Source organism: Saccoglossus kowalevskii, chromosome 20, assembly GCF_978046115.1.
Source record: "Saccoglossus kowalevskii chromosome 20, keSacKowa6.1, whole genome shotgun sequence".
Taxonomy (NCBI): Eukaryota; Metazoa; Hemichordata; class Enteropneusta; family Harrimaniidae; genus Saccoglossus; species Saccoglossus kowalevskii.
The window spans coordinates 16,089,189-16,201,946 of record NC_140660.1 but is presented as its reverse complement, the minus strand read 5'-3'; the positions used below and the strand labels follow the sequence as shown (position 1 = coordinate 16,201,946).

General features: G+C 34.0%; 3 protein-coding genes and 1 long non-coding RNA gene across 4 annotated transcripts in view; all 4 read left to right on the top strand.

Moving 5' to 3' along the window:
- The first annotated feature begins 11,133 nt into the window (after positions 1–11,133).
- Positions 11,134–41,429, top strand: LOC146730059 (uncharacterized). The gene is made up of 6 exons (XM_085494499.1): positions 11,134–11,227; positions 16,457–16,549; positions 21,308–21,406; positions 38,402–38,500; positions 40,196–40,318; positions 41,397–41,429. Exons 1-5 carry the CDS (start codon positions 11,216–11,218, stop codon positions 40,274–40,276), a joined length of 384 nt encoding a protein of 127 aa, XP_085350625.1. The 5' UTR covers positions 11,134–11,215; the 3' UTR covers positions 40,277–40,318; positions 41,397–41,429.
- Positions 41,430–59,154: 17,725 nt separating this feature from the next.
- On the top strand, positions 59,155–90,654 carry LOC146730057 (death-associated protein kinase 1-like). Its single transcript, XM_085494405.1, has 10 exons — positions 59,155–59,271; positions 59,972–60,070; positions 81,574–81,708; positions 82,074–82,181; positions 82,317–82,433; positions 82,919–83,179; positions 86,536–86,647; positions 86,775–86,938; positions 87,592–87,780; positions 88,123–90,654. The coding sequence occupies exons 1-10, from the start codon at positions 59,155–59,157 to the stop codon at positions 89,383–89,385; spliced, it is 2,565 nt and encodes an 854-aa protein (XP_085350531.1). The 3' UTR covers positions 89,386–90,654.
- LOC146730058 (uncharacterized) lies at positions 60,318–63,056 on the top strand. The gene is made up of 4 exons (XM_085494685.1): positions 60,318–60,351; positions 60,833–61,010; positions 61,691–61,938; positions 62,945–63,056. The coding sequence occupies exons 1-3, from the start codon at positions 60,318–60,320 to the stop codon at positions 61,803–61,805; spliced, it is 327 nt and encodes a 108-aa protein (XP_085350811.1). The 3' UTR covers positions 61,806–61,938; positions 62,945–63,056.
- A 20,971-nt stretch (positions 90,655–111,625) lies between the features above and the next one.
- Positions 111,626–112,758, top strand: part of LOC146730056 (uncharacterized) — a 10,151-nt gene continuing 9,018 nt past the window's right edge. The window contains exon 1 of the long non-coding RNA XR_014927827.1: positions 111,626–111,865. This is a non-coding gene — a long non-coding RNA (uncharacterized LOC146730056). The remainder of the gene's footprint in view (positions 111,866–112,758) is intronic.

Sequence of the window (112,758 nt, the reverse complement as noted above, 5' to 3'; positions counted from 1 at the left end):
CTCAAATACAATAAAAGCTCTGTATTCACTATTTTTCACACATTCCTATCAAATTATTTTAAATTGGTCATTTATGAGACATTGTTCATATCACACAAGAGTGATATGTTTTGATGACTTTTATATTACTTCACACTTGAGTGTCAGGTAGTGGGTTAAATATTAATACCGTACTCGACCGCGTTAGCGCCCAGGGGCCTCAACTCAGAAAATCACAATTTTTTAGGGTTGGGCGCTTACCCGAGCACCCCCCTCGAAAAAGAGTGCAAACGAAAAAATCAAGTAACAGATTACGTCTTTGAGGGAAATCAAATTACGAAATTAGTTGAGTCGTCATTGATTTTCACAATGAAGAAACAGAAATGATCACAAAAAATGTGCGCATTTTATTACAATATTAATTATGTACCACCAGAATTTACGAAATTAAAAACATTTGAGCCAAATGAGTCGAAGTCAAAATTGTCATATTATCTCCACTGACGAAGGTATTGGATCGTACGCAAACTTTCATCACAAATCACTTTCCGCCATGATGCATTTGCAGATTTCACCTGCAGTGGCGTCCTTTGACCTAATGGGTCAAGTTGATTATTAACCAATCACAATGCTGTGTTGTACTGACGCAATTCTTCGGAAATTCCCGAAGACTTTCCGGTAACGCAATGCGGAAGTGAATTATCGATGTCAAGTACGATCTGTTGGAATTGATTTCAGCAAATAAACGACATGGTTTTTCCAAAAACCTAGTAACTAGCCATTTTTGAGAGGTAAACTGAATACGGCATGAAATATTTACCGCATTTTACTTGTATTAACAGGTCATTGTCGAAGCGTAGTTTACGCACGGTTACCGTGTTCTACGCATTCACAACATGTTCAGAACGATCGATATCCATGCTATATCAAATAAAAACGATTACCAAGATTCGTTACGCAAGACCAAGTTTTAAATAAGTTGCATTTTGAAGGGGTGGGCGTTTTGCCGAATGTGCCCCGAATATAAAAATTGCGCAAAAGTGAGGGGTGGGCGCTTGCCCGGGCATGGGCGCTAACGAGGTCGAGTACGGTAGTTCAGACCTTTACCCTGGGTGGTAGGCAGTGGGAAGTCTCAGCCAAAAGTTAATGAAGCTAATGCAAGTTTTGGTCATTGCCACACAAAGGTTTTATATCAAGTATCAATATATATTTAGATCTAATAACAAATTTAATTTTGACTTGTACATTTCCATGTGTGTCTTGGGCATATGTTGCTTTATTTTCAAACTATTTACCATAAAAGGCTAGTTCTACTTTATATATGATACTGTACTGTATTTGGTGCATACGTGACATGATGACCACTGCCCTTTAAATTAAATAGACACACATGTAATCTATCGCAGATCTTGATAACAAACAAAATAATTAAAAAAAGAAAATGGAAACATTTATGAGGATAATTTTGTGAAAGGTTCAAATACTGTGGAATACTTTATTTTCGCTGGAATTAATTTTCGCTGAAAAGACTTTTTGAGCGTTTTGTATGGAATTTATTTTCACTGATTTTTGATGAGTTTAATGTGAAATATAGGAAAAAAAGTATATTCGCTGAATTTTATTTTCACGGACATCCGTTCAGCGAAAATAGCGAAAATAAATTCCAAGCGAAAATAAAGTATTCTGCAGTAGTTAATGAAAATTACACCTCATAATGGTGTCAATACAGAATTGATGTCTTGAATTGTGTACATTCAGAATTGTATTGATACCATGTTTTGCATCTGAGCAAGTGCAATGCATTGTGGGAGAGAAAATCAATTTAGCATCTGAGCATGTGCAATGCATTATGGGAGAGAAAATCAATTTAGCATCTGAGCATGTTTACTGAGCATGTGCAATGCATTATGAGAGAGAAAATCAAGTTTAGCATCTGAGCATGTTTACCGAGTACATGTATGTGCAATGCATTATGGGAGAGAAAAATCACGTTTAGCATCTGGGCAAGTTTACTGAGCATGTGTAATGCATTATGGGAGAGAAAATCAATTTAACATCGTAGCATGTTTACTGAGCGTATGCAATGCATTATGGGAGAAAAAATCAGTTTCTCATCGCAGCATATTTACTGAGCATGTGCAATGCATTATGGGAGAGAAAAATCACGTTTAGCATCTTAGCATGTTTACTGAGCATGTGCAATGCATTATGGGAGAGAAAATCAATTTAGCATCTGAGCATGTTTACTGAGTATGTGCAATGCATTATGGGTGAGAAAATCAATTTAGCATCTGAGCATGTGCAATGCATTATGGGAGAGAAAATCAATTTAGCATCTGAGCATGTTTACTGAGTATGTGCAATGCATTATGGGAGAGAAAATCAATTTAGCATCGCAGCATATTTACTGAGCATGTGCAATGCATTATGGGAGAAAAAATCAATTTACCATCTTAGCATGTTTACCGAGTATGTGCAATGCATTATGGGAGAGAAAATCAATTTAGCATCTGAGCATGTGCAATGCATTATGGGACAGAAAATTAATTTAGCATCTGAGCATCTTTACTGAGTATGTGCAATGCATTATGGGAGAGAAAATTAATTTAGCATCTGAGTATGTGCAATGCATTATGGGAGAGAAAAATCAAGTTTAGCATCTTAGCATGTTTACTGAGTATGTGCAATGCATTATGGGAGAGAAACTCAGTTAATCATCGCAGCATATTTACTGAGCATGTGCAATGCATTATGGGAGAGAAAATAAATTTAGCATTGCAGCATATTTAGTGTACATATGCAATGCATTATGGGAAAGAAATCAATTTAGCATCATAGCATATTTACTGAACATGTGCAATGCATTATGGGAGAGAAAATCAATTTATCATCGTAGCATGTTTACTGAGCATGTGCAATGCATTATGGGAGAAGAAAATCAATTTAGCATTTTAGCACGTTTACTGAGCATGCGCAATGCATTATGGGAGAGAAAATCAGTTTACCATCTTAGCATGTTTTCTGATCATGTGCAATGCATTATGGGAGAAAAAATCAGTTTAGTATTTTAGCATGTTCACTGAGCATATGCAATGCGTTATGGGAGAGAAATTTAGTTTGTCCTCTTAGCATGTTTACTGAGCATGTGCAATGCATTATGGGAGAGAAAATCAGTTTATCATCGGAGTGTATTTACTGAACATGTGCAATGCATTATGGGAAAGGGGGAATTCTGATTGAAGTAACCAAGGTTGTGCCTCAGAGTTCATGATTATGCTGTGATGTTTAAAACCATCATCTCAATTTTGATTTAATTTCTGAGATAATCTTTTATTTTTATTTCTAATTAACTGAGGATTGAAAATGTGTGTATTTTGACACAAGTCACATACCAATGATCACAACAGCAGCATGGTTGAATACCCGTACACCACAATACAGTCAGCTGACAATGTTACAGTGATCATAGCCTAAAGGTATACATCAATGAAAAATCACTGACTTTAGTTTACATTATTGATTTATTAATTTCATCATATTTTGAAAACTCGCAGTCTCACAGACTGATTGGCTGGCAATACACAGCATAGATACAAAATTATGTTAATTACCAGCACAGAATATGGGCTGGTACATCCCACCACTGCCAAGTTTTTCCAGTCTGCGTCCAAGTATACAGAAATAACAAGTATTATTGAGGACAGTATACCAGTAAAGCCAACAAAAATTTGGGACACAGACTGGAAATCAAGTTTATGCATTCCCTAATTATGTATATCCAAGGTTAAAAACAAAGTGAAGATACAACATCAAGCAATCTCAGTGTTTAGTAATCCAACATGTAAACAGATCACACACTGTAGTATGTTTATTCTCATACAACATGCATGTACCTATCTCTATCACTGTCTATTTAACTGTTTTAGGAGAACAAAATCAAGCTACAAAAGGTAAAAGGAAACCTGACCCTATCAATGTTTTGACCTTTGACCTCAGTCAACAAAAGTGACTGGTTGGTGAATAGATCTAAGTCTCAAGAATGTTTGTCAATTCAGCAACAATAATAAGAATTTTAGTTATACATCGGTAACTTTAAAAAAAAAAGAAATCTACCTGTGAAGCTTGACAATCTAACAATTACAAACATTTATACAACTTTATCAAAATAATTCTAGCTTTTACAGTAATTTTCAGTAAGCCAAATAAAATGAATTGGATATTTAATAGGTTTAAATTTTACTGGTTTTTGAAGAAACACATTTTGTCATTAACTTACTGTAAAATATTTTATTTTTTTCTCTGAATTTAATTTCACTATTTTCGCTGAAGGGGTGAGTAAAAAAATAAAAAAAATTAAGTAAAAAAAATGTTCATGTAAATTGATTTATTAAAAAACTGATGTTCAGATTCTTTACATAAATACTGCAATTTAGGCAATTGGGAAAAGTGAAAGGCCTTAATTTAAATCCAAAATAGACGTCAAAAACTTTTGAACACAAAATTCACGAGCCAATCAGTGATGATCTTTTTTTGGGTCAACAGAGTGATCAAAAATAACTCTTCAAACATGATTTTTCTTAGTCTTTGGAGGTGTTTCTTGTTTTTCACTTTTTTCCTTTGACTATTTTGTCAACATTCGTGACATAATGCAGTTACTATTTCATGTATTACAGATAATTTATTTTATGGACGTTAGATTGACAGAAAAATGCATGGCTAAATCTGATAATACAGGCTGAATAACAAACTGTGAAATATGTAATCTGTTACCAAAAATGTATCTAGAATCATCAGTAATAAATAACTGTATAGCTGCCTATAGTGGAAATATCCTATAGCATCAATCTGATTAAAATCTGATGTAGTGTACGGGCTTTAATTATTTTGGCTATAAACTTATTTTAATTTTATTTTTTATTACTTTTGTTATTAATGCCCTTTTATTTTATTTTATAATTTTACTTTGATTTTGATTTTGTAATTTTTTTTAATTCCGCCCTACCTACATCTGACCCGATGCCTATGTAACGAGATTTCAACGAGACCCACTATCGACGATTTTAGTCAACGAATCACAGACCTCCTTCTATAGCGCACATGATGACGTCACCGGGCGGAGTCGGGTGGCAAACACACTCAAATAAAATGGCGGATTATACCGACGTTAGCGACTGAGAATAAGACGGCTTTTCGGTAAGTTTATGATTGTCAAGTGCAAGGAAAGTCATTTTTATGTTAATATTGTGGCTCGAATGGTTTGATTTTAGATCGTTATTTTGCATAGTTATTCTGGGAGTGACGATTTTGTTTCCACCGTTTCGACCGAACACCAAGTGTCTTTTTCCAGTCGCCTGCCCTGGAGACGGGTGATGTTTTGTTGACGATCGGGCCAACATCATCTACGGTATTGAAGCCATAGCTGTAAATATTCATCAAATTGTATCAACATTTTGTACATTATACAATAACTCTTTATTAAAGTAATTGAGCTGATTTGGACTGGAATAAAATATTTTTTATTGGAACACATCGCAATTGATCAGGAAATATTTTTTTGCTCCAATTTTCTGCGTCGATGCCATGGGCCGGTGACCGTTATACAATTTAAAATCAGTTTGCATTGTTTACTATAGCTGTTTACAGTGTTCTAATCATTACGATTTACTTATTTTTTTGCTTCCATTCTAGATAATTATGCTCAGTGATGTAAAATTGAGGCGATGACTGAATGAACGAACCTTGGCTGGCGAAGATGTATCTGGAAGTGTACACATTTGTCGGAAGTGAAAAAAATATTCAATGTAATGACAAAAATTGTAAAATGCTGTGGAATTTCTTTTGCAAATAAAAATATATTAGCAATTTTCTATTAATGGTTTATTCAAGTGGGCAAAATATACAGAAAGATTGCTCGTAGAGTATCGCTACACTGAAAAGTAAGCAACCGACAGCCTGTATAAAAGGGGGGCTGTGATTGGCTGTTACTTACGCGAGATTTGAACGGGACTTACATAGGCGTCGGATCAGATGTAGGTAGGGCGGAATTAAAAAAAAAATCACAAAATCAAAATCAAAGTAAAATAATAAAATAAAAGGTTTATTAATAACAAAAGTAATAAAAAATAAAATTAAAATAAGTTTATAGCCAAAATAATTAAAGCCCGTACACTACATCAGATTTTAATCAGATTGCTATAGCATATGCCCACTATAGGAAATTTGTCACACAAGTCTTACTCAAATAAGCCATGGAGATTTGTTCTCATGGTAACCAAAAATATGTTAACATGCTTGACAGCATAACAGTATCAAATGTATAAAGGCTCAACAATTATTGAATGTATTATTCCACATCCAAAAACATAGTCCACAATATATACCAAGAAGCTGAGATAGAAATCTGACAGTACTAATTTATAACAAATAAAATATTATGTACATTTCAGATACAAAATAGAATGAACAAATACATACAGTCAAACCAGTGACCACCCAATTCACACCTCAATTTTAATGATAATTTCATAGTTTTTTTTCTTCAAAACAACAGATATGAACTATATATATATAATTGTAACCTACAATATTAACTTATATATTTTTGGAAATATGCATTGGCATTTTATTTAACTAATGTGTACAGTAAATCTTATTAATTTAAAAAATGTGTACATTATGCTAATTAGTATGCAAATTAACATGGAAATTAGCCACAATCCTGAGACAATTTTCTGGGGAGAACACTGGAAAGGTGCTCAAGTCGGGTTATTTTTTTAAGAATCAATAACTCATACATTTGACATAATTTATTGAAGAAGTTAAAAAACTGTTTTTTAAACAGAATGTAAATTATTATTTTTGTTCCTAATAAATGTGAATATGTAAAATATATTGCTGAAAAGGTGGTCACATAGACATGTCTTTGTTATACACATGTTGTTCATAAGATATACCATGGGACTGTGTTAAAGTAGTCAATATACTATAGGCAGTTGGTTTTTATATAGAGATGGTAACTAACACAGGTTTGACTGTAACATTGCACTGTGCAGGCCAAGAACAGAGTCAAACCAAACCGTGTGACTAAACAAATAAAAATATTTTTCTCCATTCTTATTTAATTAATTTATAAATTATTTATACATCATCATATTTCTGGAATGTTATATATTTTTAATCTAATCGGAGCAGAGATGGGAATTTGTTACTAGTCCAAATATGCAAAAATACAAATGTATTGTAGTATAAGGTCGTAACAAAATTAGAAAGAAAGGAGCACATAGGTTATGTTAGCTACAAATACTATCATACCCCCCCCCCCTCTCAAGATGAATCCATGATGTAATAATTGCCCACCTCCAGATTAAGTTTTGTTGTTGTTTTTTTTTGCTTATATTTATTTTGGATATGTGTTGTTTCACTCGTATGTGAATCAATAAACATGACACTAAACAGAACAAGTTGGTGTTTATACAGATCAATACAGACAGTCAGCTAAGCCCTAGTGAAACTTTGTGCCACGGTCCAATACACTTGTACAGAGACCGGTGTACAACGATCAACAAGCTGATTGGATTGAGAAGCCGTGATTTAGAAATGACCTACAAACAGTTTAGGAGTTGCCGACTCAAACAATGTATCGATAGAATACCTTTAATGAACGAGTATCGACAGCGATGCCTCACCAGACAGACTGCACAGGAGACGAAGTAGCTACACTATCGATTCACCGTGATCGACCCACTGCCCGATCCGAACTACAACAAAAACCAGACATCACCGGGTTATTTCGTTGAGGTCAACAGCACGAATGCAACCACATATTTACGCAATTCTGCTACTCTTTGAAAACTATACATGTTATCCACCGTGACGTCACACAATATGAAACCAAATTTATGAGTAAACTGCTATAATTGAAGACTACTCACCAACAGAAAGTTAAGTCCATCTGTCTCACTTTTAACATGGCCGACCCTTGGGTGACCCTCAATGATGTCATGATTTCCTTTCTTAGAACGGCGTGAGAGGGCGTACTACAGAATTGTAGAGCAAGTCACAGTGAGACTTGGCCAATGACGGCCACGCGAATTCATTATAATGTTTTCTAGAATCTATTTCTATAGATTTTGGTTTTAGGCGTAATTTAAATTTGACGAATCGGCAGTATGTAATCACAATTTAGATTTTAGCGATAATTCTCGAAGTTATACCTGTAGTGCCGAATTTTGAAATGAACATTTTTGGACGTTTTATTTGTTTATAAATCAGTAAAACCAATTATACCAAGAGCCAAGGGCTGTAACCTGTGTGTCACTGACGTGAAAACATCGCTCTATTTTATAAATAAGTAACATAAAACATAAGGTTAACTAAAATAAATTTAATGTTTCTGATAATCCACTTAATTGCATAAAAGTTATCTATCTTCAAAACAAACTTTTACGTGAAATATATAGTCGTTAAACCATATTTACATTCTAGCAATAAGATTACAGCTCAGATGCGGAAAGAAAAATACCTATCCATTATTTTCTTGCAGCGGCAACTGCTTGTTAAAAATATATACCTATTTTGTGTCTGGCGCGAACTACTCATGCCTCACCCCCCCCCCCCTCCTCCCAAAAATAATGACCAGAATTGTATTAGCTAGGCCTAATGCATATGCTCCGCTTTCATTCTCATCGAAAGATTAAGCTAATTGATTAGTTATTTACTTTGTTTTTTTATGAAAACGGTTTCAGGGAAACACCGGGTTACTAGTATATTGCTGCAGGTTTCAAGTGCCCGTGATATAAGTTGTTCGGATTACGTCAGTAAGTTACAGCCTCGCTCAAAATTTATTTTATTAGACTAAGTTCAATTTAAGTAAACACATGAATTGCTGGCTAAATTGTTGCCGGATGCATGAAGGATGGGATGATACCTCGGCTGCCTCTGTATGTTTTATCCGCTTCGCTACCAAGCGAAGGCAGCGGTATAAATACTTGCCTTCAGTATTTTACTGAGACATGAAGTGTGGAGAGTTTTCTTCCATTGTCTGTTTATTGTACAGATGCAATCGCGCGTTATAGAACTTTTAGCTCTTAGAGCCTCGTTCCACCACACTGAAACAATGCTAATCTTGATACGTAATAGATAATGAACGAGTTTGGTGAGTTATGCGTCATAAAACGAGAGGGTTAATAAAATAGAAATACAACGGGAAAATAAACATAGAGGCGAAGCCGAAACAATGCTAATCTTGATACGTAATAGATAATGAACGAGTTTGGTGATTTATGCGTCATAAGACGAGAGGGCGAATAAAACAGAAATACAGCGGGAAAAATAAACATAGAGGCGGAGCCGAAACAATGCTAATCGGACATTGTTGCACGCTTAGTAACATGTACTAGTATTTGACAAGTTGAGTTCGGGTGAGTTTTTACGGTATGACTTCACTTGGAATGAGCTCAGATTAATTTAGTAGTCAGAGGTATGAGAAAAAAAGCGACATTTGAGTAGCACAATTCAAACACTTTTATGAGTATAAACTATAGAAGTATAACACGGATTTACCACAAAGCAAGAGTGAAAGTAAAACATAAAAAAACAGAAATATAAATATAAAATAGAATAACAGAAAATATGAGCCATAAATCAAAGTTAGTTCAATATTGAATATTAAAAGCTCTAGTCTCAGAAAATAATACAGTAATTATTTCACGATTAGTCTGCAGGACTTTTATGACAATAATAATAATTTGGAATTAAATTATTACTTATATTTTTAGCTTTCAATTTTCATTGCATGTTTACTTTACAACAATCATTACCACGACGTCACATTACCATCGTTTTATAATATTACACACTTTTCGAGACGCCATTGGCGCTATCTAAATATCATCTAGAGCTAGATCAAACAGCAAAACGTGGGCGGGGTCTTGTTAAAAATATGCGTGATAGCAATCAGTGTTGTACCAATTCGCGGCTTGGTAGTACATGTACTAGAAATAATTTCATTTAATGCATAAAAGAGATTATAACACCACAGTTTAAATGCGCCCATTGTCTTGGATAGATTAATTTCCTCAACATAAGAATTTGTTTCTAAATAACGCCGTAGTTTATAATTTAGATCGTGTAAATAGCTTGCTAAATAGCGGCAATTGCACCCGAAAAATAATAATTTCAAAGTAACAAGACATCGTTTCTCAATAGCTCTGTAGTTTATAATTTAGATCGTGTAAATAGCTAGCTAAATAGCGGCAATTGCGTCCGAAAAATAATACCTTAAAACCCATAAGACTTCGTCTCTGAATTGTGTCTTACGGCAAACACTCTATTCTGACTGTTCTATGCACACCGAAACGCTGGCCTCTGAGGAAAGAAGTTGGAGACATCCAATCATAATTGAATTGCAGAATAAAGTGTTGATAATTATACCGGCATTTTAATTGCCGTAATATGTCATTTTGATTGGGAGTGTTTTTAATTATGTGAGCCATTGAAAGACGACATACCACCGTTTTTTCGAGTTTAGAAGTTAGGTTTCAAACGACACTAACTTTGAACACACATAAGGGGTAATGCCTGTCGTCAATTACTATTTTGTGCCACAGACATAGAGCGTAATGAAGAACACTGCCACCCTTGTTGTTTGCGTTCAACGGAGATGCATGAGAAAATTAATTTATCAGAATTACAACGCAAAAAAAAAGGTTTTACGCAATCTCCCAAGCATATACTTTCGATGATCTAACCGCAAGGAACTCTGGGAAGGAGAATGGGTTTTTCCATCTGAAGCGACTCGACTGTGAACCCGGAAGTTTTGTGTATCTTTAAAACGTAAATCGGGCGTACGGCACTAATAGGCGTGTATATTTCTTTGAAATTACGAATTTAAATATATCAACACTGTCGCTAATACTAAAATACTCAAATAAACCTGGCAATGCCGAAAGACAGGCGCGAATGTGTGCCGAATGAGGTCAACTCGTATAAAACCGTTGGTCGTTGTGGGCGTACAATTCAAACCCTCGGCGTTGTTGCCATGCAGGACATGCAATCATACACTCACCCCTTGCAGAGTCTTCGTGACCTAGGGAGCCACAGAGAGCCACAAGAGTGGGACTTTCCCAAGTGAATACCTAGCTTAGTGATAAAAGACCCATAGTCAATCATACTGTTGTACTTTCTTGCTTAGTTTCATCTAAAGTTATTCACGCAGATTTACTTAGCTAACACCGTCATGAGTTACAAGGTAAGTGTACAATTATCTACATATATGTTTTTGTTAGTTAGGTAATACACATACTTCAAGATAACAAACTATTCCTGTGTTATGACATTTACCACTGAGGTCACCTGACGCCAGTGACGGTGTGACCAAATTAACAACAGCAACTTTTTACACAGATTTGTACACCATATTTTAATTGAATGCGATAACCATGACATCATTCCGTATTGTAACAATACACAATATGTTACTAGGATCATCTCAGGACATGTTTAATACATGATTTAGAAGTCATAGACTTTAAGGAGGTTTTTCCCCGACACCACTTTCCCGGAAGTAAAAGATACGGCGTTTCGCTCACGCGCATACCGTTTTGAAGAGTAACGTAAACTTACACGCGTGATATTGTGCGTGCAGGTGTACTAATCGACGTGACAAAAATAATATTCCCTTTTTATGGAATATCAGCAGACTGACATGTTTTTTTATTTGTCTTATTCTTGCACACCAGTCTCATGACTTCCGGCTATCGCTGATTGGCTGCTCGCACATTTGATCACTTGGCCGGTGTATAGTGGCCTACTCATGAACGCAAATATCCAGAATTCATTCTTTTTCCAATAAATTGTATTTCCAGGTATTATAAGGATATTGACTTAAAAAAAGTTGGGGTCGATCACCAACTTAGTTTTCGTGAAAATGATAGTTGTATTTTTGTGGATAGTAGCCATTTTGACAGCATTGTGACACTTTTACCATATCTAGAGGCATGTATTTAAGCATTTTGTTTAAAGACGATATAAACGAAAATGTGCATTATCCTTTCCACACACAACTATCATGTAGAGGAACCCTTGCATACATGCTATGCAAATTTGTCCACCTTTCTGGAATGCAAGTGTGAGCTACCTGCCAAGTACTAATATGTGACGAAATCAGCCCAGCCAAAAAAATCACAAATGAGTTAAAAGCTGTTACTGGCAAAAGGTTACCACAAATTTGAGATCAAATTTTCTGGTAATGAAAAAAAATATCAAAAAGCAGATAGTAGAATGAGATTTGTCTGAGGTTTAAATTTTACTCTAACATTTGTAGGAGGGGAATTTTTAAGGGTATCAAGACCAGACAATGATGGATAACTGGAAAAACAAAGCCTGTGTATTGGCATTGCCATGTCTTATGAACCAAACACTTGAACCAATTCTAATCAGGCAATGTCAGATATTAAAAAAGTAGACCATATTAATTATAACATTATGGTATGTTTCATTTTGTATTTGTATGGCTCAATCTGGAAATAGAAAAAAAAAAGAATTGTCAACTGGGAATTATACATAGAGGTCATGAATGTTCAATTTTATCATGACAAACCAAGACTCTATATAGCCTGGTTAACTTTACAGTTTTTATGAGTTTTATGAGGTAGACACATAACAAACTTAAAACAAAAGAAACCATTCAAGTATATATATATTATACATATTTTTTTTATATATGTATGTATATACTGTATCTATAAAACTATTCATTTCAGACTTATTTGTTGAACTGTTAAACGTCCACAGCAACATTTCTAATATACCCGCAGGGCTCGAAATTAGCAGTAGCCCCGCGTCCACAGACTACCAGTTTCTTTCTTGGGGCTACCACTTTTTGAATTCTGAATCTGACAACAGATTCTATGATGTCATACTTTACCCATAATCCTTTGCTTGAGAATCAAGATGGCTGACTACATAATACTGATATGAATTTGAATGTCTAGAGAATGAAAAGTGATATAAAAAAACTGTAAATTGCATTTTCCTACATTTGTGGAGCTTTTTCTTCCGGGATCATTATGTTGTTTGGATTGATGTTTCCTTTAAATGTCCAATTACGCCAAAATATTTAATAAAAAAATGCGATTTCTTTTATTTTAAAAAACGAACTGCCGTTTAACGGCCAAGGGCGAATTTACGGCAGAATACGGTACATTGTATAGACAGGATTACGTTACCGTAGTTTTAGTTCTGAGTGTGTGAAAAATGACTGACCTCAATTAAGCGCCATTTGCAACAAAGTTGCCAAAATGTGACCTCAAATTAGCTCCAGACAGAAATGAAAATGTATCAAAGTGGCGCCTATATGAGGTACAGGTATTATATGGACAATTTATTTTTTATGGCAATTTAAATTTTAATTAATTAAGTTTTAATTTAATTTAAGTCAGCCTGCCCGAGAAATTACGCTGAAATAAAATTTTCTTTTTATTTCATTTTCGGCTCCTGTTCATTCGGCGGGTTCACGAAACAAGATATAATAAAAGTCTGGCCTAACATTAAAACTTTAAACTTGGAATTTACAGTATTTCACAATGCACAATGAGTGAAAGCAGTGAAACTATAAAACATGAACTCTTTATTTCAGTTAGGTTCTCCTGTCTATAGGAAATTAGTACCGATACATTAAAATATATGAAATATTATCAACCTGTCAAAAAGATGTACTGAACATGACATTTGTTTATAGAAAAAATATTCTTTTTTATTTTTACGGCATAAATACTGCTTTAAAAAAGTGATTGATCTTGGGCTACCAGATTTAAAAAGTGGTAGTCCAGATGGACTACCAAAAAAAAGTTAATTTCGAGCCCAGACCCGGTATATGCTATTCGCAGTTCAAAAAGACCGACCAACAACAATTTGGAGGTAATTAGCATAACAAATTTTCAAAGTATTACACTTATTGTAAAATATTTCTGCTGAAAGGATAATTCAGTGAAAACAAATCCAGTGAATATTCTTTCATTTTGCACTCATCGAAAATCAGTAAAAATACACTACATACAAAACACCCAAAAAGCTAAAGTGAAGTGTTTTTAATACAGTAGTGTTGATGTGATGTTCCAGTGTTTTCATTGATTCTTTGCTGTCAAAATTAATTTTAAAATGTTTTTAAAATATGCTTGATTTGCATAAAAAAAGTGCAGCACCATCCAATAATTGACTAACCTTATTAACTAGCAAGGTGTGTTTTATGGCTGTCAGACGTGGAAAAACGCATTCAAGCCAGAAATATTATTCATATTCCACAGAAAATTAGACAAATGGAGATTGTAGAACATTTGAGTGAAATCAGTGTTTAATGTTTCTTTTCCATCTAGTTACAATGTACCTATCACAACGAAGTCCTGATAAAATTGTTTTTATTTTTATTTCAAAAGAAGTCAGACAATAATAGTTTGGTTATTATTAACAATTCATTTTTTTTGTAATAAATTATAGAAATTCACTAATTTAAATATAGTGTAATAGTATAGTTTTAAATGAAACCCGGCCTTTTTTGGGTTGCTTTTCGATTTTTTTAATAGATTGTAAAAACATTGCTCATTGCTATACACGGTTGTAGGTGAAATAAAATTGAGGCCACAAACCAGATTTGTGATAAACGTGACATTACAGTACACGGATTACAAAGTTTTATGATAAAAAAAATGATATCTGCTACAAATTGTCCACTGTAACACTACCACTGATTAATCTCTACTTGCGCTTTCAGTCACTTGGCCAATGTATATAGTGGTTAATTTATTAATACTGCACGACGAAAGCATATATAAAATAAAATAATAAAAATATAAATAAAATAATATAATAAAAACTACAATTTTATTTTATACATGTATCACAGATTTAATAATCTGGAATACTGAAGTCAAATAACTTGAATTGAATGGTTGTTGTATTTAATACATTCTCCCCAAGCCGTGTAAAACATTTAAATAAATAAAAAAAAAAATTACCAAAGTGGAAATAATACCTCTAAGGTTCTTTAAAACTTAATGTTAACTGACAATAAGGGCACTAATTTTTTTTATTACACTCTATGCCCAATATCATCAATCTGATTGGTCAAAATGCGGTCAAATGGGAGTCATTAAAACTGAATGTTGTCTGACAATAAGGGCACTAAATATTTTCATTACACTTTATGCCCAATATCATCAATCTGATTGGTCAAAATGCGGTCACATGGGAGTTTTTAAAACTGAATGTTGACTGACAATAAGGGCACTAAATATTTTTATCACACCTTATGCCCAATATCATCAACCTGATTGGTCAAAATGCAGTCATATGTGAGTCATTAAAACTGAATGTTGACTGACAATAAGGGCACTAAATATTTTTATCACACCTTATGCCCATTATCATCAATCTGATTGGTCAAAATGCGGTCACATGGGAGTCATTAAAACTGAATGTTGACTGACAATAAGGGCGCTAAATGTTTTTATTACACTTTGTGCCCAATATCATCAATCTGATTAGTCAAAATGCGGTCACATGGGAGTTTTCAAAACTGAATGTTGACTGACAATAAGGGCACTAAATGTTTTTATTACACCTTATGCCCAATATCATCAATCTGATTGGTCAAAATGCAGTCACATGGGAGTCATTAAAATTGATCACAGCTAAGATAATACAGAATTAAGGACTTGTGCAGTTCAAGTGTATTGGTGTGTTTAAATAATTGCTAAAAAGTGTAAAATAAATAAAATATTTATTTCTGGTCAAAAACAAGTTCCAGTCTAATTATACATTTACTAGCATTGACATATCAATATTTTGATATTAAATAAAACAAGTGCTATGTTGTCATCATTGAATAGTGTGGATGTAATTTTATTTGGTATAATAAAACAAATTAGTGACCTCAGTGTTTGGTCAATATTCAGTTCAGATGACCCACAGATGAAATTATTGACCTTTGCTTTGCTATGGTAAATAATTTCATCTTTCTATTGACCTCTACTTCAATAATTATACCCAATACAATAACACAACGTAAATCAAACATTGCATTTTTGTAACAGTGAATTTGCGCATGAAATAGTAATATAGGTCACTGGTTTCTCATTGTTTGTGAATTAGTTTTATTCACCACCACATTCAGAGTTCTGACCAATCAAAGTGATGATATTAAACATATGAGGTATTATAAAATATGTGATTCCAGGGATGCTATAAAGTAATGCCTAAGTATGTAAAGCAGATTATTGTTGATGTGAACTACAAAGTTTTTAGGACATTGACATTTGAACTCAAGTCTTTGAAAACGGTAAATAATAATATATACAGTACAATGTATGTCACAATTTAAACCCAGCATTCTCTCTACATTTTCCTACCATGTGATACTTGTATTACCGGTATGTTCAAATCCTTGATATCTGAATCTATGTTTATTTATCATTATAAGTAGACGGTGTATCAAGCTGCTGAGAAGAATGATATTGATGGTGTGAGACGTTTACTGGCAGCAGGACAACCGGTAGATGAACCAGATCCAAATTGGGTATGTCATTGTTTTGTTCAACTTTTATTTTAAAAATAAAATAAAATACAGTCAAACTAGTTTCCAATATGTGATTTTTGTATTTAAGTTTGACCACTTTTTCATAAGCAATATTTAAAATTTGATCCATTATTGCACCTGAACTGATTTAATGATTCTAAGCGTATTTTAAACCATATATTTCCCATCTACCGGTAATAACCTCAATTATAGTGTTTAATTTCATTTTGCATAATCAATAGCAGATACAAATTTGTCTTTACTGGTGTACTTACATCATGACAATAAATGATGGCCAAACATGTTTTGAATGGTTTACTTGAGATTTCATTTGTTACGAGATTTGTTTGTTTTGCATTAAATGGCGCCCACAGCGTTTCTAGAAAGATGACGTACATGTGTGAACCCTGCTTGTTTACTCTGAAAATCTTTAGCTAAAAGCTCACTTCACATCATGGTGTCTGTGTACATGCAAACTGCTCAGCATCTCTTCCTTTCTTCATTAAAATCAAAATGCTCATTTGTATACATGTACACATGGATTTACTACTACCAGTACTGTATGTGCTTATTCTAGGGGGGGTATTCTAAGAAAAGCTCAACCAAATAATATCCACATTGCTGATTTATGGACACTTTGAATATGTTGAGATTACACATTTAAAATAAATATTTCTAGAATATGCACCATTTATGACCATAAACTTATGAAAGCTGCCATTTTGTTTATCAGTGACATCACACTCATCTGATTATTTAAACTATGGTAAATCTAGATAGTATAGAAGTCGGCCATTCTTTAAAATGTTGGTTTCACTGAATGAATGCGAGAAAGCAAGTGATCAGTGACCTATACGTGCAGAGGTCAATTATAGAATGGAATATGCTAATTTACATTCATTATCAAATTACAAGTAACCTGGTCTGTGTAGTAGCTGTATCTTTATTGACTTGTATTTAGTGATTCAGTACAATGTATTTTTATTTACTTTGTTTACACAGCTTTTGTCTTCTGACTTCTGAACTTCTGAAAAGTCAACTCTACTAATGAATGTAAAAACTTTTCCAATCATAAAAATGGTTTAAACTATTGGGTGTGATTGAAGTTCCTTACATTTGCCCATTTTTGGATAAGTGAATGAGATACATGTTGGTCCTTTGTATAATATATTAGACTAGATGTCGTCTACGATCATGAGACTTTGCAAAATCTGTGAATATAGACTAGTGAATCGGTATGAAGTTTAGTGCCTGGTAGGTGGGGGGGGGGGGCTACCTTTCAGGTCAGTCTGTGCATGCATATTATCACAAAATTATGAAGACTGCCAATTCTGTATCGACTATAGAGTTACATTCGCAGTGATTCACCAGGCCATTATTGAGTGTACTAATAATGTATACTGAAATACAGTGTGAAACAATTGATTAAAAAAAATACAAAAATGGTGCATCATTGTATGACAAACAACTTGGCCATGCAACATTTACTGCAGTTTACTGGTAGTAGAAAAATAAAAAATGCCTACAAAATGGAGAATTTATCTTCCATTGAATATGAATTTGACTAAATTTTTCTTGCACTATTTGAAATTTGATGCATTATTATTGCATTTCAAATAAGTGATGCAAAATGCCAACAATTATTTAATTCAGATTTACCACCCTGAACTGACTTTAATATGACATCAAAGTATATTTTAAATCATATACGTCCCATTTAATAACCTGAATTATAGTGTTTAGTTCCTTTTTTGAATAGTCAATAGCAAATAAAAACTTGTCATTTTTATTAATAGTGTACATGTATATATTTATCATACTTCATTAAAAATAAATGACAGCCAAACATGTTCAGAATGGCATATATTGGTTACTTGATTTTGAGATATTTGATTGTGAGTCTGACCTTCCTTCTTATATGAGTTTATTAAATGGCACCCATCACAAATCTTTCTAAACAAAAACTTTTCTTTTCCTTTCCTTTCTGTTAAAATCAGAATGCTCATTATTAATGTTGTTAATATACACCAGATCTCATGTTCAGCTGTTAACTTACCAGCAATTTCTGAAGAGTTACTTGTACTTTTTATAACTCATCGTTTCAAACATTTGCAGCTTAGCAAGTCTAAAATTAGACTTTATCTCACTTAAATTCGCTTTAGGTACATTGAAATGGGACTGTCACATCCTCGGCAATGCAGCAAAAAACTGTTATGGTAAATCTATTGCTTAGGGCCAATTAACATATACAAGGACAGCATCAGAGAATCGTCTTTCCCTTACAGCTGATCTTATTTTCCTCATGTATTCTACTCAGAGTGTTTAATCTTTTTAATGATGTCCTCATGCAGTCTTGTAATTTTGCTTGCTTTCTTTGGCTTCCTCCGTTGGGGGGAGTTCACCAATGATTCCAATTATTTTGTCAGGTCTGCTCATTTATGCATGGAGGATATCAGTTTTGAGAGAGACACTCAGGCTTTTCTGAGACTCAAATCATCCAAGACTGATTCTTTTCGTAAAGGGGTTTTAATAAAATATTTCCAAAACCAAAGTACGTGCTCTGTGGCAACCATCCTTCAGTTCTTGTCCTTAAGGCAGGTGATAGTGCCAAAACCCTCTGATCATTACTAAAGATAATCACCCACTGACTCGATCAATTTTCTTAACTTTAATATCTGCATTGAATTTTGAGTGTTTTAGGGATTGATTCAAGCAGGTACTCTGGTCACTCTTTCTGCATTGGGACCGCTACCTCAGCGGCTACAGCCAGTATTTCTGATCACATGATCAAAACACTTGGCCGCTGGAATTCAGATAGCTATTACAGGTATATACATACCTCTGAGGTTACCTTGAGTTCTGCACATTCCTCTTTAATTCAGAGTTTTTAATTTAATATATATTTGCTAATCGTCCAGTTCTGTATGATTTGGGAGATGGGTGTCAGCTTTTCTTAAATTTGTCTTATATTTATCTTGGGGTCATTGCTGCAATGTATATTTCATTGCATTGCAGCATTTGGGGGTTCGTTTCACATTCATTTACTCAATTCCCCAAGATTGGGAGATGTTATTTTACTGGGTATTATTTACAGTTATAACCTGCATTAATCTACCATGCTCGTACATGTAGTTACCGCTCCGGCTGTCCCTACCATTACCGCTGCCTCCATCACTAACTTGTCACGTAGTCTCTACATTAACAACTCCTACCTTCATTTCATCCACTAATGACTTATACCAGTACATTTTATCAACCAATTGACACTTTGCAGTTTTTATGCTTTGTATTTTCTTAGGTCATTTATTTTAGTGCAATTTTTGTTTGCTTTAGGTACATGTAGCTAGTAATCTTTTACTATGATTCTGATTTAGGGGCCTGATGTGAGACTAAGTTCTGGCTTTTCGCTTGTGCAGGCTGAGTACAGAGGTGTAACACAGTGCCCCTCTTTTTGCCAAAATAAATTATGTTTTATCATTTACATTGTTGTGTGGTGTCATAAATGTATGTAAATATGAAATAGTGTGTGAAAAAATTGATATTTACAAAGTATGAAAATGGCACATCATAGTATGGCAAACAACTTGGCCAACATTTACAACAGTTTAGTAGCAAAAGTATACAACTACAAAATGGAGAAATTTACTTTTCATTGAATAATCTAAGTATTTACAAAATACCATATCATATTATATAATAATTTGTGAAAAAAACACAGCTTGGCCAAGCACTAGCTTTGATGAAAAAGGCAATCTGATTGGCTGTTGATAATCTGTGAGGGCACTGTCACATACATATAATCCTAATGAAATACTTCAAGGTGATAGTGGAGTGCTTTGCTGAAAAATTCACCTTGACAATTCAAGATGCATGTTGTGTTCATGTATAGACTTTATTTTATACAATGACCTCACATGATTTAATGCACCATTGTGATTGGTCAGATTGGCATAATTGTGTCATTGTCATAATTAAAATGTGGTAACTTTAAATTGATAATTTTGATCAGAAAACCCCCATTATTTTGAATATGGTACTGCTCTATTTGAAGCGCATGTACAGTAGTCAAGCAAATGATAGATGTCTATGGATAAAATAACAAATATCTAAATCATTTTTATTATCATACAGTACCGCATTTTTTTTATGCTGCCTTGTAATATACCAGTGTTATTATATTTGAGATGGGCTTCTGATAGAGCAAATACGATATTTGGTTTTTTGGGCATTTTGAGAGATGCACAGTACATCTTTAATGGAAGTACACAAAAACTAATTTTTATTGTCCAGGCATTGAGTCAGATGTAGTTAGAGGCGACTGGGACACGATTTTCTAAGAACTGATTAACGGCAAGAAAAACCAAAAAATCGACATAATCAAACTAAAATACAAATAAATATAATATAAAAGGTTATCAAAAAATATTTAAAAAAAAAAAAAAAAATTGGAGCCTACATTGTATTTATGGATTTAGTACTGTTTGAAATAACTTGAAAACATAATTTTAATAACAAACCAATAAAATCATGACACCTGATTTTAATACTCTTAAGATGAATTATAATTGTACATTGAAATAATGGATAACTTGTAATTATTGTGTGATCAGTGGTGATCAAATACAGTTAAATAAATTTTAAATTATAGGTAGGAACTATTGTTGTTTGATATGTTGGGTCTGGTAAACATTGTTTGTAATATTTAAATTATTCCTCTACATGGTTATCTAATGTATGCATCACATGTTCATATTACAGTATAACTACACTGCATTACATTATGCTGCAGATAATGGAAATACAGCTATAGCAGAAGTGTTGATTTCAGCAAATGCCAATGTGAATGCTACCGATGATGTGAGTATAATTACTATATTGTCATAGTTTTGTTAGAGCATAACTTACAATGTGGTATATTGTAAGTATCACACACATATCACAGACATGCTTTCCATCCGGGTAGTTTAAGGCAAATGTCTGTCATATGTGTGTAAATACTACCATGTTACTTTCATTGACAGCAATAATATACACTATAGAAACATCCATTGTAGCTGATTAGTGAAATAAGTCATTTAGATGAGTACTCAAGGTGTCTGTTTGTAAACTGGAATTGTTGACTTACAAATGTAATTTACACCAAAGATATAATATATGTTATACCAGACACTTCTGAGTACTGTTCCCATGGTTACTACCAAATAATGTATGTGCATACATGTACATGTACACTATATTCATTGGCCACCTCAATTTAAAAAAATAATTCACACAGAAACACTAAATAGTGCCAGCAATTAACTGTCTCCATAATTTGGTCAAATGAAGAGACATTGTTTAAAATTTAAACAATAATGAATGACTCTCCAACTCATGATGGGCGAAAGCTCACTTTGTGCGAAATATATGTGCGAGGCATAGGCCTTGAAGTTTATAAGATTTTATGAGATTTCTAGAGATGTTTTAATTCTATAAACTTTTATAGAAATAATATGGGTATTTTATTAATGAGTTCTACAAGATATTTTATAAAAATCTGTAAATATATATTATATTTATAATAATATTTATATAAATCATAAAGTCATCTATAGAGCTAGAACAATATTTATTATGACACATGGCGATAACCATATAGTTAAACTTATTTATTACTATGAAAAAAGAAACTTTGTAAATATGGTGAAAGTCAATGACAAAAGTAGATAAGCTAGAATTCTAAGATTTTAGGCATAAGTTCTATGCATTGCAGAATTCATAGATGACTACAACAGAAACAGTCACTGAGTCATCAACTGTTGCACACCAAATCAAAATTTTTGTGCTACTCCGAAAAGAAAACAGTTGTCAATTAAGGTTTCCGTTGTGGTCATTTAGCAGCATGGCAAGATTCCCATACTAGTATTTCTTTCACTGAACTTGTAATACAAAAAAAAATATTTTTGTTTTTTAAAGAAAGGTGCAATAGTCATGCATACGAGATACCAACAATTTTGACTATGTTGCCTAGTAATCGACCCATCCATCAATCAGTAAGACCACAAATTAGTTAAATAACATTGAAAGAATAACTTTAATTAATCGAGATGAAAAAAGGATTAAATACAATGCAATCTGTTTAAAAATTTAGGATTTTCTACCTATTAGTGAAACATTAGACTGCCAGCACAAAACATACGAGAAAATTGTAGAACGAGCGATTACACAAATGATTTAGCCTCGGAATAGAAAGTTACTGGGATGTACAAAATTGTTGCCTTAAATTACACATTTATGTATGACCCTCAAAGTTCTATACAACTTAAACACTATAGGTTCACATTTGAGCAACTGCCTTCAATGCGTTCAGTCAGATGTCTCATATTGTTTCACTGGGTTCGGCATCGATCAGGTTTAGGGCCCATTTTATTTTTACCGTAATATATATTAATGATATCCCAAATTCTTCATATTTTCTTGATTTTTGATTTTGTTCACACATAATATTAATTTAAACTAGGTTCTTTCTTGGTGTGATACTAACAAATTAATGGTAAATTTGTTGGAATAACTTTTGACAAGTATCCCACCTGGTCCAAGCATATTGAAAAAAAAAATAGTAAAACTGTCAGGAGTGCAAAATTCTATTCTTACTTTTAAATATTTTACTTTTTGTCTACAACTATATCTTGATGTGTTGGCCTAGTTTACTCAAATAATTTAGCTGTCGCAGCATTGTATCATAACCTGATGCCTATAATGTCTTGTTCCTGAATAATTAATCCCCGTCCCCGTCACACTAATAATAGAAACTTATGTTTTGGGGTTCTTTCCCAAATCTGTACATTCATCTAACTGCTATCATTTCCATGGCCTGCCTAAACTTATTTTGTTGATTAAAATTTGGTACAATTGAAAGATATACAAGTTTGCATATTTCACTCAGTAGTAATATACATTGTTTTGTATTTGAAGTCACTGATTTCTGGCAATGAAATGTTCCTCATGAATTTAATTACTTAAAGCTATTCTCCCGAAAACCTCCATCGATGTAGATATATGGAGTTCATTTCATTAGAAATTTAGCTTGAGAACTCAGACGAGATTGGTCACATTGTGATTCCCAACCATTCTATATGTATGTAGAATATAACCCACAATGCAGTGCAGTAGTGTAAAGGTGCACCCCTGACTGATCATCCTGCTTTCGCCCCTGACGGTTATTTGAAAACTTTTAAACATATTAGCAGTATTACGTCAATCCAAATTTTTTAATTGATCAGCTATATTGTTTTGTATGACACAGTGGTGTATTAATTGTTGTACATTTGATTACTGAATCTCACCAACCATGGTCTTCCATTATTATACTCTACTACATGTAAATCACACCATTTTTGGAATAAACTCACAATATAGTAAATTAAATAATAGCAAGTTATGACAATAATTTTGGCCATTGTAGAACAATGAACATCTTATAATATTATTTTATTAGCCATACAAGGCAAACAATCAAAAAAAACTATTCTAAACATTTTTTAAAACTATCATACATGTAAATCATTCAGTTTCTAATTTCAGAATTTCCATAGTCAGGTTGGAAAGTTTTGAATTTCTTTTAATGTATTATTTCTCAAATCTTTATGATTGCTCATAAAACATCACTGATGAGAAAATACAATTTGAAATTAATTCCACCCAAGAAAAAATTATCTACAATAATTAGTTACACTTTCCACTATTGTATTGGTCAGTGCTAAATAGAATTTCCTTCTCTAGTGGTTAGTTTATTTACAAAGAAATTGATAAAAGAAAGTGATAAATATCTTCCCTTCCATCATTATAATAACCTCTCACCCTTATTTTCCCCATACCGTTTTATTTCATTCCAGATCTATCACATTTGACCTCATCTTAAAGAGGAGGGAGATGTCATGATGTTCATACAGTTCCTTTTGTATAATCTTCTATTTTATTGAGTTTAATCCAGACAGTGTTCTAAGGGGTTCATATCTTGGATAGTTTTTATTTTATTTTCTTCACTAATTTTATGAAAACACTTAATCCAACTAACATTGTGGCCTTTTTAGGCCATAAACATGATCTCCTAAATCTCCCAATACTGTTGGGCATGCTACATTAATATTTACTTTAACAAGAAACTTGCCAAATTGATTATTGCTTTGATACTTGGTGTATATGTACCTTGGGCAGACCTCACTTAGATTTGTTCATTTTGTGATGATATCTTCAATTCTCTAATTTTGATGAATATTTCTGTCATTTTTGGTAAAAGTGATATTTTCGAATTCTTGTTGAAAACAGCGAGTCAGATTGCTTTCAAATCGATATTATACATATTGTTCATTTTCTAATCATATCTTCAGTTCTTTAATTGACATATGCATTGCTAACAGCGGAGCTATCTCAGCAAACACTCTGTGTCTTGTATATACTGCCTTATCTGATAAACTCTAACTAGCTCCTATGAAATTCCTTGATGATGTCATCAAGATATCTAAATAGGTGTAGTTAGATACAAAATTGATTGTTTTTTTGTTGTTATATATCCCTTTTTGACTCCCATGTGCGAAGCACAAAATGGGAGTCTTTGCAGTTAGTGTGTCTGTATGTGTGTGTGTGTATGGGTGTACATGTGTGTCCGACTGTTCCACTGCTAACTCAAGAACCATACATCAGTTTTTGATGAAACTTGGTGCATAGATGCTCTGGGCCAATGCGCAGATTTGATTAGGTTTTGGTGAAAATCCATGCTTGTTAATTACCTATTTTGCATGATAATTAGCAAATTTTTAGCTGTTCTATGACTGTTCCACTGATATCTAAAGAACCACTCATTGGATTTTGATGAAACTTGGTACATAGAAGCTCTGAACATATGCACAGATTTGATTAGTTTTTTTAAAAATCCGTGCATATTAATTACCTAATTTGCATGATAATTAGCTATTTTTTAGTGGTTCCATGACTGTTCCACTGATATCTAAACAACCACTCATTGGATTTTGATGAAACTTGGCACATAGATGCTCTGAACTAATGCTAGGTTTTGATTAGTTTTTGGTAATAATCCGTGGACACTAATTACCTAATTTGCATAATGATTAGTAAATTTTCGGTTTTCATCATAAAGGGTATCCAGTCGGCATATGCCAAAATCATGTACTCATCATGAAGGGTATCCAGTCGGCATATGACGAAATCATGTACTCATCATGAAGGATATCCAGTCGGCATATGCCAAAATCATGTACTCATCATGAAGGGTATCCATTCGGCATATGCTGAAATCATGTACTCATCATGAAGTTATCCAGTCGGCATATGCCAAAATCATGTTCTCATCATGAAGGGTATCCAGTTGGCATATGCCGAAATCATGTACTCATCATGAAGGGTATCCAGTTGGCATATGGCGAAATCATGTTCTTATCATGAAGGGTATCCAGTTGGCATATGCCAAAATCATGTACTCATCATGAAGGGTATCCAGTCGGCATATGCCGAAATCATGTACTCATCATGAAGGGTATCCAGTTGGCATATGCTGAAATCATGTACTCATCATGAAGGTATCCAGACGGCATATGCCAAAATCATGTTCTCATCATGAATGGTATCCAGTTGGCATATGCCGAAATCATGTACTCATCATGAAGGGTATCCAGTTGGCATATGGCGAAATCATGTTCTTATCATGAAGGGTATCCAGTTGGCATATGCCTAAATCATGTACTCATCATGAAGGTATCCAGTCGGCATATGCCAAAATCATGTACTCATCATGAAGGTATCCAGTCGGCATATGCCAAAATCATGTACTCATCATGAAGGGTATCCAGTCGGCATATGCCGAAATCATGTACTCATCATGAAGGGTATCCAGTTGGCATATGCTGAAATCATGTACTCATCATGAAGGTATCCAGTCGGCATATGCTGAAATCATGTTCTCATCATGAAGGGTATCCAGTTGGCATATGCCGAAATCATGTACTCATCATGAAGGGTATCCAGTCGGCATATACCGAAATCATGTTCTCATCATGAAGGGTATCCAGTCGGCATATACCGAAATCATGTTCTCATCATGAAGGGTATCAATTCGGCATATGCAACTTCGAAGTGTACAGTGATACACAAAAATGGGGCATGTGCAGACTCGGCTCCGACTGTTCTTATATATGTTTCGGCACATGTGAAGCTAGTGTACTTGGAGTCGTGGTGGTTTTCCATTTCCTAACAAAGACCTGTATTTTAATGGGGTCCGTGAGGTAACAAAATTTTGCAGTCAGGATTGTTTGGAAATCACGCTACTTATTACTTTTGAAAGTAAACATTTCTGATGGAAGTGTATCAAATTTTATCTCCTGGAATTCAAGTTTATTCGCTAGAATCGTGTACAAAAACAAGTACTAGATATCATAGTAAGAAAAATGTCCCATGTGCTGTTCCTGTCCCAAGTGACTTGTAATAAACCTGACATTCACTTCCTTATTATACCTCAGGTAACAAATAGAAGCATTGCTTCTCATATGTCAGCTGGATATTCAGAAATTTGAACAGACTACATGTACATGTGAATAAATAAATATTATATTTAGTCATTATAATCTAGAAAAAGCCGGCTACGTATTAAAATCAGGCAATTGAAAGCAAGGTATATTATTTTGTCAAGTCAACGTTGTTGTTAACTGTTATATTTTATGTTGTCAAATATAAGGTCATCAATGAGTTTGTTTGTATAGCATTCCCTTGATAGGTGTTAATCAAATGTCATCAATTTCCTGCTAAATTTGTTCCTGTTTATAAATCTCAGAAAATCCTCCTTCACAAGAGGCAATTTTGTTTTCAAAGTATACTAAGTTCTAATCGTTAGATGAAAGTGATGTTCAACAACTAAATTATTATTGAAAGAGGGTGGTTTGGTTCATTATTAGCTAAAATCATTCAAAGCAGGCAATTTTTTTTTCACCCAAATGCCTTAGTGTTAATTATTATTTTTCTTTTCTTTTTTTTTTTTTTTTTTTTTTATGACTAATGCAAATAGCCCTTATTTTCAAAAACTCAAATTCTGTTCACAAGATATCAGATTCAACTAGCTCTAAGCCCAACATACTTTTAAGCTTTATTATCATCTTTATTTATTTTAAAATTTGTTGTGCTGTTATCAATACCTTGTAAATTATTGAGTGGATAAACATTTTTATTATTATTAAAGTACTGATGACAACCCACTTATTGCTGAAATGGTCAGCTAAGAATTGACGAGTTATGCAAATGATACAATCCAGTGGACATTGTAATACTGACGAGACTGTCTTTTATGTCAGATCACTGTCTAATAGAACACTGCCATCAAGGGCACATTGTTTCAAAACAGATTTATCATGTTGGTTTTATATAATAATAAATACATCATGGCTGATGAGAAAATCAAACCACTTATCAGTGAATAATCTAACATGGATATTTGAAAAATGTTGAAGCGAAGAAACCTTGAAAGCCCAGGTTATCGACAAACAACCAGTAACCCGGCTTTAAACTCTCATATTTTATTTAATTGAAAAAACACCAAAAACAAACAAAAAGCTGTTCAAGATGAGAACTATTTCAGTTTATATCATAATTCTAACAAGTGCATTATAATTTCAGGGATATCTATGTAATCTGTATTGCCTCATACTTTCTAATTACTTCATGCTGAAAGTTAATGGACCCAGAATTTAGTCATAGGCATTATATATCAAAAACATAATACTGAATATAGCCTAATGGGAGTGTTGTGCTAACTCAAACTTGAAAAGTTAAACTGCTTTAATGGGAAATTTCAATATTGATATTGCAAAAAATGATTATTTATAAACCAACAATTTTGTTTTAAATCTTCTAAGTATATCTTTACAACAGCAAATCGATGTACCTGATTGTCTAACTAGCACGAATAGCAGCAGTATTGACCATATTGTACTCGTGCTAGTGTTATTACTACCGATAATTCAGATTTTTGTCCAACATACAGAATATTTGAAAATATTTTCTCCCTGGCTGCTTATATTTAAAATTTTTATTTTAGAGATTATTCATAAGAGTCCATGTAAACATATTCCATAAACAACTAGTACTAATAATCAAAGTTCTCCCTTTTTTGTGATGGAATGTTTCTGCCATAGTGACCAAAAACTGCATTTTTGATCAATTTTTGTTAATTGTTCAGCGGCTCACTCTCATAGACTGCGTGGGTGCAAAAATGATATCAGCTGTCACATGTCAAAGGTAGAACGAAAAGTGTTGTCCCCTGGTTCATGTCATTTTGTTTTGTCAGGTATTTGTTGTACATTGAATACTCACTACTTTACTCGTAAACATTGTAAATGAATGCATCACTCTAATTTCATTTGTCAATGTTCGTTAACTCTCAGACCGTGGAGTTTGGCCCTGTATAGCAAAGTGTCTTAATTTGATAATTGAGTTGACCAGCTTTGAACATTGCATTCTCATGTTCTTTGGTCAGTTGCCTTTCCCCATCTTCGATCATAATGTACTATTATACTATTCCCCCCCTTTCAAATATAGATACTTCCTGTTTCATCTTCATTTCTCTATTTTTTATTTATTTTTTGTGTACCAGCCAGATTGTTTACTTCCATCATCAAGATGAAAGCAATTAATACTGTCACTGTCATCTATATTCAGTACCTCTTTTATTTCAGTGCATGTAGATTGACATACTATTTTCTGGAATGTCCAAGTCCATAAAGTAATGAAATGAAGTGTTTAATTTTTCATTATTAGTTTTAATTTCTTTTGGGACTATTATATGTGAGAACAAATCTTGTCGTAATGTCATGTATATTGCTATAATACATGAATACAAAAGCAATAATGTCAAAATTACAGAAACAATTGCATTACATGTGACCGTGGTCAGCCAGAAGTGCCCTCTAGATACAAGCAAAACATCAGTTTCTTAATTTATTATGTAATGAAGGAAATATCAGTTTTCAACACTACTGAAATGTGTGTGTTGTCCCACATCATTTCGTAAGTATTACACACATTGTCAAAACTGGAGATTTATACATTTTGACCACACTATAAACTGTAAGATCTACATGTATGGGTGATCAACACTAGGTCAATCTTCACAAATGCTATTGATCGGGAGATCTAGTTTCAAACATCTTATCTAATTTATCATTCCATTGTCCCCAATAGTGCACATCTAAACTATAAATGATTTGTTTGTCAAAACCCTAATTTAGGTGGCATAAAAATAACTTTATTTGCATCTCTAGAAATACATGTTTCTATCAGTACTGTATATAGCAACAAAGAATGAAATAAAATTAAATCAATGAATAAGATTACATATAGTATTTTTAATTTCTAACTAGAAAGGTACATGTATATGAAAATGAATTATTAAATTTAGTTTAGTAATTCTCAGCAATTCTTTTAAAACTGTACACAGACCATTGTCTATATTGAATGGTAGTTGAAGATTATTTCCATTGGCATGGCAACCAAATAAATATAGATAAAAAATTGTTTTCCTTCATTCTTAAAATGTTGATGTACATATCAAAAGTAGTGCAATTGTATTATTTGGAGCTTTTTGACCCTATGGCTTAATAAGAGTCACTAATCGCAAATCTTTGTGTTTCATGAAAGCAATTTTATATTGTAAAAGTATGATAACAAACATTATATTCTGACAGCGAGAGATTTAGCACTGTTCAGCTGGATGGTCAATTGTACTGTGCAATGTCCACTATTTAGTAGTAATACCTGCTAGTATTACATTATATTAGAAGTTCCCACTGCTGGCCGACTAGTTCATTTAGAAGTGCCCACTGCTGGCCGACTAGTTCATTTAGAAGTGCCCACTGCTGGCCGACTAGTTCATTTAGAAGTGGCCACTGCTGGCCGATTAGTTCATTTAGAAGTGCCCACTGCTTGCCGCCTTGTTCATTTAGAAATGCCCACTGCTGGCCGACAAGTTCATTTAGAAGTGCCCACTGCTGGCCGATTAGTTCATTCAGAAGTGCCCACTGTTGGCCGACAAGTTCATTTAGAAGTGCCCACTGCTGGTCGACTAGTTCATTTAGAAGTGCCCACTGGTGGCCGACTAGTTCATTTAGAAGTGCCCACTACTGGCCGACTAGTTCATTTAGAAGTGCCCACTACTGGCCGACTAGTTCATATAGAAGTGCCCACTGCTAGCCAACTAGTTCATTTAGAAGTGCTCACTGCTGGCAGACTAGTTCATTTAAAAGTGCCGACTGCGGGCCGATTAGTTCATTTAGAAATGCCGACTGCTGGCTGACTAGTTCATTTAGAAGTGGCCACTGCTGGCCGATTAGTTCATTTAGAAGTGCCCACTGCTGGCCGACAAGTTCATTTAGAAGTGCCCACTGATGGCCAACTAGTTCATTTAGAAGTGCCCACTGCTGGCCGACTTGTTCATTTAGAAGTACCCACTGTTTGCCGCCTTGTTCATTTTGAAGTGCCCACTGCTGGCCGATTAGTTCATTCAGAAGTGCCCACTGCTGGTCGACAAGTTCATTTAGAAGTGCCCACTGCTGGCCGCCTTGTTCATTTAGAAGTGTCCACTGCTGACCGATTAGTTCATTCAGAAGTGCCCACTGCTGGCCGACTAGTTCATTTAGAAGTGCCCACTGCTGGCCGACTAGTTCCGTTAGAAGTGCCCACTGCTGGCGGACTAGTTCATTTAAAAGTGCCCATTACTGGCTGACTAGTTCATATAGAAGTGCCCACTGCTGGCCGACTAGTTCATTTAGAAGTGCCCACTGCTGGCCAACTAGTTTATTTAGAAGTGCTCACTGCTGGCAGACTAGTTCATTTAAAAGTGCCAACTGCGGGCCGATTAGTTCATTTAGAAATGCCGACTGCTGGCTGACTAGTTCATTTAGAAGTGACCACTGATGGCCGATTAGTTCATTTAGAAGTGCCCACTGCTGGCCGACAAGTTCATTTAGAAGTGCCCACTGCTGGTCGACTAGTTCATTTAGAAGTGCCCACTGGTGGTCGACTAGTTCATTGAGAAGTGCCCACTGCTGGCCGACTAGTTTATTTAGGAGTGTCCACTGCTGGCCGACTAGTTCATTTAGAAGTGCCCACTGCTGGCCGACTAGTTCATTTAGAAGTGCCATTATTGTGTTTATGCACCTGAATTATTTTATGTTGTGTATCTGATCTGAACCTTGGTTTGAGTAGATAATCCCACCCTCACTACAGCATTTGACATCCATGTACGAGTGACATGACTGCCAAAAATAATGAGATTTATGCCAACAAATTTCATGCAAACTACTTTTTTACAATATTACTGACCAGAACAATGTATATGTGTTGCTTGATAATTATTATTGACACCTAATAATAACACAATGACACTCTGTGCAATGGCAAGATATGAAGTTACAATACTGAGATTACTATAATTGACACTCTACACAATTGTGACGGGCACCGTAGCAATATAGCACAGTTCCTATACAAACAACTTAGTTTATAGAAACAACAACAGCGACAAAATGTACTTCTCATTTGATCTCTGCAGAACCGATTGCACAAAACAAATATTAATTACAAAACCTGTTGAATGGTGATATTTTTTTTTGACAATTGTTGACAGAGTTTTAGTTGTAAAAATGCTTGTTGTTAATGTTTATTGACAATTGCTGACAAATTAGTAATTTTATAGAAAACAGGAACAGTTACAACACAATGTTGGGAATTTAATTGTATAAAAGTACACAAGACAGCAATAACTTGATTTTTCTAGCATACAACTAACAACGTTTTATAAACTAAAATGTCACAAGTCACCTCTAACAAGGGAAACTATGAGACCTATAGCTCATTTGTATATCAGCATGGACAGTCACGAAATCTCAAAAACACAGCGAAAATGTCAATGAATCAGGATGGTAAATTTAAACTGGCAGTCACTCCAGATGACATGGACCTTCAAAAACACTCATTTCATATAGACACTGGTTTGGAAATGCAACTTTCTTGAAGCTGACCAACCAGTGCATACACTAAAATACATGTTGACTATGTACTACATGTATTAAAGCACTACGAAGATTCCTTTGGACCATAACCAGCACGCTGGGTTTCCTGATCCTTACACCACTGTACATAAACACGATGAACAAGGTTGCATATCCTGATAGTTCCGGACAATCACTAACATATGCCATCTTTGATTCAGCAACAAACTCAACACTGGTGTTCAGAGTAGCGCATTAACAGCTCCATTTTTTTTTTCGTTCTTTTTTTCTCTCATTTTTTTTTTATTATTATTATTTTACTTATTTATTTCTGGAGATTTTGTTTTTTGTTTGTATGTGTATATATGTATGTGTGTGCACGTATGTGTACGTGTGTGTATGTATATATATATGTGTGTATATATGTATATATAGCCTGCATAGAAATGTATATTGGTTAGGATTGGGCCACAGACTAGATTAGTTCGGATGAACTACCTCTGTGGTCCACACCAAGAAATTATTATTATTATTATTATTATTATAAGATTACTAGAATTGTTATTATTATTGGTGAAATAAATCAAATCAAATCAATCAAACTATGCAAGTGATATAATTATTTCACCAGTGCTAGAATCATCAATTAAACTAGGTAGCTGGAACATAAACAGTGATTTTATCTGTCCACTGCAGGCGTGGCTAAACAGTAATTGTTTCAAATTATGAGCTTTGCCAGTAGTATAGATAATGTTCATTTAATTTGCAAAGACAGATCGAGTTGGTAGTGGTGCTAGTTATATACCTAGAGCTCGGAGAGGTTGTGTTGCAGTCATTTTTAAAAATAAACTTAAACTGTACATATTAAACTAATTAAAGTAAAACAAGTGATATAATATTATCCAAAGATATAAATGATCTATTCATAGGCAGCGTTTACATCCCATCAGAATTTTCATCAATCCATGAAAGAATGAAGTTATCTTGGAATATTCATCTGAAGGGGATGTTATCCTGTTTGCTGATGACAACAATCACCGCATTCCAACTCCAGAAATCTACAACAAAGATAATCTTAAAACAGGAAACAATTATGATGTAACGCCTAAATCTAGTGCAAACAAATTTGACAAGAATTGTATTGAAATGTGTCTAGAACACAACCTAATAATCGTAAATGGTAGAAAGATAGGTAACTCAATGGGAAAGTACACTTGCTACCCTCCAAATGTATGTATATGTACTGCCATTGACTTCACTATCAACTCAAAAATCATTTGTGCTCTATTTTAAGTCTCAGGACAAATATCTCAGATCACTGCCCAATCTTTATGTTATTATCTATCAATGTTTAAATATAAAAAAATATCTGATTTCAAAACAAAAACCTACAGTCATAATACTGAAGCTACTACAAGGCTCTTTCATTCTTGGCTTCAGAGAAAAGTTGTTAAAAACAAAATTCTAAATATTCTAAAAATATAGAAAGAAACTAAAGACATGCAGATTCAAAATTTGGAAGATTTTACAGGTGATGCTTCACTCTTTTGGAAACTATTGGGTGAAATGAAACAAATCAGTGAGTAGTTTAACAAGTGAATTTGTCTCCTAAGGAGTCAAAGAACTATTTCAAATATCTACTGGAAGAAAACAAATCAATCAATGCAGCAAAAAATCGTCTGTTGGTATTTCAAAGGAGGTAAACAATGAGAGAAATATGATTCAGCATAGTGATGAAACTCTAAAAATTAGCGAAGCTCGAATCAGAGGAAAATAATAAAAGATAATAATAAAATATAGATAAAAAAATGCTTCATTCCAACCGTTCAGAAAATTGACATTTCTAATTTTGTTACATTCAAGATAAAAGTAATGAAAATACAAGTTTTAATAAAAAAATATAAAATGAGATAACTGATAATGTAATAAATTATTTTGGTTAAATTCTGTTACAAGATTTCAGGTAGTATGATAATGCAACTATAATATCATGGTGTTTTGAATTGAGCATAAATTGTTTTGTTATCAAATTTTGTGAATTTACTGTTTATTGGGTTAAGGTAGCGGGACTATTATTTGCATACTTGTTTTCATCTTCTAATTGTGACTAAATGACTACAAATAGACCTAGGAAAGTATATATTTTTAGAATCGCCAGACTTCAAGCTTTTCACAAGTGTATTTTGCATGCCGGTATCTACGACACGTTACTCAACCAAAGGTGAAAAATTACTTTTTCTGTAAAAAAAATAATTACGCATTAATGCTGGCGATAAGAAGTATTTTTTTCACTTTTCCTAGTTGTTCAATAGTCAGGTAATGTGAATGTGTCTGGTCAGTTTTATTCAAGCAACGCGTTTTAAAAAATAGTGTGCTGAATTTCAATTACTGTTTTAGTCGCATTGCCCCAACTCAAACCACAACTCGTTGGTAAATAATCTATAAAATAGTTTGTCTGGACACATTCAAGTTCCTCTCACTGTCACCTTAAAGCTGTGAACAATTGGTGTTAATCCGACGACAATAAGTATACGTTATTTTTTGTTAGAGACCTTGTATTTTGAAAAACATAAACTCCTAGAAAACGTCCATGAAGTAACAGCAAAGATTTTCAAGCTTGTTTATCGGCACAATCAATTTGTTTTCCCATCAAGGTATGTTTTAACATGTGTAAGGACATCCAAATGTGTAAAGCTATTGGAAACCAAAAAAATAAAGTAATGGGATAGTTATAATTGGATAAATTCGGCATATGAAAACACCAAAATCAATGATTTTTTTTCAGTGGCTGTGTGACCTTGTGTATGACACATTCATATGCAAATGACTAATCTGTGAAATAAACAGGGGCGGAGACAAACCACTCAAATGTTTGGAAACACTCATTGTGTGTCAGATAGCTACTGATTACACATCCTAACATTGCTTTGTCTTGAGTTTATCTTTGAAACTTATAGGCACACAGATTAAACCTGTGTTGTTGATTTTGGAAAACACTACTGAGACTGCCTTGCTTCCCTTCAGAAAATCTACATGACATTCTTTCACATGAAAGTTTATGGTGCATTTCATCAATTAATAAATAAATGTGAAAATCGTAATTTTCAACACAAATAATAATCTTGCTACCTTAAGTGTGTTTCTTTCTTTGTTGTTTAATTTAGAGTTTATCAAATGGTGTAATTCATCTTCTATAATATATTAAAAAGTAGGACACAAAATCTTACTACTGCTTTACAAAGACTAATCAATATCATTTTTAAATGTGGAAATTAAGATGCCTGAATCATGAAAGTCAAACATAATAATGCTGTTAAATTAATCCACTTCAAAACATAACCCGGCAAACTACAGAAGTATACTATCTCAAGCTGTCCCGAAAACTAAACAAACATTTTAAGCACTAGGCTAATATCATACTTAGATATGAATAACCTCTTATCAAAGCAACAGTTGAATTTTAGAAAAAATTGTCAAACTACAGACAACTTATTTATATTAAATACAATTGTGAACAAATATCTGTACCATGCAGAACATTCTAAAAGCACTAAATCTAAGGCCAAGAAATCTAAGAAAATTTATGCATGTTTCATTGACATCAAGAGAACTTTTGACACCCATTTTAAATTTGCTTAGAAACATTTTTTTTGCAAGGCCTTAGACAATTTCATGATTTAATGTGGCCTGTACTAATTGAAAGCACACACAAAACTTGAATAATGCATATTGGATTATATTGGAAATTGCAAAAATATGGTATCACCGGAAATATTCACAATCTCTTAAAAAATATGTATAGTGGGGTATCCTACAAGGTAAACACAAATAACGGGCTCACAAATGAATTTGATTCATTGAATGGGGGTAAAACAAGGCTCTAATATAAGTCCAACTTTATTTAGTTTGTTCATTAATGACATGCCGGAGAAAATACAATCTGCAAATGGCAAGCCCCATGAACTAAACAGCCAAAAACTAAACTGCGTTTTGTTTGCTGATGACGTCCTAATCTTATCACAGACCCAGGAAGGTATGCAGTGCAGTATAGATGCACTGGCAAACTATCAGTAAGCCTAAATAAAACTAAATTAATGGTATTCAATAAAAGAAATCATACATTAAATAGGAAGTCAGTGTTTTATGAGGGAAATGAAATTGCCACAGTAGATAGTTTTAACACCAAATGGAAAATTCAAAACTGCGTCCAATACTTTAAAAGAGAAAGCTATGAAAACAATATTTCCATTAAAGCAGTCTTTATTAACATTATCAGATTATACAATTAGCACAGCATTGAATTTATTTGATAAATTAATTGTACCAATTATTAATTATGGGTGTGAAGTATGGGGAGAAGAATCAGCAAAACATAGTAACATTATAGAAAGTGTACAGTTTGCATTCTGTAGATTTCTTTTAGGTGTCAGTAAAAATGCAACAAAAATGTTATTCTTGGAGAGCTGGGTAGATACCCATTGAACATAAAAATTAAAACACAGATAATAAAATATTAGTTGAGACTAAAATTATTTAAATGATATAAAAAATTTAAAATTAAGGCGATCTTTTTGCAAATTTAGAATTTCTGACCATAAACTACTCATTCAGACTGGCCGGACAAAAGAAAATTCCTAGAAACGAAAGAATATGTAAACTCTGCACAGATGATGAAATTGAAGACGAGTACCATTTCTTAATAGGATGCAGTAAATATGACATACCCTGTAATACATTATTTAAATATATAAAGGACAACAAATCTGCATTCTTGAAAATGAACAAAGAAGATAAATTTTGATCAATTATGACAAGCTTGCAGGAATATAAACTGCACAATTCATACATACAAGTATGAACTTAAGAGATGGAACATAGCAACTCCATCAAATTAGTCTGCAGGTAGTTTTAATGCAATGGCATATTTAGTAGCTTAGTAGTTTTATTGTTTTACTAATTTCCATGTTTTTTCTTCCATTCTTAGTTACATTTATTCAATGTTTTATTCATGATTTTGGTGGAGTTAACTGTATTTCAGTTTTGTCTTGTCCTAAACAATTACATAATAGCTTATGTTTTTTCCTCGTTCTATAATTATATGTATTTAATGTGCTACTTGTGATATTAGTTGCGTGAAGTATTATTTCTGTTTTTGTTTTACAACCATAGTAGATTTTTTGTGTTGAATAAAAAATAGTATTATTATATTCAGATGGCCCAAGTTGTCCATGTCACATGTATGATATTGAGTGCCCTCTTTGCCCAGTCTGTCAGCTGCCAATTAATCTCAAGATTGGCTACTCAACCTAAATGTCAGACCAATCAGAGAGTAGCTTGCTTTCTTGATATTTTTGTTTTCATTTTCTTGGTCATTGAACTCTCCCTTGCATCAATCTTGTTGAAAAATGTACATACTAATAATATATCCATAGTTCTCCTTCAGTTTCCAGAAAATTAATTATAATTACACATGGTTTCTTTCTTTATTACAAATCTACCATTCGCCAAGTTGATGCCCAATATTAATGAATTAAGATAATAGTCATTATTACTCCTATGAATAGAAAAATCATGAAAACTTGTAGTGCATTTTCTCATGTGTGCAAGTGAATGGGGCAATACAAAATGTTGGAATTATGTACTGTTTCTGTTCTGAGTACGAGTACAGGTCAATGAACCAGGCATTACGTAGCTTATTCTGTCATTGCATGACATGACCTAGATTTCTACAATGATAAATGAATAAATCATGTTTTACTGACCAAATCATCTACAGCATGCATTAGATATTCATGTTGTACTCTTCATTATATTTGTTTTCCAGGATCAGAGTACTCCATTACATTTTGCTGCACTGAAAGGACATACACCTGTTGCAGAGTTGTTATTAAAACATGGTGCTGATATCACTGCTGTCAACGATGTGAGTATACTGGTGCTGTTCAATGAATGTATGTTTGTTGTGAAAGCAATGTTAAAGGTCACCAGTAAATTGTGATAACATAAACAAATTAGTGGTTTAATGTTGAGAAATAATGTGCAGGCATGTGTACCCAATCACCTAAGCCACCCAAGCCTGGAACTTTGCATGTGACAATGTCATACCCCCCTCCCCATACAATCATTGCTCTCACAACCATGTATATGTACATGCATATGGATGTAAAAAAGGTCCAAAAACCTTGAATTTTATTTTTATGTCATATTATTCACAAACTGCTGAATTATAATTTCCCTGTCAAGGAATCATTTTGTACGCATTAACTTTCCTACATATTTAATGTAAAGTCATGGGCTTTGGGTGCAAATGATTTGTTGGTATTTCATGTTTATTGATAATGAAGTGATACGGCATAGTCGGGGGGTTCTGAATAAAATATAGTACGCAAGCTGAAGTATAGAAAAAAGGGGTGTCACTTAGTTATTTGATGCATGTACACAGTGTTAGGATAGTCAAGTGTGAAAAAAAGAATTTCATGAATTCATGTTACCTTGACTTGGAAACAGTATGATTTTAGTATGTATATACATGTAGGGTATTTATTTTAAGTTTCTACACTTGAACAATGGTATAATTTTACAAAAATAAGTTTGTGTTTAGCGTTTTTTTAAAAGTCTATAATTCAGCATGGGTACCTGGTCTGACTTTGAGTAACCCCCCCCCCCCCATCGATTTCGATTTCATAAAAACAATGTAGTTACATATGACCACATTGTAAAATACCATTTAATTGGAATCCAAAAATGGGGATAGATTTACCTCTGTGAATCTGTACCTATATATCCAGATATATGCTTGGCTTGATGATGTTCAAATTTCACACATGTCACATGTATGTACACTCATTTGATGACCCAATTCGAGATGGTTGAATGCTGGCAATTTTATTTAAAAACAAATTATAGTCTTTGCCCAGAGTTTTATTTATTTAGCATTTTCAACTAATATTTTCCTCTAAATCTAAGCCCCACAATGCATCGTGTTTCAAGATTTATTAAATTATTACAGTAACCTATACTAAATCATGACTTACTCAACAATGGTTAGAACGTTAAACCTTTGGCCCACATATTTCTACTAAACTATAAGTCCAGTGAATCCTTCACAAACACCCCACTCGTAGACCACAGAATCATACCCAATGTTTTTTGATAAATTGAAAGTGAGTCTGTGATAATAACATCATCATCATAAATCACAGTATAGTTCATGATCAAGGTGATCAATAGTCTCAGTGTTTATATTTCGTAGTTGATTTTAGTCTCACATGATATAATAATTAATGTGTTAACGATAGGAAAGTGTCAAAATGGACTGTGATTATAAAACTTTTATTGCAAAAGACGTCTTACTAGTATTTCGTGGCATGGCTTAGATTTATCGGCTCAATTGTTTTCAATTTTGGCATTGAATTGCGTGTTTGCACTGAGTGGTCAATTTCAGACGTATTCATCGGCAGAAATTCTTTCTTGCATGCGGAGGAAATTCAAAAACCTTAGGGTAAGTATCAAAGTCCTAATTTGAATATTGATTCATACGAGTTTGTTTACATCTTTTATGTGGTGAGGTATGATGAATCTCAATGACTATGTGCATATGTTTTCTGTTTCTTTGCAGAGATCCCAGGAAAGACTGTTGTTGTTAGGAGTACTAGATATACAATGTGTCAGTGATAAAAGATTGCTTGTAACACTGTAGTAGAATGGAAGGGTGGCATACGTATAAAACAATTAAACCAAGGTATGGATACTGTCATATTCTCTTTCCAGAACTCCAATCAATACCCCAACTTCCAACCCAGTCTGTTTCTCCACTTCACTATTTTTCGTAGCGAAGTGGAGAAACAGACAAGGGAACCTGGGGTATTCAATCATGTATTACCACAACCCATCGTTCCATGGCTCTTTGTGGTCTTACTGCCCTCTACAGAGTAAATAAGAAATGCAGACCTCAACAAAAGTGATGTGTTCCACCTCTGACATGGAAGTTCTATATTTTGTTGATGTTTGTAAATTACAACATTACCGGAATATCACAAAGTCATGGTAGCATCATATGGGTTATTCAACTAATGGGTGGTCATTATAATCATTTACATATCAACGAAACTATTTCAATTGGCAATTTCTGGTGAAAGAAAACAGTGATATTGGATATTTTAAAGTCTATTATAAATGACAATCCAGCAAACTTCAATCGTTCCTATATGACCATTGAAGGATTGTCAAAATTTTAGATATCTTAGTTGATTTTAGAGTGATTAATTAAAATCAAAATGATTTGGAATAACACCAATACCCCCCCCCGTCACATGTCAAATACATAGTATTCACCAAGTAATTTATATTAAAGGAACCTAAAAAAAAATATGTACTGCTTTTGACTGTTTTAATATTTATTTGACTTTTTATGCTTTTCTTTTTTTCATTTTCTGTTTATGTGCAAATCAAAATTTATTCTATGTTGTCAAAGTAATTTAAAATTAAACGTTACTGCTCAATCTGGTTTTCCATATCAATACAAATTTTGTTTCATTGTTAGAATTATTGGTTAACATTGCCCTTAATTTGTGTAATGTATTTGTTTTTTGTATTTAAAATGTTGAAAAATGTTGTCTCAAAATTGTGGCATTCAAAGTTAAACTAGTTAAATGACCATTTGGCGCAATTAGCTTGTTTGCTTGTGCTTTCTTTTGGAATGAGTGGTTGCTAAATGTCTAGTCTTGGCGTCTTTAATAGAGTGACACATATTGCTGTAATACCACATACTTTGAATCATAATGACCATACTGATTGTGTATCATGTACCATACTTATAGGGACATGCATAACATCATTCCAAATCATGGAAATCAGAAGCGAAGGAAGAGTAAGACGTGTACACCCATTATTGCAAGTGGTATGCGTACAGACAGGGGAATTGGAATTGTGTGTGCGTTTTCATTGATTTTGATCACTAATGTTGAGTTCTCTACATTGAATCCAAATTGTGCCAAGTCAGTGTATTTGAAAGTCTGGTAAGTATGACACATGTGATAGACTGTCACATGTCTTGTTTTTTATTAGTTGCAATGTATTATCAAGTGACACCTAATTTTTTTTAGAGGGTGTGGGGCGGCATAATCCAAGGAGAAAATCAGCTTTCAACGGTACAACTATTTTTACATTGGTTAAATATTAATTATTTTTTTCCAAATATCATTGAACATTCCACTGACTACTTGATGATTCATTAGTAATTGGATTGTCCTGCATATCTGGAACAGAGCAATTACTGTAAATAATAAAGATGTCAAACAGCCAGGGGAACAAAAACTGAAGTAGACTGAGAATCTGCTGCCACTAGGTGGCGCTATACAATGAATCTAATAGCTGGAGGGTGCTACAATAGAGAATACTGAACAGGCAAGGCTTTATATGTGTAGCAATTAACCCAATTTATACTGAAAACAGATTTAACACAATTACTGAAAAATACCTAATTTCCACTTTTATTTTTGATGTAGGGATGAATCAGTGAAAATTTTACAGTGATCCATACAATAGATGATTTAATTCTTATTATTGTTTTTAGATATTTAATATATGCTTATTATAATGCTCCTATCTAAATTCTGTAATCACTAGTAAACTTGTTAATAATATTTACTGTGTTTTAGGAAAAGTTTGTAGAACATTATTTGTAACCTCATAAAGATTTTGCCAGCTCACCTCCAGTCATACAAACTTGAATTTTGCTGATTGCTCTATTTAATATAAGTGTACTTACCAGCAATTCCAATGTATTAATTCATACATGCCATGAAATAGGAATATTTTTTGTCAGGCAACCATTTCCAGTAAATTAATTATAAGTCTTACTTAATTACAGTTTTAGACTTGCACACAGTCACTTGTTTATTTTTAGTTCCACTGTTGACTTTGTCAGTCGCATAATTTTTTTATTTTTTCAGCTTCTTTTTGAAGCCTTATTGCTTTGATACTTGGTGTATATGTACTTTGGGCAGACTTCTCAACTTCAATACGATTTAGAAGTAAGAATTTATCAGCTGATTGTATTTATGGCGAGGAATTCAGTGAAATTACAAATATTGTGAGCCATTTAAAATTGACTTGGTTAGGCAAAACAAATCTTGCTTCTTGTCACTGTGCACATCATCTTGAAAACAGTGATTCACACTTTTTTCCAATGTTGCATAAAGTGCAGCCAAATATACAAATGTACATGTATGATAGAATGAAGAAATTTTGTTTTCTGTTGGTCCATGCTATATGTGTGACTAAGTAGTCATGTGCATTACTTTATTTTTCTTGATAATTATAACCCTATATTCACTATACTGTATATTTGCTCTTTTAGAAGCGCATCTCCACTAGAAGTGTATATATAAATAAAAAATCAGTTGTTATACTGAATTATTAAACTATTACTTAAAATATCTAAACTTACGCATGTGCATTGATTGCACTACTAATAGAGCAAATATGGTATACTATTTTTAAGTTTGAATTAAATTGTAATTGTTATTTTCTAACTGTGCACCTGTGGTCAGCGCTTTGTCACTGTGTCATTTTGGTCTGTTTTCTCTGAAACTATCGGATAAAAGTGATATTCCTGGTCCCCTCACATTTCCAGTCACTGTTATGTGAGCAACTAGAGAAGATCGAGTGATGTGAACAGGGAGCACATCTCTCCAATTTTGAGCAATGAGTGTGACACAGTGTACATATCGCTTTATTTATTAAAGTATTAAGTGCTTGAGATCTACATATATTTCATACTTGTTTTTTTTCTCTGCATTAAATTTAGATTTCCTGACTCTCCAGTATGGTGGCATGCTATCACAAAATGGATGGCTCTGTGCAGCATTCCAAGCTGTCCTACCACATACATGTTTCACGTGTATCTATGAGAACAAAGTCACAGCCTCCATCATGCAGTCTTCAAAATGAGTTCATAATTGTGAGTATAATGTCAACTATTCTGTTTAGTTACAGGATGGTTGTCGTTTAATATGCAGTGCATGTTTGATGTTTTCATATATTTCACATAAGTTGTATACTTCACTGTAGACTTGTATTGAAAACAATGTAACACAATGACCATCATTATTTTAGCTACGCTGCTGACTTTGTAGAGCGGAGCTTATTATTTGAGTGTTTGTCTGTCGGTGTCTGGTGGTATTCATTATTCAATACTGCTTGTTTCAGATTAGATATTGCTGCACACCACTATATTTCAGAACCATCTGATTCTTGGCAAGACTGTTCTTAATGAATAATGATTGTGAGTCACTCATAATTAGATGTTGTACGCCATTGGGTATCCATCTGTGCTAGTTTGATTGTCATTGTATTATTATCAACAATCATACCATTCATTTTTACTTGCATTCTTTCTTTAAGTTCCTCTTTTTTCATGTAGAACTTTTCTTGTATATCTTTATCTTTTATTTTAAGCTCCTTTAGTAATACTTGCACATAGTGCTTGATTATTGACATCATTGATGGAGCCTACTCTAGCAAGGATTTGGCTGAGACCTTCTGAGATTTTACTGTTTATTGCTGTGAACATAGGCACTTGTTGTTGGTGTCAATCAGTTTCTTTTGGTGTTGGAATCAATCCTTCTTTTCCAATTCTTTGTAGAAGTGTGTCATCTTTGAAATGCGTTGATGGTTTTCTGGGTGTGAAGGAAAGGGTACTCTACATGCATTTTCAGTGTTTGATATGACTTTCTATTACAGTGTCGGTGGTGGTGGTGATTCAGTGACCATATTAGCTGATTTTTTTTGTCTGAGTCGGTGTTGTTTTCGTAATCCTTATTTCTGTATCTAATAGGTTTTCTTGATGTTTTGACAGTTCTTCTTCCATGTCTAACAGTGCTGTAAGCAATCTTGTTTAGATCTTCCATGAGTAACATGTGTGACTGTTACATTGTGGTGTGTCATTAGGACCAGGAAAAAATTGTAAACATTTAAATTTAAAAATTTAAATTTAAAATATGAGAAGTTGATATCAAATATGATAAATGAATGGTGAACATTTATTAACATTTACCTTAAAAATCGCCCGGGTTGATTGTTTGGATAATAGGTTATAATTTGGGAGATCACTGGAACCAAACATTGCCCAAATCTATACTTGGTAGCATAAAAAAATAACTGTGCATATGATCCGAAAACAAAAATTATTATATGTATTCTATTTAGTGTTCAAAATAAGATTTCAATTAACTACCTTTTAATTCACACTTTAACTTTTTATGCAAAACTTAAATCAATATTGTTTGGCAAATTTAAAAAAAAAAACATGTTGCAAACATGAAATCCCTTGATGTACAACTTACTTCTCCGGTGATCCCTATATATTAAATGGAGATCACAACACATCATTCCAGCAATAATTTCAACAAAACTTCAATAATTTTTACCCTTGACATAAATGTATTTAAACTTGGCTGTTTAACGTTCAAGTCTTGTATTTTAAATTTAATTTCTCATTTAAATGCTCATATTTTAAATTTGAATTTCTTGTTGTTTTAATTATGGTTCTATTTACACACCATAGTTACATTCTTATTTGTTAGCACTGATATTTCTAAGGTGTTGATGCCATTAGTTTCACTGGTGTAAGTTTTTGATTATTTATGTGGGGATATATATACACCTAAAAATAATTAATTGCTGTCCAGCCAAAATAATTTGCATCTAAAATGTATCAGCTAGGTCAGGTGATATCCTATTTTTAATTCCTGATTGGATGTAGTTTGAAAATGGGGCTTGTAATTTCACATCTATCTTTTTTCTGTATCTCTGACATGCCTCAACCAATCACATTCAAATTTTACACATACATCATAGCACACATATGTACAAACACAAGATGGCCAAATGATAGTGATTGTAATGTTAAAATGTAAAAAATCAAACATTCCTGAACTGGATCTATGTCATTGTTGACATATTTTATTTAAAAATTGGGATGTACCTTGAACATAGTGATAAAAACATTGTTGCATGTCATTGTTCAAGATTGAATATAAAATGGCTGTTCCAGTGCTGTATCTCTGACATATTTTGACCAATCACTTACAGAAATCATTTGATTATGGCTCAGAATAATATATGGCAAATTCCATATATGATTCATGATATGCACTCACTTTTTTTGAAACACTTGACAATGCAAAGTGTGGAGCACATTTTTAGAAAAGGATAGAGGGTGGATGGATAAACCACAGTGCAGATGTGCTAATACAATAGAGGATAGACAGTAAAAAAATTTCAATGACTTTGAAAATAGTCTGTCAAAAATACAAACTACAAACCATCAACAGAAAAAAAATCATGAGATGGCTGACTTGAAAAATTACTGATCAAAAACAGTGTCTACGAGTCAACGAGCTGATGACAAAATTAAAATAATTAAAATCAGGCTCACTCACATGAAAAAAAGCATGACAAAAACATGCAATTCAAGCATGGAAGGTAGTAGGTCTGCTATCTTTCATGGTCATGTCTTGCTGCCATGAAAAAATAGTCAATCAAAAACACTGACCACAAATCATACAAGCTGGTGACAAAATTGAAAGCAGGAACCGACTGACTTGCAAAATTACTGGTCAAAAACAGAGACTACAAGCCGATGACAAAATTGAAATAATTAAATGCAGGCTCTGACTGACACTAAAAAGCTTGGCTAATACATGCAATACAAGCATGGAAGGTAGTAGGTCCTACTACTTCATGGTCATGTCTAGCTGCAGTGAAAACAATAGTTGGTCAATAACACAGACAACAAATCATATGAGCCAGTGACAAAATTAAAAGCAGGGGCAGACTGACATGAAAAATAGCAGTGCAAAATCACATGAATTTTCGGATTGGCACCTCTGTTTGCCCCCACGCTAACAAAAAAGTCTTGTCGTCTACTTCCTATTCTTGCCAGATTTTTAGAATGTCAGGCCATAAGATAACCAGGCCAAAACACAAATTACAAGTTTAGAAAAGCCTGTCTTTTTATTTAAAGGAAAAGTCTAGACATGTGTAAGAAATGTAATTTAAATTTTTTTTACATCACTTTCCATTCTCTAGATATTCAACTTTTTATCACTATATTATGTAGTCCACCATCTTGTTTCTCCAGCAATGAATTGTGGGTAAAGTTGAAATCATATCTACTGTAAATTGCATTCTGCAACATTTGTGGAGCTCTTTCATCTTGGAGCATTATATTGTTGATTTTGACTTGTCCTTTTACTATAGACGCCCATAATTCGCTACTAGAACATGTGGTACCAAAAATGGACCATGAAAAGACGGGACCCTCATAGATGAGAGGACCAACATACAGTACAGTAATGAAACAAAGAATGAAAATACACTAGTCCATGAAGCATACAGACTCGGCATAGAGATGAATGGTAATAGCATACTTAATTTGGTATCTGGTACCAAAAATTATTTGCACTATTTAGAATAGGGATAAGAATATGATAAGTCATGAGGAAATAATGCTCCAAATTGTAACACCAATCTAATCAACATAATTTTCATTAAACTCAAAAAATATATTTGAAAACAAGAATCAACAAATGCATGATAATAAAAACAAACCAAAAGAATAATCTGCACACATATAGACTGCTAAAGAAAAATTGCCAGTATAAAACTCAGATAACTACAGTAACAAATGCAAGGCATAGAGCATAATTGGGAAATTTAGAAATAGAGAAAGGACAATACAAAAAAATACCTTGCAGTGGCAGAAAGTGCACTGCTTGTTGCCGAAATGCACTTCTTACTTGAATGCAAGTTATATGAAAATGAGAGAACTGAAATTCAATACTTTGCAACAACACAAATACTAATAATTTGGTTTCAATGTAACAAATAATAACAAGGTACATCTATACCTGTTTCAATGCCATAAAAAATCATTTAAAAACTACCAGCTGCCCTTAAATAAAAAACACAGAGTTCTTTCTAAGCTTTCTTTGATTTTATATTTTTCTTTTACCATGAAGTTCATAGTATCTTTTTCTTATTGATTCGACTACACTGAAGTCACTACACTCGGCAGTGTTTTGTTTTGTTTTGTTGACTGTTGACAGTTATTTGTTTTGTGTTCTTGGATTAACAGCGGTTATTAGGTATATTATTTTCACTTTACGGTATATCGTAGCCAGTACCAGCATAAATATCAGATTTTTTGGAAGCATGACATTGTAATTTAAATTTCGTTCATTTAAGCCGTGTTGTGACGCTACCTTCAGAGCCTTCCTGTGATTCAGAGTCCCATGTACTTGCTGTCAGTGTCTGACTGGTATATACAAAATACGACCAAGAGAACATCAAAATAAGAAAAAAAAAGCTAAAAGTCAGTGTCAAGAGAGCAACAGAGCTACTACTGTAACAACAATCTGTCAACATTTTGTAGTCACAACAACCATGAACAAAATATAATTTAAAATTGTGGTGACTTAATTTTATGTCTATCTAGTTGTTCACATGTTTTCCTCTTCATCTACTGGCATTGCATTGTAAAATAGAGCTCGGAAATACTTTACATGGGTGCAGACACAAGAAAGGCCAGTTCATAATAAGTCGTATCAGAGTTTGTGTCAATATTGCGTTAGTTCGGTGACGGCTATTACTAGTAGTAAAGAAGCGTCTACGTTGTACATGCGTCCACGGTCTGTGATTGGACTTCAACTGTAGTTGTTTATTTTTATGTCAGTGGATGTTTTACCACTTATAGTCTATGTCAGCACTAAATATATGTTGTCGTTCACACTTAGTCGCTTTCTGAAAGTGCACTCAGCACTTTGTTTGTCCGGTGATTTTGTAAGTCGGGCATCTCCTGATTTTTATTCTGTTGATGGTTCGTAGTCTTTGTTTTTGACAGACTATTTTCTATGTCATGGAGGTCGGTCATGAAAATTTTTCACGGGCATTTGCACTCTGTGTTTTATGCATCCACACTCTATTGTTTTCTCGTCTGCCCTCCATCTTTTACTAAAAGTGCGGTCAGCACTTTGCATTTGCCCTTTGCATTTTTCACACCTTTTCAGATATATATGACAGGGTCCATATATCTTTCTCTTTCTATTTTGAGTAATGTACCAGTTAATTATTTTGTTCTTGTCATGGTTGATTGTAGTCCACTCTTTTTATTGGGATGACCGGTGTTTAGCTCATAAAAAATCACTGTGAAAAAGTACCATAGGTTATTTTCATTGATTTTTTAATAAATACCGACACTGCACCACCAACTCTGCTAACATGCTCTACCCATTCACTGACAGAATTAAATGCAGTATACCAAGGAAAGGTAACCATGTTTCAACTACAAAGATATAAATCAAAATTGTCAGTTTATTTAACCACTCTAACCACTTGAGCCATGATTTGTCAGTGAATCAATGAGTTGTCATTCAAACTTGGTACATAGATTATACATGTTAGGATACATGTTCATGACGATTTATTTCGCAATTGGATCAAAGATGGCTGACTGGCAGCCATCTTGTTTTTTGAAAATGTCGTATTTTGGACTTGCTTTGTCAGTTTTCATTCAAATTTAGTACATAGATCATACATGTTAGGATACATGTCTCGATCGTCCATGAGTTCCTGAGTCTGTCCGTCCATCCGTGTGTCCGTTCGTCCGTGCGTGCGTCAGTATGTCCAGAGTCATATTTCAGAATCCTGTGGACCGATTCCGTTCATTCTTTGCATGTGCCTAGTACCTTATGTGGGACATATGCACATGCAGTGGTTTAGCGATTCGATTCAAAATGGCCGACTGGCAGCCATCTTGTTTTTTGAAAATGTTGTATTTTGGACATGCTTTGTCAGTTGTCATTCAAACTTGGTACATAGATTATACATGTTAGGATACATGTTCATGACGATTTATTTCGCAATTGGATCAAAGATAGTCGACTGGCAGGCATCTTGTTTTTTTATGCGGTATCTTGGACGTGCTCTGTCAGTTTTCATTCAAATTTAGCACATGTACTTTATACATGTTAGGATGCATGTCCATGACAATTTGTTTCAAAATCTGGGCAAGGATAGCCGATTAACAGCCATCTGACTTTTTGACCTTACTACTATAGTTCCACAATTTATGAACCATTTTCATTCGTATTTGGCACATACATCATACATATCAGTGTGTTTCATAATCAGATCAAAGATGGTCGAATAACGGCTGTTTTTATTTTTGGCCATATTACTACTACACGGAATACGTGTTTTGTTGTAAATAAACAATATGTTGTATATGCCACTTGGAACTCAAGTTTCAAGGACACGCTCGCAACAACCCCTCCGCTTAAATATGACGAGCACAAAGAGAACTTTCAAAAATTCAACGGGGATCGTGTCATTTTCAATGACTTGTTCAATTTGGTTCTCCCGCTTGTCAATCCTTGATAGCATGTCTGCTCCTAAACCCATCAACACTTCCACATGCAATGGTGGCTTTTTTTAGTCCCTGTTCGGACAAAGTCCGAAAACGGGGACTTATAATTCCGTCTCCGTCCGTACGTCCGTCCGTGCGTCCGTCTGGAGTCATATCTCAGAATCCCTTGGACCGATTCCGTTCATTCTTTGCATGTGCCTAGTACTTTATCTGGGACATATGCACATGCAGTGGTTTAGCGATTCGATTCAAAATGGCTGACTGGCAGCCATCTTGTTTTTTGAAAATGTTGTATTTTGGACATGCTTTGTCAGTTTTCATTCAAATTTGGTACATAGATTATACATGTTAGGATACATGTCCCTGACGATTTATTTCGCAATTGGATCAAAGATGGTCGACTGGCAGTCATCTTGGTTTTTGAAAATGTTGTATTTTTGACATGCTTTGCCAGTTTTCATTCAAATTTAGTACATCGATCATACATGTTAGGATACATGTGCCCGACCATCGGTGAGTTCCTGAGTCTGTTCGTCCGTCCGTCCGTTCGTACGTCAGTCTGTCAATAGTAATATTTCAGAATCCTGTGGACTGATTCCGTTCATTCTTTGCATGTGCCTAGTACCTTATGTGGGACATATGCACATGCAGTGGTTTAGCGATTCGATTCAAAATGGCTGACTGGCAGCCATCTTGTTTTTTGAAAATGTTGTATTTTGGACATGCTTTGTCAGTTGTCATTCAAACTTGGTACATAGATTATACATGTTAGGTTATTGTTATAGTCGCAATTGGATCAAAGATGGTCGACTGGCAGGCATCTTGTTTTGTTTTTTTATGCGGTATCTTGGAAGTGCTCTGTCAGTTTTCATTCAAATTTGGCACACACATGTAGTTTATACATGTTAGGATGCATGTCCATAACAATTTGTTTCAAAATCTGGTCAAGGATGGCCGATTGACAGCAATCTGACTTTTTGGCCTTACTACTATATTTCCACAATTTATGTACCATTTTCATTTGTATTTGGCACATACATCATACATATCAGTGTGTTTCATAATCAGATCAAAGATGGCCAAATAACGGCTGTTTTTATTTTTGGCCATATTACTACTACACGGAACATGTGTTTTGATGTAAATAAACAATCTGTTGTATACGCCACTTGTTTTTTTGTAATTTGATTCAATATGACTGCCCAATGTCCAATTCTTGTATAAAAGCACTAAAATCATAATTTTTTACAAATCCATCTCCTATTAATGGTTTCAATCTAATCTCAATGACTTCATCGGCATCAAATTGATGTCAGATCACAAAATTTGGGACGGGGACTGTGTCATTAACAATGACTTGTTGGCCTATGTAACTAAGACGTGTTTTTATAGTTGATTGGGTCTTGGTTCTGCTATTGTAGTGTACATGAATAGGTTTATTGTTTAGTTAGGGGCCCAAGCCCCAAGCCCAAAGGGCGAGGCCCCTATTATTATCCGTTTTTTCTTTCTTTCTTCCGTAACTTTTTTTGTCAAGCCGTTTGAGAAAATTAGTTTGGCAGCCATATTTGATTGAAATAAAACCGGAAGTGGCTGTTTGACCACTTTCTGAGGGTCTAGGCGTCTAGATTTTTTTATGGTATATAGTACAACTCATGTGTAATAAATATCAGAAATAAAAACTTTAGCGGTCACGTGACTTTTCCTGCCATTTTGTTTTTCCTAAAAATGACAAAAAACACTTAAAAATCATCTTCTTTTACTCGGTAAAATGCTATCATATTTAGTACTTAGCTCTTATATATGAAGCACATTTTTGTTTGAGAAAATTGTTATGATTGGTCACATGGTTTGGTCGCCATTTTGGATTCCTTCTAAACAGGAAGTAGTTTTTTACTCATGCCACACTCGAGGGATTATCTTCAGTTTTGCTGCATGGCATCTCTATATCGGACCCTTTCAGAAACCTTAAAAAGAATTCAGATTAGTCACGTGGTTTGTCTGCCATCTTGGATTTTAGGCAAAATTGACCAAAAGTTTGAGCATTTGTTTCTCAGAGGTGATTCAACCAATTAACAACTGATTTCAATTATAACATGCATGAAACATTGCTACATATGAGAAAAATAATATATTTTCGATAAGTCACGTGGTTTGGCCGCCATCTTAGATTTTACAAAAAACTGACCAATAGTTTAGGCATTTGTTTCTTAAAGGTGCTTCAGCGGATCTACTGGATTTTTTCATATTTACCATCCCTGTCTACAGTTCCATATGAAAAAATAATATTATTTTGATCAGTCACATGGTTTGGCCGCCATCTTGGATTTTGTGAAAATATAAATTATGCAGCTACATGTTTTGTATTAGTCCGATTTCTTTCAAATTTTGTATGTGCATTTGTGTCATCAGATGCATCATTTTGCACCAATAGCACATTGCTAGGCCACGTGGCTGGGCATCCATGGGGTGGGGGCTTCTAACCCTATTAATATACATAACTGTTATAACTTAAGCACTGTTGTAGTTAGGAAGATGAATCCCGTGTTATTTTGACAACGTTGAACAAGAGATTTGACTAAAATAACAGATGGCCATATATGGTCACATGAGGTCATTAATAAGAATAACTGTCATATCTGTAACACTGTTGCAGAACGGAACATGCAACCAGTGCCATAATGGAGACATCAAATAAAAAAAGCAACTAACATAAGAGATTACCATATATGATCATGTAACCTCATTAATATGCATAAGCACATGGCTCATTATATTTTGTTTTTCTTTTTGTTAGAACTACTTATTTATTACTTTTTTACCCAAGATGAATTTAACTTTAACAAATAAATAAAAAAACGATTATTATTATTATTATAGCAAGCAAAAATTAATCAGTATTACATTAATATTTATAATTCATATTACATATGTATGTGCAATTCAGACCATATTTCTAGAGTACTAGATATTGCCACTCAAAATTCAACTGTTTCAACAGCCTTGACATATGAGTGTGTCATTTAATGGTTGATCCCAATGTAATTTAATTACAGTTCCTATGCATATATTTTAACAACACAGTGAAACATAACCAGACTATTATTTTTTGTTCATGTTTGACTACCATTAATAAAAATTTAAGGGTGAGTCAGAATACAGTCACTATTTGGTCACTCAAGTTCATGTGAGGCAAAAGCTTTGGAATAGACTATGGCGCATGTACCAATAGGTAACGATGCACTAGTCACAGTATTTCTTTTTCATAATGGAGTACATTGGCATTAAATATAGAACAGGGGCTGTGCGCATTATTAATGATTGTGATTTTCAGATTGGAAAGTGGCCGACTGATGGCCACTATTTTAATAAATGCTGTTCAAACTTCACATGTGCACTAACATAATATTATCACAAACATTGTATTGCTGTTGACCAATGGAAAGTATTTCTGAGGATTCAATAAATTTATTATTATTATTATTATTATTAAGTTACATACTTTGCCATAATGTGAAAATTCAATTAAAAATAGATGACTGTTTCAGTTTACTTTATAGCATGACTTGTGATTTGATGATGGCCGTTTGGTTTAATTCTAAAGTGTTTTTTCTCTGACACACTTGGTGACGAATTTACTCCACATTTAATATTGGAACTCGGGACATTGTTTTGACTTGTTTCAACTTCTTTATTTTTCAGTACAAGAGAAGTGCATGAAATTTGCTGTTGGACTATCAAACATACTTTCAAGCACAAGAGACTTTCAGAAGCATACCACTGATGCTTGAACGAATATAACTTTGTACCTCAATGAAACTATCAAGTTATCACCACCTTAATAACAACATAGCAGCATTCCTATATTGCATCTCAATTATAAAGTGTACATTTCTTGCTGTGATAGACATACAATTTATTTCAACTCTGTATTTAACGTAGAATCCATTAACATATGTAACTATTTTAAGTTTATCCTGGCAATATTCTGTGAGCTGTTTTTTTCCAATCATTAAACTGTACTTTGTAATACTATTTATATGCATGTGTATTAAAATATATGTGGTATATGTATGTGTGTATACAAGGTTATGTGGTTTGTTTCTGAATCTCGCACAGCGTCATACTGGATTTGAAGAAGGTTCTAGAGGCAATAATGTGTTTGACTTCTCTCATATCATCTTGCCACCATATATCCTTCTTTATCGTTTAAATAACATGAATGGGATGGGGGATGTGTGCAGTGGGTAAGATTCAATCCCCTGTCTGAGAGACCTGTTATGACCTAATACTTGGCAGTGTTTTATTTGCGTGCGTCTGTACCATGGTTATAATCAGAATCGCTCATCAAATTTCAATGAAATTATTTACATAGATGCTCCGGGATTACTTGAAGACCTCAGTTTTGGGTTGAACTATGTGCATATTAATTACCTAATTTGCATAATAATCGGTCAATATCCACATTTTACACTGATACCTCAGGAACCACATGAGATTTTCATGAAACTTTGCTCTGGGTTAAGCAGCATATGTGAGACTGGGATAGCCCACCTGTTGAATCTCAGTTGAAATATGTGCATATTTATTACTTAATTTACATAAATTAGACCCATGACTCTTGACTAGAGCTTGTGGTTCTGAGAAACACTAGTAGATTAATTATTCAAATTTGTTTAGATTTTTGTTTAAAACAATGAAATGTGTCTTGGTGTTGTCACAAGCATTCAACAGATGCTCATTTGTTTTACCAAGCATTGGTCTGCATTGTCTGTTTCTGAATGTGAATATGTTGCTAACTGTTTCCTCATCCAGTCTACATGTGATATCCTATTCCATGTTTGGTACTTTGTATTACATGTAGGTGGGGGGGGGGTGGTCGTGATTATGCCGGGGACTTTAATAAAACATATGTGTAATTTCATAACATACATCTCAGTAAAGTAAGAGAAAAATATGTGCAAATTTTACTGCATACTAAAGTGAAAAAATGGGGGAAATGTAGGAATAAAATATTAGTATGCACAAAAATTTGTAACCCCCTAAGTTTCGAATTGGTAATTCCTTATTGTAGATTCAGGTTTGTGGGAACCATCGTTGGTTGCCACGCTGTCTTGCAGTGACTACAGACTGCACATGGTGGCAATGTTATGCGTTCTTTTTGAGCTGTTATCTCTCATAATATTCATAATCTCGGCAATAATGTTCATCTGGCTCTGAAGAAAACGATACTTGGGGGTGAACCATAAGTAATTCTGGGGAGCATGGCAGAAAAAAAAACTATGCAATATATTTTTTCCTTTTTCACTAATGAATTCTAATCTTTTATAATTTGTTTCTACAAAATAGACATGCAGATTTTTTTCTGTTATTTTCATTTTTTTTATTTCAATTCTGTCATCCCCAGAGTTCATAATGGTCCTCCCATTAGAGTCCAAAATTGTATATTTGATTTTTTCATTCAGACAGTTTGGGAAACACACTGCTAACATTCATAAGCTCTGCCACAAGTGGAACATATTGAACAAATATAAAAATATCGTAATTGCTCCCATACCTCCTCACCTGGCATAAGGTTGGGAACTAGGTCACATTGACTGGCATATAATGTAACGGGAAATGCCGCCATGTCTCATGATTGAACTACCATGATTATGGATGGACCATTAGATTTTAGAAGGGAGATAAAATTACATTAAAATATACCATTAGTTCCATTCATTAGTGCATATGAATTTTGCATCATGAAATAAATTAAGCATAAAGGCCACACCTTTGTATGACATTGTATAAACAATTAATCCATGTCCAATTTTTGACAGATTTGGTACCAGCTGTGTGGACTAATGTGATATCATTGGATGGATTTTGTGTTACAGTAAAATTTAGTAGCTTAATAAGAATATGGAGGGGTCAAAGTTCATCTGACATGAATTGCACTGGTTTTGTGAATATGTAAATATCACTGTCAATAGAATGGCAATATAATCAGCTCATTCAGTTAAAGTACATTGTCACCTAGATTTTGGCTGTATTTTAGGATATGGATATTATATCAAAAATACTTATTCAACCTAAAATAAAAATCATGAATGGATCCCACAGGTAACAATTTATGAAAAAGTTGGAAATACATAAATAAAGGGAATGAGTACTAATATTAAAAAAAAAATCCCTGGTCTGACTACCCCTCTCAAAATTCGATCGCCGTGAGTCAACAATTGCATTTCCTAATTCTTGAAAACTACCAGCTCAATTGCTTTGATACATGGTATGTTAGTACCTTGGGTGGATTTCTGTGTTCATTTCTTGACGGTATCTTCAATTCTCTATTTTTGTCATTTTTTGTAAAACCACTATTTTTTACTATAAAACCACAACTCAATTGCTTTGATAATTTGTTACAAATTGAGTTGGTATTTTTTCAAGATATCTTATGGATGCATTGCTCGACTTGGCTACCACAATGTTCTTGTAGGACAGCAGGAGCTATTTTGACTGTTATGTCGCTTGCTATCATTTACCAAAATTGTAGTAATGCAGTTGTGCTTGGTTGCTAAACGACTACTGGTTGAATTATGACCACAAAAATGCTAAAATTGGTACTATTGGGGCAAAACGTCTTCCAATAGTTTCTGCTGTATCGTTTTCGAACTATATACGAAGTCCGAAAACGGGGACTTATAACTCGGTCTCTGTCCGGAGCCATATTTCAGAATCCTTTGGACCGATTCCGTTTATTCTTTGCATGTGCCTAGTACTTTTTGTAGGACATTTGCACACGCAGTGGTTTTGCGATTTGATTCAAAATGGCCGACTGTCAGCTATCTTGTCTTTTGAAAATGTTGTATTTTGGACATGCTTTGTCAGTTTTCATTCAAATTTGGTACATAAATTATACATGTTAGGATACATGTCTTCCGACCGACAGTTCGTCCATCTGTCTGTGCATCCATCTGTCCGTGCTTCAGTTCGGAATCATATTTCAAAATCAATTTCATGTTTCAGAATGAGATGAATGGTATGGACAGAATAAAAGAAGGAATCACACATGTCAAATAAACTGGCCCCACTTTGAATCATGTCACATTTAGTGTAAATAATTATTTGGCACTAAAACAGTCACTAAAATCTGGACAGAAACTTGTCATTGACAATGACTTGTATTATAAATACCTTGCTGTGAATTTTGTCAGACTGGACTTTATCTACTTGTTTGCCAATTCATTGTTATGGTATGTTACCTATGAAATGACAAGTTAGATTTCATTCTTGCATGTGTGGCCTAGTACCAGGAGTAATTTTATGCCTGGTTCAGTTTGTTATGACTATGCAGTGTATACTCGACCACCTCCAATGGCTGTGATTGTCGTACGTGTTCTAATTTCATGTAAAAAACAATGTATTTTAAACGTGTTGTATACATCGCTGTGAGTTATATCGAATAGGATACGGCGCAAGGACCACTGCCCTTTAAATAAAAAGCTGTTATTGTTTGGAAAATGTGCTCTAGTAGAGTAGCTTTTCTGCATATGTTCTGATAAATTAATTTATTTTGTTAAAACTTGTGGTTGGGTTCTTGAACTTGAAAACTCACGAATCAGTTGTTCGACATAAACTACATTTATTGCTGTTCAAAACACCTCAAACGAATTTAAAATTTTAAACTTGTGGTAATTACAGTGACTTGTACAATATCAAAAAAGCACAAACGTTAACATAAAATAGATGAAAAACTGACCTACACAGTTTTCCGTGCAGACTGAGATCAACCAATCAGTGACTGCGTACTAAACTAATCATGGAATTTCAGCCAGAAAAGCAGGATAGAATGTTTTTGATAGATTTCTATACAAACTTGAGTGGAATAATTATGTATAACATCCTATATTAAACACATAACTTGGAATTACTCATTAAATAGGAACAAATCGCATAGATCAATAAATATATAAAAATTATCAACATCAAAACATATCTATGGTTTCAACGATAAAACTCAATAATAACGTTTTCATACTTCATATTGATGAAAGGCAGTTGTTGTGCAAACTGAGCTAGTTATTAAACATGGATTGTATTTGTTTCTAGTGAGGACACGGCTTATGACAGAATTGATATATATTAGAGTTATCATTGTCCGTTGCCACAAACAAGCATTCCAATTTTGGTGAAAAAATGAGCTCAGGAACATTTTTTCAATGGTAGGGGTTTGTCGACAGTAGTTTTTGTTTCAAATGATATATGTATTGAGTTCTAAATTTCAAATCTTGACTACTACTCATATTACTCAACTAATAGTATATACCAAAATTCACTTGCATTCATAAAAACAAAAAAATGGCTTTATAAGAAAAATATTTCTAGTAGAAAGAGGCATAATGCAGAGAAATGGCCTAAGCCCACTGCTATTTAAAATATACACCAATGTTATTAAAGAACATATAATCGGGAGGGGGGAAATAACCCGCCATCTTTGTGAAATAATACACTGCCATGTTTACTATATGAAGATGACTTAATTCTACTATCTAGAAAGCAATTCAGGTTTGCAGAATGCACTAAGTAGTCTTCAAATTTACTGCAAAAACTAAATAAAAAAAACTATGGTACATGTATTCTACAAAATAGACAAACACGTTAAAAAATCTAATTTTCACATAGATGGTGTAGAAATAGAAAGAGTGTCAACCGACACTTAACTTAGATTTAGATTGAAAACAAATGGTAAATTTGACTTGGCATAAGAAGATCTTAAAAATAGAGCTATGAAAATGTTTGATATGAATATCATGTAATCAATGGAACAATTACACTGGAAATATTGCAAATACCTGCTCAAAGTTAATAGCAAAACGACCAATGTCTTTTAGAATTATGAAGCTACCCATTAATTACAGCAGGTATAAAACAGATGATCTAATACTGGTCTAGAATAAACAAAATGCCTGAAATTCTTTGGTATATGAAGCATACAATCTCGGCTTAGAACTGACAACACTGGCATCTAAAACTGGGTTTCCGGTTTAAAACGTATACTTAGAGATCTCGATATAGACCATTTGTGGCATGAAGAAAAAATACAAAACGTGAACAGTGTAATTATAGATAAAATAATATCAGAAAATCTAAAAAAAAATTGTAAACTAATGATAACAAATGATAATGACAATGATAACAAAGGGGAAAATTACAAAAATAAATTGGGCACTTACAGAGAACTGAAAACCGACTCTGGCTTTGAAAACTACTTGCACAACCCGATAGTAAATAAATACCCATCACAGGTCAAAAATGACAAAATTAACGATTAGTGCTCACAGACTACATATAGAGACTAGGAGATATAACAACACAGATATACCTCACAGAAAATGTCTATTTTGTGAGAAGAACGCCATAGGGGACGAAGAATATAATTTTTTTAACATGTGATCTTTACACAGGAGAACGAAAAGAAACTTTATCAGCAGTTATCACTCCCAGATTTAGCAAAATATAATGAAAAACTAAAATATGTTATATAATACAAATAGAAAAATACATAGAGAACAAAAACAAGAGAAGAAAAACTGAAAATAAAGTCAGCTACCTCAAAATAAGATCATGTACATGCATTAGTAAAACCAAATTTTTACCAAAACAAATCTGAAAAGCAATCTAATTTATTTTTTCCTTATTTTTTTCTACTTTAACATGCTTTTTAGTTTTGTTGTTTTTCTTTGCTTGTTTTTTTTTATTTTATGAGTCATTAAAGGAGGTGAACAAAATAACACTCTTTCACCTGTGTGCATTTTTTTGTTTTTTGGTCTTCTTTAATATTTACCATTATTTTTTGTATTCAACATTATTTTATCAGTGTATCCAGTCAATTAACATTGCTAAAATTCTTAATATTATATCCCAGGGTATTCCATCATAGATTGCATTATACTGATCAAAGTAATGTTTTCATTTCTTTTCCAGTACCAGGACACTCCATTACATAATGCTGCATCAAAAGGACACACACCTGTGGTTGAATTGTTATTAGCTAAAGGTGCCAATGTGAATGCTGTCAATAAAGTGAGTATGTTGCTGGTACCAGTGTAGTGTATCAACTCGCATGCATGTACCAGATTTATTGGGGAAGAGAAGCTATTTCGTAACTACATATACAAAAAATTAAATAAATAAAAACAAATTTTGATGAATTAAAACAAGTTGTGAATCTGAAAATTATCCATGGAAGTTAATTTCCAAAAATATTCATCAAATAGAATTAAATTGAAAGAGTTTTGCAAGCAGTCTACCACACCAGCGCCATTGTAGGATGTTTTCCAACAGTTGCTGGACGCCCTGTCCAGGTGAGGTCAAAATGACCACTACCCGGTATCTGTAGTGAATTACACCATAGCTATTCACATATACGTCAATGAAATTTGCTCGACAAGAAGTGCACTGTCTTCAATGTAATTTGATTTCCAAAATTAAATGCATAACTATAATCAGGAATCTTATGGAAACAACCAAAACTAAGGGATTAATTTACAGCCAGGCTGCTAGACATGGGTCTTTAAGCTAACAATTTATGCCAACTTCTTTTAACAGATTCATAATTCTTACAGCATGAGTGGGAATAAATCATAGACCAGTTGAGATTTTTTCTAGCCAGAGGGCAGGTTAATTGAACAGTTTTTAATTTCACCTTTTTAGTCTAAATTAGTTAGCCCAAACTAATGTTTTTTTAATATTTCACAGTTGATTTTTTTAAACAAAATGTTGGTCACTATTAAAATAACATATCCTAAATAATAATAATAGCATAACGTGTTACCGATGGAAAAGTGCAAACAGGGAATAACATTCAAAAACTTTACAAAATACACCTTTTTTCGTGGTGTGCCCTGTATCTACAATTTTCATTGAATCACCAATTATGGCGTGTTTGCTCTAAGTGGACGACTTCAGACGGATTCATTGGTAAAAATTCTTTCCTGCCTGCATCGGAAATTTACAAACCTAGGTAAGTATTAAAGTCCTAATCTAAATATTGATTCATATTACAGCTTGTGTGCATTTTGACGACAATAAATTACTCCAAAACCTATTAAGGTATTTGCAAAGGTCAACATCCAGGGTATCTTCAAGTTGTGTTTGAGTGATTCATTTGAAAAACACTTGTTGAATGAAAAGTATTCTCTGAAAAATTTATGTTAAAGAACTGCAATATATTTTGCTAAAAAAATTAATAAATTCCAAAAAAGCATGATTCTGTGCATGTACAGCTTGTCTGTTTTATTTACTATTGGAAATTTCATGAGTTTGAGACTTCCAGGTTCATTATTATTCATTCTATGTTGCCAAATTAGTTTACAATAACATGATTTCCATCTGTCTTTGCGAATCAAATATCATTGTTGTGAGAGTTCAACCTATGTGTAATGTATATATTTATATTCAGCAATTTCAAACAAAATGTGCACAGCAATTTTTGCGGTCAAATTTATCACAGGGATGATAATGGCATTCAGATTTAAACAAAATGAAGCTAATTGAGTGGCCGTAGATGGCGCACAGCATGTTTACGCGTGTAATTTTACAAGTGAGAGTGAGCGATGAGTGTCTGCATGGCATTGCTGTTGACTTATATTGCTGTAATGTCGCATAATTTGAATCTGCTGTTGGTGTATTGTGAACTTGTAGGTACCCGAGTAACACCACTCAGAATCATATAAAAAGGAAGCGAGAAGGAGATTCTGAAAATTACAATGAGCTCGCGGAAAACTGGATGATGGATTATGCCGCAGTCGTCGATTGACTCTGCCAGAAAGTTTATGTGTGTGCCTGTTCGTTTGTCGTTTCCTTGAAGTCTCTACACTTATTCTGTATCCAAAGTGTGCCATGTCGGTGTGCATTTAAAAGCTGGTCTGGTAATGCAGCTCCGTGATCTGGTAAGCTTATCACATGTGATCGAATTTCAACGGTACTTGGACCTCGGGTTTATTTTGAGTTAAATTTGATACCTACTGTATATTCTTGCGGTAAGAAGACATTTTGTGTCAATTGAATTGTTTTATGGTGACACATTTGTTTGTTTTTTCGTATTCAAGAAATAGTTGTTGCGTCTGTTCACCATGAGAGGTGGAAAATATCTTGTCATAATACATTTCCAGACGTAATTAATTGTTGACCGTTGTGTGCTCATTATTGTTTTTTCTGGTTGATTCGGTAAAACTGTTTTCACTGACATGACTGATATATACAGTATTATGCTTCACTAGATCCCATAGTTGGAAAAAGTTCATTTTGTGCCTCCAAACCCCACTTTAAAATTAAATTTAAAGATTCTTTAATTGTTCTACTACATTTTGTGAGAGTGACAGTGTATTATTTTTGAAGGGGATAAATCAATTTGTTGCCTCCACTTTATTTAATTTAACCAGTTATATAATTAACAGTGAGTGAGATTGTTGCTGCATTAATGTCTTGATTAATTAATGTCTTGTATTTGAATTTGTGGTGAGGAATTTAGTGAAATTGCAAATATTGTTTTGCCAAAAAAATTGTTTGTCAGTTTCAGATCAGTTTAAAACTTGTACCCCACACATTTATTTTTAATTTTGTATGCCAATGAATGTTTGATGTACATGTACATTTTCAGAGAATCATTTATCTATCCAAATCATCCTGTAATTTAAACGTGTGTTTAATAAGCATTTTTTTAAATATTAAAATGCTTGACACACATGTATCTACAATGTACTTCTAGTATTGAATAATCTTAATAAATCAAAAAATCAATGAACATTTTCAAATTTCAAATTTCCCCCTTGGTTGGGGAGCAAATCATTTTTTTAGTGCAGGTGGGGTGGCAGGGCTCTGTGCTACAGGGGATCTGCTGTAATAATAACATTATTTGTTTATCAATCTTCAAATTATTTTTAATTTTATTTGCAGCCGGTGTGTCACCACCACCAATCAAATTCCTTGCAAGCTGTCCTAACACATGTGTAAGATGTATCTTTGAGAATAAAGTCACAATATCCTCCTTGTGCAGTGTTCAAAATGAGTTCACAGTTGTGAGTATTCAAATATTCTGTCTTAGATAAAGGGTTATGGTTGTTATGCAGTGCATGTTTGAATTTTAATTGTATGTTGGGCAGATTAAAATGTTGATTTTTAGGAAAAACCCTTAAAAGTGAACATTTTTAGCTCCGCTGTCGACTTTGTCGAGCGGAGCTTATCATATGAGTGATTGTCCGTCGTCGTCGTCGTCGTCGTCTGTGTCAATGTTTTACATTTTCAACTGCTCCTTGAAAACTACAAGCCTGAATGCTTTGATACTTGATTTATATGTACCTTGGTGAATATTTTGGTGAATATTTTTTAATTTTTGGTAAAAAGTGATATTTTCGACTTCTTGTTTAAAACCGCAAGTCCAATTATTTTGATATTACATATGTAGGTACTACATGTGGACCTCTCTCAGATTTGTTCATATTGTAATGACATCTTTAATTCCCTAATTTTGGTGAATATTTTTGTAATTTTTGATAAAAAGTAATATTTTCGACTTCTTGTTAAAAACCGCAAGGCCAATTGCTTTGATATTACATATGTAGATACTACATGTGGACCTCTCTCAGATTTGTTCATTTTGTAATGATATCTTTAATTCTCTAATTTTGGTGAATATTTTTGTAATTTTTGGTAAAAAGTGATATTTTCGACTTGTTAAAAACCGCAAGGCCAATTGCTTTGATATTACATACATAGATACATTTGTGTACTACATGTGGACCTCTCTCAGATTTGTTCATATTGTGATGATATCTTCGACTTCTTGTTTGAAACCGCAAGTCTGATTGTTTTGATACTATACATAATGTTCATTTTCTAATGATATCTTCTGTTCTTTATTTGAAATGTGCATTGCTAACAGCGGAGCTATCTCAGCCAAGAGGCTGCTTGTTATTTAAATACCCTGGATATCCAATGTGATTCTCAAGATCTTCAACATTTGATCTGCAGTATGTAATTAAATGCAGCCATATTAAACAATATTTGTAGACTTAGGAAATATGTTTTTTTTGTTTTTCTTTGTATTTGTTTTTGCTTATTATTATGTATTAGTTGAATAGAACATGACAATAATAAATCCACTTCCATATTGCATAGGACCACATATATAACCCAAAAATTAAATTTAGTGTATAATGAATCATTAAAATATAACTTTATTTTGACCATCGAAACACCTCTGTAATTTACATTAAAAGCGCATGTGCTACTATTGGTAATAGAGCAAATACAGTATTGGTATATTAGTCTGTGGGAATGACTGTACCTACATGGAGGTACTAGTAATTTCAGAATAGAAAAATCAATAAAACCCGAAAACTGACACAGAACAGTTTAAGGTAGCGAGATAGTTTTTTGGCATGGAAAATGTAAACATCTATAATCGGAGTAAATTTTACAAGAACCTATACAATCTATATATGTTTGGAAAGCCCTTGACTTGTACTTTTCTATTATTAATATTTTGTGAACACTGTGTTTGTTTTAGCGTCACGTGATTCTGAAAATCGGCGCGGCTGATAATTAACTAACGTGAATACATTTTTAAATGTCAGCTCTACGGTCATGCATGCGGCCAAAAACTTTACACTGTTTTGAAGCAAAGGTCATGAAGTTTAAATCCGTATTTCCAGTTTTTAAATTAAGTTTTTTTTTCCTCTCCGAAAATGGAAAATTTCAAGCACGTTTTTTGGTGTTGAAGTTAGTGTATACCGGTGGTTTGCGCGAGGTTTGTGAAAATACGCGATATAATTTCGCAAAAATGTAAATACGGATACGAAGCCAACATATTCGAGAGTACCTAAAGCCAAACGGCGACATCGTAGCGCTACTCACTGAAACGCCATTTAAAATTAGGTCAACGGCAATTGCCAGAAATCGAACACCGAGAAATCGGCACTTTTATGATTTTAAACTTCAATCAAGGTTAACTCCCGTTTTAGCAGCAACAATTATATAGGATGGCAGTAAATAAATTACCTTGAAGGTTGTTTTCAGAAAAAATCATGATTCGACATTTATGTCTGTGAAAAAACTGTATTTTTACCGTTTTCTTTCGCGCTATGGAGTTTTGACACGGTCTGTGCTGATTATGCAAAGCTGGGATTATGCAAAGTGGGCGGTTCTGTTTGCAGGTAGCAAACAACACAAATACTACACTGGGCAGTTGAAGTGTTTGTCAACATAGCGTATTTATGTTTGGGCCGTTTTATTTGCAAACTTATTTTCTTGAGTATTCCACAAGTTTCAAAGTCTTTTAGAGACACAAGAACACTTTCCGACAATAATTATCAGACTCCCGCGAGCAAACTTGCGCAGATTACGGTAGAATAAGAAAATGGAATGACGGCTGTGGGGTAAGTTTTTTTTATGTGTGGAATTGGAAGAAATGCAGAGTAAATTTTCAACACGAAAATATTGTAAATCATCATCCGACGAGACCGTTTTTGTTGGACTTGTTATTTTCGGGAGGGACCTTTTGTAGTGTTCGTGCAAGTTTAGTTTTCATTTTACCTGAATAAGCCTAAAGCGATTTTCAGACAAATTCGAAGGAAACTCTGCCCCTCCTTACCAAAGTGTTCGTCTTACAGCACATTTACATGCACTCTTTTTGCAGGTACGTCGGTCTTTGGTTTGATTTTATTTTAAGATAGTAACAACCACCATCAGCTAAATTCAAGTCCATTATGTTCGCAAATAATTGTGCTGCATCAAGTTTTAAACTTGCCACTTTATCGTGAAGATTCTGGCGATCTCGGCAAAGGAAGCTACCGTAGTGTGGCTCCCCAACAGCAAGTATATTGCGGATAACTCTTTTTTCTCATGATGATAACAGTGATCAATCACTGTCAACAGACTGTAATATTTGTTTCAATTGACGACTCTTTCAACGTAATTCGACCAATGAAATTGCAGTGTTCTAAAATATTGACAGACACTAAACAACCCCACGTGGGTTTCTTGTTATGGCTATGACGGGGCTTCAAAGTGTCTTTTTGTCGTCTTTTTGTTGCTTTAACCGGACTTTTCTGGTCTGTTTATAATTCACACTTACGCATTGAATACGTCGTACTATCTTGGGAAACATCCTTTACCATTGTGAGTACCGCCGTTGAGGAAACGAAAACTGCTGTGACTGACGGTGGAGTCAATGAAAGTAAATTACTGAACAGCAAACTTCAAGAGGTGTTAGCTGGGGAAGCTAACTGTGGAGAAGAAGATGGCGAATTTGACTTTTTAGACGAAGACAGTTTGAAGGTGAAGATATCACAGATGCCCTTCAAGTATTTGTGAATGACGCTGACGAATCCGACGTTGGGGGCTTTTAGTTTTACAGCCAAAACAAAGTCAGCTTGGACTTTCAGTTGCGAGACGTGACCCAAAAAAAACGCAGCGAGTGATACATTTCGAAGACAAAAATACAAAACAATCGCAATCAAAGACGCCGACCACGCGCGTTAGAAATAAATAGAACATGCTGTTTCACTGGCTTCTTTCACTCACGCAATATAATTATGCTATTTCCAAACGCTTATATTGATCACTGTAAAAGTGGATATATTCAAACCAGCCATCAAATTAAAAATTCGGATCTCGTTGAATGTCAATCAACACGGAACTCGGTAAGGGTCAAGGCCCCCTGATCTGATCCTAAAAAGCATATAATGTATCAAACAGAAATAAAAAAAAATAAAAAATCTCCAACTGTGACATTGTACTTTTATTTTGACAACAGATTTATTAAAATAACATTTAGAACATAAATTTGTCTTCCCAAAATATTTTTAAAAAAATCTTAAAAAATACCAAACTGCCGTTAAACGGCCCGGGCGAATTTATGGCAAAATCCGGTAACATGTGATACACTCATGTACTATTTTGTTTATACAAAATTTGTTGTGTTTCGAAAGTGTTTTTTGCTTTTGTTTTTGCTGTACAGCTTCCTCCTCTTGAAACAAAGCAGTGCACACATCTTATCAGCTGTGTGTAAACTACAAACATAAATCTTATCAGTTGTTTGTAAATAGCTTAGCCCCAGTTCAGTTATGTTTGTTAACCATGAATATTAATGAGAAGCACTCATGGGGTGTACACTGGATAAACAAAAAACTTGGGTATTTGTTTGCACACAAGGAAAAAACCAGTTTACTTGTACAAGATTGTATTTTTTCAATAAAATAAATACACTAATGTATGTGGCATGCCTTATGGAGCTATGCTTGTGATTTTCAAAAAAAAATGTGAAAAGTGCCCAAAAAACTATTCCGCTACCTTAAGTGCAAACATAATTACTGATTTTGACATGAAAAAAAATTATGTGTTTCTTGTAATGGGCAAACAAAATATTGAGTAGGCAAGTAGGGTTTTTATTTTATTTCAGTTTATTTCAGGTTATTTCTATCACAATCATGTATTTATTAGAGTCTCCTTCTAGTCTTCCATTACATCCAGTGAACTACAAATATTTTGTGAGTAGAACATGGCCAACTTGCATAAAATTAAAATACAAATAGGCTCATTTGCATAAAATAAAAGTTTGAGGATGGTAGGGTTATTATGGGAACGCAATTATGTTTTTCTTGTTTTTATTTCCTGTTGGATGTTGTCCAAGATGAATATTTATGTTGTGTATTCTGTCTGTGTGTCCATGTGTGCATTGTCCACTTGTCATCAATTCTCAAATATTTCTTGACCAATGTTGTTCTATGTTGGTACAAAGGCAAGTCATAACAGAATACATGTGCACATCAATTCCTTTTTGTTTGGTTGACCTTTGGCTGGCTGGTGACCAGTTTTGCCCAAAACAAACCAAAAGCCAACATTTGGTCATCATCTTATTCACAAGCAGGTTTCTCCTCTAATGCTAGTATTTGCATCTCAGTATTTGAATACACTGCATTCACAACCAGTTCTACATGTGTACTGGGTGACTCTATATGAATGCAGCTTATTTTTCTAATGTCACAATTGAATTAGCAGTCATCACTCACTAGCCATTTCTTTTGTCATTGTTACCAATTTCTTATGTGTTATTTCTTTCTGCACCATTTGTGTATGTTGCCTCATTACTCATATATACATCAGTCATGACCCTTGACTTATGTCCACATCCTCAGCCTGTCGCTGGCTTTATCCCTTATGTCATTCTCATTTACCAATTAGATGTCTGCATTGTTAGCATTTCCTTTGATACACCACTCATTCATGTTTCCATGCAATCCGCTATGTTACAATAAATGCAGTCTGTGTGGGGTTTGTCTCCAGGGATTCTTAGTTCGGTTCAAGTAATGCATCATCCTTGTCCTGAGGTGAGCTAAATATGATCAAAACACCAAGGGAGATGAGGCCTCAGTGACACCTATGCATTAGAGTCCCCACAGGCGGCTGCCTCACTCAAGCACCACATTGTCAACTGTCATGATCTGGGTCACATGAAGTCATTCTCCCCTGACTTTTTCTTCCAATACCTGTCTCTGTGTCTGTATAATTTCTTGGGCATTAATGAGACAATCAAATATAATTCACTTTTATTTAGTTACTCATGATTAAAGGCCATAATTTGTTTTTCAAAGACTGGGACTGTGACATTTATGTCTTGTTTATTTCTTGTCGATAAAAAAACTTTAGTGTGATCATTTCCTGGCAGGTGGTTGAATTGTTAGAGCAAAAAAACATTTAAGACGGTCGGCCTATGGTAATACAAGTTTCTAACTAATAGAAATATTACAATGAAATCCGACACAGTTATAAATGTTGTGGTGTTGAAATAATTTTACAAGGTCTTTGTTTCGGTAATAAACTTTGTTAGGATCCATTAAAAGCCACAACAAAACTAATTTTAGTTTCTGCTCATGTCTGCATTTTCTTTTTCTATGCAATGTTCTATGGCTATGTATTTCAGTAATTTTTTTCAGTAAATTAACCCAATCATGACCAAAGGAAATTATAAACTTTAATGTGTGCAAGTACAGATAAAATAAAATAAAATAAGTCATGTGGGGTTATGGAAAATACAAGTATTTATTTCCCTTGCCCAACTGTACTTTGAGAGGTGAAATTCTGCTTTAAACAGTTGAGGCCCAGCACATTGAAATACGTGAGAGTAGGTAGAATAGTCAGCTACTAGTCAATAGAATAATCAATAATGTCAGAAAATATCTGTCTTCATTGTTATTAGTCCCTGTTCGGACGTAGTCCGAAAATGGGGACTTATGGTTTGCCCTGTGTGCGTCTGTGCGTCCATCCATGCGTCCGTCCGTCCGTGATCACCTGTATCTCGAACATGCATTGACCGATTCAGTTCTAACTTCACTCATACATCACACATTATATGGGACATATGCACATGCATTTTTTTCATGATCCGATTAACGATAGCCGAATAGCGGCCATTTTAAGTCCGAAAATGCATCAAAATTCACATTTTCACCATTCCGGACCCGGATCTCAGTTATGCATAGACGGATTTTGTTCAAATTCGGTACATACATTAAACATAATAGGACCTTGATGCACGTCATTTTTTTTTTGGATCGGGTTTGAAATGGCAGACTGGCGGCCATTTTGTTTTAAAGAATTCAGTTCTGGATCCGTATCTGAGACATGCCTGGATTGATCGAGTTCAAACTTCACACACACAAGGTACATCATGTCACAAATATGTATGTGCATTTATTTCATGATCTCATTAACGATAACCAAATGGGGCCGCTTAAAATGCATTGAAATCGCACATTTTCACCATTCCGGACCCGGATCTCAGTTATGCATAGACTGATTAGCTTTCGCAGACGTGTGTCCATCTGTCTGTGCGTCAGTCTATCCAACGTCATATTTTAGAATCCTGTGGACCGATTCCGTTCATTCTTTGCATGTTCCATAGTATCTTATTTGGGACATATGCACATGCAGTGGTTTAGCGATTCGATTCAAAATGGCCAACTGGCAGCCATCTTGTTTTTTGAAAATGTTGTGTTTTGGACATGCTTTGTCAGTTGTCATTCAAACTTGGTACATAGATTATACATGTTAGGATACATGTCCATGACGATTTATTTCGCAATTGGATTAAAGATGGTCGACTGGCAGGCATCTTGTTTTTGTTTTTTTATGCGGTATCTTGGACGTGCTCTGTCAGTTTTCATTCAAATTTGGCACATACATGTACTTCATACATGTTAGGATGCATGTCCATGACAATTTGTTTCAAAATCTGGTCAAGGATGGCCGATTGACAGCCATCTGACTTTTTGGCCTTACTACTATATTTCCACAATTTATGTACCATTTTCATTCGTATTTGGCACATCATACATATCAGTGTGTTTCATAATCAGATCAAAGATGGCCGAATAACGGCTGTTTTTATTTTGGCCATATTACTATGACACGAAACACGCGTTTTGATGTAAATAAACAATCTGTTGTATACGCCACTTGGAACTCAAGTTTCAAGGACACACTCGCAACAACCCCTCCGCTTTAATATGACGAGCACAAAGAGAACTTAACGGGGACTGTGTCATTTTCAATGACTTGTTTTATGTCACCATGTAGCAAAATGTAGCAGTCACTTGATCCCAAATGTTTCACACATGAGTTCCCTGCATGCTGTCTTGATTGTCCATCACTTGTTGGGGTCTTCAAATGGTTCATGTTCATTTGCTTGAACCTCTGTTACGTTGTTCACATCTTTAAATTTTGAATGTTATTATAAATATATTCTACATCAAATTCATGCCTTCAATTCACTTCTTATCCTGTAGTACAGATTGCTTGTGAAATGTACATTGATAACAGTGGAGCTATCTCAGCCAAGAGGCTGCTTGTGTCCTGAAATACAAATTTAGCACACATTATAGTACACATGGGGCTACTTTATATTGACAATGACGTGTTATATGCTGTGTGCATACTCTTAATTTACTCCACATTTAGTATGGAAACACTGGATATTTACAAATTTTCTTTTTTATTTTTCAGTATTTTGTAGAAAGCAGCTCCACAATTCATTTGCTACAGCCATTAGCCCAATTTTTGAGAAGTGTGCCTGAGTTTTGCAGTTGGACTATCAAATAATGCTGTTTCAGGGAGAAGAGACTTTCAGAAGCATACCACTAATGCTTGATAGAATATTGTACCTTGATAAAAAAATTACATAGAAATATTAAGCTATCACTACTTTAATAGCACTCCTATGCGACATCTCAATTAATAAATGTACATTTCTTGATGTGAAAGACAACTAAGTTATTTCAGCTCTGCCTTTTCACATAGAACACATATGTATCTATTTATCTATTTACCATGGCATTATTCTGTGAGTATTTTTTTTAATCATTAAACTGTACTTTTTTTAAATGCTGGTTATTTGCGTCTGTGATATATGTATGGGTATATACAAGGTATGTGGTTTAGACTAGTTTGTAAATACATCCCAAAGACAGCAATATTTGGATATTGCGTCAGGGAATAATGGACAACACACTGTCCTTTAGTGTGTGTTATAAATCACAACTATCAGAAATAGAGGTTTTTATAATGTCATAGCTTTTTTTATCACATGATAAACCTATATTCACTGAATCACGCAAGTATAAAAATTCATGTTTTTAACAAAAATTTGATTTAGACAATGCTTCAATAGAAAAATTTGATTTAGACAATGCTTCAATAGAAGCCGCACCCGGACTTCACCACTTTTCCTGGGGAGGGCAGCCATTTTCTTTTTAATAGAAGCCGCGGCTTCTATTACGAATTTTACGGTAATTCAGATGTGGTGATAACAACAAGAAGGATTCCCCACATATTGGATTCAGAAAAGGTTCTAGACACAATCTTGCCACATATGCTTCTCATCCAGTATGGTGCTGTGGGTGATTTGTTGTTGGAATGTGAATGTGTTGCTAACTGACGCGATATACTTTTCCATGTTTGGTACATTCTATTAGATGGGAGGCAGGCATGATTCATGCTGGAAATGTTCATTGTATAAAAAAGTGTTTATGTACTTTCACATGCATTTAATATATACTTTTTCTGTGGAGTTATCTGTATTGGGCATATTTTGTGGTACATCAAACTACAAATTCCATTTTTGCTTTCTGATTTTGTGAACATAATATTTCTGTGACTGAAGAGAAAAAAATAATTAAAATTGGTAATCCCTATATGGTATAAATTCAGGTTTGTGGGAACTATAGTCATTTGTTGCAATCTCTTGTAGTGGCTATACTAAATGCACCATTTCACAAATACCATTGTGAATTTGGCAAAGTTATATATTTTTTTTGAGCGAGCTATGGGTCACAGATGCAGACATTTTTTAGAACTAATTGTGCCAATTTTTTGGTGCGTCAATGGTGCATCAGAAAATCATGTCTTGTAAAATATCTTACTGCTGTCACAAGATTTGTAATTTAAAAAAAATGCAGTTTAGTGTAAAAACATAAAAATCTGAATTCACAGCATTTTAATTTGTGCTTTCAGTAGTTTCCCCCAGACAATTTCTTTATTCTCACTGGAGGGATGATCCAACTTGATTTTTGGGATTTCATTTTTACTAAATATCCCCACAAAATAGGTTTTGTAAGGCCTTAAAAATGCTTCTGGTCAACTTGATGGCAGTGAGATCATTTTAGTTTGCTAAAATATTTGACAAGGCACAAATGTTGTAGGTTTTTTCAAATTATCAACAGGGGCGCTGTGCAGTGGTGAAATTAGTCACACACAAAACTTGATCTGTATTTTTTGGGGTTGTGCATGCTGACTAGACAAGGTTTTTGAGAAAATTATTCACTGCTACAGCTACTTTAAAACGTTCTGTGGATTTCATTTTAAATGCCTTGCCTTCATCGTCATCTGACACGCTCAACACGTCGTCTAAACATGAAATTTGGCAGGAAGTAGAGTAGCAACTGTTTAATCTTTGTCTTCTTTATGTATGCCTGTAAAACAAAACCATTTATTTTCACTATTTTGATGTTTTCAGAAATTTTACTGGGTTTTAATCTCACAAACTTGGCAAGAATAACAATTATTTCTATTTATATTCCATTTATGTTGAAATCATTTTCTCAATTTCTGACAAGATTCTATGTCATACTTTACCCATAATCCTTTGCTTGAAAATCAAGATGGCTGACTACATAATACTGATCGATGAAAAGTTAAATATCTAGAGAATGAAAAGTGATATAAAAAAACTGTAAATTGCATTCTCCTACATTTGTGGAGCTTTTTATTTAGGGGTCATTATATTGTTTGGGTTGATGTTTCCTTTAAAAGCAATTGCCTCTATGCCCGGGGATTTTACCTTGGTGTTCTTTGAGAAATAAAGATTTTCTCAATATGCCAAGGCAATGTGATACTTTGTGGCTGTAAACATATTATTTATGATTTAAAATATTAAAGTGATGCGTACTTGACAAGTGAAACCTTAACATAAATGCCATAAAATTTCAGTGTTACTTGTCAGTTGCTAATGCAGCCTCTCTGGAGGGTCGTAATAGCTGTTGTGTACGTTTTAAAAAGTCTTTCACACATACCAGTGATTATTAACTAGAAATAAAATTATGAACATGATAAAAAAAAGAATAAGGTTAATGACCATCTTGATATAGAGACTATCTTGCTATCTTGACAATCAATTATTCTTTGTGGTTACTGTAAAATACTTTATTTTAGCTGGAATTAATTTTTACTAAAAAAGATTTTTGGGTGTTTTGTATATAGTTGCACTGACTTTAATGAATTGACTGGAAAATATAGGTAAATAGGTATATTTGCTGGAGTTTATTTTCACTGAATCTTATCCCTTCAGTGAAAATAGCAAAAATGAAGTATTTTACATCTAAGGTCTATTGAATGAATTTCATTTCAAGGATAAGCATGGCGAACACATGTTCACACTCGAATTTCCTCGCTAAACTATTTCCTGCTACTGGCTATTCAAAAAAAATAACTTAGGATGAGTGAACTGAATACTGAACATAAAACTGTTTGTATTTGGACAATGGCTTGGTAAAATATCAAGGATTTGTATTGCTTTTATTTTTTCGGTAACATTTTTTTTTTCATTTTCATTTTCAATCTCAGGATACAAAGAAAGTTACTGCCACAGTGTCTTTTTATCGCCTGACACCGCTAGTCATTTTCCTGACTGCTACAGAGGTTTATCTGTTTATTGTGTTCTTGTTATTCAATAAGCATTTTAATCATTAGAATGTCAGAGCAAAAGTTTAAATTTCTGTGAACACAGTAGTATTGGAAACAAGTTAGATTTTACTGACGCCACCATCGCTAGTAGTGTTTGTCATCCTCTGATGGAAGCGTGTTCACTCGGAGCGTCTTGTCCTTTGAGTTTGTTTTGCAATGATATTTTTTAGTTCTTTTCATCCCACTTGTTGGGCATTTTATCGTTGGATTTTCACAGCACTCTATAGTTTTTGTGAGAAGCCCGTATTTACAAGGATTGTGAATGCTATGCAATATCTGTTGATAATCTACAATGGCTTCACATCTCAGTAATAATCACGGCAGTATAACATTAAGTGATAACCATTCCCAGGGGTAACCATCATTGGTGAGCATTGAGAACCATAACTGGGACATTTTCCCACATTGCAATACGGCTGATGGATGATGAGATAGCTGGCGTAGCTCAAAGTAAAATTTACTATCGTACAATTGCTCTGACTATAATTTTAATGTTTTGTAATGACGTGTTATGACATGAAATCAGTCATGATAATCGTTTGTGTCAAATCTGGCACTACTCATATTGCATTGTGTTTAGGTGTGGTTGCCCTACGTGATTCATTGGACTTGGGTGGTGTCATTTAGCGCAGTGCATTTTGGGAAATCTCTTGTATGATAACAGCATATTTAATTTTGTCTGAAATGATGCCCTCCTCTCTCACTCACAAATAATTATTTGGAGTATATGACATCACAAATGAAAGCTTTACATAGGATGCAGTAGTGAATATAAATTATATACTAAATTACTGAAGCTGAAATTCACAAAAATTACTAAAATCGGGTCGGATCATAGTACCAAATTTTAAGGAATATAAAAACATAATTCTAGGTCCATGGCAGGCTAAAGTTTTGTAATATTTATCTAAATTGTTTGTAGGCGGAATTGTGATTATTCTTTACTTTCAAAAATATGCATTCATACCCCCAAATCTTGATTTCATTTAAAATATTTTATAACGTCTAAAAGAATGTAAATAAATACGTAAAACAATCTTCAAGCTAATTTTTGCCTAATTTATTTTGATTTTAATTGAAAAAACAAACTTCATTTTCATAAACCTAAATCTAGTCTTATGACACTTGTATGTTCAACACAGAGTGCGCTCTTATAATTATAAAAAATGTATGGTTGTGGTCACATTTTTAAAGAGAGAGCACATTTCATCATTGCATATATTCATATGATGTTGGTGGCGACAGGATGTGTGTTTTATAGGGTGCATATAGTTAAGGTGAATGTCAGACCCGCTACCATAATTCTAATCTACTTTTCTGTGCACAACTGGATTATGTGATTGTATTTATGACAACTGGCAATGTAATAGTTCATCAAAATGTGGTCTACATAATCCTGGGTGAGGGTCTTGGTTGAGGAGTGGTGATAATCTTGCCGTGTCGTGTTCCTGTTTGTTGCAGCTAATGATTTTTTCATTAATGAGAGACCTGATATGGTGTTACTGAAAATATTTCCCTCTACAAACTTTAAAGCTGCTGGCATGAAAGTGTCAGTGTGTGTTTTGTGGTTTTTGTTGACACTTTCAAGTAAATAAACCCTTATCCTGCCAGCCCATGTACTTTTACATTGACTTGACCAGATAAAGGTTAAAGCAGCCATTGTATAAGAATCTAACATCACTAGACATCAGAGATTTGTGTCGGATTATGCCCTCACAACACTAATTATTTAGTGGGTTTTAATTTTGTTGAAACAAATCCACATAAACATGTAAACAAACAATAGCACTTTTTATTGTCAAATTGGTGTTTCTAAAACTAAGTGAATATGCTCAAAATACTGATATTTCTAGTGTAAATAAGTATACACAGTAGCTGCTTCAATTTAATAAAGGAATAACAACACCTCAGATGACAGTATACCACAAGATTTGAAACAGTTGACATGTACACATGAACAATTACAAGTGTTTATATGAAGTGAACTGGCCAAAATTGAGTGGTACACTTGCTCTGCAGGTGGTTATTAGTCCCTGACTGGATTGGCACCTCACGCATGGATTATTTGCATTTGATTCGATTATTACAGTATATCAGATTTTCCCCAAACTTGGTGCATGGTAGTTGCACAATGGTATAAATATACCCATAATATTTTGTTTTCTTCAGATACAAAATGGTCGACTGATGCCCGTATTTTTCCTCCAAAATAGACCAAAAACATACATTTTATTTTAAGTTGTGCTGGTCATTTTTTTCAAACATAGAATATGGGTATCAATTGTTAGCATACTGAGGCACATGACTATCGGCCATTTTTTTCGTCAAAAATACATATGAATGTGTACAATTACTAAGTTTATTTGTACACAGGCAGTATATTACCTCAGGAAGATACAAGATTTTTGCTCAATACTCCAATTCCTACTTCCCATTTAATTTCATTTTGTATTAAACCATTTAATCGTCAATCTATAGCTGTAATTAGTTTGGTCTAGTCTTTCATAGAGTACCTCGTCGTTAATTTGCTAATGTCTCATCAATTAGTAATCATTATTTCTTCTCTAATGTTCATCATTTTATGTATTCATATTTTGTTTTGCATTATTGATTAGTGTACAAGTACAAGATTATGATCATTGACGACTTTTTGCAGTTTTCTGTCATGAAATAATTCTTTCATATTTCGTTACTTTGATGAATTCCAAGGTTGTTAAAGCATTTCATTAGTTTGATATTTAATTTTCAAATGTTGTGTACTGGGGAAGTGTGCCACCTATGGCAGAATAGAGAAAAGTTTTGTGTATTTAAATCAACCTTCAAAACATGTTTTTAAATATTTGTGTATAAAATGTTAAACTTTAGACATAAATCTTAGTACCAAGAAAAAAAAAATATTAATTTGCAAGAAGTAAAATCTATTTTTTCAGCTCTTATATTCAATGGCAAAAGCATTCCCATAATGCACCACATATATGTGAAGTAGCAATAATTAATCTACCTAATTAATCAACCTGTCGTTTATTTGTTGACAGACATAGTTTTACATCTTTGTTCTTTTTTCTCAGCCTAGATACAGGTTTATCAGATAATCTTCACTGATGATGTCATAAAATCCACTGGTATATTGAAAATACTTTATATAATAGCAGGGTTCTCCGCGGTTTGAAAATTAAACAGGGTGCACCAATGTGAAAGTGGAGTGGGCGTGGCACATTTGTAGCGTGCATCATTGGCATGGACGTTGAAAAATGGAAACCAAAAATCTATTAATCTAAAATTACATATGCATATTTACATATATATATATATTTATTATTACAAAATAGTTTCCATACATGAATGAGAATTTCGAAGAGCTATTATTTAATAAGTAAACATCACCACATACAATCAGCTGATTTTAGCTCCACGATTCATCACGCGGCTACATCAGTTGTTGTTTACCAATAATGATCACGTCCAGAAAAAGACTAAACACGTTTGTTAATTTGTTTTACCAAATAGATAAATATGTTTAATATATGTTAATATGTTTAATATGTATATGTATAAGAAATAGTTCAATGTCAATGTCTGTCACTGAGCATTTCGCCTAAAAAATAGCCATTAATAGCCATGAATTTTATGATATCATCACTGCAGATTATTTCAAATAATGTATCCATTATTGAGCTGCAAGGCCCCTTACCATGCATAGAAAAAAAAATTGGAAACGAATAAAGGGAATTAAGGGCTTTTAATGAAACAAATAAAAATAATGGAGTAAAAACAAATAAAATTCAAAACTAAAAGTCAATATAGCTCTACTCTCTATATATGGTAAAAGATAGTAATTTCATTCATGGTTTATATAAAAAATAATTCTTGGTACGACGACAAATTTGTCACAAAATTATCACCTTAATTGTGGCTTTGCAAAGCCACATGACAAGGCATCCATCACCACAGCTCACCAAAAGTTACATGACAAGGCGTCCATTGCCACGGCTCACCAAAAGTCACATGACAAGGCATCAATTGTCATGGCTCACCAAGAGTCACATGACAAGTCTTCCATTGCCACGACTCACCAAAATCACATGACAATGTGTCCATTGCCACGGCTCACCAAAAGTCACATGACAAGGTGCCCATTCCCACGGCTCATCAAAAGTCACATGACAAGGTGTCCATTGCCACGGCTCATCAAAAGTCACATGACAAAGCATTCATTGCCTCGGCTCACCAAAAGTCACATGACAAGGCGTTCAATGCCACGGCTCACCAAAAGTCACATGACAAGGTGTCCATTGGCACGGCTTATCAAAAGTCACTTGTACAAGGCGTCCATTGCCATGGCTCACCAAAAGTCACATGACAAGGTGTCCAATGCCACGGCTCACCAAAAGTCACATGACAAGGAGTCCATCCCCACAGCTCAACAAAAGTCACATGACAGGGAGTCCAATATTTTGCAAATATTTACCACCCTTATACTTGTTATAATGGTTGACCAATCATATCCATACAGTGACATCATTGTAATTACGGAGTATTGACAGATAAATTGAATTGTCAGATAGTTATTAGTCCTAAATTATATAGTACAGACTTTATAAAATATATCTTGAATTGAAACCTGAATTCAGTATAGAGATAGATATTTTCATACATCCTGCCTGGGCCAGGCCTCTGATTGAACGTTGTACCATTTTGATAAATGACAATGAATTCAATGAATAGATTGTATTATAACGTCATCCATCTATCAATATCTACTATTCATATCATAAACAACTCCATCTACATTTAGTTTACCAATGTCAATATATTGTACATGAATTCTACTTTTTTTAGTCCCCGTTCAAACAAAGTCCAAAAACGGGGACTTATAATTTGGTCCCCGTCCGTTCGTCCGTGCATCCGTCCATCCATCCGTAGTCATATTTCAGAATCCTTTGGACCGATTCTGTTCATTCTTTGCATGTGCCTAGTACTTTATGTGGGACATATGCACATTCAGTGGTTTAGCGATTTGATTCAAAATGGCCAACTGGCAGCCATCTTGTTTTTTGAAAATGTTGTATTTCGGACATGCTTTGTCAGTTTTCATTCAAATTTGGTACATAGATTATACATGTTAGGATACATGTCCTTTGACCGTCTGTGCATCCGTCAGTCCATCTGTGCGTCTGTCCGTCTGTGCGTCCATCCCTCAGGAGTCATATTTCAGAATCCTTTTGACCGATCCTGTTCATTCTTTGCATGTACTTTATGTTGGACATATGCACATGCAGTGGTTTATCGATTCGATTCAAAATGGCCGACTGTCAGCCATCTTGTTTTTTGAAAATGTTGTATTTTGGACATGCTTTGTCATTTTTCATTCAAACTTGGTACATAGATTATACATGTTAGGATACATGTCCATGTCAACTTCTTTGGCAATTGGATCAAAGATGGCCGCCTGGCAGGCATCTTGTTTTAATGTGGTATCTTGGACATGCTTTTTCAGTTTTTATTAAAATTTGGCACTTACTTTATACATGTTAGAGTACATGTCCATGACAATTTGTTTCAAAATCGGATCAAGGATGGCCGATTGACAGGCATCTGATATTTTGGCCTTACTACTATATTTCAAAGATATATGTACCATTTTCATTTGTAATTTGCACATACATCATACATGTCACTTTGTTTCATAATCAGATCAAAGATGCCCGAATAACGGCTGTTTTTATCATTTGTATTTGTGTATCATTTTCATTGATATTTAGTATATCATAAATGGATACATGTACATGTCAATTCAATTTGCAATTTGATCAAATATGGCTGACTGGTGGCCATGTTGTTCGTTTAAAATGTGATAACTTGGACATGCTTTCACTTGTATCTATATTTTTCTTTGCTATGTCTTAAACCGGAGGAGTCGTCGCGCAACACGTGTTCGAATTTGATGTAAATAAATAATATGTTGTATACGCCACTTGGGACTCAAGTTTCAAGGACTCGCTCATGACAACACCTCCACTTTAATATGACAAGCACAAAGAAAACTTTCAAAATTTAACGAGGACTGTGTCATTTTCAATGACTTGTTTTAATTTATTTTTTTATTGTTTATTAATGCCACTGTTATCTCAGCCGAATATATTTTTGTACAATTTGCAAGTGCAAGTGCTGACATAGAGTATTTTGCCACAGAGACCATATTTCGGTTTGAGACATGTACCCGACAGGACTATGTGACCATCTTCCTATCATAATGGCTTTATTTCAATTTAATGTGTTATGTCCTGGTGTCAACCAGACCTGGTCAAAAACGCCAGCATCTGCGGACCTTAACCAAGGTTCCTCCAAAATAGCATCCATTAGTCAATGAATGTCAGTCAGTGGATTTAGCCTTCCTATTGAGTCTATGGCAAAGTCCACTTAGGTTAGGGGGTGACCTTTTTTAGTGTGCTATATCCTGGCATCTACGGACCTTAACCAAAGTTCCTCCGAAATTGCATCCATTAGTCAATGAATGTCAGTCAGTGAATTTAGCTTTCCTATTGAGTCTATGGCAAAGTCCACTCAGGTTAGGGGGTGACCTTTTTTGGTGTGCTATTTCCTGGCATCTACAGACCTTAACCAAAGTTCCTCCAAAATAGCATCCATTAGTCAATGAATGTCAGTCAGTGAATTTAGCCTTCCTATTGAGTCTATGGCAAAGTCCACTTAGGTTAGGGGGTGACCTTTTTTGGTGTGCTATTTCCTGGCATCTACAGACCTTAACCAAAGTTCCTCCAAAATAGCATCCATTAGTCAATGAATGTCAGTCAGTGAATTTAGCCTTCCTATTGAGTCTATGGCAAAGTCCACTTAGGTTAGGGGGTGACCTTTTTTAGTGTGCTATATCCTGGCATCTACGGACCTTAACCAAAGTTCCTCCAAAATAGCATCCATTAGTCAATGAATGTCAGTCAGTGAATTTAGCCTTCCTATTGAGTCTATGGCAAAGTCCACTCAGGTTAGGGGGCTGATCTATGTTGATAACAAAATGTTACGGGTCATCCAATTCAACCAACAAAGTGGAGTTTCAATCCTGATGACGTATGGGAACTGATGGAATTACAGGTTGACATTCAATATGAATATTTGTTTATTTGTTACTATTCCAATGGATTTTTGTTTTCTACTTATTCCCACAACTGTTTTGACAACTTCTGATATTGTATTCACCATATAAACAATGACTCTTCAAATTATTACTTTGTTCATTAATTGTGTTTTACATCAACCTGTATATTGTATTGTAGTATCATAAGAATGCACTGTTTAAAATAATTGATGGGGCCAGCTTGTATGTCAAGACATCACAAGATAAAACCAATAGATTGAATATCATGAAGATTTTATTAGAGAAAAACATTGACATGACATCACCAAATAAGGTTTGTAATTTACATTCCATAATAAATGTTATAAAAATGAATCTGTTAAATTGGTTAACACCGTAATTGTAATTTACAAAAGTCCTTTTACATTGGTTCACATCAGACGTATAAAGTGTAATATGACAATAATGTCTGAAAGTTTATTACAGATGTGTCATTGGAAACTCATAAATTGTAATTTTAATGATTTATAAAAATAGTGGATATATCTTCAAATTAAAATGTTCACATGGCAAATTCTCTAAATTATATATTATTAAAAACCAGATACACTGAGTGCCACAGATATTATACACAATATTGTATTTTGTGCAATTGCTGGTGATTTTACCGTAATAGTTACAATTTATTTTAAATTTTAGACCGACGAGACTGCAATTGAGTATGTGAGGTCTGAAATTGGTACAGGAAGTGATCTTCAGAACAAATTTTATGAAGAAGCTGAGATATTGTTGATTAAAGTGAAAAAGGTATTACTTATTTCAATACTATATTTCGTCTGTCAAACATAATACTGAACTCGTATAATTCCACCAGCAACCAATCACAGTGTATTCACTCAGGACAGTTATTCTGAAGTTAAAGTCAAATAAAATATATTTTAGGAACGTGACTATAAAATACTGCAGAAGGAGCCTGGAATCCCCATCGACGTAACAAAACTACTGTTTTGTGGAGATGGAGGTGCAGGGAAAACAACTCTGAAGAAGTCTTTACTCAAAGTGAGTAATGTCATGATAGTATATTTTGTTTTACAATGATCATCTATCAGTAGTACTTAACATCGTAAAAATGTATGGTAGATATATTTCATGGAAGACAGTACAGAGGGAGTATTGACTGGGGTTTCGCGAAGGTGGATGAAATGGTGTACTGTCTGAGTACATACTTTGAGGTATCCTCATAATAACCTTATTATATTATCTTTTCCTACCAAGGATACATTATGGGAATACCAAAATACGAAATGTTTAGAACAGAATCAGTGAACTTCTTTGTGTGGAGTCCGGCCAAACCCTGGTGGCAGCCATTTTTGTTTTTATTATTAAAGGATGCTTATGCGCGTAATCATTCCATATTTGGAATTCGCATTTCCTAATATGGTGGGATGAAAATACCCCGTAAAATACCGCAAAATTAAGGCACGCTGTAACTTACAGCGTTACGGTGACAGATGTATAATAATATTATTTATCATATATTTCAGACATCCAAATCTAAAGCTGGTCCTGAACCAGGCAAAGATAAGTATGTGTTGACCCCTGGCATAGACATATCCAAAGAAGAAGTGCCAGGTGTTGGTAAAATGGTTATGTTAGATATGGCAGGACAAGAGAGTTATTTCTCCAGTCACGCCATGTTTCTGTATGCTGGCTTGGCCACTATAATTGTGATGTACCAGGTGTGTGACTTTATAAACGGGAAGATAATCAGACCATTGGATATTATGGAGAGAGAAAAGACTCGGGTAAGAGATAATTTCAATATCAGCTGTGTCATCAATTTCAAGTCTGCTTGGTAACATCAACAATAATAAGTATATGATGATTGTCTGACTAGACTTGCTTTGGGGAAAATTCTGATCTTAATCTAGCAATATTGTTACTTGTTAGACTCTGGCCAGATTATTATAGAGAGTATTACAAAATAATTTTGACCAGAATCTCAGGTAATATCAAATGTCTGAATATTTATATCATAGAAATTCATATACTTAATTCAATCGTATCTGAAAATAAAACTAAAATAACAACATTCAATATAAATATGAATTTACAAACATATCAAGTAAAAAAAGTACAATTTAGAATCTTCATTTTGGTATTCATTGCTGAACATAATGAGAATGTTGGTTTTGACAACATACATGTAGTATGGAGATTTATGAGGATTGTTTTTTTACTCTTATGTGGGAAGGACACAATGGGAGTCTTTGCAGTCTGTGTATGGACACATCGGTACTCTTACAAGTCAACAAATTCCCACGGGATTGCAATAGGACACATTTGTGTAGGATTTCTATAGGATTTCAATAGAACAAATTTCTATGGGATTGCAATAGAACAAATTGTTATAGGATTGCATGAGGACAAATTTCTATAGGATTTCAATAGAACAAATTTCTATGGGATTGCAATAGGACAAATTTGTATAGGATTGCATGAGGACACATTTCTATAGGATTTCAATAGAACAAATTCCTAGGGGATTGCAATAGGACAAATTTGTATAGGATTGAATGAGGACATATTTCTATAGGATTTTAATAGAACAAATTCGTATAGGATTGCATGAGGACAAATTTCTATAGGATTTCAATAGAACAAATTCCTAGGGGATTGCAATAGGACAAATTTGTATAGGATTGAATGAGGACATATTTCTATAGGATTTTAATAGAACAAATTCGTATAGGATTGCATGAGGACAAATTTCTATAGGATTTCAATAGAACAAATTCCTATGGGATTGCAATAGGACAAATTCCCATGGGATTTCAATAGGTCTACTCCTATAGGATTTTGACATGTGTAAAAATATTGTAGGAATCATACAAGTTTGTCCTGTAGGATTTTGTGTCAAAATCTGACAGGCTTCTTTTCCTGTAGAATCAGGATCTTTGGGAGGGTCCATCATTCATTTACGTAACATCTAAACTAATTAGTTATACAAGAGTACATTACTCAACATGTACCAGACATAATTGATGGAAAAATATAAAAAAAAGATAAAACTATTACCATGAATACATTGCACAACATTACTTGAAATATAATGAACAACAAATAAGTTGATTAGAAAAAAAGTAATTCTCCCACTCTGACACTGACTTCAAAAGACTTTTTAATAACAAATATTTTTATTCAAAAAAACAAAACAGGTATTGATATATACTTTCTACCAGTAATCACAAACTTTTCAGTCAAATGATAAAATGTACAGTGCAATAAACTAAAGTTTATTATTAAATTAATTTGCAAAAGATAAAAACAACTACTATTTAATATACTGTATTTGCTCTATTAGAAGCACATTTCCAATAGATGTGCATATAAATCAACAATCGCATAGGCTGTATCATTAACAAAATTATTTTGACCATAAAAAAATAATTTACATAAGCACATGAGCATAAGCAACTAGCAGAGCAAAAATGAAGAAAATATATAATTTAAATAATTTTATTTTTGAGAAATCTAGCCAAAAGTGGAAAAATTATATTTAATTCTTTTAATTTTTTGGAAAAACCTTTGTCTACACTTGTAGAAATTTGAAGGCATATATTTTTTTAAATAGCAATTTCAAAAGTATATAATATGGCATCTGAAAAACTGCAATTCTTATATTCATCTGCAAAGAATGTTTTCAGCCGATAATATTCAACAAAACTACATGTATTCCATTGCTTTCATTAAATGCATACATCTAAAATTGTCTTCACAAATTAGATAAAATAATTTAATAGGAAAAAAGTAGTTGTTTTTAAGCGAAAACATTACTTGAATAAGGATTTTTTAATCATACTTCCCCCAAAATGCAACTAGTTGTCATTATAAACTAACACTACTTTAAAACCTCAAAAGTTAATTATGGAAGTAATCATCAGTTTGATTCATAATTATGATAAATTTACAATTGTAAATGCTTATGTACATCCACAACAATATCATAATTGTTTTTAAAGTGCATGATGGGTAAATCACTTAGAAGGAGGCTGTACGAAGTGCGCCATCTGTGGTGACAGGAAGTCCAGTCCCTATGTTCTTCCAATTATTTTAAAAGTTTTATGTTTTTCTTCTAATTTGGATTTAAGTTATTGTTAATTGTTTTGAAATTAATCAAATATCTATAAAATACTACAAAAATGTATTAAAACTATACTTGTAGATCTGATAGAGAAGTGACGCACGATGCAGGTCCAAAAAATAGAAAATCATGGTTTTCAAAAAAAATGTGATTAGCGTTATTAATTTTTCAAATCACATTTCAAGTTTTAACAATTCTGTAACCACTATAGACTATCTGGTTTACACAAAGAAAACAAATGTTACTAAATGTATTAGTATTACTCACATATTGCAATGTCAGTTATTCACATTTCAACTGAATGTTTATTATGAAAAATATATCACCAAGAAGAGTAATATTTCAACTACAATCCCTCTAGAGGGACTGTGTTTCAACATTATTTTAAAAACCATAAGGAGACATCATGTCTAATTAGCATAAATTAACATATTATTTTATAGTTCCATAAAATCATGATTTCCCTTTTGTTTTGACACTCAGTTATTTAATAACTAGGTTATCACCTGATATCATTTATTTATAGAGCTGACTAATAATCATGACGACATGGGGTGTTTAAATCTGATTAAAATCTGATGTATTGTACGGCGTATATTTAATTTTATATATTTATTTTACCTTACGATTTTGTTGTATTTATTATTTTGTATTTTTATGTTTTTTGTTACTTTGTTGCGTGATTCAGTATATTTTTAACTTATCGCCACATTGTTTGGCTGGCATTCGCATTTACCAAAACTTTAAAAAAACTATCAACAAAATAGAATAAAATAAAATAAAATAAAATAAAATAAACAAATTTTAATCACATTGGGGTTTTATCCACTCACCTTTGGTTCATTAGTAACACTAGTACATGTTGCCTAAGATGTCACTTGTATCAACCTTCTTTACAAAAAGTGATATCAAGTAATAACCTCATTATAAGAAATGTGTATTTAAAACCATTAGTGGTTTATATTGACAACTTAGTTTATTATCAGTAATTGAATTGATATATGTGATACATTTCAGATTACTAAATGGTTTCAAATGTTAAAAGTCAGAAACCCTGGAGTTAAGCTGACGGTAATCTTAATAGGAAGCAGAGCTGATTGGGCAGAAAAGTTTAATTATTATTCTGAAGGTAAGCTTACCATTATTTGTTGTTGTTTTTTAGTTTGAGTAATCAACACTATTAATATATCACTTACATCCAATCACTGTAAGATGGTGGTGTTACTAATTCAATAATGGACAATTGTTTATTTTAGCTCTAAAAATGGCTAAAACATTGAAAGAAGGATTGGAGAAGACATTTAGTCGATATATTGATATCATAAATGAACTATTGGTTCTCAATGTACACGATTATGCTAGTTCTGGTATGGATACCTTACGACGAATTCTTAAAACACGTAGAGAATACGTGATTCAGGTAAATATGTATTTTAGTTGAATATATGAATGACATGTATTTAAACGTTAATGAACTCACACCCCACAGGACTATATTGGAGGTGGGAAAGGGTCTAGGGCAAACTAACATGTGAAGCGATTAACTCATTATCAATTCTAGAACCTTTACCAAAGCCATTATGATGCTGTTGGAGAATCATTATTTTTAAATAATTAAACAAATTTAATTATATTTGGGGTCTTTTTGTTGAATTGAATTCACTTGTGAATAGAGGTTTTAGCCATGACGTCATACAAACCTCTAATTTTGATAGTGGTGATTTATAATGGACATAAAAGTAATGTCAGGAACACTATTAGTTATGTGTGTGGTGGTATGATTTGCTTATTTGTAAGCATTGTTAACATTGAAGTCCATGCAAGGAATTAGACTGTCTTACATTGCAACTGAAATGCACCCAATTTTGTTCGGTTTAAACCATATTTATGACATCACAGACAGTGGATGCATCACAGTAATTGCCTTGTAATCAGAGGACAAAACAAGTATTGCTTAATTTCTCTAAATCCATAAACTTCACACATTGACTACAACAATGGCTACTGCATAAATGGTTTTTCACATTGTGTGTTTCTCATCAGTTAAATGAGTATTGTTTAATGTTTCTGTAGATATCAGAACCAATGCCAGCGATATGTGCGAATATAATTCATGTGAAAAGAAAATGGATTGAGAAATGTATATTATTTCCTGTTATGTATTGGAGAGATTACGTGACCAATGTTAGACGAGATATCGATTCATCAATTGAAGAGGATTTCCTGAGTAAAGCATCTGAGTATCTTTATGACACTGGTGAAGTAAGTGGACACTAATAAGTGTACAAAATAAAACGTTACCAGTATGTACATATTTTACAGCTTTATCCACACTAATGAGATCATCAAATATTATTCAAAATAGTGCTTTTATATGACAAGCGTCATATTGTGGCTCAATATTATATCATAATAAACACATGTACCCATGTGAAGAAATGCTAACCTGTGTTCTGTAAATAAAATTTGTATTGAAACAAACTGATGACACAACTAATATTTATTGTATACATTTAATAATTACTGATGTAGTGAGGCAACGTTATATGCTAATTATCCAATTTATTGTGACGTCATTGTCTTATTTTTATATGTTGGTTTCAGATTCTGTATGTCAGAATGTCTGATATAGAAGATGTGATAATACTTGTTCCTCAGTGGTTTTGTGATAGAATAATTGGACCACTCATGGCTACTGACTTGTTTGTCCAGTACTCAGAGAAGTTAAAGAAGAAGACGATATACACATTTAAAGACATCAAAGAAGTGCTTGTGAAGGAAGCAGATATGGGCCTACTGATACCCCTGCTGGAACACTTTCAAATAATTGTTCTATTGGGTGAAAAAGATTATGGTGGTGGCCATAGAGGGAAGTATATTATTCCGAATTTACTTTCACTATATATGCCAGAAGATCAATGGAAGGAAGAACCCCATAAGCTTCATTATTTTGGTAAAGAATTCCTGTGCAAGGCAGCAGCTGACATGTTTTCCCCCAATTTCTTTCCTCAACTGCAAGCGTGTCTTCACGATCTTTACACAAGATTACAGCGTCCACCGAGTGGTATTTGGAAAAACGCTATCAAGGTATGTGAGGATGTTGAAGCCTTGGTCTTTCTTTCAGAAGACAATCGTGATGTCAGTGTTGCTGTTCGATGTGAAGGAAGAAAACATTTTGGAAAGTGTCATTCGTTAATGCAAAAGGTGGCTGTTGTTATACGTCAGGTTTTACATGAAACAAGCCCTGGTGCAGATGTGAAGTTTCACGTAACCAGCAGATCTTCTTTGCGAAGCCACCATGACCTCAATAAAGTCAGATCCTATCCAATAGAGCAAGTACTTCAAGCAGAAAAAATGAAAGTCACTGTCTATGATGAAGAGATTGGAATAGCAGAAGAGGTCACAGATTTACTGATTCCAGGATTTGACTTGACAATTTTGAAAGAAAATGGTATCAAGTCCGATGTAAAGTGGATGGCACACAAAACAAGACAAGAAGTGGTGAATGAATTAGAAAAAGAAAGAGATGATTCTAAAAATCACCGACTGCTGTCTGAGTATATGGGGATATCTCGTTCTGAACATGAAGCGATAGCTGAACATGCATCCAATACAGGGGTTTATATTACTGATTTGCTCCTTGACAAGTGGTCTGAAAGCTGGATCGAAATTGTCAGAGAAGATGGAGCATCCGCAAAGTCAACAGAAAGGAAGGTGTATCATGAAAGCAGCATCGAAAATCTGTTGGAAATCAACAAGAAGTACCTAGAAAACTACTTTGTGACACGTGCGATTGAAGATATGCTTAAATACCCAGATGGAAAACCTAAACGAACTGCAGTGGAATATAGAGAAGAGGATGAATGAGAATAACTAACCTTGACAAAATTGATTTCATTACCATTTGTATGGTCATGCAATTCACAGTAACAGTACAATCTTGATATTTGAATCAATAACGCAAATTCACTGACAATATTTTCACAAGACATTAGTTTGATTGCAAAACAATCAGTGTTGAGTTGTCTTATTATTAGAATAAGTCAGTTTAATTTCGAGGGTTTAACTTGATTCCCTATGTTTATGTTTTTAACTGAATGAAGGCAAATTGAATTTCAGCAAATGCATATTTTTGAATTGAAAGTCATTTGTCATCCCATATAAGGACGATCAGTATAGTATGTCAATTTCTGTGTATATATTCGACCATTGATAGGAAAGCATGAATGTTACAGCAGTGTTTTGCAGTTAGAAAAATGTTGATCTGTTCCTTGAGTATTTTTTTATCGACCATTTCAGTAGCATAGTTTATGCTGATGATGTGAAATTTTAGCATTATAGAGCAGTTCTAAATTTATTTCAAAAGATTGACCAGCAAGCAAGGCACACTGTAATTGTTGCACTGCAATCCCTGTATTTTACTCGCTAATGCTGCATGGGTACCAAATCTACATAACAATGACGTTCCCAGTATAGGATAGTTTTAACTATGCTTGTTTTTTTTATTTGATTTTTCAGTTAATTTTAAAGCATTCTTGAGATACACTTCTCTGGTATCCACTGATGATATAGTAACATTACTCATTCATATTCGTTTGTTTGTGTGTGTGTTGTGTACTAAAATTTCTACTCCAAGTAAAACTATAATTGGATTTTAATTTTAGTTTATAGTAAGGATTTTGTTTATGTCTAACATTGTTTATCAAATTGATCATTTCTGGGCTCTAATTAATGAGCATTATATTAAAGCATACCTTTTTACTTGTGTGTGATATTAGTTAAAAATTAGTTGCATCTTAGTTGAAACATTTTGATTTGAATTAATTTTTACTGTTTAAGTATATATAAATGTTATGCTATACAAGAATCTCTATTCTATATTATTCACATAGTCTTACTGTTAACCCCATTGTTACCTTGTAATGAATTGAGAAAACAATACATATCATTTAATATGTATTATAATATCACCAGCAATGGCGGCATATTGAACACGAAAGTTCATTTATTGGTTTTCAAAAATGGAATTAAATTTATACTATCTTTATGACAATGATGTGAACAACAGTTTCAATTCAACTTTGTAGTTTAAAATAAATACAATGTTTATCAATAAATATAAGTGGTAAAGGGCAATATTGTGTTGTTATTGTATTGAATGTAATGTAACTGTATGTTTTATTTCATTATCATCTTCTATTGTGATTGATAATGTGACAAAATGTTGAATTAATCAACTAAAATTTATAAAAAGTATGTTTTTATTGCAAAATTTCGAATCATCACTTTATGTTATATTACTGAGTTAGTAAACGTTTGTAATAACACTACTTTATGGTGGAACAGTTTGACATAAACTAACAATCTCTCAGACTTTCCACAAATTTCTGCATATTGTGAGTTTATTAAATAAAATAAACTACAAATGCGTGTTGCCTAACATTTAAATTGGCACGTGGAAGCTGTGGGTATAATAACTTTAAAACAGTTTAAGAGTAGGACCTGTGTTTATGATTTCATGCAAGCACTACCCATCGCCAACGAGAATGAGAAAGTCTGGTCAAAGGTGTACTAATGTTTTAGAAAGGGCATTAAATTGGATAGATATATACTTATATAAGTGCAGCACAGTGTAGAGTAGATTAAAGTTACCACAACTATAACAGCAATATTTAGTTGTGAATTAAACCACCATTACTAGTATATCCAAAATATGTAATTCCGTGACCTCAAAGATATGAAAATATTATTGACACATTTATACATACGAGCGACATGTTAATATATTTATAATGATTTAAATATTAACAAAATAGAAATATTTCAAGGCTTTGTTTTCATCAGCTTCTATGACGTCATAGGTCAATGGAGCTATGATTATACACAAGTATAGTATTTATTTCTCAATAAATATCCAACTGTTTACCCATCCAACTGTTTGCCTTGCCCATCCAACTATTTGCCCATTCAACTGTTTGTCCATCCAACTGTCCAACTGTTTGCCCATCCAACTGTTTGTCCATCCAACTGTCCAACTGTTTGCCCATCCAACTGTTTGCCACCATATTTATCGTTTTATGACATGCTAAATAACAGAAGAGTAGTTACTACAAAACAAACTTACACTAAGTGAAAACAACTTTTTCATTGCTAAAATCAGTGACGTATTCAAAACTTGCATAATCAGACTTGCTCTAGATCTAGCATGACTGTCTAGCACCTTCATTTAAGTTACCAAATTAACGAATACCTGCAGAATTTATTATTGCATATACTAGCAGCTGAGAGAAACAATTAACTACCGGCCTGAGTACTCACTAATAAACGATGCTGAAATCTTCTTTATACAAAGTTACGTGAATTATTTATTCAGTCAACATTTTTTAGATATTGAATCATGCATGAGTATTCTCGGATGGATGTTATCCTTATTAACGGTTATTTTATACATGTTTTGACTCGAATGCCATTATAAAAAGCCATATTTGGTCATAATTTGTATATTTATCGGATGCTGATGCTAGAAATAATTCTAATTTCAAGCTGTATAGATTATAGATTACAATAATATTATGTTATTACGAGAATATTGCAATGTGGGCATGAATACAGTACAACGGCAGTATCGAATGATGTGTACCGGTGGACTGTACTATCACGGGGAAAATTCTCTTCTTTCCACGGGGTCTCCACACTTGTCAGGGGGGAATCTCGTCTCGTCTCTATATCGTCCCCTTGAGGTACGGGATCGGAAAAATCACTTTAACTTTACAATCAAATAAGACACACACAACGAAATACGTTTCAACTCTCGTCTTAGTCGGTCAATCGAGCACTCTACCAGACACAGCGCCCTGGGGAAAAGTCCCCAAGACTCTCACAAGGCTGAACCAAGACTCGCCCAAGACTGGACTGCCTCAAGGCTCGCCCCTGGACTCTCTCGGACTCAGACTGCGTCTGTCGTGGAGTATTCGCCAAGACCAACTCAAACTCTCTTTATTCATTTTCAAAACTCTAACCAATTACAAAGCAGTAAAAAGACTCTAAGGCGTAACCTTCAATCATAAAGCCAATCACACTAAGTACTGAATACGTCATATCTTTTGATTAATCGTTCACTACATTAATAACTACGGATGTCAGAATAGCGACGGTATCTTGTAATTAGTTCCAAACCACTGAGCCAAGTTCCGTCCAAAACTTCAAATAGACCTAAACGATGACAGACATAACACAGCAATTCGCTAATAATCAGTTAATTAAGTCGGTCAACAGATACGCAAAAACAAATTCATGACACATCCCGTCACCCAAACTGAGATATGCCTCTCGGCATTGCACGTTCACAAATCAAAGATACCTTCCTCTACTCATCGTCATACAGGTTAAATACAATACTAATAAAAGGAATAAATCAAAAAGAGTAAAACACACTAATTAAGTACAATGATTATAAAGTCTAAATACAATGGTTATAAAGTTTCAAATATCAACGGTTATAAATCAAAAAACAAGGGAAAGGCTACCAATCGACTCACTTTTCTCAAACAGTTCGCTGAGGTAACCCGTCGCTTCACTTTCTCCGTTACTAAGGTTACAAACTCTATATCAAAAGGTCAGAAAAAACTAAGGCGTGGCGGTGTAACCAAGCGATCAGCCAATCGCTGCAGTCGACAGCGTGATCACGTGATTACCAAAGATGCGTCTCTCGGTTAAAGCATTGCAAAGCGGTAACTAATAAACAATGAATAAAAAAAAAGCTATTAATCAAACTCCTGTCATCTACGCTTATAAACTTCAACTGAACTCACAAGTCGTTAATCTAAACAAAAGTCATACGGCGTGGTAACGGAATGCAAAGACAAATCGCTTTCATAACACATAACTCCTCTGGCAAAAAGACGGAAAAGGCAAAACGATAGAAACTACTAAGTTACATATAAACCTGTCAATCATGAAAAAAACTTGCGATATCAAACAATACGTATATAAGCGCACCATACTCCCATCCCAAAAAGATATTAAAAAACGTTACAAAGATGCTATCAACTCAAAAAGCGTCAGAAGTATTCCGGAACAACACGTAAACAAAAACAACTCTTAAAACGTCGGTATCTCTGTACTCGACAAATCTCAAAACTCTTAAAAAAACACGGGGGGGGCATCACTCTCCCCATCATAATACGTACTCATAAACTCATTAAAACTCCATAAAACATCACACAACTCAAAACACTGTGTTGCAAATACTTGTCCACTGAGGCGCGCTTAAATCGTTATAAAGGACCTCGCATGTCACCAAATATCAGTTCAAAACAAAGATCTGGGCGCTTACATACATACAATTCAACATCAAAAAAAAAAAAACGGTAAAAACAATAGAAAAAACCAGCAATACATTACATTACTGAGCAATAGTGTTAGGGTTCTGGAAAAGAGTTCAACGTCCTGAGTTACACAGTGTCAGTTACAGTGTCCAATGAGCGGTTCTCTAAGCAAATAGCTAAAGTCAAAGTCTATAAGCGTCTTTTCTCTTGTCGCGTTAGTCCGGGTCGTTCTTTCATCTTCTTCTTGTCTTTAATGTCGCTCAATTCTTAATTATACAGTCCTATCCGGTACTCGTCCTTCATAAGGGGTTCAGAAGTCTTCATCTCTTCAGCATTGTACATCGGTGTCGTTCGGGTAAAGTCGTTAGTCGTCAAGCGCAGTTTCTGAGTCGTCTCAGCCATGGAGCTGTTAGTTCGGTTCGCAAGAAAGACACACCTTCGCCATTTCACTTTCCTTTACAGGATGTCAATATGCGTAAGACGCAATGCCCAGGGTTCTCACACCACGTATCACGGGGAAAATTCTCTTCTTTCCACGGGGTCTCCACACTTGTCAGGGGGGAATCTCGTCTCGTCTCTATATCGTCCCCTTTAGGTACGGGATCGGGAAAGTCACTTTAACTTTACAATCAAATAAGACACACACAACGAAATACGTTTCAACTCTCGTCTTAGTCGGTCAATCGAGCACTCTACCAGACACAGCGCCCTGGGGAAAAGTCCCCAAGACTCTCACAAGGCTGAACTAAGACTCGCCCAAGACTGGACTGCCTCAAGGCTCGCCCCTGGACTCTCTCGGACTCAGACTGCGTCTGTCGTGGAGTATTCGCCAAGACCAACTCAAACTCTCTTTATTCATTTTCAAAACTCTAACCAATTACAAAGCAGTAAAAAGACTCTAAGGCGTAACCTTCAATCATAAAGCCAATCACACTAAGTACTGAATACGTCATATCTTTTGATTAATCGTTCACTACATTAATAACTACGGATGTCAGAATAGCGACGGTATCTTGTAATTAGTTCCAAACCACTGAGCCAAGTTCCGTCCAAAACTTCAAATAGACCTAAACGATGACAGACATAACACAGCAATTCGCTAATAATCAGTTAATTAAGTCGGTCAACAGATACGCAAAAACAAATTCATGACAGTACGACCGTGTACTGTACTGATCCATACTTTGAGATATTTTCTAATAGCACTATTATTGTACATTACGTGTACTACTAGTATTTACGCTCCAAATGTATGCTCAAAACTGGGAAAAACAGTGAAACTTATGAAAGCGAAATTTTAAAATAAAAATTTTTCAGATAGTTGACAGTAGGATACAGTGTACACTGGCGAGCGTGAACTTATTGAACCGGATTAACCTCATAATGGAATGTTAATATGTTTACATTGGTCAAATATTAACTCTATATACAAACACTTGACAATACTTAATGGATTATTATCAGCAGTCTTCACAGTGACATTGATGCTACTCAACATGGTACGCATGCGTCAATATTCCCAGTGCATTTAGCGTGATTATATTTATCTAAACCTAAGATAACTAGACAAATTGATAAATATCATGATGCATTCAGTAAATTGAAAACAAGACATTTATGGAGGTATGCAGCCAGCATGATGTCACTGGCAATACTAAAAGATCGAGTAAAGAGAAATTAAACAATAAACGAGGACATGTGCTTTTAGAGCTCAGTCTGCAAAAACCTGTACTATCCGGAAAGATGATTTTAAGGTGGTAGGAAACAAACATATATTATGATTTCCAGTAACTTACAGCCAACACCTGATCAATGATGGATCCATTATAGAACACCCACAATAAGCTGTAACGAATCCAGAATAATTGCATGACAAGTGACAATGTAGATATTACTAAATCATGTGATAATTGTTTCTGTACAATATCTTTTCTTCTCAGAGAAATATTTGTTTGACTTTACACAATTTTGATATCCCATTTGCTTTTCATCATAATATGAACTGAAATATATTTTTAATATTCCTGCATAATATTAAGTTTCATATCAACGATAACGTTTTTTGTGCAAGAGAGCGCCCTACAACACATTCCGACTTCGATAACACGATGTGGGCATAGAACCCGAACTACACAAGAACGGAATGTTAATATGTTTACACTGGTGCAATATTAACTCAATAAACAAACACTTGACAACACATAATAGCTTGACTGTATGGCTGTGTATGTAATACGTACTGCACATTGTGTACTGCATGCAAACTTGAAAACATTTCACGACCATTAACATTTCGTTGCCATGGTGATATTGTTTGCTTCTATAGTAATTTGTATTCATAATACAAGAGTTGTCAGAACGAGTCAGATTAAAAGATCCAAAAAATACTTCAAGTGAGAATCGACTATATTTGTATAGAATTTAGTTTCTACACTGACCGTAACCACGTATCATGTGGAAACAAAAATTTGCCAATTCATCAACCGTGTTCCATTAACTAGACACGAAACTTTTTTTCCATATTCGTCTCAATTGACATAATTTCAAAGAAATATAAACATCGATTAGTGCCATACGTTCGATTTCGTTTTTAGGGTCGACAAAACTTTCAGGTTCACGAGCGACTCTGTATACGGCAAGAATAAACTATGGTATATGGTGTAATTTACCACGGCTTGCATAATTAAAAACTCGCTCTCGCCTAATCAGAACGACGTAATTGAAATGCTGGGATAAGGGTTAAACAATGTACAAACGATAACAACTTCAAAGAAAATATTGCAAACATTTTAACCGTAACGGTGCACGGTGCCTATGTGTGTCACTTGAAAGCAAGGGCATATTGAAAGTTGGAATGAATTATGATTCCTATACTAATATTATATATTACCGTAACGAAATCAAATCGGAGAGAAAACCGTGTTTTGTAGAGTGCTGACTTTATTCTCAATACTTTATGCCTATAATAGGTGTGGTGAGCGATTTGCACGAGAATTAATAATATTAGCTTATTAGTTGGATTAGAGGAAGCTTTGAGCTAGGGGATACTTCGCCATTGTTATATACTAGTAACTCAACAAGTTATGGCGAATTCTCAGGAAATTGTGGATTTGGTCGTCAATCAATCAATCATTCATATTTTGACAGATACCGTTGTCATGGAAAAAGTTGTTTCGAATAGTGTTTTATTGTCATATGACTGGAACAGTTATGAACGATTTTCCTGATTTATCTCACTTTTAGACAAAAAACAAAGTTTTTGAAGTGGTTCTCATTTATTGCTACATTTCTGAAAAAACAGTACTAATTCCCATGCACATTTAAAAACTGAGGTGCCCTTGTTACAGGAAACAATCTTCTAGTATTTTGGTGAGATCTGAATCCGATTTCGACAGAGAAAGCATTTTTCAGTATTGCCCGCCATTGTCTGTCTCGTTGAGTAAAAAATTCAAGATTTAATTTGATCTTACTTTTCACAAATATATTATACGTCTCATTAAAACAATAAGGGTGAACGATAGATATTTTACAGCCGTGGCAAAAGTTTGCTTATTCAGAGTGCATTCTTGATTTAGTTTTATATTTTTATCCCGGGTGGAGGGACTCCAAGTCAGACCCGGTACACATGCTGAAGTATAGCTTTTCAAAAAAGCCTCTAAACACATACTTATTTTAGTAAAATTATACCCCTTTCCAAGTGCAGAAACATAAAATAGATACTAAAATACAAACTAAAATCATACTGTTTCCAAGTTTAGGTAACATGAATTCATGAGATTCCTTTTTTCATACTTTATTATCCCAATACGGGTACACGCGTATACACGTCAAATAACTAAATAACACCCCTTTTACGCATTTTTTTACTTCAGCTTGCGTATCATATACAGGTTACAAGAAATAAATGCTTTTTACGTTTTTACAGGAAATAAAATGGAAAGTTTCATTTACAGTAAAAAATAGGGTTTTACACTAAAGCAAATTCCTAATTAATTTTTTATAATATATTTGACAATTTGTGTTTAAGAATCAATTACGACATTTAATGTGAAAAATGCTTTATATGCTTACAAAAAATAAGTTATTTGTCCAAATTACGGACAAGTAAAATACTAGTAGCTGATTACATTTCACAACTTGCCCATGTCTACGAATTTACGTTTTTTTTATTTATTTAAATTACATTATTACAAAACTAAAAACAATTGATTACATCTCACGAAAATACTCCTTGCCACGGTTACTAGTACCCGTTCCCTTGCCGGCCCTCATACATCAGTCCAAGGTCAGACGAATAATACAATTATGTTAGTAGTCTGAGCTCCAAGTCAGCAGGTTACAGCGCCCTCTGTGTAACCGAAAGACCCGGTGAATTTCATTGGAGTTTCCTAACCTGGTTATCGAGCATAAAACGATCGTTTAATGTTAACATGTGGTACATTTCTATTCAGAATCACGTTACGAACAACACCGATACACTGATTTCCGTAATTATTCCTGTAATTAACATTTATCAAAGTGTTCTGAATACCGGAAGTATTTTTTGAAATAAGCGCGCAAGTACAGTGACGTCTTAGCTACGTGTACTGGTCAGAGGTCAATCTATATGCTATACAGTTATTTGCGACAACACACTTTTCCAAATCTAGATTCACATACCACAGAGAACACTATGTCAAATCTCTGTACACCTATTTTATCGTATGCCGATCTGAAATCCGGTCTGCGGGTTTCGCGTTCTCGTAAATAAAAATGGCGGCCTTGTATATGCGCCCTAGGTAAGTGAAAACTCGTAATTCGGCGTCAAATGAATGGATAATTGCACCAAGAGGAGAAAAAAGCTTAAAACAATTGGTATACTATTTCACTTTTGGTAGAATATGTAGAAATTTTCTACAAAATTGTGTAATACGGTCATTACATGCAAAATAATTACGAAAAACTATTGAAAACTTCGAAATATACTGTAATGTGGGCTCCTATGGCGTTAAAAACCCCCACGGACGCTTAACACGTGATTACAATGGAAGTCACATCCTACGATCCTACTGGATCTCAATAGCACTGGGTGCTTATTTCGTTTATTTTCAATTTTCAGCACAAATAAACAACACTCAATTGATGGTTGAAATAACAAAAAATACATTATCTTTCAATTTCATGAAAAAGAAAAACAGAAACTTATATACAAAAGTATAGAAAATCAGTTGAAGTTTGATTTGCCAAAAATAAAAACAATCCGGTCACATAGGGATACAGCACTATTCAGGGGTGAAATATTTAAAATCTAGGGGCTCTTGGAAGATGAAGTTTATGGGATTTTTTTCAAGTTGTGAATCGTAGAAATTTTGTTTTTTGACCAACGTGGCCTGCAATTTTGCAATTTTTCAGGTTTCCAAAATATATAATAAATATCTTAGCATAAAACCGTTACAAATATCTGCAAAGCATTTTGGGGTTGAACCTCTTCCAGGTGCATGTTTTTCTGGGTGTCCATAGCACTCATACAATTATGATAATATGATATTTCCATAAAGAGTTCTCCGTCTGAAAAGTTTGAGGGGGAAAAAGATGAGATGAAGATGGCTGAAAATGCAAATATAAAACTAATGCATGTTAATAAAATAATTGCCGAAAACAAACGAATTCCTGTATGGGAAACCCGGTATGTTAAAAAATCTCCAGCTGTGAACTTTGAATCTCATGGATTAAGATTGCCGCATAAAGTTACAGAAATATTAATGTGCATCATTATGACAAGGGAAAATATTGCCTTCTTTTGTCCTGGTTATACCGGTATAATAAATTACCCAACTAATATTTAATAGATATTTTTGTAAGTGTGTGTGTGTCTTAAATTATATTTCACCCATAAATGATCAAACATTAAAATACAAATACGCAAAAAAAAATTGGATTTATTTATGAAAGTGCGCAGAGCAATGGAAAATCGTCTTTTGCCTAAAACTGTACACAAATCTACCCCAACGTTATATTATAAATTGACTTCATCTAACGTTAGGAGCTAAAAATAATCTACTAGTACCTAGAAGCAAACTGTCAGCGCCCCTATTCTAAAAAAAAATAAGGCAGCGCTAATTGGTTATTTGCGTTCATGGCGTTTATTCATAGTGAATTGTTAACATAGGACCCAAATGAGGCCTTGTCGTCCTATATTTCCATAGTATGTAGCGAAAAAATACTACGGTGACAAGAATGAATAACATTACAAGCAGAACACATCTCAAGTCAAGAAACGAGCGGCGTAACAAGATCATTGATTGATTTTTTGGCAATATACGCATATATTTCGGATTTATACAAAGCACGTTGTCCCGCAAATACCGATGGGGTTAATATCGCAGGTTGGGCTCGTTTGTTCCGGAAACAGCTCCACATTCACATTCTTTCACTTATATTTTAGATGATGTTCGCTTACCTGGGTCGATTATACTAGTATCATAGTGAATCCTAAATAGGTAGCGTTTGTTTATCTTTTTCCGACGGAATTTTTCATTGAGCACACTATGTCAATTCAAATATTATATTTCGAATGCTATTGTAAAATGAAAACACCGGTGAATACATTATATGCACAGTTATGAGGATAAAATTATAAGTTTTTTTATTCTTCTTCTAAACATAATATATATAATATTAAACTATAATTCCACCACACCCCACTTTGTTCTTTCAAAATTTATCACCCTCGCGAAATTAACAGGATTCCCCGTCACAAGTTATTCCCACAGACGAATCGTACACTGCTTTCACGTTGCACTGCAATGCAGTATGATTGCAAGCGATGGAAAGATGAGCGTGCACAGTCATTGAACTGGGCAAGGATAATACCATTTCGGGGGAAGGTGAAAAAATAGAATATTCCAGATGATGTAAGAGTAATCATGGAACTATAATTTTTTCCTTCACACATAAAATGCAAGAATTTTGCATGTTATTATATGCTCAATACTGTTTTCCTTCAGTGACCAAACATGTTTACTTGGTTCTGTCGCATTTCTAGAGACCTGATTACGAAATGAGGCCGCGTAGTTTCTGTATTTTGTTTTCAATTCATTTCCAGGAAGTTCGACGTATGTTTCGCTAGTTTTGTTGTCTAATCGCGTAAATTTCGCTTGGTATATTTCTTCTGGCAATTGCATATCTTACTTACTTTCGTTTGTTCGGTCGTGGTGTTCTTATCGGTCGCAAGTTGGCGTTTGTTTTTACTGTTATTTGTATCTTTTATATTGTTCATACAGCTATAGCTGACTTTGATGATATTTCTGTTTTTCCTGAGATTATACCCGGTTGGAAAGCACTTGTCGATTAAAGCAAGGAATCGCGGCTGTTACGGACGTTGCAGCTGTATGTGGCCGTTTTTTTTACCGTTCCCCGTGGGGGTGACACTTTAATTGGTGTTTGTAGCCGCTTTCGAGCAGCGCTCTTTGATAGGGTGGTGCTGCAATATTATCTTCTTATCTGACGATGTCGATGATAATTGCTTCTTGGAATATCAGACCCCATTCACACGATAAATATTTTTTTAAATGTCACAGCAAAAGTTTTTATATACTCTTCCACAATTTCGTAAACCAAACTCAGAATAATGCTACATCGTCAGCAAACAAGAGACATACAAGTTCAACTTGATCTGGTTATAACTGGATAATACGACAAGTAGAATTTTCCAACTCGACAATCAACTAGTTTAAAAAAAAAACAGGGAAATAAAATAAAGCGCTCAGCTCTGAGATCATCCCTGGCCGGTGAACACCGATGAGACGTTCAGAGTAATCTGAATTGTCATACAGCTCACGAACACGCGTGATTTAATATACATAATGAACATTACCCTGAACATTTTACTCCATCTTTGAGTGAAATATACCACAAACTTTGTGTATCAATAGTGTCGAATGCCTTGGAGAAATCAATGAATACAATGTATAATTGTCCGCGTGTCTTTGTTCTTGAAAGGTAAGAGATATATACTTACATATCACTGTATAAATGATAAATATACCCATGAATATACCGAATAATAAATAAATAGTACGACCAAGTTTCCGTTCGTGTATTCGTCAACATCAACATCTAAGTCGGGTCAAACTAGTGTCTGGTTGGACTTTAGCAATGTTCTATAACTTAGACCTGGACATCGATGGTCTGCCGGATAGTACGTCTATTTAGTGCCCAACCAAGCCGACAATAGTGGATTAAGTAGAGAAAATAACTAAAAACCTGTCAACCGTCAATGTACGGTGCTTACTAAAATATTCACAAGGACAGTGAATGTGAGATCAGGTCACATAAAATAATGATGGAAAGAAAGCACCGAGTTTGAAGAAATAAGCAAAGAAATAGACAACAAGGTTCGGTTTAAAAGTTACAACTTTGGTTTTGAAATACAAATTTTAGACATTTACCTTGACTTGGTTATACATACACTCTGGTTTCTACTAACCCCCCCCCCCCAGCGCCATAGTAACGTAGTATCATGATTTTTCAGAGTGAACGCGAGTCTTTATCACCCCAGGGTAACTAGTAGGAACTTAATTTATGTTTTACCATGATTTTGAACAAGTGTATATGTGATTGTGTTATGTTCAGTTAATCATAAATTATGTATTAACTACATGATTAAATATATTATTAATATGCTATGAAATAGGATGTGTTTTTGTAATTTTTTTCAAGGGGTGGGTTTGTCTTTAAAATTTGTTTCAGAGGATCCGGGCCGTGATTTTCATCGAAAGTTGGTGCCTCGCATGCCCGTATTGAATTAATACAATAATAAGTATTGTCGTTCACTAGGAGAGAATCATGGTCGGAACTGATAAGGCTTGTCAGAGGATATTCTCACCCAAGTTGATTCACCTGCATTTCTACGATTGTGTTTTGGTTTGTACTGAAATTTTGTATGAAATTACTATGTTACTGTAACAGGGCATTTCCCCTAAGTGTACACTTTCAGTGTTTGCATATATATCATAATATGTTTTGCCTAAAATAAAATAAATAAAAAAAGCGATCGCGCACATGCTTCATTAGATCAATTAAATTGTTTTGTATCTGTCGTTCAGTTCATAACTATTTCTTTATTAAATAATGTTTTATTTAGCAACAAATACGTTCTTTAATATTTTTGATATTCGTTTTGCAGTAATCTAATACCTTTCCGTTTGGTTTAAATCGAGCATAATATTCCCTAGACTGAACCAGTTAAACGTTCAGTTGTAGTCCTCATACTGTACGTGAAATAAGTGGTCTGTCGATTGTATTGAATAATTGTCGACGCGTATTGGTGACAGTATGGTTGCATGTTCTAACACTTTCTCAAAATACCAATTCAGTCAGCAGCAGGAATTTCGCCTACCACTAAAGTCACATTGGCGATACAGGTGCAACACAAATGAGTGTGTTTAGTATAAAACGAAGGGAAAATCGATTCGGATAAATATACCTGTATACTGTGGTGTACTAAATTCTAATATTCAAATCGGTGACTACATCGCCTGCTTCAATCGAAGGCCACCGCATTCCCAACTTTGCCCCATCGATGACCTCAAATATAACTGCATTAAATAAGTTCGATAGCGTTCATGCATTTGAGTTGTGGCCATGCGTTATCACAGTCCATTACCGTGTATTTATTTATTTATTTATTTATTTATTTATTTATTTATTTATTTATTTATTTATTTATTTATTTATTTATTTATTTATTCATTTATTTGTTTATTTATTTGTTTGTTTGTTTGTTTGTTTGTTTGTTTGTTTGTTTGTTTGTTTATTTATTTATTTATTTATTTATTTATTTATTTATTTATTTATTTATTTATTTATTTATTTCGTCGTAGAGGGTACAGAGTGTATGCATGACTATGCATTGGTTTCAAAACCAAAGTTGTAACTTTACACCAAACCTCAGACCGAACATGCCCAGCCCGTGCCTGACTGCTCGGGGAGTCACTCTATATTAAAACCTTACACCATGTGCATTCTTGCTAAAAAAAATAATAGGCCCCCTGGGGCTCTGGCAGCATATTGGCAAACCATATCCCACCCTATTGCAGACATATTTCGAGAACATCCACCCCCCCTATTGCGAGCATTCTCTGCCATTTTTTGCACTCAAGTGGAGTGTGGTCAACTCAAACAAGCTAATGTGGCCTAGGGCGGTGTATGGGGGTGGTTGTTGCAAGAGGAGCCTACAGCGGGTGCAGTAACCCTGTGAGTTTATTCCTGGGGTCTATTTGCATTTTAAAGGGGTCTATTTGCCTCCTGCGCGGGCCCGCTTTAGAAGGTGAAAAACCCCTCCTTTCCCGCTAAATTTGGATCGCACATGGGGTAGTAACGGCATATAGAGTGACCCCCGGCCATGGCTGATGTACGGCGACAGTTTTCAAAATGAAAATACAAACATTGTTACACCATTGTAAGGCCGAAAAAAAGGGTGTGTTTCCGGTAACCCGACCCTACCTAAAAATACGTTCTGATCCTAATTTTTTTTTCAACATATATAAGATTTTAATTTATTGCACAGTTTAAATTAAAAAAAAAAAAAGCTATTTGATGATGATGTTTTGTCTCTCGTCCCGACTTCCGATGGTGTTTGGAAACGTGTGGTCGATGATGCGTCTTTTAGCCAATCAGCGATCGCATACCACATCACGTGCCACCATTTTACCTATTTTTAGATTCCAAAATGGCCGCCTCCAGTGCAAGTGCGGTCGTCGTTTGTGCGATAAAAATGTATGTTCAAAGCACAATGTTCGGACATCGAAGTCGTTTATTTCTCTAACAACTGAAACTTTTGAGGATTTCGAAGATTTCTACGCATGTACGGGACAATCGTTCTGTGAGTTTGCGTTAGCAGAGAACGAACATGGGCCGTGAACAAAAATCGGAAACACGCACTCGATGTTCAAATCGCCCGTGTCGAGCGTTGTCAATTCTTTTGGAACTAAATTCATAAAGTTCACTTGTGTCCCTGAGCCGGACAGCACGATGTGTTCGAAACTTGATAAATGCACAGAACCCGCATCGCCAGAGACGTAAAATCCATTCCAAGTACTGATGTCTGCTTCGACTAAGAAAAAGTCTCTACCATTGATCAAAACCTCAAAGGGGGTACAGTCACTTCGCCCGAAATCCACTTCGCCCGAACTCCTTCGCCCGATTACCAGTTCGCCCAATTACCGGTTCGCCCAACTACCGGTTCGCCCGTTTTCCTTTTCGCCCGATTTACCGATGTTACACACTAGGCCTACTGGGGGTTTCAAAGTACGTGTATAAACTATGGCGCTCTTATAAATAACGTTCGGTATTTATTTTTTACCTGTATTCAGGAAATATAAATGAGTTACTTTTAATTTGTAACTGAATTTGACAATCCATTAAATTTTAATATAAAGTGCCTACAAATTATTTTGTCCAATTATAAGATTAAGTAGGCTTCGTTATTCCGGGAATTTGACGTATTTATGTGTACCTATATATATTTGCAAACTTTATTTTAATGTAAAAACGGTGTGTTTTATAGCAATAAATGTTATAAATAGTCTTTTTTAATTGATTTTATACAACTGTAAAAAATTAGAATAGCATAATTATATATTTTTTATATCCTAAAAACAACACACTTGCAAGTTGTAGGTCAATTTAATATTTGTTTACAGTTCGGACGTAAAGAATGCAGCAGGTATACATTTTGTATCAAGGAAAGATGAGCTGTATGCACCAGTGAAGTGTATCTCCCATGCTGCACGAGACCCTATGAAAAATAAATGAACATTGAACATGAAAACTTGAATAAAACTTGAACATCTTTGAAACTTGTCTTTTTTCACATTCTATTTAGTTGGCCTCAGTTGAACTAGGTATCAACAATTGTCCTCAATGGCTGTTTTTGAATTCTGAGATCAACAAGATCCATTGAGTATGATACTTGATATCTTGGTGGTGTCAGTAATTTGAAACTAACTAATATCAGTTGCCAATGTGAGCATTTTTGACCAATATAAAGATTTATCATCTCAAAATATAAATTCAAATAATATTTGGGTATTGAATAAAGACCCAAATATATTCATGCTAATTATATTTGTTCAGCAAATTGTATTTCAACTTGTCGAAATTGTTTGAATGCAAAAAAAAAGATTAATACAAAAAAAAAGTAATCCGACCTACCCTACCTATTTTTTTCTAGCTCGTTACCTGAAACACACCTTTTTTTTTAGGCCTAAACATTGCGCAGTGCTTATCGACGAAACGATCAGAATATTCATTGACGACTACGTCGAGTGGTCGTTTCGATTTCAAACAATGACACTAATATTACCCTAACTATAATGGATAATGACGTAATCAATACACTAATGACGTAATTAATACAGTAACTGCTATGATGTAGTCACTATAATTGCTAATGACGTAATCAGTACTCCAATGACGTAATCAATACTGTAACTGCTATGATGTAGTCACTATAATGTCCAATGCCGTAATCAATACTATAATGATGTAATCAATACAATAACTGCTATGATGTAGTCACTATAATTGATAATGACGTAATCAGTACTCTAATGACGTAATCAATGTAGTAACTGCTATGATGTAGTCACTATAATTGCTAATGACGTAATCTGTACTCCAATGACGTAATTTATACAGTAACTGCTATGATGTAGTCACTATAATTGCTAATGACATAATCAGTACTCCAATGACGTAATCAATACAATAACTGCTATGATGTAGTCACTATAATGGCTAATGCCGTAATCAATACACTAATGACGCAATTAATAAGTAACTGCTATGATATAGTCACTATAATTGCTAATGACGTAATCAATACTATAATGAAGTAACCAATACAATAACTGCTATGATGTAGTCACTATAATTGATAATGACGTAATCAGTACTCTAATGACGTAATCAATGCAGTAACTGCTATGATGTAGTCACTATAATTGCTAATGACGTAATCAGTACTCCAATAACGTAATCAATACAGTAACTGCTATGATGTAGTCACTATAATGGCTAATGCCGTAATCAATACTATAATGATGTAATCAATACAATAACTGCTATGATGAAGTCACTATAATTGATAATGACGTAATCAGTTCTCTAATGACGTAATCAGTAATCTAATGACGTAATCAATGCAGCAACTGCTATGATGTAGTCACTATAATTGCTAATGACGTAATCAGTACTCCAATGACGTAATTAATACAGTAACTGATATGATGTAGTCACTATAATGGCTAATGCCGTAATCATTACTATAATGATGTAATCAATACAATAACTGCTATGATGTAGTCACTATAATTGATAATGACGTAATCAGTACTCTAATGACGTAATCAATGCAGTAACTGCTATGATGTAGTCACTATAATTGCTAATGACGTAATCAGTACTCCAATGACGTAATCAATACAGTAACTGCTATAATGTAATTACTATAATGGCTAATGCCGTAATCAATACTATAATGATGTAATCAATACAATAACTGCTATGATGTAGTCACTATAATTGATAATGACGTAATCAGTACTCTAATGACGTAATCAATGCAGTAACTGCTATGATGTAGTCACTATAATGGCTAATGTCGTAATCAGTACTCTAATGATGTAATCAATACAATAACTGCTATGATGTAGTCACTATAATTGCTAATGACGTAATCAGTACTCTAATGACGTAATTAGTACTTTAATGATGTAATCAATGCAATAACAGCTATGATGTAGTCACGATAATTGCCAATGACGTAATCAGTACTCTAATGATGTAATCAGTACTCTAATGATGTAATCAATACAATAACTGCTATGATGTAGTCACTATAATTGCCAATGACGTAATCAGTTCTCTAATGACGTACTAGTAATTAGTACTCTAATGATGCAATCAATTCAACGACTGCGAATGAGAGACACACGTTGACAATTCACTCTAATTTTATTGCTCAAAATTTCTCACAGTTTGTCCAATATGATTCACCAGTGATCAATAAACAGTAAGCATGTGCAGTTTGAAATGAAACATCTTTAAACGCAATAAAATCCACCATCGTACATTCCCGGCTTCTTTCCGTCACCTGGTGGTTACCATGATTTTATTGTAGTATTCAGTCGCTTACAAATGCACAAATCAGCGTGTCCTTCCATTACATAGACCAATCAATCTACTTGGAGAAGCAGACGGTCAGTGTGTATATTTGTATGTTTTATTGAGCATTATGAAATTGCAAAAAAAACTGTTATAATTTTATTTAACTGTAAAACAGTGTTTTTCGATACGAGTCCGTGACTAATCGTTGTCATCGTATATTAATCGAGAATCATATCACGTGACAACTTTTCTTACCTTGAGTGTTCAATCAATACACACCCTATGACTCTTTTCACATACATCTAAATTATACGTCTGAAAATTATTTCGTTGCATGGTGGGATATGTTTGGATGTCGTACTTGTCGATGGGGGCGTACTGAGCAGAGCAGACGTTTTGCTGCGATATATTGAAAGTAAGCCTCCAAGACCTGTTGAATTCGTATTTTGTTAATTTTATTTATTAGAGGTTTTGTCAATAAGCCGCTGGTCGTTAGAAACTTTTCAGAGGCGGCGACAATTATGAAAAACAGAAGAAAAATACAGATGAAAAACAAATATTTATAAAAACACACAACACATATTTGATAGAATAATGAAAAAAGATTACAGCATTATCACCGTTAAAAAGTCTAGCTTAAAACAAAGTGAAAAATAACAAATAATTTGTGTTGTTTTTCTACCATCTCGATCTTCCCCCACAGTTTATAATGAACGTAACCCCTGACAGACAGTTACTAGTCGGCCGTAGCACTTTTCATTCAATTTTGATTATTTTTTGTCTGCTTCTTCTCATTCCGGCTGTATACGAATCACGTTGTCTCGCAAAGATCCGAAATTACACGATTGGGATAATAGCGCATGACTGGCTCGTTGGCTTTGGAAACATCTAAACAACAGTTACATTCTTTCACTTATATTTCAGCTAAAATAAAATAAATTAAAATAAAATAAAATAAAATAAAATAAAATAAAATAAAATAAAATAAAATAAAATAAAATAAAATAAAATAAAATAAAATAAAATAAAATAAAATAAAATAAAATAAAATAAAATAAAATAAAATAAAATAAAATAAAATAAAATAAAATAAAATAAAATTATGACTCCTGCTGCGCCACAATAAAGACATAAAATTCATTTTTAAATGAAGAGGTATCCTGGCAACTCGGCCAAAAATTGGGTACCCAACTTTGAAATAGGGATCAAATTCCGCCCTAATCACATCTTATTGAATGTCCACATAATAGTCTCCAGAAACCCGGAATAAATTGGTTTAATAGTAGCGTTTTATGAAAAGGAGCACAAAACGATGAATGACGTTAACTGGGGAAAACGCAATTGGAATTGAAAAGCCTGAACATGCGGTGTTTGTTCATCCTTTTTTCCACGGAATTTCTCTATAAGCATACGATATGAGTTTTAAATTATTGTGTTTTGATTACTAGTACATTGCCATGTACGTGTTTTTCCTTCTTCTTAAACTATAAATCAGTCACATTTCATTTTGTTGTTTCAAAATTGACCACCCTCGCAAATTCACCGGTTTCCCCGTCACAAGTTATTCCCATTGACTAATTTCACAACGCGAAGCTGTGCAGTGTGATTTGCGAAAACAAGCGATGGAAAGATGCGCGTTTAGAAATAAAAACAAAACACGCATAACCAGCACAGTCCTTGAACTGAATAAAGTTTATGGGAAAGGTGTCAAAATATAAGAATGTTCCAGTAAAGCAATTACATTCAGATATATATCCATATACACAGATATATGCGTCCGTCTGCATTCCTCGTAGAGGGCGCGGTAAACTACTCCCGAAGACGCAAAGCAGTAAATGATGTAATCTGTATATGTAATATTAACTATTCTTTCATCCTATACATGGATATGATTGGTCACGGATTCCCATAGATTCCATATTTGTATACATAATTTAAAGGCAACAAACTCCAGTAAGTATAACAGACAAAAGCTACCAATATTTGCAATATCTAATTTAGTAGCTATGAAAACAAAAAAGAAATTCAAAGATAATTTCGACCAGAAAAAATACTTAATAACGCTAACAAATTATTAACTACGAGAAACGTCACTAGATTTCGTTTGAGCTATCATCACCTAAAATTAGAAACAGTTAGATATATACTCAGCCAAAAACAGCAGTAGATAATAGCACCATATTGCTACGCTTGCTGTTTCGTTTCTGATAGGAAGCAGTCACCTCCTGCGCTCATGTAGTAAAAGTAATAATATTAAACATCACGTGTGTACTCTATGATATGAAAATGTTTTGAAGTCGTACTAATAGTGGTTTTCATTGGCAATACGGATCGGCGTGTTATCCAATAATTTTGCGTGGGCGGCGACGTTTTCTATGATTTTACGTTTTTCAGCCACAGATAAAATTTCTGTTGTCATACACTGCTCTTCCCATTCTCTGAGAAAACCAAGAAATTCTCTCTCCAACCACTACAAGAATAACAGTCAAATAACAAACTGGGGGTTTGAGGTAAATGTATTTTTTTACATATTGCAAAACTGTGGAGATGTTGTTTGGCTATGATAAGAATTTCATCATATTCTTCTATGCTCTATGGCTAATATGAGACAATTTCGGGCCGTTCTGGTAAAGGAAGAGAAGGAAGATATCAAACGCCTGGCTGGAGAAGAATATGAGGCTCTGGCTGTTGAAAAACTGAGGTAATACCTCAAACAATCGAGGAAAAGAGTGCAGGACTACCGAAAGGGCAGGAAACGTACTTCTAGCCTCAAATAAACCAGTGCTTCGGCAGACTAACCAAACGGCCTTTTTAGGGCCACTACATCCTCCAAAAAGAGAACTACCGTTATTACAATGGACTCTTTCCATACAATCAATAACACAAAACGCAATAGACACTTCTCACGTAAGAAACACATTGCAATATGAAAAACGAATAAAGAAATACAATGCTAAACTAACTAAAAATAAACGGTTGGCTGATCAAGCTCGTTTGGTCTCAAGTTTTATTCGGAATTTTTCGAGTAGAATTCTGACCCCAACAGAGGTCATTGCCCTTGGCAACGGACTCTAATTTATACCAACCCCACCTCAGCTCAGAGACACGTCTATGCTATCTAAGAGAATGCGTATCAAATATCTAATGCGCAATAAACAATCTCAACAACATCGTGAAAAACGACACACCAAACGACGAAGAATTGTATAATGATAAGTAATAACGTGGAACCTTCTGAAAGCTAAATAAATCGAACGATTCGGTCAAGTACTGTTCCGACTGATGAAGGGTTCAACAAAGAACCCGAAACAGCACCATCACATTGGTGAATAATCCAATTACGGATAAATTTGAGTGCTGTATCGACATAGGCATTCTTCGTATTCAGTTTCGTATTCCAATATTGTTTCCGTGTTTACTTCTATCGGGATCACACCAGACATATTTTAACACAGAATAATACATCTATTACGTATTTAGTTAGCTAATGCAATACTGCCCTCAGTCGGTGAGATGTTCGTCAATCCACCACCCCCATCGATACTAGTGGGACGTTCCCTGGTGACTACCTAGCTTAGTGATAAAAGACTCATAGTCTCTGGATGGAGAATCATGAATAATTTCATCCTATAACCAGATTTTGTGCTACAAATAACTGTTTATTCCAAGATATTACGACTTATATGTAGCATCATTGTCAGCCCATTGTGGAATTCCGATCATGAACGCTACAAAGATTCTATCGCCGTATCGGGTCGCTGTTTGTGAATGTTGGCATATTGGTCATGTCACAGTTCGCCTGTCAGAAACAAGTGTGTATCAACAGATCTGGAGCACGGAATTTAGTGACTGACACTAAACAAAACAAGGTAAGGTTCTATTTTATAACGCTACATGGTACCTACAAGATGACTGTTTTGTACTCGATATTAGAAGTAAACAAATGTACGAGTAAAATACTAGTTGTACAAGGTCGACCATCTCCATAATCGCAGACCTGTACACAGTGCTAATGTATTGCTAAGATCACAGTCACATTGTGGAGGGACTTAGCTGCAGTTCTGTAGCTGCTGCTTTCGCTTTAGTTTGTCTGTGAGCGTTTTATTATAATCGGTAAGGTTTTTTTCCAGTTCTTCGTCATGAGGGACTATGCTCAGATGTTATTACCGGTATTGTTCAGGGGAGTCGATCTGAGTTCAATGGGGGGGGGGGGGGGGTACTCAACTGCTTGGTTGGGTCAAACCCAAACTTATACGGTGGTCCACAATTAATAATCATGTTTTACTTCCTGCAATATGAATGAAGAACATGTTATTTTAACCATTTGTTTAACAAATTATAGAAATAAAATTAGGAAAAATTCTTATAAATATATATTCACAAAAAGTTGCACCAACATTTAGATAGGCAAACTTTTGGCATTCAAAGATTTAATCAGAATAGACAATAGTTTGGGTTCTCAAGTTGGTATTGAAATTGTTTAATTTTTTCTCTATATTTAATAAAATACATCCATGCTACCTTCGATTTCAAGCAAAAATTTAATGTTCAATATTTTGAGATACAAGATCTCGAAAATGAAAAAATCGTTCAAAAAGTACCTCAGATAATCAGTAATGTGTTGTCAATCCCAAGGAAGTTTTCTGTCTTTGCATAATTATGACAAAAACAGTTTCTAAATACGTATGCCAATATTTTAGTGTTTGTGTTTTTATTTGCTTGACTTCATTAATTTGTTTTTTAAATCTACACTATTGACTTT

Excerpts from the sequence above, each read along its gene's own strand:
- LOC146730059 (XM_085494499.1), top strand. Across the intron at positions 21,407-38,401 it reads ATGTGAATGCTACCGATGAT|GATCAGAGTACTCCATTACA; the intron begins GTGAGTATAATT and ends TTTGTTTTCCAG. Across the intron at positions 38,501-40,195 it reads ATATCACTGCTGTCAACGAT|AGATCCCAGGAAAGACTGTT; the intron begins GTGAGTATACTG and ends GTTTCTTTGCAG.
- LOC146730057 (XM_085494405.1), top strand. The coding sequence starts at position 59,155 with ATGATAACAAATGATAATGACAATGATAACAAAGGGGAAAATTACAAA. Across the intron at positions 86,939-87,591 it reads GTAGAGAATACGTGATTCAG|ATATCAGAACCAATGCCAGC; the intron begins GTAAATATGTAT and ends ATGTTTCTGTAG. Across the intron at positions 87,781-88,122 it reads ATCTTTATGACACTGGTGAA|ATTCTGTATGTCAGAATGTC; the intron begins GTAAGTGGACAC and ends TGTTGGTTTCAG.
- LOC146730058 (XM_085494685.1), top strand. The coding sequence starts at position 60,318 with ATGTTTTCCAACAGTTGCTGGACGCCCTGTCCAG. Across the intron at positions 60,352-60,832 it reads TTGCTGGACGCCCTGTCCAG|TGCAAACAGGGAATAACATT; the intron begins GTGAGGTCAAAA and ends CCGATGGAAAAG. Across the intron at positions 61,011-61,690 it reads TCGGAAATTTACAAACCTAG|GTACCCGAGTAACACCACTC; the intron begins GTAAGTATTAAA and ends GTGAACTTGTAG.